This window comes from Populus trichocarpa, chromosome 2, assembly GCF_000002775.5.
Source record: "Populus trichocarpa isolate Nisqually-1 chromosome 2, P.trichocarpa_v4.1, whole genome shotgun sequence".
NCBI classification, from domain to species: domain Eukaryota; kingdom Viridiplantae; phylum Streptophyta; class Magnoliopsida; order Malpighiales; family Salicaceae; genus Populus; species Populus trichocarpa.
In genome coordinates, this window is record NC_037286.2 from 1806955 (window position 1) to 1927261 (window position 120307).

General features: G+C 34.3%; 12 protein-coding genes, 1 non-coding gene and 1 pseudogene across 24 annotated transcripts; 6 read left to right on the forward strand and 8 right to left on the reverse strand.

The window, feature by feature from the left end:
* Positions 1-1940: 1940 nt before the first annotated feature.
* Positions 1941-10971, forward strand: LOC7479699 (lysine-specific histone demethylase 1 homolog 3). Of its 2 annotated transcripts, none has more exons than XM_002300691.4 (9): positions 1941-2166; positions 2374-4420; positions 5201-5342; positions 5486-7804; positions 7962-8055; positions 8231-8676; positions 9111-9827; positions 9977-10051; positions 10254-10971. In XM_002300691.4, exons 2-9 carry the CDS (start codon positions 2481-2483, stop codon positions 10317-10319), a joined length of 5799 nt encoding a protein of 1932 aa, XP_002300727.2. In that variant the 5' UTR covers positions 1941-2166; positions 2374-2480; the 3' UTR covers positions 10320-10971. The 2 variants fall into 2 exon arrangements, with proteins under 2 accessions (XP_002300727.2, XP_052306678.1); XM_052450718.1 differs by having other exon boundaries at positions 1941-2149.
* Positions 10972-13173: 2202 nt separating this feature from the next.
* Positions 13174-16070, forward strand: LOC7479700 (V-type proton ATPase subunit c2). Of its 2 annotated transcripts, XM_006386128.3 has the most exons (4): positions 13179-13419; positions 13570-13855; positions 15278-15456; positions 15564-16070. In XM_006386128.3, the coding sequence occupies exons 1-3, from the start codon at positions 13341-13343 to the stop codon at positions 15408-15410; spliced, it is 498 nt and encodes a 165-aa protein (XP_006386190.1). In that variant the 5' UTR covers positions 13179-13340; the 3' UTR covers positions 15411-15456; positions 15564-16070. The 2 variants fall into 2 exon arrangements, with proteins under 2 accessions (XP_052306679.1, XP_006386190.1); XM_052450719.1 differs by having other exon boundaries at positions 13174-13419; positions 15278-15959.
* Positions 16071-18876: 2806 nt separating this feature from the next.
* On the forward strand, positions 18877-22307 carry LOC7479701 (probable 1-acylglycerol-3-phosphate O-acyltransferase). 3 transcript variants are annotated; one of them, XM_002300694.4, is made up of 9 exons: positions 18879-19309; positions 19394-19630; positions 19726-19772; positions 19878-19996; positions 20089-20249; positions 20704-20813; positions 20887-20986; positions 21774-21897; positions 21991-22307. In XM_002300694.4, the coding sequence occupies exons 1-9, from the start codon at positions 19101-19103 to the stop codon at positions 22114-22116; spliced, it is 1233 nt and encodes a 410-aa protein (XP_002300730.2). In that variant the 5' UTR covers positions 18879-19100; the 3' UTR covers positions 22117-22307. The 3 variants fall into 3 exon arrangements, with proteins under 3 accessions (XP_024451993.1, XP_024451992.1, XP_002300730.2); XM_024596225.2 differs by lacking the exons at positions 21774-21897; positions 21991-22307 and adding an exon at positions 21308-21767 and having other exon boundaries at positions 18877-19309; XM_024596224.2 differs by lacking the exons at positions 20704-20813; positions 20887-20986 and having other exon boundaries at positions 18877-19309.
* Positions 22308-27820: 5513 nt separating this feature from the next.
* Positions 27821-31568, reverse strand: LOC7479702 (probable LRR receptor-like serine/threonine-protein kinase At4g36180). The gene has a single exon (XM_002301962.4). The coding sequence runs from the start codon at positions 31356-31358 to the stop codon at positions 27984-27986; it is 3375 nt and encodes a 1124-aa protein (XP_002301998.3). The 5' UTR covers positions 31359-31568; the 3' UTR covers positions 27821-27983.
* A 2467-nt stretch (positions 31569-34035) lies between these two features.
* TRNAE-CUC (transfer RNA glutamic acid (anticodon CUC)) lies at positions 34036-34108 on the reverse strand. The gene has a single exon. It is a non-coding gene; the product is annotated as a tRNA-Glu (tRNA).
* Positions 34109-35884: 1776 nt separating this feature from the next.
* Positions 35885-38143, forward strand: LOC18096103 (protein ACCUMULATION AND REPLICATION OF CHLOROPLASTS 6, chloroplastic-like; annotated as a pseudogene).
* A 113-nt stretch (positions 38144-38256) lies between these two features.
* LOC7490672 (kinesin-like protein KIN-7G) lies at positions 38257-44052 on the reverse strand. Of its 2 annotated transcripts, none has more exons than XM_024594970.2 (12): positions 43695-44052; positions 43522-43611; positions 43325-43425; positions 43085-43198; positions 42910-42991; positions 42732-42799; positions 42553-42618; positions 42253-42377; positions 41748-42084; positions 40294-41259; positions 39149-39399; positions 38257-38927 (listed from the first exon to the last, which is right to left on the reverse strand). In XM_024594970.2, the coding sequence occupies exons 1-12, from the start codon at positions 43909-43911 to the stop codon at positions 38615-38617; spliced, it is 2730 nt and encodes a 909-aa protein (XP_024450738.2). In that variant the 5' UTR covers positions 43912-44052; the 3' UTR covers positions 38257-38614. The 2 variants fall into 2 exon arrangements, with proteins under 2 accessions (XP_024450738.2, XP_024450736.2); XM_024594968.2 differs by having other exon boundaries at positions 39149-39408.
* Positions 44053-45220: 1168 nt separating this feature from the next.
* LOC7479704 (pentatricopeptide repeat-containing protein At1g25360) lies at positions 45221-48797 on the reverse strand. 7 transcript variants are annotated; one of them, XM_052450244.1, is made up of 3 exons: positions 46065-48797; positions 45742-45825; positions 45221-45602 (listed from the first exon to the last, which is right to left on the reverse strand). In XM_052450244.1, the coding sequence occupies exon 1, from the start codon at positions 48617-48619 to the stop codon at positions 46226-46228; it is 2394 nt and encodes a 797-aa protein (XP_052306204.1). In that variant the 5' UTR covers positions 48620-48797; the 3' UTR covers positions 45221-45602; positions 45742-45825; positions 46065-46225. The 7 variants fall into 7 exon arrangements, with proteins under 7 accessions (XP_052306204.1, XP_052306203.1, XP_002302000.3 ...); XM_052450243.1 differs by having other exon boundaries at positions 45970-48797; XM_002301964.4 differs by having other exon boundaries at positions 45221-45825.
* A 4518-nt stretch (positions 48798-53315) lies between these two features.
* Positions 53316-56272, forward strand: LOC7490673 (uncharacterized TPR repeat-containing protein At1g05150). Its single transcript, XM_002300695.4, has one exon. The coding sequence runs from the start codon at positions 53615-53617 to the stop codon at positions 56006-56008; it is 2394 nt and encodes a 797-aa protein (XP_002300731.1). The 5' UTR covers positions 53316-53614; the 3' UTR covers positions 56009-56272.
* Positions 56273-59979: 3707 nt separating this feature from the next.
* On the reverse strand, positions 59980-61679 carry LOC7490674 (uncharacterized). Its single transcript, XM_024594941.2, has 3 exons — positions 61152-61679; positions 60650-61061; positions 59980-60401 (listed from the first exon to the last, which is right to left on the reverse strand). The coding sequence occupies exons 1-3, from the start codon at positions 61160-61162 to the stop codon at positions 60219-60221; spliced, it is 606 nt and encodes a 201-aa protein (XP_024450709.1). The 5' UTR covers positions 61163-61679; the 3' UTR covers positions 59980-60218.
* Positions 61680-64376: 2697 nt separating this feature from the next.
* On the reverse strand, positions 64377-65830 carry LOC7479705 (B-box zinc finger protein 21). Its single transcript, XM_002301966.4, has 3 exons — positions 65516-65830; positions 64966-65427; positions 64377-64834 (listed from the first exon to the last, which is right to left on the reverse strand). Exons 1-3 carry the CDS (start codon positions 65699-65701, stop codon positions 64550-64552), a joined length of 933 nt encoding a protein of 310 aa, XP_002302002.1. The 5' UTR covers positions 65702-65830; the 3' UTR covers positions 64377-64549.
* A 16036-nt stretch (positions 65831-81866) lies between these two features.
* LOC7490675 (uncharacterized) lies at positions 81867-89235 on the reverse strand. Its single transcript, XM_024595846.2, has 7 exons — positions 88661-89235; positions 85264-87285; positions 85108-85162; positions 84485-84633; positions 83963-84049; positions 83171-83299; positions 81867-82326 (listed from the first exon to the last, which is right to left on the reverse strand). Exons 1-7 carry the CDS (start codon positions 88727-88729, stop codon positions 82225-82227), a joined length of 2613 nt encoding a protein of 870 aa, XP_024451614.1. The 5' UTR covers positions 88730-89235; the 3' UTR covers positions 81867-82224.
* Positions 89236-91033: 1798 nt separating this feature from the next.
* Positions 91034-93098, reverse strand: LOC18096106 (agamous-like MADS-box protein AP3). Its single transcript, XM_006386132.3, has 7 exons — positions 92623-93098; positions 92470-92536; positions 92312-92373; positions 92106-92205; positions 91790-91831; positions 91642-91686; positions 91034-91548 (listed from the first exon to the last, which is right to left on the reverse strand). Exons 1-7 carry the CDS (start codon positions 92808-92810, stop codon positions 91477-91479), a joined length of 576 nt encoding a protein of 191 aa, XP_006386194.1. The 5' UTR covers positions 92811-93098; the 3' UTR covers positions 91034-91476.
* A 15517-nt stretch (positions 93099-108615) lies between these two features.
* Positions 108616-111047, forward strand: LOC7490677 (protein SHI RELATED SEQUENCE 5). Its single transcript, XM_024594914.2, has 2 exons — positions 108616-109955; positions 110421-111047. The coding sequence occupies exons 1-2, from the start codon at positions 109376-109378 to the stop codon at positions 110795-110797; spliced, it is 957 nt and encodes a 318-aa protein (XP_024450682.1). The 5' UTR covers positions 108616-109375; the 3' UTR covers positions 110798-111047.
* Positions 111048-120307: the final 9260 nt, after the last annotated feature.

Below are 120307 nucleotides of genomic sequence, written 5' to 3' on the forward strand. Positions count from 1 at the left end.
TATTATTAGTATCTTAATCATTATCATTATCACCATTACTATTAATATTATTGTTATCACAACCATTGCAATTATCATTATTAGTGTTATTATCATTACTACTATTATTATTATCGTTGAAATAATAAAAATTATAAACTTGTTTTGAATGATAAAAATTAAAAACCATAAAAACTCTTATAAAAGGCAAAGGAAACAAATAAAAAATCAAAATAAAAATGACAAAACTAAAATAAATATTATTACTATTGAAAAAAATCACAAAATTAATTTAAAGGATAGAATAAAAAACTATAACTATTATTATTGTTGTCATCGTCGTTATCAAAATAAAAAATATTATAAATATGATTTGAAAGATAAAATTAAAAATCATAAAAACTCCGATAAAAGAGAAAAGAAATAAATAAAAATTAAAAGAAAAATAACCAAACTAAAATCAAGTGTTTTAAAAATATTTTTCGCTTGAAAAAATATTAAATTAATATTTATAATTTTAATATGTTGATATAAAAAATAAAAAAAATAAAACAAATTTATTTTTATATATTCTTCAAATAAAAAATACTTTTAAAATTATAATATATTTCAATACCAAAACACATGCTTAGTCGGGTATCTGCTATTACCGAATTGGAGTGAGCTGGCATATCCTTTAGAACTGGGCATGTGGCCATGGATTTTCTCCAATAAGATTTTGACATCTTAATATTACACGGAACAATAAATACGATGACAGTCAGGCTATAATAATAATTTTTTACTGTAGGAAAATTGTACTTTATTTTACAATACAAACGTCTGAACTCGAAATAAACAATGGATAACAAAATTAAAACTGATAAATGATAGATAATTAATAATATCATAAAGCTTGGAGCATATTATAAACTTCTCATATCAAATAAATTGCTTTATAAATTACATAATTATTTAGATTATGATCTTTCTATACTTGAATGCTGAGCATTAGTGTGCGTAAAAGCATAGATTTACATTTATATCAGATTTTTACCGTGCTTAGAGTGAGCATTTTGAGGTTGTATTTAAATTGATGTAAATTCATGCTCAAGCAAAGGACTGATGCTAGAAGTGAGCAGTAGTTTTCATTTTATTTTTTAAAGATTTAAAGCAATTAAGAAGTACATAAAACTCAAACACACACTGATCTTAAAAAAATTGCTATTTACAAGCATATCTACATGGTAATTAAATGCTGTTTGAAATTGTATTATGACATGGTGTTTTAAAGGTATATTTAATATTATTAAACTGATATTTTTTTAGAGTATTTTTGATAATTTTAATATGTTAATTTAAAAAATTATAAAAAATATTTTTAAATAAAAAATACTTATAAAAAAATCATTCATCACTTCCCTGGTAACAACCACCCAAATTCATCCCCGCTGCTAAAAATTTCTTCCATGCTGCTAACAATTTCTTCTTCAAAACCTCAAGACAAGCGGCACAGTAATTATTTAAAAATAAATGCAAAATATATATAAAAAAAGCTGAAAAACCCAACACAAGTATAGTCATGAAACTTGGTTGAGCAGTCAATATCTTGACCAGTTGGCCTAGACCCGACTCGAAATGAAAAACCCAACACAATTTCTTTCTCATTAATTTTTTTTTTAAAACAATATTAATTTGGTAAAAAACAATATTATTTTTATAAAACAAAAAATTAACTCAACAAACCATGAGTTGACTTGATAAATTTATAATTCGAGTCTTGAATTGGATAAAACTCTAAATCGGCCTTATAATTATTAGTAAAAGGTTAAAATAAAAAAGAAAATATAAAAAAAAGTTGGAAAAAATAAAAGGAATAACATTAGGAATCATGGAAAGCAAAAAAGAACAATCCAAATGCCCATACTAATTTCCAAGTTCAAGTCCCTCAACACACCACTCGTATTGTCCCCAAAAAAACAAAAGAAAGAAAGAACGAAAACAAAAACTCATCGCCTCGGCATTCATTGTTGTTATTTTCCTTCGCGAACATTAATATCACGGCACAGTGTATGAAGCCCCGATTCCAGTAAACATAAGGAAAAAGAAAAAGAAAAACTAAACGCTAACGTACGCATCTCACTCTCCCTCGCCAAATCCATTACCGCTACTTCCCTCCTCCCTGTCAAAGGTCCATTACTCGCTCAGGTCTGATTTCCCTCCCCCTCTCTCCCCGCTTCTCTTTATTTTTTTCCAGTATCCACACGCAGCACTGTTTATCACTCGCTTCAAAATCCTTCATCCTTTTCTGTTAATCTCGTTAATTTTTCTGCTTAGACTAAGGGAAGGCTGTTGATAATTACTTGCATTCGAGAGATTATGTTTCTAATTTTGTTGCTTTTTTTGGATGTTTAGGTTTTGATATGTTGTGGTTGGATTGTTGCTTTGTCTTGGCAAGTTAATGATGGCATTGGTTTGTTAATTGAGGAAAATATGAGCTTTAATTTTTTGATAATAGAGAAATGGAAAGTGATGATTTGTCAAATTGTAATGATTTGGAAGTTAAGTTAGGGTTAGAGAAGGGTTTGTCACAGAATTTGTTGAAACCTAGGGTTAGTAAAGAGATGGAAAAAGAGGAGAAGAAATTCTTGGGGAAGAAAATTGAGGCTGGTATTGATTCTGATGATAATGAGCCTATTGGGTCTTTGTTCAGGTTGAAGAGACCTAGAAACCCTAAAAAAGCTAAGGTAGGTTTGGAGAAGGTTGAAGTTAGGGAAGCTAAGGATGAGGATCTGGGGGGGATGGATGATACACTTGCGAGTTTTAAGAAGAAGTTGAAAGGTCCTAAGAAGGATTTGGGATCTGTAAGTGCTAGTCATGATGATGGGTTATTGGACGTGAATGTGGAGAAGAAAGAACAAAAATGCAAGGAGAGGGCGAGGAAAGTGAGGATTGATGGGAAGAGAGTGAGAACTGGGGGTGATGTTGTGGGTGATGATGTTTTGGAGGGTTTGCAATCCCAGGGTGCTTTATTAGAGAATCAAGGAGAGGAAAGTTGGTTGCCTGGTGAGAGTTCAAATCGGCCTTTGGATGGAAAGTTGGAAGATTCGATATCAGCCTTTTTTCAGAAGAAGCAATCGGGTTTGGCAAGGAAGTCTCGTGCAAATTCAAGTTTTAAACAAATTAACAGGGTTCAGTGTTTGGATGACAGGTTGAGCCCTGGATCTGGAGTTGGTTCTGGGGGTTCAAAGGATGTGGCAGCGAGGACAATTGGATCAGGTTCTGTCTCAAGTGTGGTCTGCAAAGATCTGGAAGCTGAAAACAGTTTTCACACAGTTGCTGATTTGAGTTTGTTAGATTCTAGCTCTAGACAAATTTTGCATGAGAAAAACCAGAGGCTTGATAATGGGTTTTGTGAAACTTCCTATTTCACAAATGAGAACTCTGATAGAATTAAAGGGATCCCAGCAACGAAGGATGAAACTATGAAATCCGATGACAAGAGACATGGTAAATCTTCAGAAGTTACTGCAGAGGTTTCTGCACCAGTATTGCCAGCATTTTCATCTCAGGATGGGGTGATGGAAGATGAACAAATGCAGGACCCTTGCATCTCAAATACTCAAGAGGAACCTATGGTGGAACCTTGTAGTTCAGATAGGATTTGGAATGAAAGTCGTTCTGCTTCAGGACATAATGATGGCTTGGAAACACAAACTTTAAAGAATGGGTTAAGGCTTTGTTCTGTGAGTAAAGCAAGCTCCTTGAACGCATTAGAACAACAATCTAAGGATGTTTCAGCTGCATGCATATCAAATGCAGAACCTCAAATTTCGTTATCTTCAGACGGAAGAGAAATTTCAGCTTCCTCTAGCCCTAATAGTCAAAATGAACTGCAGGATCTTGATTCAGTTCCTAAAAAGGAAAATGTTGAAATATCTGATGGTAGGTTATCTCCTGTCACTGTAATATCCGGGGAGGTCCATAAATCTTCGCACACAAACCACAATGGGAACTCCTTAGATTATCTGTCCATCAATGAAGAGGCCAATGGGCTGTCTCCTCGATCTGTAACTCCTGAAGAAAATGAAAGTTATCTGGAAGATGCAGTGTTGGTGCCAGGTTCTGATATTAAAGATGGTCACTTAGCAGCTGTCCAGCGTGCCGTGCGGAAGGCCAAAAAACGTAGACTTGGAGACATGGCTTATGAAGGGGATGCTGATTGGGAGATTCTGATAAATGAGCAACAATTTCTGGAAAATGACCATGCTCTTGAAAGTGACCGATCTCTTAGAGCCAGAGAGAAGTCTGATTCCTCTTCAAATAGTGTGGAGGCCGAAAATGGCGGGATTGCAGCAGTTTCAGCTGGATTGAAAGCCCGTGCAGCAGGTCCAGTTGAAAAGATAAAATTTAAGGAGGTCTTAAAGCGCAAAGGTGGGCTTCAAGAATATCTGGAGTGCAGGTTAGTTATTTATTTTTGACATCAAGCTTTGCATTGCATACATTACATTTCCGGTACAGATTTCTTTTTGTGTTTTCTTTCCTTTTCTTGTTTCCAGTTACAGTTTGGAAGAGCTGCTTTTGTTATTTTCGGTGTTAGCAAGTTGACAGAACACCGATGGTTCCTTTTATGTTTCAGTGGCATTGATTATTTCTATGTATGCTTTACATCGTTGTTTTTGCATACACAACTAATAGCCACCCTCCACCTCTTATGAATCAACTGGTAAGTATCATTCCAACAAGAGCAAAAGATCATGAAATCTTGGTGTGTTATTCCTGTTTATGTGCTGGAATATGCTGGGATATACACGTAGTCAACAACGTGTCCATCTTTCACTTGTTGCTATTTCTTGCTCTATACAATAGTATGTTTGAACTGGACATGCTATTTTATGGACAGTTGTTATATCCAGTGGAAGGTGCCTTCTGTTAAGAAAGCATAATGCGATCATAGACTGGCTAATTGCTAGCCTCCTATTTCTTTGAAATAAAATATCATGATAATCTCAGTTTGCTTTGCAGTTTTTATAGCATAGCTTCTAAGAGCATCAATGTTGTGGTTATTATATTTAATATTTTGGCTCTTTACTGTCTTCCTGTTTCAAAAACTAGAATTAGTCACCCTCCTAGTTTCTTGTTCTCCCCAACATGTTCTTGGGATGGCTTATGGTTACCCATAGTGGACTATGGACTGTGCCCCTCTTCCCATTGCTTACTCGTCTGCCTTGGCGTGTTCCAGGAATCGAATATTGTGTCTTTGGAGCAAAGACATTAGCCGTATATTGCCTCTTGCAGACTGTGGAGTCACTGAGACACCTTCCCAGGATGAATCACCTCGAGCTTCTCTAATAAGGCAAATTTATGGATTTCTTGATCAAAGTGTAAGTGATGCTACTTTTGATTTTGTTCTTTCATGCACGTTCACAGCTGTGCCTCCCCGTAAATAAATAAATAAATAAATGTCCGGTCTTTTGGTTTCAGTTACATCATGTCTGGCATATAAATGCTCATGTTGTGTTGACAGGGCTATATAAATGCTGGAATTGCTTCTGAGAAAGAGAGAGCAGAACCTAGTACCAATCACAATTATAAACTTGTTGAAAAAAAAACTTTTGAGGGAAATTCTGGAGCTTCAGTAGCTGATTTAGAGGATGGGGTCTCCTTTATCCTTGGCCAGGTTAAAAGTTCTGAAAATTCCTTGGAGCCAAAAAATGGAGTTTCAGTGGATAATCAAGACCTGGCATCAAAAGCTTTGAAAAGTGGGGAGCTTGTTACTCCAATGACACCAGATTTACCCAATGTCATGGAATATGAAGAATTACCAGCTGCTGGTATTCAGCAAAATAGTGCTAGCAATTCAAAGTTACCTAATGGACTGGTCAGCTTGGATCCTTTGAGTACTGATCCATCTTGCACAATGCTGGATGGCAGAACGGTGGTCACTTCCATAACCCCAGAGTTAAGGGATGACTTGCAGAGTGTTAAATCTAACTCTTGTGCCAATATAGGAGAAAGTCATAAATTGCTGTGTGATTCTGAAGACAGAAAGAAAATAATTGTCATTGGAGCTGGTCCTGCTGGCTTATCTGCTGCACGTCACTTGCAACGTCAGGGTTTTTCTGCCATTATACTTGAGGCTCGAAGTAGAATAGGTGGTCGTGTTTATACAGATCGTTCATCTCTTTCGGTCCCTGTAGATCTTGGGGCTAGTATTATAACTGGAGTTGAGGCTGATGTGACTACTGAAAGAAGACCAGACCCTTCCTCATTGATTTGTGCTCAGTTGGGTCTTGAGCTGACTCTGCTAAATAGTGATTGTCCTCTTTATGATGTTGTGACTAGAGAAAAAGTTCCTACAGATCTGGATGAAGAATTGGAATCTGAATACAACAGTCTTCTTGATGACATGGTATTGGTTATTGCTCAGAAAGGGCAGCATGCTATGAAAATGTCTCTGGAGGATGGTTTAAACTACGCACTGAAGACTCGTCGCATGGCTTATCCTGGACCCACTATTGATGAAACTGAATCAGGAATTGCAGTGGATACATTATATGATTCCAAAACTTGTAGTGTTGATGGTGGAGCTCATGAGAGGAGTTCTAAAGAGGAGATTCTGAGTCCCCTTGAGAGGAGGGTTATGGATTGGCATTTTGCTCATTTAGAGTATGGCTGTGCTGCTTCTCTCAAGGAAGTTTCTCTTCCCTACTGGAATCAAGATGATGTTTATGGAGGATTTGGAGGAGCTCATTGTATGATAAAAGGAGGTTACAGTAATGTTGTCGAGTCTCTTGGGGAAGGACTTCACATTCACTTGAACCATGTAGTCACAGATATCTCATATGGCGTTAAAGATGCAGGAGCAAACGAAAGTCATCGGAGTAAAGTCAAAGTCTGCACCTTGAATGGCAGTGAGTTTTTGGGAGATGCTGTGCTGATTACTGTCCCTCTTGGGTGCCTGAAAGCAGAAACCATCAAGTTTTCCCCTCCATTACCCCAATGGAAACGTTCTTCCATTCAGCGACTTGGTTTTGGAGTTCTTAATAAAGTGGTCCTTGAATTTCCAGTTGTTTTCTGGGATGATTCTGTGGATTACTTTGGTGCGACTGCTGAGGAAACTGACCAGAGGGGTCACTGTTTTATGTTTTGGAATGTCAAGAAAACTGCTGGGGCTCCTGTTCTTATAGCCCTAGTAGTTGGCAAGGCAGCGATCGATGGCCAAAGAATGAGCTCATCTGATCATGTAAGTCATGCACTAATGGTTCTTCGTAAACTTTTTGGGGAGTCTTTGGTACCTGATCCAGTTGCATCAGTGGTGACTGATTGGGGCAGGGATCCTTTCAGCTACGGTGCTTATTCCTATGTTGCCATTGGATCATCTGGAGAAGACTATGATATATTAGGCAGGCCTGTTGAGAACAGTGTTTTTTTTGCGGGTGAAGCCACCTGCAAGGAGCATCCAGACACAGTTGGTGGTGCTATGATGAGTGGGCTCCGGGAGGCAGTGCGTATAATTGACATATTGAGTATGGGAACTGATTATACAGCAGAAGTAGAGGCAATGGAGGGGGCACAGAGACACTCAGAGGTTGAACGGGATGAAGTCAGAGACATAACAAAGAGACTTGAGGCAGTTGAGCTGTCCAATGTATTGTATAAGAATTCTCTGGATCGGGCCCGTCTTTTAACCAGGGAAGCTTTACTACGAGACATGTTCTTTAGTGCAAAAACCACTGCAGGGCGTTTGCATCTGGCCAAAATGCTGCTGAATCTTCCTGTCGGAACTTTGAAGTCCTTTGCTGGGACCAGGAAAGGGCTCACTATGCTCAACTCGTGGATTCTGGTAGATTTCATTTCACAGCATGCTACCCTATTAGGAGTCCAGAGTGTTAGGGTTTTACAAATTATTTCAAAATTCTCAAGCTGCTAGTGTCATTTAATAATGGTCATGTGCAGTTTAAAAAGGCTCTAATCATATGGATTCATTCACTTCATGGCAGGATTCAATGGGGAAGGATGGGACTCAACTCTTGCGTCATTGTGTTCGTCTTCTTGTGCTTGTTTCAACTGATTTACTTGCCGTGCGTTTGTCAGGTATTGTTTCTGATTTACATGCAATGCAACTTGAGCATATCTGCTCATTGAATATGAAGTGCTTTTCTTATAGCAGATGTTTGATGGGCTTATAGAAAAGATCAGATATCAGAAGTCTTGAATAGAAAGTATGTAATCATTGTTTAATTGTTGAAATTTTAATTTGTTCGAACAGGCATAGGGAAAACAGTGAAAGAAAAAGTTTGTGTTCACACAAGCCGTGATATACGTGCCATAGCTAGCCAGCTGGTTAGTGTGTGGCTTGAAGTCTTCCGCAGGGAAAAAGCTTCAAATGGTGGGGTTAAGTTTTCAAGGCATGCTACTTTATTGGATTCTTCAAAGAGAAAATCTTTCAGCAATTCAACCACAGGAAAACCACCATTGCGCACCCATCACGGTGCTTTGGAGGCCAGAGGCAATTCGCAGGTTTCTGCTCCAACCAGAGGCCCCTTGCCATCAAACCCAAACATGAAGAAAGCAAGCAGCAAGCCAGAAACTCTGAAAGACCCAAGCAGACAGGATACTGAGTTTGAAGAGGGTAACACTGCCATCTCTGAAGAAGAACAGGCTGCCTTAGCTGCAGCGGAGGCAGCTCGTGCTGCTGCTCGTGCAGCTGCCCAGGTTTGTTTCTTTTGTACCGTCGCATGAATTGCGATTCTCTCTAAAGTTTCCTCATTCCCATGAAATTTTGCAAATCAGTTTTGTTGTCGACCTGGAAAATTTTACACACATCCACTCCCTGGTTATGATTTTAACAAAACAACCTTAACTTTTGTGAATTTTAGCCTAAAGTTTAGAAAATATTTTGTGGAATAAAAACTGCATTTTTTTTCTTTTCTTTTCTTTTGTCCCTTCCTCTGATATATGGATAGTGGATTGGTGTGTTTTAATTGTGTAATCCATAGTAAAAAATGACATATATATGTTCAAGGATACTGCTTTGCACCTTGATTTTACATAGACTAGCTCGTTCCTTTACTTTGTGGCCACTTCTTTTCTTATCCTGTTGTGATTACCATTATGAAGAAATTAAGTGGTGGTAGCACATTGCACAGGCATATGCATCATCAGAAGCCAAGTGCAGCACATTGGTGCAGCTGCCTAAGATACCTTCATTTCACAAATTTGCTAGACGGGAACAATACGCACAAATGGATGAATATGATCTTAGAAGAAAGTGGTCTGGTGGCATTCTTGGAAAACAAGACTGTATATCAGAAATTGACTCTAGAAACTGCCGGGTTAGGGACTGGTCTGTTGATTTCTCTGCTGCCTGTGCCAACTTTGACAGTTCAAGAATGTCAGGTGACAACTTATCTCAGCGGAGCCATTCAAATGAGATTGCTTGCCATATGAATTTTAGAGAGCAGTCTGGAGAAAGTTCAGCAGTTGACAGTAGCCTTCTTACAAAAGCATGGGTGGATACTACTGGTAGTGCGGGGATAAAGGACTATCATGCTATTGAGAGATGGCAATGCCAAGCAGCAGCAGCTGATTCAGATTTTTTCCATCGTGCTATGCGTATAAAAGATGAAGAGGATTCAAACACGAGTTCCAGACCACCCACCAGGAAGCATGATCGAAGAGCAAATGAGAGCTCCATCTCACAGGATACTATAAACAAGGAACCATCAAAACATCGTTCTCGAGGTCCTGATCGTATTAAACAGGCTGTTGTTGACTTTGTTTCATCATTGCTCATGCCTGTCTATAAGGCAAGGAAAATTGACAAGGAGGGATACAAATCAATAATGAAGAAAAGTGCTACCAAGGTTTGTACATTTTCCTTGAGCTTCTCCTCTATTTTATATTTTGTTCCAAATTAATCATTCCTGGGCTATAAATGTGTACAATTTGGTTATCCAGGATCTTGTGACTTGTCTTTCTGTCACTGTCTTACATGTATGTTAATTATCATCAGGTCATGGAGAAGGCTACAGATGCAGAAAAAGCCATGGCTGTCTCTGAGTTTCTTGATTTCAAGCGCAAGAATAAGGTGCGTACTCCAATAGCATAATATTAGCATGAAGTGCAGCACTTATTTTGATTGTTCTTACATTGTATTACCTCTAAGAAACCTTGTCCGTGTTAGTATCATCTTGCCATGAGTGTGTTTTTCCTCTGATGATCTTGGTGTTATTTTCAATTTTTGTCATCTCTGTGAAACTCAATAATCTTTGGATGCTTTTAATATGCAGATCCGTGCCTTTGTGGACAAATTGATCGAGAACCACATGGCAATGAAACCAGCTGTTGAACCTTGATGGTCCCAAGATTGACTCGCCAGTTTTTGGGTGTGCTTCCGTGTGACATTTACAGAAAGTCCATTCATTTCTGTTCCTTTGCAGTCCACAGTATAAGATGGTAGCCATGGAGTTCATGGCTTGGCACCTTTGTAAATTCTTGATTCGAAGTGCCAATATGCTGTCAAAGATCTTGAAAGTGCCATGGAAGGGAGGGGACAGTTTGCCTGTTGAAATCACAAGGCCCCAGTGAAGATTGTTCGACATCTAGTATTGTTGCAAATGTCTTCAGATTGCACTGAAGTGCCTCTCAGGGGACCAAAGGAGCTTGACAATTGCTGTAGCTCTTATTATCTGGATCGTGAGCATCAACATATTTTGAATCAGATTGCTTCTTGAAATTGGATTATCACGTCAATAATGTATTCTGAGACATGGAGTTGATGCCCAGCTTTTTTAATTTAGGGATTGGCATAGAGGAGACACTACTTATTCCTGACATTTTCTTGTTTTCTGTGTACAGTCTAGGATTGTTTCAGTCATGACAATTGACAAACATACAGAATATTTCTCTCTTACTCCAAGAAGTGCTCAAGTGCTTCACTGATTTTTCAAGTCAAACTGTTACTAATTTTTCTGTTCTCCAAAATTTTATTCAAGGAACAGTTCTGCATTTACGGCAGCCTTTCTGGGCTCTGCTTTGTCTATTTGCCCTCTCTGTGGGTATGCTTTTGCATTTGTTGATGTACATCAACATAGTATCAATGTGCGTGGAGTTTAACTTCCATTACCTTAAATCCCAGCTTGATACATGAAACAGTGCAAGGCGATATTTGTATACATGGCATTTGAAAATCAAAACAGTGAGGTCTTTGTTTAAGTGATTGGTTGACTCAGCACATGTGGAGTTTTCAAATTTGTTTAATTGCAATGATTGCAGTGTATGTAGGCTGTCACATTTTCTGTACCTCAAAGTGACGAGTCTAATTAATCCTTGCTTGTCTTTTTGGCTATTATCTTACCGCTTAAATTTTCTGCTGTTGCCAGGTTGGGAAATATACAGTGAAAGCCTTGCTGATGCCAGGTATGCCCTTTTCTTGTACAAGTCATTCAATTTCTCTTAATAAACTTTAGTGACTCGATGCACTGCAACATGGCAGTCTGGTGTGCTAAATATCAGTGGCCTGGAACTACTGAAGCTGTGGTTCATGTCCAGAAAGCGAGTTGCTTTGAGTTTATGTAAGCAGTAATGAGAAAATCCTGCCCCTGGTTAGCCAAAAGAATATGATAATGCTTTAAGCTTTGATCGTCTCTATCATGATATGCTGTTCAGTTTGGCACTTCAACATAAGTCACTGATAGTTGTCTGGCATTTAATTTGCACTTTGTCCTCTTATAATCACTGATCGATTTCAGAATTAGGGAGGGAACAGAAGTTCCTTGATGACATTGAGTGTCATTCAGTGACACATTTGTTTTCTTTCATTCTGATCTCTTTATGGAAAGAAGAGGGTTTTTTGATTTACAATTTTCCAGGTTCCTCTGTAGTAATGTTTCACGACATTTTGACGGGTGACCGACTTGCGGTTCCTTTATGGACCTGAAACGACCTGGCAAGTTTCAGCTTAAATGAAGTACTTAGTGGTGGCTGGCCAATGCTTGTGCTGTCATTTTTTGCCCATTCATGAATTGCTGACTCAATTGCGATTCATCCTCGATTTGTTTCCATTGGCGAACGTTTTCATTCTGGATTTACTGTATCATGAAAGAATAATATACATTGGTAAGTCTTTTTGATATACTCAGAAACTCAGACATGCTCGTCTTCGTCAAATGTCACTTTGGTATGTTTTTTGTATCCTGCCCTCGATATGCTTAGGATTTGTTTGTCGGGAAAACCATAGTATGAGAATGACATTCACCATAGGAGTTTCAAAACTTTGCTTGTTTATATGATGTCCTGGGATAGTTGGATATGCGGGTTTACTACTAGTAAGCTACGGTCAGGAAGCATAACCGACCGTGCTATGCATCATATTTGCAATTCACTTGTGTAAATTTATCACTTTATGACAGGTGGATTATGGGTCCGGCTACGAGTAAGCATAGTTTTGAAATTTAGCATGATTCATACCCGGCCGAGGCTTGGATCATGAATTGGGTGGGTCAATGTAAAGCTATGTTGGTTCAATATTTTTTTTAAAAAAAGTTGAAATAGTTGAAATGACATTGTTTTGGAATTATTTTTTAAAAAGTTAAAACCAACTTTTATCTTGGTTTTGATCTGATTTACCTGATTGTGAGTTGATCTAGTTGATGGAATTTAACTAGGTTAACTCCCATCTTGATATGACATGAAATTTAGCCATGGCTAGTCTCAGGGTGTTGATATAAAATTAGTGACTTTGTCAAAGATGGTTTCTAAATTTGATCAAAGTTTAGAAGGTTTTTTTTCTATAACATGCTGATTCTAATTCATTTTTTTTATTTTTCAAAAACTAGTTTTAAGTAAAAAAAAAATTCCAAATATAAATTAATTTTTTTCTCAAATTATTTATGAAATAAAACGTACTATGACTCAAAAGTTAGAATAACATGACTTTTTATAATAATAGAATATTTTTATAATTTAACATATCAATTTACGCAAGACTTTTTATATGATAATTCTGCTTAGGGAAAAAAATTAAAATATTTTTTATTAGAAATAAATTTAAATTAAAATTAAAAATTAATATTTTGCTTTAATCCAAGTTAAAATTTCCCTTCATTTGTTTTTTGCGCAAGTAAAATTTCCCTTCATTGATTTTAATTTTTAATTTATACTAACCTAATTTCGGCCCCGCAGCCCAGTCTCTCTTTTCTATTTCTCTACCCAGACTGGCTTAAGAGCCCAGTGACTTCCTTGGCTCTAAAAATCTGTTAATCGCGAAGCATCGCCAAGAAGCTCTCTCCAGATTTTTTTTTTTTAAAAAAAAAAAAACACAAAAGAGCTCTCAAATTCAATCATCTTCTCCGATCTCGTCAAAATCCAATAACAAAATGGCTTCGACATTCAGTGGCGATGAAACCGCTCCGTTCTTCGGATTCCTCGGCGCCGCTGCCGCCCTTGTTTTCTCCTGTAATCCAATAATTTTAATCTCATTTTATTTTGAAAGCAAATTCTAATTCCCAATTTCCGTTTTGATCTAGATCTACTAGTATTAAGACTCTAATTGTTTTTTTATTGACGAGGGCGTGGGTCTGGTGTTTTGATTGGGTGGTTGTACAGGCATGGGAGCTGCGTACGGTACCGCGAAGAGTGGAGTTGGCGTTGCATCGATGGGTGTGATGCGACCAGAACTCGTGATGAAATCCATAGTTCCGGTTGTTATGGCTGGAGTTTTGGGTATATACGGTCTGATCATTGCTGTGATTATCAGTACCGGTATTAACCCTAAAGCAAAATCCTATTATCTTTTTGATGGATATGCTCATCTCTCTTCTGGCCTTGCTTGTGGCCTCGCTGGTCTCTCTGCTGGTATGGCTATTGGCATCGTTGGTGATGCTGGTGTTAGGTAAATCTCTTGACTGCCTTGATATCTGATTACAATAGCTAATTTTTTTTGCCTGCTTGGTAATTGACCTCATTTAGGGTATGTTTGGAGTGTGGTAGCGGTTGCTTTTCAAATAACTTTTCGTGCCGAAATTCATGCCAATGATTTTTTTTATTTTTTAAAAATTATTTTTAACATCAGCACATCAAAATGATTCAAAACGTACAAACCGTATTAAATTTTAACAAAAAAAAAAATTTTGAATTTTGTGGGAACGCGGTTTCAACCGCGTTCCCAAACGCTTCCTTAATTGAATAGTAGGAATTGAACGAGAGCGTGCTGCTTAGAAAAATTTAAATGTTACTGGTTTTTTAACGTCAATGTACGAGTTTTCTTGTCTATGTAAGCCTAAAAGAATGTTTTGGCTGCATTGGTATCTGAGGAGACTAGGCACTTAATTACGTGCAAGTTAACTTGCTGTCTTCAATTGTTTGTGTTCCACCTTAGGAGCAGTATTTGAAGCTGCGATATGATATGAAATACTGGGTGTAGCTTGCTTTATGTTTTTGTATTAAATATTTGTTTTGCTCGTGTATGTGATATGGCTGCAAGCTTGATTTAGCTTGATTGAATGGATTGGAATAGTTTCTCAAGCTTGATTCAGTTGTGAATTGAGCTCTGAAAGCTAGTTTATAAGCTTCTCCATTGAGTGTTTGAGATTCGCTCAGCGGTAACCATGCTCATAGTAGTTGATTGAGCAGGGGGGGGCTGTAACTTGGACTCAACCCTGACTTTGAATTTAGTTTCAATCAAATTAATCAAATGTTCTCAAAGGGAATTCAAAGCAAATTTTAATCAGCTTTAAGTTTCTGTAAACAGAAGCGTAAACATAACAATTAGAGACCGTGAAAATTAATGATTGGAGGAACCCCAAATATCGTCATATATGAAAAGCCATCCAAACAAAAATTAGATACAAGATGCAGTCACTAAAATAAACGCAAGCTAAAGTTTTCTAGACAGTGCTTAGAATTCTTGTTAGCCAAAATATTTAAGGTTGTGTTCTACAAGTGGTTTATTGTTGGTCTGCATTTGTGAAGATATTTGAAAATATAAGCTTAGATGTATGGAGTTTGCTGTTGGGTCCTGATGTTTAGAGCCTGGTGAGAAGCAGGTATTTGATTATAATAATTTTATCTTCACCCTTTTGGTGTAGATGACTCGTAGTGTCTGCGCAGCTTAGTTGGGTAAAATAATGAAGTTTGCAGTATACTTTATACCTTTTAATTGATGTGGGGCACGTTGATTAGCCTTCCATTTTCAAGGTTGATACATGCCATACAGATGGTCGGTTGTGTTTTCTTTGATGTTTTTGCCCAATGAGTTATTGGTTTTCAGTTTTTTGTTGAAAGTTCCACTTTAATGTTGGCTTGTATTTTGCAGAGCTAATGCCCAGCAGCCAAAGCTTTTTGTTGGGATGATCCTCATTCTCATCTTTGCTGAAGCACTTGCCCTCTACGGTCTCATTGTTGGTATCATTCTTTCCTCCCGAGCTGGTCAATCGAGAGCTGAGTAAAGAGTCCCTCTACTTGGTGTTTGGATGGCCGTTGTGATTTATCTATGTATGTTACTGGAGCTTAATTGTTTTGTGCTGAAAAATTCTTGTAAGAGTTGTGTTTTTTTACCAAATGATCTCATTAAGTGCCATTGCTTATATGATAAAATGCAGAATTAGTTATGAGCTAGCAAGGATAGCCAGATTATTTTTGCCAAGATTCCTTGATTCTGCACCTTCCCGCTCTGTGGGGAACGAACCAGATTGACCTTGCCATCCATCAATGGGTGTCTCAATGGCTGATGTGTACACTGAATGGAATGATGAACGATGCACTTGAAACATGGTTTCTGCTAAAATTGGGATTAGTAGTCTGTGGTCTACGGTTGCTGTGGCTATAAGAAGGGAGCTGTATGTCAACGATGACGTCGGGGGGAGTGGGCGGCGGCCGCGGGGGCCATGCTCGTTCTTAAAGCCACTCATTTTGTAATTTCTTAAACAAGTTATATGAATTGGTCCCTCCTAAAAGTTGAAATTAGATTTTAGCCCCTGCATGGCAACAAGTCTGAATCCGTCGCTGTTTGGATAGGAGTTGCTTACCAGTAACTAATGGCAGCTTGGAGCAATATAGCCTTTAATTTAATTTAATACAAACAGTAAATTGAATTCAATTTTGGCTAACCGGAGTTTTAGTTCCTTCGAATATTCAAATGGCGAGGGAAACAGAGAAATTGAATGGAAATTTTCCCTTTTTTTACACCAAATAATTGACTATCTTGAGCAAAAATCAGCAGCGAAGATTCTAAATGTGATAGCTATACGTCCTCGTGTTATTTTTTGCATTTTATAAAAAGTTTATATCCAAGAGTCTTAGGTTTAGTTATAACATTTTGCATTTTATAAAAAGTTTATATCCAAGAGTCTTAGGTTTAGTTACAACGCCTAATTCAATAAGAATATTTATAATATTAATAATAACATTAAACTTGCATGATCTAAATTTAAGTGGGTTTGACTGCAATACCAGACCCAATAGCATTGGACGTGGGTCTAGCTGCAAGGTCGTGTGATAAATGTGTGATAATTAAATAGATCAGTTAAAAAAAAAAACAAAGAAAAAAAACCAACAGGAAAATAAAAACTAATGAAGAAAAAAAAAATATGAATTAACTGGGTTAACCCTTCAAACCAGGTTAACTCGTCATACCTTGAATTCGCATCGTGAAAGTTTGATAATTAAAAAGGAAAAAAAACAAACTAATGGGTTAACCCAGAATTAACTGGGCTAACTCGTCAAACCAGGTTAACCTGTCAAACCCGGAATCTGTGTCATGAAAGTTTGATAACTAAATAGAAAAAAAATTAACATTAACAATTTAAATTAAACAAAAAAAATTAATTAAAAAGAAAAAAAACAAAAGGATGAGCTTTTTCACTGTGGACTGCACTGTGCAGTCCACAGTCAAATGCATAAAAACAACAAAAATACAAAAAGAAAAACTAAAGGCATCAGCCGAGAACTACTTAGAAAAAATTTTAATATTAATAAACTAAATTAATTAAATAAAATTAATTAAAAAGAAAAAAAACCTCTAAGAAGAAAAAAACTAAATATAAAGAAATTTAACATTAACAAACTAAACTAAACGAAAAAAAACATAATTAAAAAGAAAAAAAAAAGCAAAAAAAATAATTTCAGGTTAACTCGTCAAACCAGGTTAACCCGTTAAACCCGGGATCCGTGTCATGAATGTCTAGTAACTAAATAAAAAAAGGTGAACATTAACAAACTAAACTAAACGAAAAAAATTAATAAAAAAAAATCCGGGTTAACTCGTCAAACCATATTAACCCGTTAAACTTAGGATCTGTGTCATGAAAGTCTGATAACTAAATAAAACAAATTTAACATTAACAAACTAAATTAATCAAAAAAAAATTATGAAAATAAAAAAACAAAAAAAAATTGACGGGTCAACCCAGAATTAACTGGGTTCACCCGTGAAACCAGGTTAACCCGTGAAACTCGAGATATGCGTCATGAAAGTCTGATAAATAAATAGAAAGAAATTTAACATTAACAAACTAAACTAAATGAAAAAAATTAATTAAATAGAAAAAAAGCAAAAAAAATATATTTCTGGGTTAACTTGTCAAATCAGGTTAACCCGTTAAATCCGGAAAACGTGTCATGAAAGTCTGATAACTAAATAAAAAAAATTTAACATTAATAAACCAAATTAAACAAAAAACTTTTGTTAGAAGAAAAAAAATAAAGAAAGAAGCAAAAAAAAATCCCGAAAAGCATAAAAAACAGCTAAAAAAATAAGACAACTTAAAAAAAAAAACCAAAAACGGATCAGTGTTTTACTGTGGACTGCACTGTGCGGTTCACAGTAAAACACTGATCCGTTTTAGTATATGTTACAATTAATTAAAAAGAAAAGAAAAAAAAATTCGGGTTAACTCGTCAAATCAGGTTAACCCGTCAAACTCGGGATCCGTGTTATGAAAATTTGATAACTAAATAAAAAAATTAACATTAACAAACTAAATTAAACAAAAAAAATTCATTAAAAAATATACACAAAAAAAAGCAAAAAAAAAAACCCATAAAGGCAATAGAAAACTAAAACAAAATAAAAAAATAAAAAATAAAAAATAAAAAATAAAAACAGGAAAAAATGGGAAAAAAAAAGAAAAAAAAGAAAAAGAAGAAGACAAAAAAATATGGGAAAAAAAATAAAAACAGAAAAACAATGAGAAAAAAAAAAAAAAAAAAAAGGAGAGGACTGCTCAGCGTTTCACTGTGGACTTGCACAGTAAAACACTGAGCAGTTTTAATTTTTTCTTAATTAGTTGGTATTGTACTTTTTTTTTACTCCCTAATCCCATATTAAGTGTCCTATTTTTCATTTTTAACAATTTTAATTTAAGTCTATTCTAAAAGTTAAAGTATAATTATTATACAATTCCACTCATTTTTTTTAAAAAATTTACCTAAAATTAACATTTAACTAGGTAAATATAGTTCGGTATAAAAGTGAAATAACATGTTTAAAACCATCACTTTTAATCAATTCTTTTATTTCTAAAAATTTGTGCAAAAATCGTCGGTAAATTATTTATGGATTGAGGGAGTATCAAAACAAATATTATTACTGCCAAAACCAGTCAAAAACTTGAGCGCTTGCCTAGCAAGTTATTGAGAAATTTGCAATTAAAATAACGCGGGGAAGCGTTTCAATGCAGACCCACATATTCCATTACGTCACGGCTAACGCAACTAGTAAATTTCTCCGTACGAATAGCAAAGGATCATGATCAAATGCTACCAAGAGCACTTATTGTAAATGTTAATCGCCAATCATAATTCTCCAAATCATTGGAGTAGTGTTCGCGTGACTATGTGATTGGACATTTCTCCCACGCCCTTTGCTTCCCAGGCTATTTTGTAAGTACCTTATTAAACACAATTAGTCATCCTCTTCTTGGAATCAGCAACAAAACCTCTCTTCTTGAAATCTCTAATGACTTTTCAACCTTCCAGGCCGCGCAGTCTCGTAACGGAGTCAAACCCAATTAACATTGCGTAGCGCACAATCTACCAGGCAGTCACCGTTATCTATAAATAACTCCGTATTTGTAATCACGAATTTGAAGAACCATTTTTGGTCCTCTGATTTGCTTGATTATTTCCAGATTATTTTTATGAACCTGTTTCGCTCACGTGTGTCAACCTCAGTCGTATCTAGAATGGCCGGAGAGCTAGGATCCTCTGCTTCCGTTCCCACCACCACATCATCATCATCATCATCATGGGCAAAAACAAGATCTTTGTGGCCTTCTATTCTCCGTTGGATCCCCACTTCCGTCGATCACATTATCGCCGCCGAAAAACGCCTTCTCTCTCTAGTCAAGTAAGCAATCCCCCTATTCCTTCTCTCTTTCGTCGTAGTCGAGCTAAGCGAAACCCTAATTTGTGTGTAATATGGGAATTATAGGACTTCGTATGTGGTAGAGCAAGTGAATATTGGTTCGGGTCCACCGGGGTCGAAAGTACGATGGTTTCGATCTACGAGTGATGAGCCTAGGTTTATTAATACGGTGACGTTTCAAAGTAAAGAGGATTCTCCCACGCTTGTAATGGTCCATGGATATGGTGCTTCTCAAGGTTTCTTCTTCAGAAATTTTGACGCTCTTGCTAGTCGTTTTAAGGTCATTGCCATTGATCAGCTTGGGTAATTAAGCTTGTATTATCTCTTAATTAACATTAATCGTTTTCTTCTTTAACTCCCCGGCTCTCTGCTAACTCACCGGTTAATTTTGTGTACAGTTGGGGTGGATCAAGTAGACCTGACTTTACCTGCAAAAGCACTGAAGGTTAGTTAATTTTACATTTCTTCAGAGGATTTTACGTGTTAAGTACTTTGGAAAATGCTTTGTGTGCTTGGAAACGAATCATTTATGTTAAGTTTGGTAATGTAGAAACTGAGGCGTGGTTCATTGATTCCTTTGAGGAATGGCGAAAAGCGAAGAACCTTAGTGGCTTTATATTACTCGGGCATTCTTTTGGCGGGTACGTTGCGGCTAAATATGCACTCAAGGTGATTTGCTTTGGCTTGGTTGTTGGTATTTTGAGGATCATATGATTGCATTTTCTTCTTTTCTGATGATTGTTTGTGTATCTTTGTTATAGCATCCTGAGCATGTTCAGCACTTGATTTTAGTGGGACCTGCTGGAGTTTCGTCAGAATCGGAATCCAAGCCTGAGCGGCTCACCAAATTGAGGGCAACTTGGACAGGAGCTGTTTTTAATCATCTGTGGGAATCTAATTTTACTCCTCAGAAGGTTGTTAGGTATGTGTCCTTTCCCCTAGTCTGAGTGTTCTTGAACATTTCTTTAAAACAATCATTTTAGATTGCCATGTATAATCGTACACGTGCTTAGCCTTCATTAAGTTATTCTTCCCCATATAGTTGGTCTGTGGCAGCATCAGCTAACCCATGAGCCAAAAACTGGGAGTGAGATCAACATTTTGTTTTGTTGTCGGTTAAATTGTTTTGGTTTGAGTTCTTTAGGTACTTAGATCCAAAAAGATTCTCAATAAATGCCTTAAATAGGATTTTATTATGAAGTGTACTAGCTTCTGTAGAGAAAGAAGGTCTTTTTCCCCTCCTCTAGCTCCTTTTGTTACGATATTCCATCTCCATTCACCCATGGAGCACTTTATTCATAGTACCAGTATAATTGATGCATCAAGTTTCCTTTACCTTTCTGTTTCTGACAGTCCTGATCAATCCTTTTATCCAGAGGTTTAGGTCCTTGGGGTCCAGATCTCGTAAACCGCTACACAACTGCTAGATTTGGTGCCTATTCAACTGGAGAAGTTTTGAATGAGGAGGAGTCCAAATTGCTATCAGGTAGTGTGGGATACCATCTTTTGACATTGTGCACTCATTAGTAGGTACCTGATGCTTGCTCTTTTAACTGCAGATTATGTGTACCATACTTTAGCTGCCAAAGCTAGTGGAGAGCTGTGCTTGAAATATATTTTTTCATTTGGAGCATTTGCTCGGATGCCCCTTGTACAGAGGTCTGATAACCCCCCTTGTTTTTATATTAATTTGTTGCTCCAGTGTGTCAAAATACCTTCCTTCTGTGAATTGAAGTTGACAGCATTGTGTTGGCCAAATATTTTCTGCTCATATGTGAAACTAGAACCTATTGCTGCATCTGTGTTCATGGTTGAAAAAATGGTCTCTCGTCAGTGTCATGGGTGTTTTAGGTGCATGTAGGGTTTTATGCTGTTGCAAGCATCTACTCTGTTATTTAGGTTATTTTGATTGTTGGGGGCCTAGGAACTATAAAGGCCTAGAAAGCTTGGCACGGAATTTCATATCACTTGCTTGTGTAGGGTGGAGAAATGAGCTTCTTACAAAAGCCCGTTCTGCTGAGACCATTTCGTCTGTGAAATGGCATGCATCCGCTTTTGGTTGACCAAAAGAATGTTGGAAAACCCGGACATGGTGAAGAAAGAGCAAGCGAGTTAGAGGGTGCCAATGGGTTTTATTCAGAAACTTCGTGTCTTCCTCTTTGCAAATGAAATATGAGTATCTTCTAAAATGAATCTAGAACTTAGTTTTGAATATTAGCTAGCAGTCCTAGGGAAATCACTATTCCAGCATACGTCTATTTTCCAGCGCTAAACATCCTCTGATTTAGGACGATCATCATCTCATCTTAGATGAGCTTTGGATAGTTACCATAAATGATGCATGGATGCTTGCATTGCGAAATAGGATGCTTGTGCTTTCTCTTTTAACATTCAAAATAAAGTCCCACTGAAGAAGTTACTAGACACACCCATGTTTCATGTGCAGTGCATCAGAATGGAAAGTGCCAACCACTTTCATATATGGCTTCGAAGATTGGATGAACTATCAAGGTGCTCAAGAAGCTCGCCAGCATATGAAGGTCCCATGCGAAATCATTCGGGTCCCACAGGTCTCAATTCTTCTCAATTAGTATGATAAAAAAACTGTAGTAAAAATTTGATTCAGTGCTCATTGGATTTTTAATTTTTTTGCCAAACAACAGGGTGGGCACTTTGTATTTATAGACAACCCAACCGGGTTCCATTCAGCTGTGTTCTATGCTTGTCGGAGGTATATTTCACCTAAACCTGAAAATGAACGTCTCCCCGAAGGTCTCACGTTTGCTTAGAAAATTATCACTGTAATTTTTCAGTCATCTGTGTATAATTCATACGGGAAGGTTTCGTGGCTCCATCACAAATTCATATTAGCATCTCACAAAAAAAATATTCTATGCTGTACGTGTATGTCTGATGTACTCTTGTACGAGAATTGTATTGTACGTGGCTTTATATATTGAATAGTAGTACTTGTGGCGAATATGGGCTGAGGAAGTTGAAACTGAAAAAAGGGAAAGGGGAAAGCAATCACTCTAAAAAACAGTCATTTCATAACAGAAATAGAATGTACTAGTTATATTACCGTGTTTATGTACACTTTAGATATTTACCCGTGTTTCCTTTTGCTGTGTATTAGATAAAAGTTTTTAGTAAAAAATAAAATCGTAAGTTTTTTAAATTTATTTTTTTAAATAAATTATAAATTAAAAAGCTTATGAGAATTATTTGTGTTAATAAATAAAACAAATAAAGTGTTAATATGTCTAGCTGCAAGTTAAATAATTTTTTTTCAACGCAAAAGAATTAATGTGTAGATATAATTAATATTTTTTTATATCAATTAAAAAATATATTTGTAAATTAAAAAGTCAATGTTTATATATATAATAAAAATTATATGTATTAATAAAAATATATAAAATATCAAGTTTATTTTTAACGTAACTTAAAAATAAAATAATATTGTAATTGCTATAATGAAAAATCATTTTCTTAGTCTATGTATAATAAATTTTAAAAAATATAAAGTGTGAAGAAAAAAACATTAAAAAATAAATAACAAAATAATAATAAAAATGAACAAAAAAAGGTATAAATAGGCCAAGTGTAAAGAATAAAATAAATATATTTTTTTTTCAAAAAATGTAAAGATAAAATAAAAAAAACATTAATATCATGAATTTGGTATGCAAATTTCAATTGTTTTTTTTTAAATACCAGGTATGTAGTATACCCAAATATGTTTTTTTACATGAAAATTTGAAAGTGTCATTTGAAAAATCTATGCAATCATTTAAATAAATAAATTGATAATTATTTATGTAAATAAAAAAAAAAGATCATTGACAATAACCAAGAAAGAAAATGTATAGATGACATATTTACCCGATTATGTTTACCAAACTTTTTTATTTAAATAAATTAAAGATAAATCCACCCTAAAAACTATAGCTTAAATAATAAATACAAATAAAAATGAATGAATAAACCCACATTATAAAAAATATTACGAAAAGTCGAACACATCAGAAAAATATAAGGAATGGATACCTGCCAATATTATGGAAACATATATATATATAATCCTTAAGTGAACTCGGCACCCAATCCAGGTGAACAAATCAAACACATGATTTATGACATGAAATTGGAATGACCCTATAAATAGCAAAGCAAAAAAAAAAAAAATACTGACAAAAAAATATTTGAAAAAAATGCTTTTAAAAAAAGACCAAACTAAACTTGGGCTAATCTGTTAGATATATGACCTGGTTTATGAGACTAGGGTGACCCCATTAAAGATAAACCTAAAAAAACAACGAAGCAAGATTTTTGACCAAACAAATATTGAGAAATGAAATTGAGAGGAAAATGTCAATAAAAAAAACAATGCTAAACAAAACAAATAACAATTAAAAGAATTAGGTCTAAATTCAACATAAAACTAACTGAAATTAAACTTTAAAGGAAAATTTAAATGAAATTAAATGTTTAGGGATAAAATTGAAAAAACAAATCAATTAAAAAAATGATTGAAAAAATAACAATTAAAATAATTGGCACCAAATTTAACATAAAAATTCAGTAAAAAGGAATTTTCAAGGATGGAATTGAAGAAAAACAAATAAATCAATAAAATGATTGAAAACAAAAAAAAACAACAATTAAAAGAATAAGAACCAGATTTGATAAAAACAAAACTAACAAAATCAAACAATCATGAACGAAAACAAAAATAAAATCTATTTAGAAACAATCATGTAAATAAAAGAGTTGCAATTAAGAGAAGAAGTACTAAATCAAAAGACAACAGAAATTGAAGGCCTGGTATAATTTTTTACCTGACCAACACGCAATTCGATGAAGAAAGAGAAGGGAAAGAAAAAAAAGAAAGGAAAAGCTAAGTAGCGTGAAATCAAACCTCACTACTATATACGTGCCACACATAGAAAAAGAGGATGCAAAGACACATCAAATAATACGGAGTAAACTTGATTTCAACCACCACCGTCAACCGCACACACCGCTTGAAGGTTGCCGACGTATGCCAGGCATGCATCAGCAGCTTTTTTTTATGTGCACAAAACAAAAAATATAACAATAACAAAAAAAAAACCTTATGAAGAAATTACAATCATGCCCTTGAAGCCAAGACTAAAGAAATCGAATGGCAAGGATAATGGAGTAATTTAATTGTTCATAAAATTATAAAAAAATGAAAATGCTCCTAGAATGAAATAACAATAACAATAAAAAAGGAAATAACAATCAAGCATTTGAAGCTAAGGCTAATAAATTTGCATAGTAAAGGTAACTGCATAATTCAACTATTTATGAAAACATTGAAATTACCATATGGCACTTGGATCAAAGGTCTAATTGTTTATTCTTTAAAGGCAATACTGTAATTGCATTGTTATTATAAAAACAAAAAGATGATGCTGTTCCCAAACAAATTAAGAATGACAAATTAGTTGTATGTAAAGACCATTTTAATCTCTCTCTAGTACAGCTTTAAAATTAAAAAATAAAAAGTAAAACTGTAGCCTTAAACATATTTACTGTAGACTCAAACATATTGTAATGTAGAAAATTAAAAAATAAAAAGTAAAACTGTAGCCTTAAACATATTTACTGTAGACTCAAACATATTGTAATGTAGATAAGCTACAACGAAAAACACACGCAATTTAGTATCCTACTTAAGAGCCTGTTTGTTTGCGTGGTTGCTTCTGCGTTTGAAGCAACCACAGCAAAACAAATGTTTGGTTACAAAAAAAACGCGCAATTTATTTTTGATGGGGCCCACAATAATTCACGTTTGAAACACGATTTTGCCGAAGCAGCTCCAAGCTGCTTTTCTTCAAACAGTGTTTCAGTGAATAGTGCAATTCACTTGCACTGTTTGCGTGAACAGTTTTAGTTTTTTTTTTCAGTGTTAATTTTTTTTCTTGAAAAAAAAAACTAATTTAGAGTGAATTAAATTCATTCGCAGTGTGATGTGAACAATATTTTTTTTCCCGAAAAACTAGTGTAGAGTGAATTAAATTCATTCGCACTGTAATATCAATTTTATACCTGATAATATTTTATCTAATTTTATTACACGCTCAAAAAATTATGAAAACTGTAGTTCTTATCGGATGAATTTTGTATGTAATGGAATTATAGATGGTTTAATGGAATAATAAAAAATATTTTATATAAAGTATTATTTATTTTATGATGTAATAGTAGTAATTAATTCTATAATATTTAAATTTAAAACCATCAATATATATATATATATATATATATTACTTATTTTATAACCTCAATTTAAAAAGCATTATTAACTAAATACATTAAACTATTTTTTGTTCAACCTCAATTTTAACCAAATATATATAAATAACATACCAATCTCAACTAAAAATATTTTTTATAAAATAATGTTTTTCAAAACACAACTACAAAAGCTATCATAATAACAAACACCGGGACTTTGGGCGTATTGAAATCTGCTGCAGGCTTGATTGAGCGGCGAGCCGAATGAATGAGGTGGCTTATTAAACAGCGCCTTAAAGTCGCATGTTGTTGCAAAAACCGAAACGAAAGATCTAAGGAAGTGTGTGCAACTTTATAATGCAGTCACAATTAATAAATTCTTTATCAACGTTTATGTTTTCCAGACCCCCCCCAATAAAAAATAAAAAATAAAAAAATAAAAATAAAAATCCTAGCTAGCGCCTAAAGAGTGAATCCCTGTCGATCGTTTATGTCACCACTTAGAAACAAAAATGTCACCTTCGTAGAGAATCCAGGCCCCGCGGTCCTAATTTCACTTGAGAGAACCGCACTGTAATAAGAATGGAGTCGAATTTTCTCGAGAGGTCCATTATCAAGTGTCAGAACCTTTTTTACTGCTCTAACTTTGCTACGGAGTAAAGCAAGACCAAAAATCTCACCTCTCTGTTAAACCATAGCCCAGTATAGTAAACCGGAGCAAGCATTTTTGTATAGAACGCAGTAAAATTTGGAGATGAAAAGAAGGGATGAAAAATTTCTTTGAAGTACAATTTGACAATGACAAGTCCTCAAGTTAAACACCGATGCTTTTGTCCTCCAATGTCTTGACCCTGTTGATGGGTAGTGGGGATTGGGTTCTGTATGAAACTCTGAAACCCGTCAGAAGATTCCTTGTCATACTTACAGTATTTGTTTTTAAAGAATTTTTTTTTATATAAATATATTAAAATAATATTTTTTTATTTTTTTAAATTTATTTTTGATATTAACATATTAAAAAAATAAAAAATATTAATAAATCAATTTAAAAAAAATCAAATTTTACAAAAACACCACCGCCAGGTCCGGCACATACACATAGCTCAGTCTGTATTTCTACACATCCATAATTAAAACCTGAAGATGAAGTGGTTGGGACCCTATAGCCAAAACCATACAACTTTCGTGCCACTACAATCGACATGACAGGACCAGGGGCCAGCGATTCTGCGAGGATTCTTAACCCTTACACGTTTAATCCAATCGAGATCCTCTACTTCAAATTTGATCAAATCAGCTCCTCCAATTCCAATTAAAAGAAATTTAAAGTTTTATTTACAGTCTCATCATAGTGATTGGAATTAATATGGTTGTTTAAATGTAAATTAATTCAGATAAAGGGGCCTATATCGCCCTTAAATGGTAGCGAAAAGGCCAATATGACTATATATTTGTAGTAGGAGAGCTCGTATGAAAATACATAAGAAGTTGAAGGACCATATTTGAATTTAAGCACCTGGAGTCAGTCAGGGGACCACGTGCTGGTCAAAACTTTAAAATCCAACGTGGCAACGGCTTCAATATCTGACTGGCTAATTATCAGGCCTTTTTAAAAATCCTGGCAGAGAGACACTTTCACGGATCCTGACGCCTTCCATTTCCTGTTTCCGATAAAGACACCTGGGTGTTACCGGTCTCATCAACGGCTACTTTTCCCTTAGCCCTATGTTCGCCACGTGTCATATCGGGTTCTGGCGGGAATCAGGGTTTTGGGTCCTCCTACATGGAGGAATCACGGGAATAGATCTTCTGAGTTTTTGACCATTAAATAGAATAATAGAATTAGAGACTTTTAGATGCTTTTCTGATTTGTATTGCAAAATAAAATATCAAAGATTAAATTATTTTATTTTAACTATATTAATGATTTGATTATTGCTTTTTTTACTTATATTCTTTATAATATCTATATGTTTTTATAAAAATAATTCATTTCTTAGTTTTTTTTTAAATGTTTAATTCTTTTAAAAAAATGTTCAATTTAAGCTATATTTTTAAATGTAATTTTATTATCTTATTAACAGTATACCGAAGCAATTCATTATTAAATAATCTAATATATATAATGTTAAGATACCACACAACACAACACAACAAACTGTTGATACTTCTTGATAGGTCACACGTACTCTTAGAGTTAGTCAAAGTCATGCAAATTGGAGGAAATCGAGGAACAATAAATACTGTGAAAGAATAAATAAAGACACCCTCTTGGACTGATGGTGATAAATTGAATTACATCACACTAATTAAATAAAATGAAAATAAAATAAAATCAAGAATGACTTCTTTCTGGAAGTAAAACACAAAGGGAAAATAAAAGGTTTCTTCAAATTGGAGAAGGTAGTGAAGATGGAATATCTGGTCCAACCCTACAACCTTCAAGCATGAAAACAATATCAGCCATTGATGGTCTATCAAGTGGATCAGGTGCTGTGCAAAGAAGGCCAACTTTGATTCCTAGCAAGAACTCTTCCCATTCTGATGATTCTGGGTCTAACTCAAGCAATCCGGGTTCAAGTAGTTCTGATATTTGGCCTCTTTGCAATTGCTTTTTCACCCACTTGACAATGTCTTCGTCTTGCGTGAACATAACTGGTTTCCTTCCTGTTAGAATCTCTAACAATACAATGCCAAAACTGTACACGTCAGCTTCTTTTGTCGGTTGTCCTGTTAATGCTACTTCTGGTGATGTATAGCCTAGTGAACCCATTGGGGTGGAAGACGAGGAGGCTTCTGCTGGTGTTGCTATGGTTAATTTATCGAGCCCGAATTCAGATAAATGTGCTTCGAAATCAGCATCAAAAAGGACATTTTGTGGCTTGACATCACCGTGAATCATTGAGAGTGAATGCAGGAAAGCTAGCCCACGAGCAATGCCGAGAGCAATTAAGTGGCGCATTGGCCAGTTTAGAACATGCCCGTCTTGGTGTGAGGCTTCTTGAAGGAGAGTCGCAAGGTTTCCATTTGGCATGTAATCATAGACGAGTAGCCTTACATCAGGTGGTCCTGCATAGTAGCCACGTAAAACTGTTAGGTTTCTATGCTTCACCTTGCCTAGTGATTCCGCTTCTTTACGAAAGTTGCCTGCACTGATTGATCCGTCTGGGAGGCGCCGGACTGAGAGCACCATTCCATCTTGATATGAAGCCTTGAATACAAGTCCATATCTTCCCCTGCTTAACACATTGTCCTCGTCAAACTGTCTAGTTGCCTCCAATGTCTCTGCATATGTTATCTTGTTATTGAACATGACAAGTTTTGGCCCTCCGTTTTCTCCGCTGCCACGACTTCTGTCTGCCCCTGAACTTGCACGAGCTGGGCTTCGCTTCTTCTCACCGGTTACCCCATCTCTAAGCCTACTGCGCCAGCGTAAAAGACTGTAAATGTATGCACAGCAACACAACGCTAAAAGGATAGTTGCAGCTATGGGCACGCCGATGAATAGAAACAACTTCTTCCTCTTCCTCTTCTTAACATCTGCACATTCTCTATCCACTGGCTTACCACATAATTTCCCATTCACAGCAAACACAGAAGGATCATTGAACCGAGAACCTAGCAACTCTGGAATCTCTCCTTCAAGATTGTTCCTTGATAAATTTAAGTATATCAAGCTTGGAATGTAAGAAAGATTTGCTGGAATAGTCCCATTCAAGCTGTTGGAGGAAAGATTCAGAACTGTGAGGTTTGGTAACTTCGACAATGACTCTGGTATATGGCCCGAAAGATGATTACCATCCAACGAAAGAGAAATCAAAGGGGAGCATCTATAAATATTCTCCGGGATTTCACCAGTTAAAGCATTCTCACCCAAATCAAGCTTCTTCAAACGTGACAAGCGAGAGATATCACCTGGAATGCCGCCCCTCAGATGATTAGAACGCATTTCAAGCACTTCAAGACTTGAACAGTTACCGAGCTCAGCTGGGATCATACCCGAAATATAATTCCGAGACAATGAAAGAACAGCCAATGACGTAAGAAATCCATAATTCTCCGGAACCTCGCCAGTGAAGGAATTAGATGTGAGATTCAGATACTGTAGACTAACTAAGCTGCTGAAACCTTCAGGAACAGCCCCAGATAACTTATTCTCTTCCAAAGAAACAACTTGCAAACTTGGCAAACCAAATATTTCAATCGGCAACTCACCAGACAAATTTTGCTTACTCAAATCCAGAGTTGTCAGCTTCAACAAACTCCCAATACTAGCCGGAATCCTCCCTGAAAACCCACAAGCACTCAAGTTCAAAACCATCAAACCCTTCAAGTCCCCTATATTGTAAGGAACCTCACCATAAAACTTATTAAAGCTCAAATCCAAAGTGCTCAAATTTGTCAACCTCATTATCTCCTCGGGCACATTTCCACTCAAATTATTAGCCTCCAATTTCAACGTTTCAAGCTCAAAAAGACCTCCAAAACTCGGTGGAATCGAACCGGAAAACAAATTCCCTCCTAAAGACAACAACCTTAACCTCCTTATTTCGCTCAAAAACATAGGAATCCGACCACCAAACCGATTCCCTTCAAGATCAAGAACCTGTAAGAAACCACATTTTACAATATGATTAGGAATATCACCAGTTAATGAATTATTAGCCACTCTAAACTCCTCTAACCTCGAAAGATTACCAATACCATCCGGCAAACTCCCCGAAAATAAATTTCCTGAAAAATCAACCACTCTAACCGTAGTCAAACCAGTCAACCAAGACGGAAACACGCCGTTAATGTGATTCTCGTGAATATCTAAAACCTCCAGAGTACTAAAACAACCTTCATTTGACGGCGGTTCAATTCCCGTGAATGCATTAACTCCAAACTTCAGAATCCTCAGCTTCTTCGAAACTCCACAGACAACATTCGCCGGAATCGAGCCGGAGATTTCATTCCGAGATAAAGAAAGCACTTCGAGTTTAGGTATTAAGCCAATACTTGCCGGTACCAAACCTTTAAGCGAATTATCTTCGATGCTTAAATGAATAAGCGATGAACAATTGGCTATTGCTGATGGTAAAGTGCCGTACAACTGATTAGAATCAAGCCATAAGTACTCAAGCTCTTGAAGTTGACCAATGCTCGCCGGAACTTCACCGGAGAATTTATTGTACGATAAATTGATGAGTTGGAGCTGAGATTTCGATGAGAAGTTCCCCGGTATCTCACCGGATAATGAATTTGATGAGATATCGAGGTAACGGAGAGAATTTGAAATGTAACCAGAGATTTTTCCGCTAAGGAAATTGTGAGCGACGTTGAGGAATTGAAGGTTGGTAAGGTTGACGATAGCTGACGGAAAGTTACCGTAGAGTGAGTTGGACTGCAAGTAAACGGCGCGTAAGAGAGAGCACTGAGAGAGCGAGGGAGGGATGGAGCCGTTGAAGTTGTTTGAGTGGAGACTTAACTTACGCAACTGGTGTAACTTAGAGAGTTGGTCAGTGAGTTGACCACTGAGTTGGAGACGAGGTAGCCGTACTTCATGAACTCGTTTATTGTAACATACAATGCCATGCCAGTCACAAGGAGCTGACTGCGTGGATTCATCCCAACCGTCTAATGCTCCTAGTGGATCGTTGAGATTGAGCTTGAACGACGTCAAAGCTTGGATCTCCTCAGACAAAGAAACGACATCGCTTTGAGTGTACGTTATTATGGTTGCAGAAATGAAGAAGAGAAAAATAGCCGTTGCCGTGGACATTAGAGAAATGAAATGGGTTTTGGCAGTGGAAGCTGAGAGTGGAAATGGGAATGAAAAATGGCGGCCAGGTTATTTAGTGGAGGAGACAGAGTAGGAGGAGGTGGAGGAGGAGCGTGTGTGCAAGGAGAGATGGACTGGAAAGAGTGGAAGACAGAAACGAGGCCATATGTTGGGTTGGGGTCTTTTTGCTCCGTTGTTTGTAGTCACACTATGCTGTGTGTTGTGTTGTTCGTTTAATGACATTATTTTACCCCTAAATTGTTGTGGTTGTGTCAGGATAAGCTATGAACTGTTGATTCGGTACGTTGTATCCTTAGAATTACTGTTTTTTTTTTTTTAAATAAAATAATTAAGTGCTTATGTTATTTTGAATTATTAATATTAATGGTCAAACTTTGACTTTAAATTAAATGTTTTATATGACATGGTTCAATTTTTACAATTTTTTCCTTTTTTTCGGAAATAGTTCTGTGTCATGGAATACTAAGATAATAAAGTTTTGCAAAATGGCATGATATTGTATATAATATCAGTTGACTGTAATTTTTCGGTGCTATAATGTATAGTAATTTAACTTGAAAATATTTTTAAATAATTTTTATATTTAATATTAATATATTAAAATCATTGAAAAAATCATTAATTTGAAATTTTTTTAAGTGAAATAAACTTTTAAAACTTGTTTGGTATTGTATTTTTACATGTATTTAAATATGTTTCAAAAGTATTTTTAATATAAAAAAATATTTTTTTTTTAATATTTTCATTATAATTTTAATACGATAAAAAAAACATTCTAAGTCATTTACATGCACTGAATTGATAGTTGGACATTATTATGCCACAAGTACTGTTTGCCTTTTACATTCTCGCAGCCAAAAAAGGTGCGTGGCCTTTTAAAAGAATGAAGGCTATTAACCGGGGGAACTTTTTTGCACTCTACTTTCTGGCCACTGCTCATGGTTTTGATCATTAACTTGCTCGTGGATTCTCATCACGAGGGGCTTGATAATGCCACCCTGACAAGAGGCGTGGTGGGTTAGCTGAGGGAGTTTGATTAATTGTTGGAGTCTACGCCGGCCGTCGTGTCATCTGGGAAGCAGAGAACTTTAAACTTGGCGTGGTAAGGTGGGGAAAATGGTCCAAATGGACGAGCCACGCAGCTCAGTCAGCTGGCCGGTTGGAGTATCGAGAATTAGATTATATAAGCCGATGATTACTAAGCTTAGCATTTTAATACTCTGAACATGGATTTATTACATCCCATTGACAAAAAGAATAACAAAATGGATTTGATCGCGAGTGGAAAATAATGAATATGATAAGATCTAGGGGTTTGTGGAGAAGGTTTTGGATGTTGATTAAAGGTAATGATTATGTCATTGACAGTAATGCTCTGAACTTGAATTTATTACATCCCATCTCAAAAAGAAGGAAAAAAGAAATCCTGATTAGCAAAAGCATGGGCTAAACTCAATTAAGGTCGAGTGATGGGCTCAAACTGGATTGATAAGACTAGGTCGTTAGAGCCATCTGATTGGCTTGATCTTCAATTCATCATGCAACTGCTGTATACTTGATTTGTCTAGTGAATGTTGACTGTCTCTATCGCAGCGGCCAGCAGGTAACAAGGTCGAGGGCTACTATGCATGATCAAGACCCGGCTTGTCTCCTATCCTGTAAGACGCATTCCTCCTCCACTGTTTTAGGATTCTTTTGTTTGTGTCATATTAGGAAGAGCAATGAAGATTCACCTCTTTTGACTTTTTAGGTGACAACAAATCCGTAGATCAACCTAGCAAAATCCCATCCACACGGACGTTTGTTTTTCTTTATCCGCAAACTATGTTTTTCAAGAAAACCAATTCCTATGAATTGAATTTTCAAGATTTTCCACGTTCATTACCTTGCCTTGTAGGAGAAAAAGAGATGGGGGAAATAATAATCTGTTTTCATGAGTGTTATTTTTTTCACAAAGATTGCAGCATGAAGAAAGGATTCGAAGATCGATTACAGCAAAAACTGAGCCAAAAAAATAATTTCAAACAGACATAGGATCAAACCAAGCAAAAAAAGACCTCTCCTATAACCTTCGTTGGGACAAATATCCAATAGTTGAAGCACAGAAACACACTCGACTGTTAATGTTATGATTATAATTATATTAAAAGTTTTACTAAGATCCAAGGAGGCTACACAGACCACAGCACCAGTACTGTTTAAAGTGCCATATATTCAGCACTCAAAGAATAAAATGGTGATAGATTCTTAAGCAAAGATGACTGACTATTTGGAACGTTTGTGTCCTCTTGATCTTGAAGTCAAAAACTCATGAATGTTTTGAACTGTGTAATAAACCCTAGATGGGAAGATCAAAGTATCTGGAAAAGGGAGTAAGACGGGAGGCTAGGAAAGGGAAACAACGAGCTAGGGTGTTTAGACAAATTAAGGCACTGGTATTTTGAAACTTTAAGATGTAAGAAACTACAACTCCTTTTATATTGTGGTAGCAAATCTAATAATACAAAAAATATATCAATTTAAAATAAAATAAAAAAATTCCATATAGACATCGATGCGCCTTCTTCAGTCAATGAAGGAATCAGCTGAGATGATTCTTAATGAACCTCAACTGGGCTGGACACCTGCATGCAAAAACTTCAATGTAAGAATAACTTTCCGTTGCCGGGACTTGAACCCGGGTCTTTCGGGTGAGAGCCGAATATCCTGACCAACTAGACTACAACGGATGTTGGCGCGATCCATTGCTATAAAATGTTATCAAACAATATTTCTGATTAACTGTTATTGGTGAGTTTTATAGTCATGTGGCATGAGAGAGGCCTGGTGGACATGTGGCCCTTCGGTCCAAACAAAATTTTCACCTTTTTTAATTATTATTATTAATATCAGGTCAGCTTGCATGCATATAAATTTTTTATACTTAATATTATATTTTATAACTTCTCTTTCAATCAAATCTTCTTTTTATCCTCATATATCTAATATAATTATGATAGTATTTATGTAGTGATTTTAATAGATTTAAGAGAATATTTGTTTAAAATGGTAATAAAATGAATTTTAATAAGTAAAATAAATAAATAAAATATTATTTTAGTCTTTATAAAATTAAAAATTAAAATTATATTATATATGAAATTAGTTAAAAAAAACATAAGTTATTGGGTTTTTTTAATCCTAATTAAATAAAAACATATACCAGTTTGTTTTTTTTCTTTTGCATTTTAAAAAAATTAAAATTTTTAATTTTTTTCATTACTCTAAATTAATATTATTTTCATATTTTCATATCATTTTAATATTTTAATATTAAAAATAATATTTTTAATAAATATTTTTTAATATATTTTAAAAAACAATCAATATCACATTTAAAAAACCAAAAAACCAGTGCTAAATGAAAACTGTCACTATCCAATGGTCTTTAAATGTGCGCTCGCGTCATAGATACGTGGCACCTTTGAGCTGATTCAGAAGTCGTTTTCAATAGAGGACAGAGTTGCCGCTCTTTCAATAAACTTTTATTAAGACTTTAATGGTCTTTAAAACTTTTATCTTCAAGTAGTTCCAAACTACTTGGGGTAAGTTTCTCTTGTCTTCATGCTGACCCACGTGACCTCAGTACTATAAATAGCATACTTTCATCACAGGCTTTTCACAAACTCATCGATTATGGCATTGTTTTGTGTATAATATAAAGTTTTTCACAGAACATTAAGTGTAGAACTAAAATCTTTATTGATTAAATATTCACATTAATGTTTTTTATTTTAGGTTTGAGTTCTTGTGTTGTGTTGGAAAATTAAAATAAAATCATTATTAAAGTTCAATCAAGCTACTTGTATATTTATAATAAAATAATTTTTTAATATGGTATTAAAATTTTAACAATAAATAATTATTAATAAGTCAAATCTCATCCTTTTTATTTTATTTAATTAAACTACTGAAATTAAATGAAAAGTATTGGCAAGTTAAAAAAACTCCCTTAAAAAATAACCTATCACAATATTGCATGAATTAATTTTATCTCTCACTCGCAAGGAGGCTTATTGGATCTTTTGGAGATGCTTCTTAATTGGTTTCCAAACAAAACTACATCGCTAACGCCTAGTTTTTAACATATTTCTCCATTGTGTTGTTTTGATGGTGTTTGTTAATATATTTTATGCAATAAAACAATATCTTTGTGAAGAGAAGTTCACATAAAAATTGACGAACATAGGGAAAATTTTCCAGTTAAAAACTTTATGAAACATGCTAGATGTAACAATACAATTTTAGTTTGGGGACTCAATTGATAAATGATCAATATATTAGGGGTTAATTTGAGGTTTTACTCTCATTTGTCATGGCTCATCCAACTCCCCTGCCTATCAATGAGGCTTGAACGCAAATAGTTTCTCAATCTTGCACCTTCTCTGACCATCACCAATTTAGTCATCATTGTTATTATTTTATTTTCTGTTTTAGTATCAAAAAAGGATATGTCAAGGGATGCAATGGCGTTGAATCCACCGGATTTTATTAGAGGGCGCGAGGTTCTGGAGAGGGATTTGAAGCTGCTGTAGGTACCACATTGCGCTTGCTTAGTGTTTAGTTAATCAATTATGATTCAAGAGTGTGTTTTGTTATCTTTTATTGGTTGCATTTGGAAGTATTTAGAATGGAAAAATGTGAAGACTGAGAATTCATGAAAATGCTAAGTTGCTAGAGCACGACCTGTGAAATTATTTAGAGGTAGAGTAATTTGCAGTAATTTGTGAATGCGTCTCAATATAATGAATTTACTAGAAGAAAAAGGATGGGTTTATTTTGAATGAAGAAATAATGATGTAGTGAAGTTCTTTCTTTCTTTCTTTCTCATCAGTTATACCTTACGTTGATGCCCATTCAAGTTATTGGCCTCTTGATAAATTTCTGTTGTGGATGTAGGAGGAAGGAGCCAGTAGCCTTGCACCAGATTTGCAAGCACGGATTGATGAGACTTTGGGAGAGATTACCACTCGATCTGTCCTGGAACTTCTTGCCTTGCCCCTCAGCGACAAATACAGAACAAGAAGGGAGGAGGGTCTCCAAGGAGTCCGGAACACATTATGGGCTGTTGGAGGAGGGGGAGCAGCACCTGTTGCTGGAGGATTTACCGGGGAAGATTTCATGAATGAGGCCTTCTTATGCATGACTGCAACTGAGCAGGTAGTACAGAAGATGATCGTAATGAAATGTACCTTTGCCTAATCATTTTTGCCCAATTCTCATTGAAAATTTCTCCTTGTGAAAGGTTGACCTGTTCGTCACCACACCAAGTAATATCCCAGCACAAAATTTTGAAGTTTATGGAGTGGCACATGCCCCTGTTGCCAAAGCTTTCGTGGGTAAAAAGCCCCATCTCATCCCAGATGCTGATAACCTATTTGGACAACTTCAGCAGATTAAGGTAACAAATCAAGGGAGTCTTGTTTCTGTCTTTAATTCCACGGAAAACCATGAGATTGACTTCGCTTTGGAGAGTGGTCTTTGTTCACTGCTTGTTGGCGAGCTTGATGAGTGTCGTAAATGGTTGGGTTTAGACAGTGATAACTGTCCTTGCAGAAATCCACCTATTTTTTATTTTATCATGGAAAATTCGAAGGATGATGATGATAATGATCTTCCTGGGCTTTGTAAATTGTTGGAGACATGGTTGATGGGGGTGTTATTTCCTAGATTTAGGGACACCAAAGATATAGAATTCAAGCTCGGAGATTATTATGATGATCCCATTGTCTTGAGATATTTAGAAAGGCAGGAGGGAGGTGGTCGTTCTCCCCTGGCTGCCGCAGCAGCCATAGTGAGAATTGGAGCTGAGGCTACTGCTGTTATTGATCATGTGAAGGCTAGTGCAATTCAGGCATTGCAGAAGGTGTTTCCACTTGGCCACAAGGACATTGGTGCAGAAATCCATGAAAATGATTGGATCAATTATGTTCATCCTGCTGTAGAAACAGAAGAGCCTTTTGAAAGTCTTGGTCTAGAAAATCCTGAAGAAATGTTTTCTGATGAATGTATGTATGTCCATGTTACACATGACCAAGTTACTTAAAGCATCTCCATCTCCATTCCTTGTCTGTACTTATAGCAAGAAAGCATCTCCATTCCTTGTCTGTCCTTCTACCCAGAAAGTTATGTTTGAGCATATATAGATTTATGAAATTAACTTGCGTTTTGCTTCAAGCGAACATGTTTTTTGTTAGGACAAAAAAAGAAAACTGATTTATCAAAGTATAACTAATCTGAATTCAAATACCTCTTATTTTTAATTACAAGTTAACTTTAAGTTAAGTTTCTCAAACTTGATTTTCAGTTTTTTTAAAAAAAATATATCTTCCCGTGATTAAAAAATCCACACCATCTGCCACACTCCAAAGCATCCTTTGAAGACAACGTCCAGGTTTTGGATAATCAGATATTGAAAATTATGGACAGACCGTGCAGCCGAAATTGCACAACTTGGTGGGTATATGATTATACCCTGTTGGACCCAACTGTTGAGATTTGACTGTGTGTGTAGATGGATTACATGCTGTAGTAGAAGCCGCTGTTAAAGAGTCAACCCGCCTAACCGACAGGGTTCATCCAGAGAAAAATGCCTCAAATGTAAGAAATTACGCAACAAGATATGAGTTGTCATGCGCCGTTCGGGATGGAAAATTACCGGAGAGGCAATTACGATGCAGAACATGCTATGGCTTGGTGGTAATCTTTTGCGTCTTTGTTTATAGTCTTCTATATTTTCCTCGAAGGCATTTTGCGCAGCTTTTATTATGGGCTAGTTCAAATATTTTTTTGCTTGTACACAAATAAAGAATGGAATATCACAGCTACGCGAGGCATATAGATCCGTAAGGAAAGCACAATGATGAGACGTAAAGATATCCCCAACACAAATCCTACCGGCACATCTCTAATGCCTTCCCCTTGTCTAACATTTCCTGGCGCAGGTCTGTGTAACAGTCACAAACTTGTTGCCTATGCCATGTCAAACGGGTATAGTTTGATACATGTATGAACAAAAGCTGTGAGAAGCAGACGATTAATGAACACAAACTTTTGACTGCTGCAATGAACTCGCAAGCCGTTTCAATTTCTGCGCAACAGAAGCTTGCTTGAACGGCGCAAGTTGAACCATGCATGCAGAGCCATCAAGTCCCCACCGAACAGTTGTGAGCAAATAAACTTCACCTCCAACAAGCTTACAATAGTGAAGACATGTTGTCTCTCCAACTGGGGGGTTTTTGATTCGTTGAGAAGCTCAGTCCAAACATCTCTTTCGGGGCGTGGCGAGGCTCTACAATCCCGGCCAGCTTTGCTACAAGAGTAGCACTGTCCTTTATATGTCTCATGTCCCTTACGTCTGTCCATAAACGACGCGCCAACTGAAGGCTCCTTTGCTTTGTGTCTAACGGGATGCCCCACTTCTGGTAAAGGCGCTCTCTCTCTGTTTTTGTGTATTTCTTCTGCAGTTGCTTTGCTAACATGTCCCTTTCACGACTGAGAGCCTTCAAGCTATCCTCAATAGAAAAGGAATGTCAATTTTCTCATGGGCAGTGAAATAAAAAAAACAATGGAGTTCAAAATTTTCACAAGTAATACTTCCATTTAGTTAGCATTCACCAATCAGAAGGCAAACAGAGATCTTTTTTCATCAAGCAATTGTTTGTGGGCAAGCTGCTGGTGTGTATGATTGCATTACTGTAGATAAAATTCAAAGTGGAATAGAAGACTACCTTGAGGCTGGTGAGGCGATTTTACCATCAATTATAGTATTAGCTCCGCTAGAAAATGTGTCCTTCAGAAAATACAATCTTCTGAGCTCGACCTCCATGTACACATTGTCTGAAGGATCTCCTTTGAATAGCAGGAAGAAATAACTTCTGTGGACCAATGGCACATTACATCTGAACCAAAGTTCAATTATCTTTCTCCGGTACCTCTCATATTTTACTTGCCAGTTACTATGATGATGCCTAGTTGATGCCTGCAAAACCTAAGAGTAATCATATGTCCCGGTAAATGAAATATATCCATTATAAATACATGTCGTAAAAAAAAGCAAACTAACCTATACCTAGGGTTGCCAAACTAAGTTAGCCATCATGCTTCTATTCTTATTTTTATTTTAGTTACAATCAATGGACGCAAGGAAAAAGAAAAGCTAGAGGCCCCAGTACAGATTGCTGCAACAGATGGTTGAGTTGCACCAAACTTGTCTCTCTCAGTTTCTTAGGTTGTAAACTGGACCAAACACTTGAGGTGACTTCTTAACAGGGGACGGTCAGCTCTGGTGTTACTAGGACAGGCCTGCCCGCCCTTCAAATTTCTATTTTTCCACAGCACAACAGAATCTAATGTAGGAGCCAACTCATATAAGACGTTGATTGACAGGGCATTGATCCTATTATTTTCAGGACAAAAATGTGCATCCTTGAGCTGCCACGCAGCTTCATGTCTAACAAAAACTATGATGGAGAACATTTTGAAATCTTATAGTGAGAAACCGCAAAGCCTTGAATGAAACACAAGAGTTGGTGGAAAACAGCTTAACGGAATTCATGATTCTTAAAGCACATATTTGAAAGCAATCTTGTGTATTCTTGATGGTGTAGCCAGACAAGAATATTGTGCATTATGCTATTGTTGGTGATGCAAAATGGTTATCAAAGTCCATAATTTCTTCATCATGTAAATTTTTTATGAATGAAATTTTCGTAGATTCAAGCTACGAGTAAGGAGAAGAGCATAAGATATAATTAACCGGAAAGAAAATTAAACAATTGCATGAAGAGTAACATAAGGATATATATATATATATATATATATAGAGAGAGAGAGAGAGAGAGAGAGAGAGAGAGATTGAGGTTTATCTTCTTACCTGCATATCCCGACTCAGGTTCTCTGAATGAAGTTTGGCCGCCATTTTATTAACTCCTGCAACAAAATCAAGGACGCTGGTGGTGTCCTCTACATCTACATCTATATCTTTTATGACATCTTCTTCTGCCGATGCACCATAAAGAGGATTTTGAGAATCTTCTTGAGACTTGTTTCCAAGTTTAACATCATGCTCTAGTTCAAGAAGCTTTTGCTTCAAGTCTTCTGACCTTTCAGGAAAGTCTTTTTCAGATGCAGTAGGCGATACCCTTCCATTATCTTCTTCTTTCTCAGACCAAAGAGCATATGGAATAGTCATGAGAACTGATCTCCTACTTTTGCTTCTAGTCCATTTCAAGTTTTTATAGCTAGATTCAACTGCATCAGAGAATGAAGGAGATCGTTCTAAATGATCAATGGTCTCGTGCAATTCCTGAATTTTTTGTTTCACTGTTTCATGTGTGTTATTTGAATTGATATGAATCAACTCTTTATCTTCCTCCTGTGAGGATGGCACTTCACCTTCATGCATGGGTATTTTTTCTTCTAAAACAGGAAACAATACATCAGCTACTTTTTTCACTTTTCTTCTAGATTCCACCATTATGGTACCTGGAACTTCCTCACAAATATCTTTAGCATCCTCACTGTTTCTTTTGCCAATATCCTCACAACCTGGCCCAGAAAATTTTGGAGTACTGCCATCCAGCAGGAAATTGTCTTCAGGAATCTGTATTATTTGCTTGTTAGGAGAAACAGCGCCAGGATAATCAAAATCTTTAAATGTTTTGGTTCCTGGGAGATCTGCATCCAGACGAAAAGCATTGATCATTTCTGAGGATCCTGGTGCTGAGTGGCCATCCATTCTAAAAACTTGATCTTTGATTCCAAATGATTCAAGCAAACTTTGGAGATGAGATTCAGCTTGATCCCGTTGCCAAGTTAACTCTTGAATTTCCTGGTGCATCTGCGATATTTTCATTAAACAGAAAGAAAAGTGAGCAGAACTTGACAGTGCAGGTCCTTTTTAAAGGAAAATATAATCCAGCCCATTCATTACAGAAGCAAATGGTTTTGACCACAACAAAAACAACAGCTTTGGGAAAGAGAGAAGTTCTCGATTTGTGGCGAGCAGAACCAGAAAAAAGTCAACCAGATTGAAAGTATAAACTTTATTGATTATAAATCTATGGCCAGTGAACACGACTGCGATGGGTCATGTACCTTCCCTTAAAGTTTAAGGTTAATATTTATGTAAGAACTAATTCGCTTGGTTAAAGTTTGCGACTCCATTATTAATCCGAGTCAGTAATTATGGAAGTAAAACTCTGGGAAAAACACCAACAAAGGTGCTTGGCAAAGATGAGATCACCTTTTGATGTCAAATGCTCAACGCATGTTTTGGAAAAAAAAGATTCCAGTTTTCTATGTGTGCAAACTAACATGAGAACTCACCTTTTCAATTTGAAGCTCTTTCTCTCTTAGTAAGGCAGTGGAATCGCCAACAAAGGAATTTGATCCTGCACTCTTCAACTCATTCTCCAGCCTGGCCACTTCTTTCTGCAGTTTCTTTACCAATGTCTTATCTGACATTACTAGATTAACTTGTGCATTAGTGGTCACCTCTTTAGCACAACTTGCAAACAAAAGGGTGTTTCTTGATTGCTCAACATGACTGCGGGCAGGGCTCAATGTACAAATGATGGCCGTCCTGGCATTGCCTCCTAAGGAGTTTTGCAGTATGCGTGTTAACTTAGAGTCTCTGTAAGGAATGTGTCCATTTCTTCCCTTGCTGCACCAAGGCAATAAGTTATGTCATGATACAGGAGATAAAACAATCGAATCATATAAGAAATACAATGAGAGAGTAATGAAGAAGAGATGAAGTCTATGTAGCCAGAACCAAGGACCCGACCAAAAGAAAATAGAGCAAACAAAAACTTATAAAAAACTTCCCCACCTCAGTTTGCGAATTACAGTTCCCAGAGTCAGTAAACTGCGATTTATATGGGAACCTTCTTTTAATCTTGTAACAACCGCTAATGTCTGAGAAGCACGCTCACTTCCAGCAAGATCAACAAAATTCTGCAGAGCAAAACCAATTTAAGCTAGGATATCATTTATAGTCAAATTATCTAGTAATTCATAATTCTAGATATGCTGCATTATTTTTGTTTTATTCTGTTTAGGGCTGCATTTACCAGTTTTTCTTAGTTTTTATGAAAATTGTGCATGCAAACACTTAGAAAAAGTTTCATACCACTGTAGCTGTAAGAGTGGTTGAGTTTCCAGCACCCAAATATCCACGAGCAGAACTTTCAACTGTCTGGCAGATCCCATCATTTGACAACCACGAAGAAAAAATAAGTAACAGTTACATCTCAAATTTGCAGTAGAGTGGGGATAATAACCATGTGATTGAGTAAACGAGGCGCATACCAGTCTTAGAATTTGATGAGATCTGGAGCTGGTTTCGTTCAACGTGGTCTCCCCTATTTGTCTTTGATCTGCAATAATCCAACATAAAAAAATTATGACAAGTCTCGTATGCTAAATACACATCCAACACATATATAGCAGCATGATACTGTACTATAACATCGATGTTCACCCTTACCTTCACAAATGGAAATGAGCTCCAGCAGGTGGTTCCAATCAACCAAAGTGTCCTCTATAAGTCCCTCGACAACAGTCCCTCTCTGTTGAATCGAAAATAATGTCGTCACTAACGATATATCATTGTAAGTCCTGAAAATGGAAATTATCAAATAGGGCACAATATTAATATTCACCTCAGGATCATCAAGGAGTCTAAGCGGGGAACTGGATGTGCTAAGCAGGTCTCTAACAGCTTCATTGTAAATCTCCATGGCAGAGAATTTCAACACAAACTCCCTCTCTTTGTGCTAACACATAAAAAATGATAACAAAAAAGAAAAAACAAATTACCACACAACGAACACGGTATGAGCTTCAAAAACAAGCTATCTTAGAAAACGAATTAGATATATAATTTTTTCCCCTTAAATTACCTGCTTCATGTATTCATATATATCTGCAAGCGCATATTCTGTAATTCCACGCATCGTATACGTCTTTCCACTGCTCGTTTGCCCGTACGCAAAAATCGTTGCTGCAGATACAGAAAAAAAAAATCAATTCCACCAATTTTTTAGAATATATGGAAATTTCATAAAATTAGTACCAAAAATAATATAATATTACTCACAATTAACGCCACTGACAGCCAAAAGAGCAATTTCTTTAACTCCTTCCTCATACACCTGCTTCGTTAGGCAATCACTCCCAAATACTCTGTCTACACACATAATCTAACCGTTAAAAACAAATAGATTTCCCTTTTCTGAAAAGAAACAAAGCGATCGGCTCCTAACTACTTACCAAATGTATAGGCGGTGGGGAACATGGAGCGTTCAGGCATGTTGCTTTTGAATATAATGGTGGAATTATTAATGCATTCCCAATCAGAAACATCGTTCCTTACAATTTCTCTCTCGTTTAAAGGCCTCAATCTGACCGAAACCAGAATCCTCTCTTCTTGACCACTCGTTTCGTCGGACGTGAGGTCATCGCCTCCGGTTGACGACGCCGCGCTCATCTTGTCCTATTTTGTATCAACAAAAGCTACAATGCACGAACAAATGATCGACGAGGGGAAGAAGAAGATGAGGGAAAGAGAAGATAACAGCTTGAACCAACAAAGCCGTTGCTCTCTCTCTCTCTCTTTCGCTCTGCCTGGTTCGCTTGAATTTGTTATTTATGAGAGACCGCCACCTCTCACTAAAAATAACACTTTTGTTAATTACCATTTTAGCCTCGACGATTTTGCCGCGCTTAAACGTCGTTACCGTGTCTAATCACATAGAATTCTTTTATTTATTTATTTATTTTGTAGCAGTAAAAGCTTATTTTTGTGATGGGTAAAAATAGGGTGCCTTGTTTTGACTTGTGACACCGTGGTCTTACGTCGTCTCTCATCGGAAGTTTCTTTTCTTTTCATATTTTTTTATAGATAAAGGGAAAAAAAATTGAGCTCGTCATTGTATAGATTTATTATAGGCCATAAATAATATTCATAGATTTAATTTAATATTTAAGAAAATCTTTCAAAAATTCGTTTGTGCATATTATTTTTTTCAACTAACAAGGTCTTGGCAAAATTGCCAAATATAATTATTTTTTTTCTGTTAAGATATATCTTTTTTCGCTTATAACACAAGAGGCTTCCATTACAAACTTGTGTATCCATGCAAACAATATGGTGTCGAATCAATTAATGGATTTTTCTTTTTATAAAAAATAATAATTAATGTATGTAGTTGGACACAAGGATTATAGGTTAATCTATTAGTTGGGCCGACGGTGGCAGGCTTAAACCCGAGGTCAGGCTCGCTGGCTGGCCCACGCCAACTTCATAGTTCATTGCATCACTCCATTAGTGACTCCCCACCAAACTAGCCCGTTTTGCCTCGAGCCCAAGCACCCCATCCCTACTTCTCTTCCTTCTCCCGTCAGTGTTGATCACTTCGCTTGGACGTTTTAGCCATCGCAAGTTTTGAACATTCAGTTTTGTGTTGATGGCAAGAAGATTGTCTTGTTTTGGTCGTAAGAAGCTCTAGCAAAACAGATAAATAACTCCTTCCTCTTAGATTTTTTTTATTGAGGCTCAAACTGCTAATACCATCTTCGGAGAAGAAGAAATTGCAAGGCCCCAAAATGGAAAGACAAGAAAACACACCAGAGAGAAGAGTAGGAGATTTTATAGTACAGCATGTGAAGTTTTTGATGGAGTTAATGTGACATAGAGATGCTGCGTGCACAGGATGTATAATATGAGCACAGTTACTTTGCTCACTAGAGTTGTCTGATAAACGGGTAAATGCCTAAAATGGAACGCACAGATGGAATGTTAGCGTCAACGAAAGGTTATTCCTGAACAAAATTGTCAAATATAGTATTACATTTCATATTCCAAGCAGGGCAGCTGAAGCTATAAAATGCACTTGCCCCTATTCAATGATGCTACTTGTTCACTGTATCTGCAATTTTGTTCGGATTTCAATTAAAGAATTGGTCTCTTCACCATTACATGAAGCTTATTGGCCATCACTTGATACATCAGCAACCACGTCGAGGATAAAATAAGGATGATAAGCGGTAGAACTTTAGTTGATACCTGATATTCCCCAGCTGTCAAATCCCCGTCATCCAGTAAGTAACTTGCCTTAACAGATATACAATGCTGCTGTCAACCTGGTTAAAAAGCATCACAGTCCAGTGGCAGAAACTCTGAATATAGATAAAAACTTGCTCGAATTACCTCATTGGATTTTGATGCTTGACGTTCATTAAAATCCAACAAAAAGCATGTGAAAAGAGAGCGCATGCAGTTAGATAGCTGAAGCAAAAGAACACGATAAAGGGGCACCTCAAATCCTTGAAAGCCAATTTGAATTTGATAATTCAAGCATGAAAATCCAACAACTTGCTCTTTGACAGAATTTAACTCTTTCTGCATAAACACAGCTTTGTCAGAATAAGAATAAAAAAGACTAATAAATGCAACGCTGCAGAGAGAAATTCTGAGATGCATATCCTTCAGAAGAGGTTTTTTTCTATTTTGAAGAAATTATTATAACTAAGGTCATCTGGCAACCTTTCGATGAAAATCGATCCTGTCATTGGAGATTGCAAGAGAGAATACTTTTTCTTGAGTTTCTTTTATATCAATATAAAAAAACGGCTAGAAACCTCTGGTTAGTTTTGCACTGTTGCATGATCCTTCGGAGAGAAATCACGTGTATCAGAAGTTGCAGTTGTGGTAACAGAGGCTCCAAATGGAATTTATTAATCAGTCACGCCACATTTCTGCTTTCAACTTTACCCTTCCCAGATTTTAACAGAAATTGTGCCTACCAGTAATCGCCACAAGAGCATTTACCATCCCTAAAGTGATGAAACCTCTTTCCATCTCTCACTATAATTTCTCTTCCCACAACTTTTGACATAAACTTGAAGGCATTGTGGCAATCACCACAGATCCTAAGATTCTTAAAAACCCTGACCGTAGCTCCATGGGGAAGTTTCATAAATCCATAAGCAACTGCGAGCTTCTCACTATGAGTAGACAACTCATGTTCCTTTAGATCAGATTCCACATCATGCAACACATACTTTGTGTCAGGCACATACCCTATCTTTCTCATTTCCAAGACCAGTTGCTCAAGGTAATTGTAAATTTGTCGCACCTCAGGATGATTAGCATCGCCAACCAAAAATGAATGGACCTTGTTTTCTACCTCAATCCAACTACACCCAGGCTCCTTTTTCACCCCACGGTCCCTCATTAGTTTCCGCACTTTGGCCATGTCATTCCACTGGCCAGCTACAGCATACATATTTGACAACAGTACATAGGTTCCGTCATGTTGAGGTTTGAGCTCAAAGAGTCGCTCTGCAGCTTCAATCCCCAAATCTATATTCCCATGAATCCGGCAACCAGCTAAAAGTGCTTCCCAGATTGGTGCACCAGGCTCAAAAGGCATTGATTCCATCACCTCCTTTGCTTCTGAGAATTTCCCAGCTCGACATAACAAATCAATAATGCGTGCATAATGTTCTTCATCTGGGTTTACACCATAAACGTTATGCATTGAATCAAAATATTTACGGCCTTCTTTAACTAAACCTGCATGGCTACAAGCAGAAATAACTGTAAGAAAGGATATCCGATCAGGCAATATGCCTTCCTTCAGCATCTCTTCAAAAAGTTCAATTGCTTGAGTACCTTGTCCATGTTGCCCCAGAGCTGCGATCATGGCATTCCAAGATATTGCGTCCACACAAGGCATATTAATGAATAAACAATGTGCTGCGTCAACAACACCACATCTTGCATACATTGTGATCAGTGCATTTCCAGCTGAAAGGCTTGATTCATACCCATACCTAACAACTTGAGCATGGAGCTGGCGTCCATGCTTTAATGATCCAAGCACAGAACAAGATATAATAGCTCCTGCAAATGCATAATCACATGGTTCAAAACCCTGCAATTTCATCCGGTTGAAAAACTTCAAGGCCTCTTCCGCAAACCCAATCTGTGCTAATCCAGATATCATTATAATCCATGACAAAATATTTTTCTCAGGCATCTCGTTGAAAAAGGATTTAGCTTCATCCATGCACCTAACATTCACATACCCTGATAAGATTATATTCCATGAAACAAGATCCCTTTCGGGCATCTTATTAAATATCTCCTGGGCGATATCAACTTTACCACATTTCCAGTAGAACGTAATCAATGCATTGTTCACAGGCATTGCAACGTCCGGTGCTGGGTTTGCCACGGTTTTTAGGAAGTAAGCATGCATTTCCTTTCCAAGCCGAAAGCATCCAGCATTTGCACAAACGCTAATAACGCTTGTAAAAGTAAACTCATCCAACTGAATTTTTGACATAATCATCTTCCTGAACATCTCAAACGCTTCTAGATATAGCCCACGATGCGCATAACCTGAAATCATGGCATTCCATGCGACCCCTAATTTCTTGCTCGTCCCATTTAGAAACTCTTTGGCTGCGTCAAGATCATTATTCTTCACATACCCAGTAATTATAGTAGTCCATGACAACTCATCTCTGTTAGGCATTTCATCAAACAACTTCCTAGCCTCAGCCATCAAGGACGATGATTGTGCTGACGGTGAAGCTGCACACTTCACATAAGAAGAAATTAGCGCGTTTAATACTGAAGTGACGAACCCAGTTCCCGACTTAACCACTGCACAATGCAACTGCTGGCAGTGCTTCTCTTTTTCAGCAACGAGTGCCAATGCACCAAGAACACTCGTAAACGTATAATTATCAGGCCTAAAATTATCCCTCTGCATATCACAGAATAGTTCAATAGCAGCATGACCATCATGATTATGCGAATAAGCAGTGATCATCGCGTTATAAAAAACAGAGTCTCGCATTCCTAACGGGGTATCTGAAAATATCTTACGCGAAAGTTTTAGATCCCCTGCAGCAGAATACGCAGCAATCAGTGTTGTTCTTGCAACAATATCTGGTTGAGGGATTTCGTCGAACAGGTAGCGAGCGTAGTTCAATTTTGAGGATTTGCTGTAGATGTCGATCAGACGGTTGAGTATGTGGCCACGTGGCTGGAACCCAGAAGCTATCATGTGGGCATGGACAGGACGGGCAAGGGAGTAAGAGATGGGACTTTGAAGGCAGCATATTTGTAGCAAGGATCCATAACGATTTGCTGCTGTACGGATGGAGTCTGGTGTTGTCATGTTTATAGCGGTGTACTTTCATTGCTCATCAGAGGGGTCGAAGGTTGGAAAGGTTTCGATTTTTGGAGGGAAAACAAGAGATACAAGAATACTGTTTTGATTGAGGATTTATACGACCCGCGATCATCCGCGCTTCTATTGCAAGGGGAAAAAACACTAAAGGCTTTTTTTTTTTTCCTTGAATTAACATGGATTTGTACATAATTAACTAATCTAACGAATTTATTAAAGATATTTTTGTAAATATAAGAGATTATTTTTTAAAGTATAAAGTATTTTTTTTGTTTATAATTGTTTTAAAATAATATTCTTTTTATTTTTTAAAATTAATTTTTAATATTAATACTTAAAAAAATCTAAAAATATCAAGATATAATTAATTTAAAATTAAAAAAAATAAAAATATCTCAAAAATATAATTGAATAATTGGATTACGATGCTAAACAAAACTCAAGCTTATGAAGCACAACAATCTACCTGGCTTGGCCCGATTTTAAATTGAATAGGAAAAAGATATTGACTCGGTGAAATATAATTGACTAAACTAATTTACCTTGATCTAATTAATTTGATTTAAACTTTACCATGTCATTATTACTGTTTTTTAAAATAAAAAAAATTAATTTAGATTTACCCAATAATTTGAAAATTAATTAATCAATAATCCATGCTCTTTTGCGAGTTAAACCTTAAACCAGATTTAAAAATTATGCTGCAGTATCAATAAATTTTCTATTTGTTAATTATGTTACGTTTGTTTGAAAATAAGTTTAGTTCACACGATAATTCTAAATAATAATAATAATAAATAAATTTATAGTTATTTATAAATTTAATTTATTTTGTTCTTAATGTCTATAGTTTAATCAATTTTTCTCTTCGTAGATAATAAAAAAGAAAACTCACAGTAACATCTCCTCAACTTCTGTATAAAACATATCGAGAGAAAATATATAAAAAACAAAATAATTTAAACTAGGTACCTAAAACCATGTTCACGTTCATTGATTAACAAAACAAAATTCAAGAGTCGTGGGTTGTTACTGTGTATAAATGCATTCCAGTCACTCTCGTATTTCGATGTGAATTTATACAATGAAATATGTTCTTTTTTATAACATAACTTTTTTTTTTTTAACGATTTGATTTATATGCCCAAAATTCATGGTGAGTAACTTTCAAGGTAAAAAAAAAAAAACTAGCGGAAATTGATTTTTTAAAAATTACTTTCTAAATTTTTTTGTGTTTATATATTATTAAAAAAATTAATCAACAGAAAACACTTTTCAATCAAATAAAAATTTGATTTGGTTTTCAAGAAAGTATTTTCCTTTTATTTTGGACAGAAAACACTTTTCAGAAGTTGTGAAAAAATTAGAAATATCATATTATTTGTTAATTATAACAGATTTGGTCTTCAAACTTTTGATTGATATATATTTTATTTTGAATCTTTTTTTTTCAATTTCACCTATTAGAATTTAATATAATTTGATTTTTATATTAATTTTGGTCCTTATTTTTTATGATTGTTTTTTGTTTTTCTCTTGTTATTTTTTTAATTGAAATATTTTATCTATCAAATTTAGTCCTTATTATTTTGATTGTTACTTATTTTATTTGAAATAATTTATGAAATTATTATTATTATTATTATTATTTCATCATCTTTTAATTTTTTTATCTGTTAAATTTGATCTCTATTATTTTGATTGTTATTTATTTTATTTGAGATAATTTATGAAATTATATTTTTTTTTCAATTTCATTTTCTTTCAACTTTTTAATTTATAAGTTTTGTTCCTTATTATTTTAATAAACTTGAAAAAAATATTAATAAGTTATTTTCCAACTTATTTTTCATGACATAACCAAACATTAAAAAATATTTTTCAATTTATTTTTCATAGCATTACCAAACATCGGAAAATAATTCACCTTCCAGGAATACACTTAAAAAAAAATACTTTCCATCAAACAAACGGGGCCTAGACGTATTTTTTGAAATCAGCGTTAAAAGTTAACTCTGATAATTTTATCCTTTCTTTATGGATTTTTGGTCCATGTTGTTTTCTAAAATTTAGTATATACAAAAAAGAAAAGAGAGAGAGTCACTGTATTCTAATAATAAAAAATATATATATTAGTTAACATTGATTTTTTACCATCAAAATAATTAATATTAGTATCAACAAGTTTCATTATATGATATGCGTTTTATTAAGGAGTTTCTTCATATTGAAGCTGCTTAAAAAAATAGAATTGACATGGAAAAAAATATGGATTTCTAGTTGAATTTTTTGTGTTTTGAATGATTTATGAGTTGTTTGATTGCATAAATAAGTTAACCTATTATTTGAATTATTTTGTAAGTGTTTTTTAGTAGAAAAAAATATTGGAATTTAGTAAAATATTCTTGGCCTGATATTCCAGCAACACTTTATCAAAATTTGAGTTGCAAACGACGAATTGTCTGCAGTTTTTTTTAATATACACACACTGTCCACTCTAATAGGAAAAAAAAAATATTAAGCTCAAGAGTGCTAGTCTGGGCTGGATGGCCCATGCTCCTAATTTTTTTGTTGAGGTCCGGGTGCATTAGGCCTTGGCTGGTAGGCTCAAGCATAGAGTTTGCTGTTTATTTATTTATTTAATGCATTTTCCCTTAATTTATTTTTTTAAAATCATATCTTTTTTTATATTTAAATGTCTCTTTCTTCTTATTTAACTTTAAAACATGATTTATTGTTTTTTTATTTAACTTAAAAATATTAGACATACTTTAGTTATATGAGTTCCACGCATATAGCATGTTTATTTTTTTATGTTATTTTCAATTATCTGAACTATTTTAAAAAATCATCATTTATTATTTAAATATTTTTTTAATATTTTTTTTTTCAAAATCAAGTCAGCTTCTTTTATATTAAGTTTTATGTGTCTATTTTTTTTATTGTCAAATACAATATGAAGTATGACTTGAAATACAAGACTAACAAGTTAACTCAAACTCGTTTAATTTTTTTTTTGTTATATATTTAGATGTTAATTTTTTAATTTTATCATTATTCAATTGAAATATAAATTTTATAATTTTATGATATAGATTATTCAAAATTCAGATATTTCAGTTGATTATAATACAATCTTAGTATTTTTAAAAAGTATTCTTTCAATTTTAGTAATACCTGAATCCGTGCCAATGGTCGAGCACGTTTCTAGAGCAAAAAATCCGCTAACTTTATTCTACACGCGTAACTTCGTCAGTTCGTCCTATCTAAAATATTAATGTAAATGCACCGTTGGTACACCTGATTATCGTGTTCCTTTGTAAATGGATATTACTCGTTATGGAAAGTGAGAAACTATGAGACTATTTAATAATCGTACTGGTTTAAATACTAGTATAATTGCACCAAAAACATGCCTTATTAATGTGTCCCTTCATAAATAGATGTTCCTTGTTGAGTGAAGTGGGAAACTATAAGATTATCCAGTAATGAAAAATTATTTTAATTTATTAAATAAAATGAGAAGCTATGAGACTAATTAGTAATATTATTAATTAGTTCAAATATTAATGTATTTGCACCGTTAACATAATTGATTAATGTTTTATTTTATATATAGAATTACTTGTCGAGGCAAGTGTGAAACTATGAGACCATGCAGTAATAGAAAAACTACTTTTTATACATGTTTTCAATTCCTTTCCCAATTCCATTCTTTCCTTTTCAATTAAAAATTGGAAAAACAATAAAAAAAACACATAAAAACATGTTAATATTATAAATGATTTTAATCGTGACATATAATCATCATTATTTTGTATTATTAATAATTTAATAATAAAGTATTAATTTTATTTCATTTAAATAAAAGATTATCATAAGAAAGTAAACGTTACTCATTAACTCAAAAAAAATATTCTGTAATGGATTTATAATAAAAATAAATTTATGACATTAACCAAACATAAAAAAACATAAAAGATTTTTTTAAAATGTTTTACGTTGATAAAGATGGTTGCATGTAAAAGAATAATATAGTAATAATCACTATTTATTTATTTTTATTTTTAAAACAGTAGAAAATATGCAAACACAATTATGAAAATCATCAAAAACATGTTTTTTAAATTCAATACAAATTTTAAAGATCATGTCTAAAAAAAATAAATTATTTTCTTGTTTTTTTACTTTCAAAAAATTAAAGTGTTATTATATTCTTAAATAGTTTTTATAGATCTTTTTTTTTGTCATGTGTTGAGTATTATGATGTAAATATATTAAAATATTTTTTTTAATTTATTTTTAATATCAACACATAAAAATATAAATTTAATATTTTTTAAGTCAGATACATTTTTAAAATGCACTCAAATAAAACTCATACACAAATTTTTTTCTTTCTATTTTTACTAGAGAGAATTAAATTAAAAAAATATAAAATATATAAAAAAATTAACCGCTGCCCTCATCAATATCAGTCGTTCAGGGCAACCTCATCCAAAAAACAAAAAAAAAAGTTATGCACGATAGTGACAAAAATAAAACAAAATAACAATCATTCTCCCACGTGTCAGCTGGCACTCCTTTATGTTGTTACTAAAGTAGCCAATTAGCAACTGCCACCGCAAGAAACAAAAGTCGCCACAAAATTAATTAAATTTAAGACACGGGAGAATGCAAAAAGACTTCTCCAGGCGGGGGCACCATAGCCCCACCAGGCCACCACCACCCATCATCGAAGCCAGAAAATAAAATAATAAATAAATAAAACTCAGATAGCTGCTGCTGCAAAAATCACTCCCTTCTCCTGACCTTTCCTCTTCGAAAGAAAATGCAACAAATCAAACCCTAACCCTAAAAATACCCCAAATAACAATATCAATAATAAATAATAATCACCCTCTGCCACCAGAACCCTAACATTTATCGATTTATTGCATTATTATCATTTCTGTCTGGGTGCTCTTTCACTGAAACCCTAAAATGACGACGAGAGGGACTAGATCAGAGAAAGTGAAGAGAATTTTCCAACAATTTGACGGGAACCGGGATGGAGGTCTCAACAGAGATGAAATGGCAGCTTTGGTGGTGGCTGTAAATCCTAGAGTTAAATTCAGTGAGGAGCAAATCAATGCGATTCTTGACGAAGTTTTCCGCACTTACGGAGAGTTTATTGATGGGGAGAAAGGGTTAACGTATGATGGTTTGTTGCGTACTTATGATGATGGAGCTGGTGACGTGGACCGTGATTTTGATGCGCTTGAGTTGGAGCTGAATGGTGATAATAAAGGGAGCTCGATCGAGGTGGAGGCGTCGTCGTCGTCAATTGTGGATGAGAGGGTTATTGAGTCGCAGAAGAAGCAGAGGACGGCTGATTGGGCGGTGTCGCCAAATCACGGGATTGTTTTTGATGACACGTGGAAAATTGTGGATGATTTGGAGATTTTGATTAAGAGATTGAAAGCGAAGCAGGCGAAAGATGGGAAATATAAAGCTGATAATTTTGATGCGTTTTCAGATGCTGGGTGGTCGAGGGAATTGGGGCCATCTTCGGAGATCTCGGATAAGAGGGTGTTTTGGGAAGAGTCCGGGAGTGATTATGCACTTTTTGTGAAAGAATTGGGGGTTTTGAGGAGCAGAGCTGATGGAGCGAGATCAAGAGAAGAGGCATTTGATGGGCATATGGCAATTGGAAGGGTTTTGTATGATCATCAGTTGTTCAAGGAGGCGTTGGTTAGTTTTAAGAGAGCTTGTGAGTTGCAGCCGGTGGATGTTAGGCCACATTTTAGAGCTGGGAATTGTTTATATGTGCTTGGAAAGTATAAAGAGGCTAAAGAGGAGTTTTTGTTGGCCTTGGAGGCAGCGGAGGCAGGTGGGAATCAATGGGGTTATTTGCTTCCTCAGATTTATGTAAATCTCGGGATTGCGCTGGAAGGTGAAGGCATGGTTTTAAGTGCTTGTGAGTATTATAGAGAAGCTGCTATTCTTTGTCCAACTCATTTTAGAGCTCTGAAACTTTTGGGTAGTGCTCTTTTTGGGGTAGGGGAATATAAGGCTGCTGTTAAGGCCTTGGAAGAGGCTATTTTTATGAAACCAGACTTTGCTGATGCTCATTGTGATTTAGCCTCTGCTTTACATGCCATGGGTGACGATGAGAAGGCAATAGAGGTGTTTCAAAAGGCAATTGATTTGAAACCTGGCCATGTGGATGCTTTGTATAATTTAGGCGGGCTGTACATGGATCTGGGTAGGTTTCAGAGAGCTTCTGAGATGTATACCAGGGTTTTAGCTGTCTGGCCAAACCACTGGCGGGCTCAGCTTAATAGGGCTGTCTCGTTGTTGGGGGCTGGGGAGACAGAGGAAGCTAAGAAAGCTTTGAAGGAAGCATTGAAATTGACAAATAGGGTTGAATTGCATGATGCAATATCACATTTGAAGCAGATACAGAAGAAGAAAGTAAAGGGCAATGGGGGTGCCAATGGGGAGGGAGTGTTTGTCATTGTAGAACCTTCAAAATTTAAGAGACTGAATGACAAAACTACATTGAGGCAGGATTTAGCTAATGCTCTTCAAATCAGGGCGTTTCAGAGGATTACCAGGTTGAGTCGATGTGACGTGGAGCTTTTGAAGAAGGAAATGAGTGAAAATGATGTACCAGTATCTTATTCTGGTGGCGGTGTTCCTGAGAAATCAATACGCAAACCTAACTTAGAGGAAGTTTTGAGGCGGTTGCTTAATTTTCTGAAGCCTGAAACCTTCCAGGGGGCTGTCAAGGCCATAAATGAGAGGATCCTCTCTGTTTTTGATGAGACAGGCCAAGGCAGGGTGGATTTAGGCATGTTCTATGCCATTCTTGCCCCCATTTGCAGTGGCAATCCTGAAAAGCGAAAACGGGTTGCTTTTGATGCACTCTTATGGCGTCCTGTGAGTGAAAGTGGTTCTCAGATTAAGGCGGCTGATGCTGTCACTTTCATCAAGTTTCTGAGGGCTATTTATGTTCCCTCTCACGGAGTTAGTGAAATGCTAGAGGTTCATGGAGAAGCAGATTCTTCAATGGTGTCTTTCAAGGAGTTTCTTGTGATGTTCGATGATCCTGATTGGGGCTTTGGTATTATGTCAACTCTGATGAAGCTCGAATCTGGGGATAGGAACCGCCATGGACACTATGTTTGCTCTGTTTGCCGCTACCCGATTATTGGTTCCCGCTTCAAGGAGATAAAATCTCATTTTAGTCTATGTAACCAGTGCTACAGTGAGGGGAAGGTGCCTCCCGCATTTAAGCAGGATGAGTACATATTCAAAGAGTATGGAAGTGAGGCTGAAGCAATGAAAGATAAGTGCACCTGTCTCCCTTTGCAATCTCACAATGATCGGTAACTCTTTCAAGTTCTTTTGTGGATATCCCGTCCTGTTATTCTAATTGTTCAGTGTGAAATATTTATCTCATCAATGTGTTCTGTGGGCATCATATTGAAAAATAAATGGTCTAAAGTGGCATCTGTATCTTTGATCCCTGTTTCCAGTAGTGTTCTAGATTCTCTTTCTCTCCTCTCTCCTCCGTTCCACTATTCAAATGTTTGAAATGATGTATATTATGATTATCCCTTCCAATTTCTGAAACATTTATTAGTTCTTTTCGAAGCAGCCTTCCTGCATGTGTGTGTGAATGCTGTGGGTGTCTTTATGCATGTAATGTGGTTTTCTCTTGGAGATGATCGTGTCGGAGTTTGAATTTGAACACTGCTTCCTCGGGTATGGATATGAACAATTTCATCAAATGTAGAAATGAATTTGATGTTTATACATGTTCATGGCTGATGCGTATTAGGTAAAATGAATTTGCTTCGTGTCTTTCCACAGCAACTTTTTATTCAGTAATAACCCTTTGTTAGCTATCGTCATTAGAAATTAAGGATTGACCATTAAAATCGTGACAAAAAGAATTATTGAAAAAAATTATCAAGTTTATTTCGAACATTTTGTGCATAGATATGATGCAACATCATGTTGGCAGAGAGGTCCAATAAAACATTTTGTTTTAGCTGAGGGACGAACTATGCCAAAAACCCCCCACAACTCAATAGGTAAAATGCAACAAGAGGCATGAGCTTCGAAGCAATAAACTGCCTTCAAAAGCTTGTTTTTGACCGACTTGGTCTGCAATTCCTTGCCCATTTGAAGGAAATGTCTTGCAATAACGAAAAATGGCTCAACAGTTCAGCTAAAGTAACCGTGTTTTCCTGGCCATGGCGCCAAGACTCACAGCTAGTTCCAGATTAAGCAACTTTGGTGGGGAAGGGCCAAAAATGGTAAGACAATTTCTTTTTTCTTTTGGTGGGGAAGGGCCAGAATGATTATAATTATGAAGTTGTTCCTGCAAATGATGATGATAAACCAACAACTTCCTTAAAGTTTTAGGCATGTTTAGCTCAAGCAGTTTAACCATTGTTTTGCAATATTTTTTAGATTAATTTTTTTATATTATTTTTAATTGTTTGGATGTACTGATATTAAAAAAATAAATTATTTTAATATATTTTTTAAAAAAAACACACTAAATATTTTTTAGAGCCCGTTTGCTACTGTGATAGTGGTTGTTTTTTAAAATATTTTTCGCATTGAAATATATTGAATTTTTTTTTATTTTTAATATTAGCACATCAAACTAATCTAAAAAAATTTAAAAATAAATTTAAAAAATAAATAAATTATTTTATTTTATTTTTAAAATATAAAAACAAGCAATTTTTTATAATCCCTGTCGAGACCCCGTTTAGGCTGAAAGGAGGAAAGCCTTTGACCATTCCACACAATAGATAAAGAAGACTGGGAAACACAATTCATAATGAGCTCTACGCATTTATTCGGAAAGCAATCTACTCTGTCATACGCCTTAGCAAGATCCATTTTTGTAGTCATATGTGATAATTATTTTAATGTATTTTAAAATAAAAATATTTTAAAGAATAAAATTTTAAAATTTATTTATTATTATGATACCGTTACTTTTCAAAATAATTTTTATATAAAAATATATAAAAATAATTTATTTTATTTTTTAAAATTTATTTTTAATACCAACACATTAAATATCTAAAAATATTAAAAATTAATTTGAAAAATAAATAAATAAAATTTAAAATATTTTTAAAACATAATAACAAAGCATTCTTTAAAATAATTATTGATAGTTGTCCACGCATCAAGTTAATTTTCCATACAGCCAACAACGTGGTCATCATCATTAACGCACCTCCTACCATCATTATCAAGACGTACCAATATCTTAAAATTTGTTAGTCAAATTAAAGAATGATTGCTATCCTCGAACTATCTTGTATACACAGAGATAAGGGATTTTTTTTTTTTTACATTTAAAAACAAGTGATTCACTTTGGAGTAATATATTTTAGTAGATCATTCTCGTGTTAAGTTGTTAGATTAATTTTTGTTTTTTAATTTTTTTAAAAATATATATTCAATGTTGACATGTTTTTTGAGTAGAAAAAATAATTTTGAACCATAGTAAGGTTGATTCAACATTACCGAGTTAATTTGTCTAAAACCAACTCGAATCAATGGTAAAAATATAATTTTAAGTCAAAAAAATCTCAAAATATATTTTTTTAAAATCTTGAGATGACAACATTTTAAATCAATTCGAGTTAATCTATTAAAACTGCGATCTGGATCATAAAACCGTGATAAATTTATAGAATAAAAATTAAAACAAATTATAAATTTTAATTCTTAATTAAGTTAATGTTAAAGGAAGAAATTAAAAAAAAACTCGAGTTAACTGGAGTTTACTTATCAAACTCGTGACTCAAGTTATAAGACCGGTCTATCCTTAAATCGAAACCAATACCAAAAAAATAAAATTAAAAAATAAAACTAATTTTTTTTAACAAAGCACTGTTCACAAGGATTAACAATAAATTCACATTTATTTTTAATTTTTTTAATTTTTAATAAGAAAATGCTTTCTGACATCCTTAGCATTCGAATTATTTTAGTTTACACGAGACAAGGAGCACACGAGTACTTGAGATTATATGGAGATGCTACTTCTGTACTGCTGGTTTGGCATTCCAAGACAACTATTTTCCGATAGTGTCACGACACAGAGTACTGTTGCTTTCATCGAAAAACATGCGAGGATCATGCTGTATCATTCATTGGGTGTGAAAGAAGGAAGAATTTAATTTGGGTACCCCTAGCCATCGCAATACTACCTTAGCCTCCCAAATTTGCTCAAATCAGGTCCGATATATACGTAGTAGTAGAAGTTGCCACTAGACGTGCCGGGAAAATCAAATAAGACGATCGACAAAGCTGAAATACAGGCACAGGATATACATGACGACCTTAAATGGAAGGTCAGTTGTGCACATTTCATGCATGATAGTGATGGTTTTGATGACACTGATGCCCAAGATAACAACAGAATCATCAGCAGCATGGCCTCCAGCACAAATATCATCTTCGGCATCCCTTTCCTCCCGCCGATTCAAGGAATATCAGAAGGAAGGACTTGAACAGCACACTGAGATTCATCCGGTCGATATGGTAGAAGACTACAGCAACTGGGATCCTGTGCCTAGATCCGGTGGAGGCTATTATGCTCCCATTCCCCACTAAGAGCAGCAAAGCTGTGCTTCTCGTATTCTGGATTCTTTTGATGATCATGCTATAAAATGCTTATAAATATACTTTGAATTATTTAAATAAGTGGAGGCATTCCACCTAGTTTGTTTGTAAGAATGCATGGATGGTGATAATTGTTGTATTAATGAGTATAGCAAATAGATTTTAAATCGTGAGATTAATTGCTCTCATTATATTTATTTTTTGCAGGGTTAAAACAATATACATTCAGGATATAGCAAAATCTTAAATTTATAGACAAGTTTATTAAAAATCTTTGTTTTATTTCTAATAAAGTAAATAAAAAGTTTTTTGGAAAAAGATAAAGAGGAAAAGAAGATTGTTTTTCTAATAGATTTTGTCGAAAACAAACTGATATTTATAATAAAAATAATATTTTTTTATTTATAAAAAAAATAACAACATTTCAAAACAACATATATGCAAGACTTTAAAAGCAAACCTTGTTCATAGAATTTAAAGGCATTTCTTCATACCAATGTCTATAAGATTCAAAAGTCAATATTTATTCAAATTATCAGAACTTAACATAGATGTCATGCAATTAATTAATTAATATGAAAATTAAAAAAAATTATATTCCATAATGCCAAGTGTCTTTATATATATATCAATTTTAACTTTTCCTCCCAACATTCAAATGATTTGGTGTCCCTTATATTATAAAGTAAAACAAAATCTTGCCATAAAATAAATTTCTCTTTATCTATCTAATATACAAGCTATATTTTATAACAATAATAGTATCAGATTAGCTAAAAAGGGTCATCTCATCTGGTTTTCTGGCTGTCCACTAGCTCCTGCCTCTCTACCTCTCCTCCTTTTAACTCTCACTACAGGTCCGGCACAAGTCATCCACGGATTCCCATTGCTGCTCAGCTTAGATTACAGATTACAACCCAAATATATAGTCCATGATCTATAACATTGATTGACACCATGTTTTCCAACAAAATGGTAGCCAACTAGCCATGGCTTTGTAGCTCATCATAGCCAACTTGTTACTCGGATACATACGAAAAGAAACTGCAATAGCTTCAAGCTCCATAGGAAACAAGGATGAACAGAGTATGCGGCACCTTTTCTTGTTAAAAATGTTTCCCTTTGATGATTTTCAAACAAATAAGGTCATGCCAAACTCAGAACAATGACATCCTAAGTGATCTTTAAAAAATAACAGGTCAAACAATTACGATCGATGGTTCTCTCTGGCCGCTCACATATGGCATATAACAGAATAAAATTTTAAGACTAGCTGCCATGACATGAAAATTAATTTAAAAAAAAAACGAGTTCATATGAAAATGCAGATCAAATTAGAAAAAAACTACCCAGGGAGTAGAGTCTCACCGAATCAAACTGCTCATCCAAAGGACGACGAACCCGCTGTTTCTTATCTCCAAGATAACCTCTTGCCTCCACAAGAACATTCATTGCTTTCTCTACCCCTCCGCATCCCAACACATTTTCTCGATCGCCACCATACCTAACATATCCACAGGTAACTTCATTAACAACCTCCGATCCCTCAACATCAGCACCCAAATCCTCCCCTCCCTCAGGTATATTCGCACGAACAACAAAATCCTCCTCCAAGTCCTCAGCATCAGAACCAAACCGCGACAAATCACTATCATCCAGCAATGCCGCTACTTCAGGATCAACCACTTTCTGAACTCTAACACCAACACTCTTCGACGCCACATTATAAATTGACTTATCATTCCTATCCTCACTTTTCAATTCTCGATGCATCATAAGCCTGACAAAAATCACCAGCATTATCATTTTCACTGCAGTCACTTGAAAACAGTAAAACTAACCAGCTAATCAAAACAAAAACTTCACTAACCTTGATATCATGAGGAAGCTGATGAAGCTTGGCTTTATGATTTTGATAAAAACCTGAGCCGTTAACGTTACTTTTAATATCTCTTAAGTGAAGTAAATAATTATAACCATCATCAGGAAACCCTAATTCCAAAATCTCTCTCTTGACATCCTCTGGCAAAGGCCCCGACGAAAATTGAATTAGGATCGTCATCGAAGCGGCTGTTGCTGGAGCATTTGTTTTCGGCCAAGAAGTTGTCTATTGAGTAGGGATTGTTGTCGACTCGCACGAAAACTTGGTCAGTGCCGTCGACATTGGGATCGGAGGAGTCGCGTGCAAATAACTGGAAAGTTGCGGCTTTTTTCTTGTCGATGAATTTCTTCTTCCCCATTCTCTGTTATCAGGAGCGGAAATAGAGTGTGGATTGAAGTTAGTAGAGCTTGATTGAAGTACTAAGGCTAACTAATTTGTACAAAGCCCTAAAGTATCTGTGTAAAAAAGCATTAAACCCTACTGGGTGCTTGGGGTGATATTGGACTCAAGAAACGACGCAGTTTCTCCGAAAATTAAATGTCATTGGCTGGTTTTTCATAGGGTCAAAAGTTCCACTGTTTTTGTAATTTTTTTTTAATGTGGTCCGCTACTCGTTAATTTTCTTAATATATTTATTATTGAAAAAAATTCCTCAAAAGCAAAAATTTATGCGCCTTAATTTTTCCTTATAAAATAAGAATTTTTATCCTTCTAAATATTCAAATGGGTGAATTTAAAGGTGTTTAAAATTGCAGTTGGACTGTATTTTTAAATTTATTTATTTATTGTTTTAATTTGTTGGTATTAAAAATAAAAATATTATTTTAATATATTTTTAATTTTTTAAAAAAAACAATCTTTATTATCCTGTAAATAATTTCTTAAAATGTTCCTTACCAACAACAATGTTGACTTTAGGTCCAGAAAAATTGAAAGGTCCATTTTTCTAATTGAAACAATTAATGGCTTCTTACTCTCTACCGTTACCATATGAGGCGGGTCACGGGTGATCCCGAAGCTTCACCGGGAAAGCTGGCTCTGAACTACGCAACCTGTACCCCCACCATCCTTCCTGAAATCCAGCTTTCTTGCCTTTTCACGTTGGTGTACTTTCAAAAACCAGAAACGGATCCATCGTACAAGTTCAAAATCATTCCATTTCAGTCCCTATAGTTTGTGTTTTAATAGTATCGATCCTGATATTTCTACGAAGTTCCGATTTGCCCCCCATCCGTTATATGTCTAAGGGAACTTAACGGTGGGCCCATTCACTCTAATATTGTATTTCATTTTTTTTCATGCTTTTCTTTTTTCTTCAACCAGATCCCCATGCATGTGATTGTCTAACAACTTCTGATATATATATATATATATATATATATATATATATATATATATATATATTCTCGCCAAGATGGGTTTATTCTCGCTCAGATTCCGTTTGTAAAGGCTGGCTTAATCTGTGCTCTTGTATTATGATTTTTGTGATGATATAAGTTAGTTTTGTTTATTAAAGTATTTTTTATTTAAAAATATATAAAAATAACTTTTTTATTTTTTTAATAATATTTTGACAATAACATATTAAAATAATTAAAACAAATTAAAAAAATTATGAGACACACTTGAACTACAAAAACAAACAGAAAACAAACAGCACGAGGACTTAATGAATAATTGAGTTGGTTAGCTATACTTTTTTCTTCATCTCTTTCCAAGAAATGGGCTGGACATGTTCACTCTGGTTGGAATCAGATGAAGGTCGATAATTTCCTGCCCCTGACCAAATCTGCCATGGATCCAAATTTCAAAACATGATGCAATCCATAACCTGAGATTACCTGATAAGAAGGGAATGCTTCCTTGTTAAAGAGGATGAGGAAACGAATGCTTATGTCAACCACTAGACCTAATATATGATCTGACCGAGCTTGGATTAACTCCAAAACAATATTATTTTTTTATATTTTTTTGTTAAATAAAACTGATGATATTATAAATTTTAAAATATATAAATAAAAAGTTATTTAGTGTTTGAGATAGTGATTCATTAATATATTAAATTACTTGAATTTATTTTTAATCCAAAGAACTCCAAATTAATTATGAAGGTCTTGAATGCCTACAAACTATAGTCTCAATCAAGGAAATTTAAAAACTCTCCGATAATAAAATTAATATCTTTATGAAATATATATTAAATGATTTAAAGTAATGAATAACTTAAAAAAACCTTAAATTCCAAGAACAAAGATATTTATTCTTGAGTTTTAAGTTCGTAAATGTTCAAAAGTCTGTATATTTGTTTTAGAAAAAGAAGAGTTTGTGTTTTATCTGGATGGTTGAGATGATATTATATACTCTGAAACTTATTGTTTCCATAAAAAAAAAAAAAGTTGAAAAGTCATCTATCTTCGATGCAAAAAAAAAATCTTTAATATCATTAATGAGACATCAAATATGAAGGGTTCAAGTACCTTGGATCTGAAAGGTTTGCCATATTCATTTAATTTAAGAATATATTTAAAATAAAAATCTTAATAAAAAGTTTATTCATGAAAAACAATGTTGGTTGAAAAAAAATCAAAACTTTAGTAAAAAAAATCCTTGAAAATAACCTGACTAGACCTTATCTATATTTTATACTAGTTTGTCTAGGTCAAATTCTGAACTTGTTCCATATAAAACTCGGGTTGGATTTGGATCTAGATCAACAAGTTAACGGGTCGTCCCGATCAACATGGATGAGTTTTATGCCATGGTCTCAACACCACTATCCAGGCGAAGTTTTTTTCCCACAATTGCAATGGATTGGGGAATGTTATGGGAATGAAGCAAAATAACAGAGTTTCACAGAGCGCACCAAGGAGATTGTGCATCACTTTTGCCTCCACTCAACACCCTCTTCCTTATCCCGTCACTATCATCTTCGCTGTTATTATCGTTCATGCCATGTTTATCTTCTCCTTCATGTTTATCTAATCTCAAATCTTGACACTTGATAACACAAACCTAAAAGGGACGACTTCTCTTTCTTTAACTGTCACTTCCCTTACTTCTTAGAGACAAAGGACAAATTTGTCGGTTCATTCTTCTTTGATCTTTTCAGGGCTCGGTACTACGTTGGCAAGATTCACTCATCTTCCATTCTAAAGAAAAAGGTTCTGAAAATCTCATTCATGTTCACATAATGCTGTGCGTTTTGCAAGTATAAAAGACAGAAACAAAACCCATGATTATACCACAGAGAGAGAAGGCAATATACAAGAAGACCAACTCAAACCCAGCAACTAAAAAAAAATAACCTTGATTGAAAGACATATGATCAAAATTACAAAGCACGAGGCCTTGTTCTTGATGACTGAAAAGATTATGAAAATTTGGCCCTACCATAAGGGCCTAGATCTCTTAGAGCTTATATTGGCCGGGAGGCTGATCTGTGGAACAGTGAAGACATCATCTGCCAACCTTCTGTTAGCTTTCATGTTTGTGGTCTCTTTTATCTCCTTGAACCCACTTTGCCCTACCAACTGTGGATAATAATACTGTTGAGATGTGTATGGAGTAGATGGTGCTTGAGGGACCCAAAGCCCCAAACTTTCTGATGAGAAAGAACTCATGTTGCTCTCAAGATCATGAGCATCCATAAACGGCAATAGACCATCATCAATCTACAAAACACAGAAATTTCTCTAAAAATTGAGGCAAGATATCAAAGTAAGCAACTTTCCCCATTCGGTACTAAAAAGGAAAATTATAATTAGTAGATGATTGACCAAGAAGGAAAGAATCAAATGCAAACCTTACAGAAACCAAAGGGAGTAGTAGAGGAATCAAGAAAGTCTTCAACATGCCAGCCAGGAAGAGTCTCCATCAAGTACTCTGATATAGTACTACTTGTTGTTGAACCAAACCCTTCATTTGTTACCAAATTATCCCCACCCTTGTTTACTTCTGTGTTTGTAGATAAGGTACTGGGAACTGTAGGTGGATTGGAATTCACTGGAGCATCAAACACAGGTTTCTTGATTGATTGCTGCTGCTGCTGCTGCTGTTGAGACTTTGAATCAGGAACGAGATCACCACCACTGTTGGTGACAGAGGAAGAAGATATATAAACAGCAGATGTAGCAGAGAGCTTGACTCCTGTGAGAAGAAACCTGTTGTGCTTCTGGGTATGCTCGTTTGCTGTGTGTATTGGACCATCACACTCTCTACATAAAATCGCCCTGTCTTGTTGACAGAACAAGAAAGCCCGTTTCTCCTACAAAATAAACAAGAAACTAGTCATCAACCCCCATGATTTATCAAGAAATGAATAATCAAAGAGCCAAATTAACAGGGAAAAACACCTGGCAGATATCACAGATGGGGAAGTTTTTTGAGGAAGGATGGAGAAGGGAAAAACGTTGGTGCTTTGAAGCAAGCTTGTTGGCATGGTGAACACGGTGGTCACAGGTGTCGCAAAGAGCTGCCTCGTCAGCGGTGCAAAACACCGATGCCTCTTCTTTGTTACACACATCGCACTGGATCTTCATCGGGTATTGCCTCTGTGTTCAGATTAAGCCAAGTAATCTCTGCATCTACTGGGAGAGAAGAGTGATGGTAAGGAGATTTATGCTTTCTTTGGCTAAAAATCATGCCTCGGTACTGTACTTTGTATATTTATAGACAACATTATTTTTTAAATTCAATTAGTGTTTGGTTCTAATCTTATAATATATTAAAAAAACAACAATAGAGATAAAAACATGGTAAAAACAAAAACATAAATATTATGCGTCTTTTTACTCCTTTTCTATAACACACACACACACACACACACTACATATATTTTCATTAATTAAAAGTCCCCTTCACCCAACTTTGTTGCAGGATAAAAGGCCATACGAACAAATGATTTCGGTTATTTATTTATTTATTTATTTATTTATTCAATGGGAATCTATTGGCCTAAGAATTATATACAATAGAAAAGGCTTTTTTTTTTTCTGATTTTAGTTTAACCTCAAACCTCCAAATAAATAAAATAACTTGTCCAAGTCTTATTATTAGCATTTAGTATGTCCAATTGGAGACATACAAATATCATGTGTTATTCCGAGGATAAAAATTAAAAACCTTTGAACTTATTTTAACTAAAATAAAAGGTTTTATTTTAGGATAAAATAGAGGAATTGACTTTTTCAATTTTAAAATTGAAAAATGTAAACAGTGGCGGCACCTTCGTATAAAATGATCTCTTCTGGTTAAGAGGTTGTATTTTAATCCAAAAACTTATGATAATTATGTGTGTGTGTATTATATAAATAAAAGATAATTACAAGAACTCTTTTGATTTGGATTTTATTTTTTTCTCTATACTTTTATAAATTATAATTTTCATTTATATAATAGTTTACATCAACGATATTGCATTTTATTTGAGTTTTTTTTTTTACTCGAAATGTAAAATATAATTTATAAAAATATGAAGGAAAAATGAAACTCGAATCAATAAAATACTTTTTGCAATTATCCTTGCATATAATTTTTATATCTCAATGTATATTATAGCTACTTATACCTCAAATTTCTAACTACACATGTAAAATATATTATATTTTTTGTTAGTACGAAGAGGTGCATGTTCATATGAGTTGCTAGGGATTAATTAAAAAAAAATCTTATTATACATAACCACTGACATTTTATTAACCACTTCATTTAATACACTTTGAAGAAAGAGATAAGTTAAAAATATAAAATAAAATAAAATTTATGAATTTGTAAAAATATCTTTATTTATGATTTATCTATCCTTGTTATTTATGTTTTTTTTTTTCAAGTTGATCAACAAAATAACTAATAAAATGTTATTAATTAACGACAAAAAATTATAGTGTTCATAAAATAAAAGTGTTATCGTATTAGTTATTTTATGAACTCACTATAAAGGAAAAAAATAGATATAAATATAAAAAAGAAATTATAAATAAAAATATTCTTATTATTTTTATTGATTCATAAGTTTTATTTTATTTTTTTATGTCTATCATTTTTTTTTCCAAGTGAGTAAAAAAAAACAAGTAAGTATGCCACTGGTTAGAGCACCATAAAAAACTTCATAGAATTTCTCATTAATTTTTATTCTCAATTAAGATTTTTTGGCCCGGATAAATTCTAGAGCCCAAGGATTGTTCTGCAGGTTTGGCTGTCACTTCTATCTAAACTATACAGCGTACGTACAAGGCCCACGAACAGTACCAAGGAGGTCATGAGAATCCCATGGGACCACGCTGCGCCTCTGCCGAGCTGTTCTTTGGGTTTTGGTTAGCTGTGGAATCAAACCCTGAACTCGTCTATTCCCCCGTGGGACAGTGACTGCCCGTGTAACATGTGTCAGAACTTTTGTAGAAGTTAAGGAAAAAAGTGCTAAATTGAGGACTTTTGATAGCAGAGAGATGCCAAGTTACCAACAAACATTACCTTCAACTTACCCTCGACATTCATTAGATGTCAGCTTTGGTTAGCATGATATTAAGTTTCTATTTATTTTTATATTTTAAAAAAAAATTAAATTTTTTTTATATTTTTCTTTACTTCAAATTAATATTTTTTTGATATTTTTAGATCATTTTAATGTACTGATATTAAAAATAATTTTTAAAAAATTAAAAATATTATTTTGATATTTTTCTGAATGAAAAATACTTTAAAAAGCAATTACGCTCTCAAACATACCTTAATTATTTACGTTTCACGAAGTTCTTTAACTTTGCCTTTTTTCTTTTTAATATAATCATTACTCTTATGATTTTAATAATTTTAAAAGCTAGGCAAGTAATTTTAAGATTCTCAATGAGAATCATAATTTTTTTTAAAGGTGAATAAGCTAAAAATATTGATTTAGACTTCAATTTTTTATTTTGAATTTTAAAATTAACTTTGTAAAAAAAAATTGTTCCGATGCATAAATTCGATGTGAATTTATCCTTTAATGAGGGGATTTAATTTTAATGAATTAATGTGACTTTTGTTGTATTAATACCTCTTCCTTTATGTGATCAATTTTATGAACGGGTAATTTTTTTTCTTTTTATTATATTAAAAAATGATCATGAGCGTTTTTCAATTTAGAATTTTAGGAACAAAGCAGAAAAGATATCACATGTCAATGTCAGTTATATGCTTATTAACATGATTGCTAACATGATTGCTGAGTTTAATGCTCTGACGATGACTGGTCGTCTGGTGTGCTGCATATGAATGAACTGTACATGATAATTAATTTTATTATTTTTTGTGTTTTTTCGGACAATTAAAAAATTAATCTTTGTCATGTTCAAGGATGTTCTGGTTGATAAAATTCAAAAATTAATTTTTGTGTTTAAAGTTATTCGAAAGGAGGAAATTTTGTCTCACCGGAAGGGGAAGGATATATTTGTCTAATTCCTTGTATAAAAATTAATTTGAGTCAATATAAAAATAAAATTAGTTATTATTATAAATTTAAAAACTAATTTAAGAATTGATTAAGGATAAAATCTAGATCACGAGATGAGTTGACCATTCACCAACGTCAATGCAAGTATAATATTGGTTATTATCAAAGTTTTTAAACACAACCTTGAGGTCGACCTTGAGTAAGGTCCAACTTATGAGCCAATTGACTATTGACCCGGGTAAATGTATATATAAAATTATTATTATCATTGTTTTAAAACTCGACTAGATGGTTGATCTAGGGTAAAGTCTAGGTCATGGGCTGGGTTGATCATTAATTTGGGTCAACATAAAAATAAAAATAATTATCATCATAGTTTTAAAATACAACTTGGAGGTTGTCTCGAGGCAGAGCCGGAGTCACAGGTCAGAAAGGTCAACCCGAGTTGACTAAAAATAATAAAAAAAAAATAATTAAAGCAATCTCATATTGACAAAAAAATTCAAAAGAAATGAATGAGTTTTTTACCCGTATTTTATCTCGGGTTACAAGTTTTCGATCAGGTTAGATCGAATAAATTCTTTCTCTATATTTTATTAAATTTGAACTAGTTTAAGCACCAAATCAACCATATCTCATATAGCCTCTATCAAATATAAAATAAAACAAATTATCTAATACAAACTCCAATCCAATCCAAAAAAAGAAAAAAACTCTTAATTCTGCTGTAACTTGAAACTATATTGGTTTTATTTGATTCAAGGGCAACCCTCGTGCCCGAACATCAATTCTCGTATTGGTCTCCAAATTATCAACTGTTTTCTCATTCAGATCCCTATAAGTAGTGGACGTTGCCCAATCAGGTCCCCTCATCCTGTCCCTTTATGCTTTTCGTATGAAGTGTGCATGCATGTATGCAATAAATAGATATAATTTTCAGGAAATCTAACATTTTCAAATAAAAATATATAATTTTTTAAAACAAACAAACAAACAATTGAGAAATATATAATATATTGGTGATTAACTGAGAAAATTGATACCTTGGGAACTAAACTGAGAATCAGGTCATAATCGATGGACTAATTCCGAAGGTCTGCCCTTGATTTATCAACCTTGACTCCCTTTATTAAGTATTTTTATAAAAAATAAAAGGCCACTTTTTTAACAGAAAAAAAAAATTGTATAATCCAACCAAGCTACATTCTGCTGGTTTAATCTTCTCATACTATTATGCAACAAGAACACCAGGTCGGGGTTAAAAATATGAAGAGTTAGGTCCAGGAGCCATCTTTCTTGCTTTAAGAAATACACGAAGAAGGAAAGAAAAGTTAAGATACTCGAACTATAACTATTAATATTTATTCAATAAAAAAGAGATAAACATAAAAAAAATTGAGAAAATCACATATTATCCTACCAAAACTAATAAAAATATTAATTATTTTCTTTTATGTTTTTTTTTACCTATCCCGTTAAATAAATATGTATAGATAGAACAGCACCCGTATCCTTAAATTAACCACCTTCGAGAGGAAAAAATTACTACCAGCAAATTACTGGTCACACGGTTAATCAAACCTGCAGCTAGGCTAGATGTTGTCTGGCTCTACTAAAGGTTCAATTATCGTCGAATATTTCTCGGATGGAAAGGCTCCGATAAAGACAACTTTACCCCTCTTGGAAAGATCAAATCCCAGTCACCCCATCCCCGATTGGGGGCTATGGGACCTCTCCCTGTGCTGTTATCGGGGAGCATGGGATGCCTTTAAAGCTGTGCATTTATGAATTCAAGCAATTCTCGGCACTAAAATAAGCAGAGGAATCGTGAGAGGAAGAGTCTCGACTGTTTTCTTAGAGCTCGGATACTTGCCTCGTAATGGAGAGCAGGTGTCAGCTAATGGGCATCCAGTCCTGTTGGAGGAGTGCTAGTCGGGCATCGTTTTTTAACTGGATACTTGTAATTATTTTAGCCTATAGTACATCGACACACTTCCATATTATTGAGATGGCACATATACACGAGAGGGGAGGATCAATCAACGACCTCCTACGTGCCTGCTTTGACGGGAAGCATTTGGAACAGTATGCGAACACGTGGAGGTAATCATGCATTCAATAGTTATATAGGAAACCGACCCAGCTTTCAACACTTTCAAGACGGTGCTCGCTTTTTTTTGGATCAATTTGTATACAAGAAAAAAATAATCTGAATGCGAGGATGACCCAGATGTTTTTATAAACATGTATTTGGTATTTTACAGTAATTTTATGGTAAAATTATTCAAAGATATATATAAAAAATTATTTGTTTTCATCGAATACATTTTGAAAATTACTTTTAAAAGTTAGTCCAAATGCTTCATCAAACAAGGTATAAATCTCACTATTATTGAGATATAAATTCGAACCCTTAATAATAATAACGAAGTGAGTGTTAAACCCATTTATCATTTCAATAATCCTCCTAGACCAAGTAGCATAAGCTCTTACATGATCAAGATTACTTTAAATGCATCACGCCTCCTATTTGTTAGAACTCTTAAGGATAACAACTAGCTATTTGCCCCGTGCCACTATGTAAATTAGATATTATTTTCTCCTAAATTTTTTTATATATGCAGATTCTTTTGATGTATTTTTATAGTTAAAAAAATTACAAGTGTAAATAAAAAAATTTACGCATTAATATAATCAAATAAATTAACACAAATAAGAAAGTCATCAATGATAACTAAAAATAAAACTGGAAAATTCAAGAGACAGGTGTAGATCAAGTTATTTAATCTCGCAATACGAGATATTTACCCCACTGTATTTGCAATATTTTGTTTATTCAAGTATGTTTTTAATTTAATCAGGCTATAATAGAAATAGACACGCCACACACACATTAAATTGATTGAATAAAAAAAAATTATGCAAGACTGTACATATAAAAAATATTATCTAAAAAAAATATTTTTATCTTAAAACATAGGTTTATCTATACAAAATATAAAAAAAATTATAGACAAATAAGAAAAATCTCATAAAAAATTAAATATACACAAAGTAATTTTAAAAATATCTTTTTAAAAAGGTAAATAATAAAATAAAAATCACAAATGAGCTATATCAATCAAAACATAAATTTAAAAATTATTTTGCAAAAAGACATGTAAGAAAAGGTATCAATAAAAATAAAAATAAAAAAAGAAATAATAACTCGAGTGTTGTGGGCCTTGTGGCTTAACTTATCAAACATGTTATTCGGGTTATGAACTCAACTGAGTAAAATAATTTTTTTTTATCTTAAATTTACACATAACATATATATTTTAAAAAAGAGGGCCAACAAAAAGCCCAGACATGTTGGGCCATAGGCCCGCCCATGTGGGGGGGGGGCCTTCAAGCCCTAGCCCGCATGCCAGAGCTTGTTTTTATTTTTTTCTTGATATTTTAAAGGGGCGGCTGCCCCTATTTATTCTAAAAAAATTACATAGGCAACACGCGAACGACGTATCATTTATAAACTCAGATTCTGATCACAATTGGTGACAAGAAAATCAAAGTAATTTTTTTTTTTTATCCAAAATACCCAATTTTCAAGCCATTTAAATCCAAAACCACCCCACTATCAAGCCTCTCTCATCCCATCCCATGTAACCCGTGGGCATAAAAAAAATTCATTTTAGTGGTTGGAAACGGCTTGAACGACGACTTTCTCTTTCATCGATGGAATCCAACAACTCTTCTCTCTCTAACCAAGGACCGAAAAACAATACAAATAAATTTTTGTACCAAAATTGATACTATTTAAGTTTTAAAGGACCTAAATTGTATAATTTACGTTGTTTTTAAAATTTGAGAACCTAAATGTATTATTCACATAATCTCTTACACGCTATCCATGTTTGATGTCCTTTTAATCCTGGCCTCTACTCTATTAATTCCATCATTGCCTAAAAAATTCAAATCAATTATTCTTGAATTAGAATCAAATCATAAAAAAATAAAACTTTAATTTCACAGTCATCCACAATGTTTTATTTATGTGAACAATGCCGGCTCTAAAATAAACAGTCCACGCGTTTTATTATCACTTCAATAATCCTCCTAGACTAGGTAGGATTAGCCCTCACATGATCAAGATTACTTAAAATGCATCACGCCGACCATTTGACAAATGGCGCTTACTATTCGAACGGTACCTCGTAATTGCTTAACAAAATTAACTCGTTGCTTTAGCCCGAAGAAAAACTTTTGCTTACCAAACCCAAGCTTCCTTGACTAACACCAGGATTGATGGAGGAGAAAGGTCGATTCAGGCGCTGCAACCACTTATAAAGTCAATTACTTGAGCCTATATATCACTTGATAATAATTCGAGTGTAGCACAGAATAGGATTACCAAACCGATTTAATAAAACGTTTTTTTGCAGATGCCAGTGGAAACCCATTCTCTTGAAAACGTTGACTAATCACCGAAAACAAACATGAAAATCAGATGCAAGTGCAGGTCACCAGTCACCAGCCACCACGCATCGAGTTCATCGGAAATGGATGCAATGAGTGATTATTTTATGAGACGGCAGAGTTTCGTTCGGTATGCCGATCACTTATCAATACTGAGGGGTGGCGTACGAAGCATATATATATTTTTTATTAATACGGGTGTCCGATCTAGTTTGCGTGCATTTCGACTAATTTTACGGGTTCTGAAGTTAACGATCATATAAACCTTCAGTGGTCCAAAGATTTGTGGGATTCAAACTGGTGATCTCTAGGGAATAAACTCATGGCCTGACCGATTGAACTATACCCTTCAAAATTACAAAACCGATACTATCTGATTTTAATTCACCTAATTCTATTTTCTGTGTGTGTGTGTGTAAATATAAAATTAAAATAATGGTAGAACTCTAACTATTTTTCGTATAAAAATGCCTTCAAGATTTAAAATTCACATCTAGAGCTTATAGAAATATTGTGAGAGTCCCTTGGGATTTGAATAAAAAAATCCAATTAAACAATTTTTAAATTTTTTTTGAACTGAATCAAGTGAGAAAATCAAACCGATTAACTTGGTCCAGTTTCATTTTATATTTGCTAAAATCAAATGAGTTTAATTTGAATTAATAGACTTTTAATTAGACTAAGTTCTAGGTGAATTAATAAACTTTTGACATGTTTTGATTTAATGAGTTTTTACCTTACAATGATTTTTTTATTTGATTATGTTTGAATTTTTATGTTCGGTTCTATTCAGGTCAAGTGTCAAGTTTTTTTTTATAAAATCTAAAACCAAACTGATTTTTTTTAAAAAAAATACTTCCTAATCAAAATTACTCAACAAATTCAAAAAACCATTCAATTCGATAAATCTAATTTCAAGTCTGTTTTTACAAGTAATTTACTCACCTCTGGTACATGGCATGTATTTTCAAAGAGATTGTACTAGATTAGATTCGCAACCTAATTGAAATAAAAGATATGATCAGTCTGGATTAGGCGTTGGCTCACCTCATCACAAGAAAGACAAACAACACTTTTTCTGTCCAGAGGATTTGATGATCAAGCAAATGATGCTATGCTCTCTCTCTCTCTAATAATCTTGATATATAATGTAAAATAGGCAAAACGAGTTGTCGGCATCACTGTGAGGTGATAAGACGCTACTATTTTACTCGTGCTTGGATCCTAATTTATTCATCTGGACGGAATCTAGGGCTGGATTCTGTACTCTAGGCCCTGAGACAGCGACAGACAAATGCATGTTCATACCCAGATGCTTCAAAGTCTAGCACGATTGTATGAGATATGTTTTTATTATCCAGCATTTCTGAAAGAATTTACTACCAGTAATAAGAGTTCTCAGAGGGTTTTAAAAAAATTCAAAAAATAGTGTCTAACACAATCAAGTATTTGACTTTATAGCACAATGTTGATTGCATTCCGAGACGAGGGAGATTGAGAGTCGAGTCATAACAAAGCAACAGTAGCAGTTATGCCTAAAAGTATGATTAAGTAGTCATATCATACCGTGCTAATGATAATTTATTATTATTTTATTTCCGAAATGATTGACAAAGATATATATATAATAATAATAATAGCAATATTATAGCATACTAGACACCTTGAAGCCACTAACATTTATTTATTTAATGTTAGTTGGCATAATGGCATAATATCGAGTGAAAAGTACTTAACATCCAGCAGTCACCAACAAACAATGGCTACTGTTTATCTTGTTTACTTCTACGTTGGCCTTCTTCTACTGGCATCGAGGAATGCCCCCACCACTTTTTTGGAGGTGCACGGGTAAGATAACAGTGTTTTTTATTTAAAAACATATTAAAATAATATATTTTTTTAAATTTAAATTTTAATGTAATATATTAAAATAATTTAAAAACATACCATTTTTTTCAAAAACTTGCAGAACTATAATTCAATCCTAGCACTAAACACCCTTTTAATCCTTTAGCGTGTTTAAGCTATCAAGTTTGTTCATCGATGAAGGGAAAGAGCATTGTGATGGTTAACCTATTCTTAATCTTTTATATATATATATATAAAATACGTGATGGGTTTTCTAATACTTCTGGCTTGCAACTCATCTTTTGAGGGATGTAAAGTGATATTTTCATAATTTTTGTTGGGTTTTTAAACCTCTTTTGGGCTTCGTTAATATATTGAATTAGATAGTTGAGTTTGGGTTCCGTACAAAATAGTAAACTTTACGATGAGTTACCTATTCATAATCTTTTGTATTTATGTAATAATTCAATATGATATGTGTTTTAACAAGGAGGGAGAAAGGGTAACATGCTCAGGAATATTCTAGGTATAACAGAGTATGGAAGGAAGAACTGTACTAGATAAGAAATCTAGGATGGGAGGTAAAGTATGGGCCTTGGGGGAGTGGGGATACACTATATACTCATTAATCACCAGTAAAAATATTCTATCTCTAGAACTGATAAGGCATGGGGAACACGCTCTAATTTGCTGCCACAAAGGTTCCTCGTTATCTTCAATAGTATAATGAACATTGGATGCATCCGATAAGGTTTACTATTGGACAGAAACTGAGTTTTCCAAGGATTATGGTATAAGATTCTGTAATTTGCAGGCTATCCCTTGCAATTGCTGTCTCTTTGCCTCCTTCAATGGTTGTCTAGCTATCAGTTAACATCACATGTTCCTTAAATCACCCTTTTCATCCTTGCCAATTGTAAGAATGGAGCCCATCGTACCGTTCAATTTGATCGGTATATGTCATGAAATCTCCATGCTTAACCTTACTACATGTGTACTGTATTGCTTGCGCTAGCTAGGACAGTACCTTTGGCTGAATTCGCTCAATTTTGTCTCTAATCTGGTGCATCATCTTAGTCCCTCATCAGACAATGGGATCCCAGACTGAGATCTAAAAATGGGACTCGCAATGTATTTTCGCTATCTGAGCTAACTTGACATACAAGTCATTCGGTCTTATTTCTGAAGAAGGTGCTCATGGAAGAGGCGAGGGGCCTTGCCTTGTACGATGTCCTCCATAGGTAGCAACATTAAGGCAGCAGAATCGTGAGCTAGGCGGCTAGGCTAATTACCTGTCGTGTAAAAGTGAGTATAATTAACCAGATGCTTTTGAAAGGTTAAAAACAGGATAAACAAATGACGCATTCAAAATCAAAATCCCCAAACTGGAAAAAAAAAACTAGCATCTATCGAACCTAATTTAAAGACCTCTCTCAACTATAGTGAGCTAATGCACTCTAGAACCATACCGATAGTGAGATAAATGTAAGGGTCAAATAAAAAATCATGCTTGTTTTTGGTAGACAACCATACCACTAATAAAACCAACATTTTTATCTTTAAATACAATTGTGTTTGGACAATAAATCCACATTGTAAGTCTGGTATGCTTTTTATTACACTACCAAGCTGGATTGGAGCGGAAAAGTCTGTCCTGATCATAGATCCACCCAGCCATCAATACAGAGGACCACGAATTCCATATGAAAAGCTGCAGTAAGATCTGTAATCACCTCTTTGTCGGAGCTCCAGGCATATTAGTCAAAACAGCTCACTATGAGAAGGGCCATGCCAGGCATGTGCAAATAATTGACTCTCCTGACACGGCAAATGTTCTACCAAATTCATGTAAAGCAAGAATAAAGGTATTTTCAGCACAGTGCTTCGTAGAGTAGCCACTAGCCAAGGTGCCAATGATCATTGACTGGGACAAAAGATTTATGTGAAGGTACTGTTGCCTGGGTAATTTCCTGGGGTGACCACAAAATTCCTGCATTTGTAGTCGCAACTATGCTAAGAGGATTGGCATGTACTTACATGAGCATCAGGAGAGTTAACTGTATCAGCTCCTTGACAGAGTAACCTAGTAATGCTCGGATAAAATCTTTACCTTCGTCGGCTAAAACTGTGGAAGACCCGAGGGTTAGGAATTGGTTTCAAAAGCTAGGAGAGCTTGAATCAACTCAGTCCTCTGTACAAGGCCCGAGCTACCACAGAGTGAAATGATCCGGTGAGCCGCCCTCTTAGAAAAATCAAACAATGGTAATCTCTAAAGTCTGGTTGGTACTACGGTCCAGTATACTCTTGAAATTCATATTATATTTTTGATGTTTCTGAATGTTTTCATGTGATGATATAAAAATAAATTTTTAAAAATAAAAAATATTATTTCAATATATTTCTAAACAAAAAATAATCTTTACTATATTCTTAAAAAAAACCTTAAAACACATTCATGGAGACATCTTCTCGGACCGGCTATTTCCTTATATCAAATTAATGTGAATTAATATAAGCTAACTTAACTGATATAAATTTTTTATTTTTAATAATACAGATTCATTTTTCATTGTTGAAATTATCTTTTTAATTTTTTATTAGCTATTTCTTCTTTCATAACACTTGAATATTATATGCTGATAATCATAATACAATATCATGTTAATAAACAGAAGTAAAAGAAAATTATAACATGTAATCTCAACAAATTAAGTCTCATAGAAAAGAAAAGTGAACATAAAAAGTCAAGTACATAGGTTTTTACGGATTGATCATATAATTAACTACATATGTTTGTTGGGTTTTGTAAATTCTTGAGACTGGATTGATTCTCATTAATATATATATGACAAAATAGCCGCATCACAGAATAGTTTACAGAAGTGTATTTAAGAGTGGGTCTTAATTCAATGCCCTAACACAATGGTCACATGTAGAGCCTCGAGGTGTCAAGATTGCCTGCTATGTGTCTCATGCTAGCCCAGGCACAGGTGGTTTGCATAGACTGACGGCTGGTTAGCATTTAAAATAGTGCCTAAAAAACAACTGCAAGCAAAAGGATCACTTCCTTTTCCAGTTTTCCGCGGAAGGAAATTGATATCGGATGGTATTGGAAGTTTACAGTGACGTTGGTTGAAAGAGATTTTTATTTGAAAATATATTAAAATAATTTTTTTTTAATATGAATAATATAAAAAAATATAAAAATGAAATTTTTAAAACACGAATTCCACTCGTAAAAATAAAAACAACACATCTTAGTTATTGTGTTTCGCTAGCCAAAACACAAAAAAATGATGCTTTTGCTGTGGTGTAATTTGCTGTTCATCTTGTTGTCAAACAGTGCTTAAAACCGACGTAACTCCAAGCAAAAAAAAATAAAAAAAATCAACAAACCCAAGAAACTTCCACAACAGTCGTGAAAATTATCTGCCCATCATCATGTGCTACACACATGGCAAAAAATAAAATAAAATATTGTAATAATTCAATCAAAATTGAAAAATCATATATTAGCACAACCAGTAAAGTGACGGGGGCACAATGAAATTATACTTACTGAAATTCTAATCATGCACCGAGTGTCGCTGTCATCACTCCCATAGTTTTGGCCCAGCAAATGTACAGTCCACTACTGCTTGAGTCATCACCAACCCTAGAAGCTACAACCGGCTTTTTAACAACGTAAACCTTCACCAATGGAGTTCTAAAATCAGGCACAATCTTTCTCCTCTTCAAATATCTCTTTTCGTCGTCGTCCTCGTGACATACTCTTCGAATGAAGCTTTCTCTCTTAAATTTCTCATAACAACGTTCAGCACCAAACTCCACGGTGTATCAAGTTTTGAGGGTCTGTGTATATTTGTGATAAATTCAGCATAGCAATTACGACACTTCCTCGCAAAAATTGAAAGGGGACTTCAGTAATCCAAGACGCCAAATTCGAAAGCGTACCTATAGATTAAAAATATAAGCTTTTGCAAAGATTTTGCCGAAGGAGAGAGAGTAGTAGAGCTGTGAGGGACAGGTGAGGCGCGCCCTTCTATGTCGTCGATCCAGCCGAGGGCCTCTATACGAGCGTGCGAGCTCTGGTTCAGCCATTTCCGGTGACATTTCCAGGACTCCTACTAGCCAGCCAGTGCTATTCCTTCTCCTTGTGAGCCAAGAGGGCTAGTGAGGGCTTTAGATATTTCCACGGTAGTAGGTCTAAGGGCTAAGGTGTACGCAAGTGAGGAAAGCGCAATTCCGTATTTGAAAATGGAAGTACCTCTGTTTTTAGGAAAGCTAGCCTAGGTTCGTTCCTTACTTTAGCTCTGCAATTTGATGGGCGGAGGCGCTTAAATTTAAGGCGTTTTACATTATGGGCTTCGGGAGGCGGTAGTTTGTAAATGGGCTAATAAAAATGGAAAATTTAAAAGTATATTTGGGTCCGTTCCATGTCATGTTTGGTTATGAAACTGGCCCAAAACCTAATCCAGCCCCGGGGGCATTAAAATAAGGTTTAATGAGTCGTCCAGATCACTAATAATATAATTAAATCAACCAAATTTAATAGGGCTAATATCTTGCTCAATTCAATTAAAAACCCAATCCGGATCAAGCCCTGGGCCTCGGATTTTCCGAGCATTGACAACAGATACAGTTGGGTTTAATATGTTGAAACTAACAATTGCAACACGGGCACTGACTTACTGACCATATTATTGTATTGGCTTTGCACCAAGGCTGGATTAGATAGAGAACATCTAACTTGCCCTTTTTCACGCAAAATCTTTGCTTTCAAACCTTTGTTTTAGTTTTTTAAAAAACAAAAAATAGAGGCAAACTTCGAAGGAAAAGGGTAAATATCATACAAATCTGGTTAGTTTGGTGTTCTAGTCTTAGGAATAGCAGGCGAGAATCTCTTCTTGCAGTCCATTCAGGACTTCTGATTCCCACCTTGACAAATGAAGAACGTACCAGGACACCTATATAAACAATTATCCACACAACCCACATTAGCAGAACCCGGTTTTAAATCCATGATAGGACCCGGAATCGGACCACACAAGTAGTTCACATCTAAATAATAGCCTCTCCAACGAAAAAGTATTACCGAGTTGGTATCATTACTGTAAGCCTTTTATTCTGTGGAGACAAAACTGACAACCTCGGCATGGAACCCAAAAATCAAGGCAACAAACCTCTTAGATCGTTAAAGTTAATCAAGAGCTATTAGCTTGCCTGGAACCAAAACCTGTAAAACTCCAAATCTCCCACATTATCTGGCAGGTTTCCATGGAAGTTGTTTCGCATAGAAAGTTCAAGAAGTGACCTTGGCAATGTTGAAGGAACTTGGGTAGTTATCTGGTCTTTGAGAACACCCGAATCCGGAAACTCACCAGAGGTTTTTTTTCTTGGATTGCAAGTCCTTTTAATCTTACAAGAGAGTTGAAGCTTGTTTCCATGGAGATGCCGTCAAGATATAGCTCTTCAAGGTGAGATACGGAACTGTCCAGAAAGCAAGTTCTTTAAGAGACGGAGACGACGGAGCAGAGTGAGGTTGGAAAGCGAGTATGGGATTGAGCCATTGGAGTTATCTGAAACGTCAAGAGCTTGTAGGTAAGGCAGGTTCTAGGTGATTGAAGAGATAAACCAGAGTAACCCATATGGGATTGAGCCATTGAAGGAGTTATCTGAAACGTCAAGAGCTTGAAGGTAAGGCAGGTTCTAGGTGATTGAAGAGATAAACCAGAGTAACCCACCAGGTCAACAGTAATCTCTGCGACTCAGAATAAACCAGAAGCAACCCAGTCACACCTGAACCCACAGGTGAATTTGTCGCTGAAGATATGGTCACAGGGATCCACTGAGAAGTCCCACGAGTTATAGCAAGATCCAGGACCTACGGACTTGGGGAGCCTGTTTTAGATCCTTGAGCACTCGTATGTCTCCAGGGTGGCTTCTGGAATCTACTTTAAGCAACAGTAAAGACAATGTGATCCTAAAAAGGAGTTACTGTAGAGAGAAAGTGAGGCTGCGTTTGCTTCTTGACATTTTCCAGAGAAACTAGATAAAGGTAGACAGGAAAATGGGAGAGTGGATATTGGACTTGGATTTAGAAGGTTGTGCACCAAAGCAATGGCTATGGACAAGAGAGCAAGATAGTTCGATTGTTCCGTACGATTTGGGTTTCTGGACTAATTTGTAGATGCTAGAGAGTTCTGACTTATGACAGCGGACACCAGTCTCATTCAAACCGTTGGATTTGACAATAAGGAATGTGGCAGAATCCCATGTGAGATCTTCTGACTTGGGGTTCAAGCAAAATAAAAAGAAAATCCAATAGATACAGAAATTGATTAGCCGGTTATGGTGATTTTGCATGCGTCTGCTCAGATTCTGTAAGTACTGCCAAATGAAGACAGTTTTACTGAACATTGGATGCTTCAATCAGATGTGAAATGCATACTAGGGCACCAAATCATCAAGGAGAGCAACCTCACTAATGAACTTTCGGCTCTGGATTAGGGAACTATTGCCTTACAAAACAAAATCGATCAGATAAGAAGACAGAGCAGAGTTTAGATTTCGATGAGAGATGAAAGTCCCATTGAGATTTAATAAATGACTTTGATAAGAGATTCAAGTTATTTCGAGTCTCATCCTTCACAAAATAATTAACAAGCTTCACTGGCAGGTTCAAAGCTAACAGGAATCATCCCCCATTCCAGCAACAGATGGAATAATGTGGAGGAGGTCAAGGTCCAATCAACCACCAGAAGTGGAAAGTCATAGTTCGGATGTTTGCTTGAGCCCAAGCAATCATAAGCACACTCCAGGTCTATCTCGACAGCCTTGTTATCCTAATGCGACTCTGATCATACTGCCAGGAAGAGTCTGCGCAGAGTAATTTGATGGAAGGGGAAAGAAAAGGGAAAGCTAGAACTAAAACTCGTGGAGTTCCTTTGCTCAGTAACCTAGATTAGCGATTTTATTCCCAACAGAGAACATTATTTATTCCCAAACATCCCCGATATCTCAAGAGAACATTATTTATTCCCAACAGAGAAGTAATTGCTCAGTAACCTAGATTCGTGATTTTTCTTGTTGCATGCAAGTGAAATCATGCTCCCCATATAAATTTTTTTAGGTAATAATCCCTATATAAATTTCTAATGATTAAGACATCATGCGGAAAAATCCTTTCTAACATGAGAACATTACTCCTCTTTCAAAGGCAGCTGATCTACATACAACAGATTGAACATAGCTTATCGAAAGAACCCAGAAAGCACATGGTAAAAAAAAATAGCACCTTCTGATGACGCTCTGAATTTCTGGTGTGATTCAAACCAGGTGCTCCCAGGTTTGGTTCTCCTGGGTTTTTCTAGCTAGATAATGCTTCACACAAGTTTGGTTTATCTCAAATATGAAAGGCATTCCCCTAATCTGCAAAATCAGAGACACCCACGAATTACTTGAGATTAGGTGTACTGTGCAAACATAAAACTTCGAGGAATAAAACATGAGGAATATAAAGTCATTCGTGGATTAAGACACATTTGTATTGTAGCAGCTGAAACATGTGGATGCTAGTTATAATATGCAATTGCAACAAAATAAATTGCCTTTGTTAATGTTAGCAGAAAACAGTATAAGGTTTCCCTAGGAATTTACAGATTCTGTATAATTGTGGTAATTATGTGTGCCACGAACAAAGTGATCTTAGAGCAGTTGGCACATCAAAAAATTAGAGTCCAAATTTGCAGTCATTGAGAAACCATTTGGGCTTTACACAGCATGGAAAATCAAATAGCAAATATCTATGGGCAGCTGGGAAAAAGAAAGAGATAAAGGTTACAAGTGCGTATGCATAAACAGTGGGACTCTCGACATTACCTCTTACCTAACAGCCGTCAACATATGAATGAATTGTGTACAAGAAACAAACTTCATTAAGATTTATGGCATATAATTCAAGACGATAAATACTCTCCCTAAAGATGGCAGTACCACAGAATGAAGAGTATTATCTTGTTCATTGTAAAGACCCTTAGTGAAAATGGCATTTGTTTCGTTCTATCCACACAAATTTCAAGTCATGATAAAGGCTTGTTTTTGTTATTGCTAAAAATTACTTGCATAAACACTGACAGGTAAAAGCAGGCACGGGAAAAGCCAACATAAGATTCAATATGTGATAAAATTGCAGAGAACACTTGAAAGAAAATTCTACACATAAAGAGCATCTTGTTAACCATGAATGCTGAAATAAAGACCTATTGCAACAAACCTCAATCAAACAACCAGAAGTAAGGCTTAGACTCTGTCCAGGGGCTATTTCCTTGTCATTCACCGAGAGGGAGCACTTGCCAAGGTTTTTCAGATAAAAAGATCCACTTTTGTCCAAATTTATAGTAGCCTAAACAAATAAGGAAAAGTTACATGCACCTCAATTTAAAGAAAAAAGTCGGCCTTAGTGGACTACAAGAGAAAGATAAAAATAAGAGATGTGAAATTTAACAGGAAGAGGAGGCATAGTATGCCTGATGGAGCCAAAAGAGGCTAGATTCAAAAGGATTATTTTATTCTTACCAGCCATTACAACTTAAGTAAACTTCACTTGAAATCTTTTGAGCTTTTGAAGCAAGAAATGGATTACAGCAATTCAAGATCCAGAACTCCCACATGTATTCTCAAATGGCATGCAAGGCAATTACAAGTTTGATTTCATCATTTTTCATTGCTATGGTTACAAATTTTATAAAGAGATGCATAAATACCATCTTCAATCTCAACCTAATTTAACCCATATATAATAAACAATTCTCACTTTTCATGACTTTTAACAAGCAAATCTTCTTAATTTATCAGTTAATTAATTTAGTACATGATGACAGTGTTTGAAAGAAAAGAAAAGAATCCTTGTAGTGACAAAAAAACAGTAAAAAAATATGAAAATAAAGGAGTGAAAGGAAAAGGGATTGAGTGCTGAATTCTACAAATTTTAGGCCAAAAAAAGAAAATGAGAATAAGCCACTAACAGTACAGTTAAAATATATTAATAAACTTGGGCAAATCTCACCTGCCGTCGAGATATTATATTACGACGGCCTTCCCTTCCCAAGTCAATGTCGACAATAGCATCTTCTGTTGCTCTACCAAGTAATACCTGCATGGTCACAAAGAAAAATCACATGCACTGTAATCCTACAAACCAACCCAAGGCATAGATTTTATCATGGATTTAAGATTTATGGGCTAGCTTCAGAAATTAAGCTCCATAGCAAAACAGCATCTTATTGAGGTTGAATAGTCTTTAGATTTAAAATGAATGAAAAGGAAACAAAATTTCCTACTCCTAACTAATATACCATGAATATTTATCACATGAAATTACCAAACTATCTAGATAATTTACTATTAGTGATTCAGATACACAATTTGGATGAGCATTGTATCTGTATATAAATTTATAGCTCCAATTGTGGTTTCGTAGATGAGGCAACTATTTGAAAAACAAACATGGACACAAGGGATTAAAAGAATAGGATTCTTTAAAGCCAGTACCCCAACAAATTAAGGAATTAAGGAATCTTTAATATACCTCAGATTTCTTAATATAATGTTTTGAATGGCGGCCATGTATAACTGCAAATGCTCCATGACGTGCAATAGCTCTTTGCATATAAGAATGAGCACCCTGTTCCAGCCTCATGATTGCCCTCTTCGTGTCCTCATGTCGATATCTTGAGACTGCAGAGAAAAATTGGATCTTAGATGCCATGCTTAGCTACAATGCATGTATACAGCACATCATTTTCTAAAGGTATGTCAACAAACTCGGTTAATAATATGAATATAAGCACAAAAACATGTACCCTTAAACATGCGTGCTCAAACCCACACACAAACACAGATAATTGTGTATACAATATCTTTCAGTGATTTCAATTACAAACCTTGAGATAGAATCAAATAACTACCAATACAAGCAGCACATGCTTGTATTTTCAATGTTATTACAACAACATTGGGATTGTCTTAGTTTCACTATTGTTTCATACTGATGTGATTCCCTAATAAACACTGTCTAAGTTACTGTATGCATTTTATTTTCAAGGAAACACGGACCGGGGGGGGGGGGGGGGGGGGCGAGAATCAATCATCGGCAAAGCTTGTTAAATGTGAGAAAAGCAATTGCTAGTTACGAAGCAGAATGTATTTTACCTTCCTCGCTGCAATATAAATCCTGGTCTTCTGGATCCAAGTCCATATCAAGTATCTGATAACAAGTGGAATTACAAAGTATATGTTCAGAAAAAAGGAGAAATTGTCAAAAGAAACAGGATAATCACCATCTGTTTGAATGCAGTATACAGTTACCATTGCTTCAATGTCTGAAAAATATGGTACATCATCATCACTCTGGATAGATGGCTCAGCTGGATCTGATACTGAATGGTTTACTACTAGTTCTGAAGAAGCAAAATCTGAAGAGCCCACTTTCACATGTGATACTTGATGATTTTGAACTCTGTCTGGTGCATCTTCTACCTGTTTAATAGCAGACACATTTGTCTGGGGATATGTAAAGAAATCAGAAACCAAAGACGGCTTCTCTAATAAAGAATCAGCTGATTCATTACTCATATGCTTGGCCATTGGGGTTTCTGTAGTTTCTTCCTTCAGTTTAGTAGGAACAAGAGTTTCCATCTTAGTGTCTGCTGAGTTAAATTGAGTTGAGCCACCAAAAGCAAAACCTGCACTCCTACGAGTGGAGTCACTGCTGGGCAACTCAAGTTTCAAACTATGATCACCTACAGGATGGACTGGACCAGGTTCTGGCATCGCCTGTAATCTTACCATCTGAGAAGATGCAAGCAATTGTCCAGGATTTTCTAGATCCCTGTGAGCGACTACTGAAACTACACTACCTATTTTATTACTCGGTAATTCCTTAGCAGATAAAGAATTTGGTTTGCCAGCATGTTGGAAATTCCTTTGCACCAAGGAGGTAACTGATCTTGGGCGCCAGTCAGTGGGGAGGTCTATATCATCATTGAATGGGATCTCTGTGTCCTCAGTGTTTAGCACACAGCAAATAATCCCATCTTTCACCTCAGGATGCGGATCTAGAAGTGATGTTGATGAAACAAACTGGAACTCAGAATTACAACCTGCATCCACACTACAGTGAGACCCCCTATTCTCCCATAAGTTTCCAGGACAAGCACCTGAGTGATTTTTAGAACAGTCTGCTGATATTGATGCTTCTGGTTCAGTTACATTGGGCCTGTGATTTTCGTTAGAATTATTTGGTGAATCCAACAAAATTGTATTGAGACAAGCAATGTAAGAATTGGTGCTGAAATCTTTTCCATCCATATCCACACTTGCCCCTTCCTCGTCATTAGACAAATAATTGGTAAGTTCAGCCAGAAAATCTTCTGTGCTATGAGATGAATTTTGTGGCACATCACTCAGTATTTCCATTTTTAACTCTGAGTCTTTTTGGAGATCATCGAAACTTGTCGAACATGCATTCTTAATATCACCATCATCAAGGAGTGAAAAAGCATCACCATGGTGCATATCTTTGTCATGTAATCCAAGATTGTTTGGAATATCTGGCACTGAAATCCCTTCATCCATTCTCCAAATAGGCATCTCAGGAAGTGGAGAAGAGAACTCCAAATTGTGAAATGACAAACTACACTCTGGAACTGGTGAACTAAGAACATCATTTCCATCAAAGTTAGAGCACCCATGTAACAAGTCATCATCAACTGGCAGTTGTTGACTGAGTTCCTCGACCACGGTTCTGTTTTCAGTGTTAGATGGATCCTCTCCAAGTATATGGGGAATGTGTATATTGTCTTGCTCCATTGAATAATCTTCTTGAATTGTATTATGGAATTCAGTATCAAAGGCATGGGCAGTACCACTACTCACAATTGGAGGAAACACATGATGCATCATGTCCAAATTTGATTCCTGAAGTGCGAAGTGAGTTGTAACTGGATCTCCAAGCATGCATTGTGTGGATAATTGCTCATATTCATTGCCAACATAATTGTTATTATTGGGGGAATCAAGAAAACTCAACTCCATGGAATTAAATGGTTTGCTGCAAATTCTTTTACGCGGAGCATAGTAACAATGGCGGACACTTTCAGTTTTCCTCTTCCCTGAAAAACATTTATTTTCTTTTGAATTTCCAGCTCTACTGAATTTTGATGGAAAAGTCGATGCAGAACACTCAAACTCAGTCATGTGAAAAGCAGCCTCTGAAGAAACAACCGGATCATAAAGGAGAGAATACCACCGATCTCGTATTTCTCGAACAGTGAATTTTTGAGAAAATTGTACTGCTCCTTTTGCCAGTGATTCCAAGGAAGCACCAGCCTGCAAAACATAAAAAAGAAACAAAAATAAATAGGGATTCCCAAAACAATCACACTGAACAAAAGTCAGCATGCTTTAACAATTGATATTTAATTAGACAATGGTAGCAAACCAATGATCCAACCCCACAACAACAACAAAAAAAGATAAGATAAGAAGCTGCACCAAGCACCAATTGACAAGGTTTTTTTATATGCTTCAGTCTTAAGAAGCATAAAAAAGAGGTACAACTACTAAAACCCATGTGCTGCTACTTTTAAACAGTCTATAAACACACATATATTCAAAAAGCTTAATAAAGAGAGCAATAAGAACAATGGTTCTAACAGATGAAGAAATAAAATTTTCACTGTCAATAACTATATCGTCAAAACTGCAAGCAAAAAGAGTTAACGGTAAAATTCCTATGGATGCAATGGGAGCAAAACTTCACTCACAAATGCACTGGTTGACACAGACATCCTAGCCAACAACCACAACTTAAATTTTTATGGTTTCAACTTAGTATTCAATGTTTTCCTCATGTATTACACCTTGCCATGTCCATGGCTGTCATCTCTCTTCTTCTTACTGCCATGCACTAGTAAAAGCATATAGACAACATTCAGAATAAAAGAATGCAAGACCTCTCTTTCACAGACACCCGGAATTTCTCTTCTTGAAATACTTATGCAAGGTCATACCAACGAATTAGAAAAATAATTGGTGTTGCTGATACATCTCACCACCAATGTTTTCTACTGTCCGCAGTGCAACCACCAGCACCACTAAATCCCCCCTTTTGCACTGGCTCATGAAGAAATTTCCTATTTTAAATTCCTTGCGAAAATGAAGCATTACAAATATCCCTCCTGGCTTATACCTTACATATTCAATATCTCAATGCCTCTGATAACAGCTATCATATCATTACCGAAGCCACGTAGAATCTCACAATCACCAAAACCAGTATATCCGAAAAACAGAACCGGACCCTCATCATTTACCATTAACAAAATCGAAACTCACAAAACAACACTATCATAGCATAAAAAAATTAACCATTCTTTTTCACATGTTAAGAACACTATTTATTTCTAAGTTCGAATTCAGATTTTCTTCGATATTGGCCATTTAACATGTTGAAAATCCTGCCCTAATTAAAACATCAAATACAGCAATAATTATGTCCTCAAAATCCATGCTACAAGAAAAGATAGATACAGAATAATCTTTGTTTCAAGAAATTCATGCTTGAAAACAAGAAAAATCCACCATTACAGAATAACAATAAAAAATAAAAATAATTAGTATAAAAAGATGGGTTTTATTCACTTTTTTTTTAATTAACAAAGAATTGGTGGAATAATACTGATGATGAAAAAAAGATTTTTACCTCAATAGAGTTTTTTAACAAAACGTCATCTTCTGGAATCCAAGGAGAGACAGGGCCGAGAGCTCCCATGCCTAAAAAATAAACATGCAAGAGAAGCAGCTGGAGGCTTTTCTTTTATAGAAACGTGGGCAGTGAAGGGAGTCTGGTTCTCGCTGGTGCGTCGGCTCGCTCAGGTGACCGGAGATTTCATGAAAAAAGCTATGGAAGTAACGTCGGGGAAGGGCACGTGTGCCAACTACTGCTTTCTCAGGTGACGAGGAACTGGGAAACTTTGCTAATTGTCTGTCGCGGGCAGAAAGAGTGTTCCTGGGGGTTTGACCTTTTGACTAAAAAGAGGAACTCTTGAGAATTACGTGAATTTGACGAAACTACCCTTGAAGAGAATTGAGAAGAGCCACCGCTTTGGTTCTCTCCACCGCTTACTATATCGGTGATGGTGACCTGTCGCCGCGAACGGCTGTTGTCCGTCTCGAGATGGAAAATTAGATAAAGTTAATTGGTTGGGGAGGCGGCGAGTCGGGTTTTTAAGCTTCCTTTTCAGAGCCGAAATTGAATTGCCTTTTTGTTGTTTCGCACTATATGGGGGTAGTTGTGTCTAAGCGAATTACGGGGTGTGGGGCAGAAAGATTTTGCTGCTAGGCTGTGAAAATAACGGCTTTTGATTTATTTTTTCTTGTTTTTTTATTTCGTGGTTAGAAGGAAATTGAATTTCTCTTGTATTCCGAGATAATTAAGGAATATTTAATGGAAAATATAATATTATTCTCGAAAAAAAGAGAGGAAGTGTGACTGTCTAACTTTTTTCCAAAAAATCTCTCTCAGTCCAAAAATATTATCCTGTTGAAAATAGAATAGAATCTATCTCGATTTTATCTTTCTGACTGAAAATCAATTGAACTTCTACATTAAAAGCGTGTTTGGCAATATGGTTATGGATGCTTTTCAAATAATTTTTCGTGCTAAAATAAATATCAAAGATGTTTTTTTATTTTTTAAAAATTATTTTTGATATCAGCACATCAAAACGATCCAAAACGTATAAATTATATTAAAATTTTTTTTTTAAAAAATCAATTTTTTTGGAAACGCGGGTTGAACCGCGTTCCCAAATGCTTCCTAAAAATCACTTGAAAATCCTTGCAAAAAAAACATCGTTATTGTTTGATTTCAGTGAATTTAAAACAATATTTGATAAAATCAATTAGTTCCGACAATCATCAGAGATAAAATTTAAAATCTTGAATCTACTTAGCCCTCAGTAAAATCTAAAATGGACGGTGCATTAATGCTAAGATCAAGTTTTTTTCTTTTCCTCTTGGGGCTAATTGTCTACTTGGATTGAAACAAGCCTCTTCAAGGCTTGGATGGCATCGAAGGAATAAACTTTTTTTTCCTCGGCATTAGACAGAGAATCTGGTCGAGATGTTGCCTAGGATGGCATTGAGGGATTTATTCTTATTGTTCTGGAATGATGGGTAAGGCTGGCCTTAATTGGAAAGGAAGTGCAAGTGTCGCAAGTAAAAGAACAAGGGACGTCGAGGAAATTGTCAACATGTGTTACTACTTGTGCTAAAATCTTCCGATCTATTTCTTTATTAATTATTTGACGATGATTAGGTAATGGTCGGATAACTGGTTGGTTCTTACAGAAACTTGTAAATGCTGACAATTATTATAGTGAGGGTGTCAATTCCAATTTCCAAGGATGGTCTAAATAATTTCCTGGATGTCATGTGCTGATGAAGAAAACAGAAACATTGCGTGCCTGTTCAATCGAAAAAATTTAAATTTTGTTTTGTTTTAAATTAATATATTTTTAATGTTTTTTAAATTATTTTGATATGCTGATTTTAAAAAATAAAAAAATATTATTGATATATTTTTCTGAATAAAAAACACTTTGAAAAGCAATTATAAACACACTTTTAAACACCCAAAGATGATGGGCATCCTTTTTTTTAATTATTGATGCCCAAGAATTCATCAATGCAAGAGCAAACTGAGCAGCTGAATTGCGTACAACAATAAGAGATTTAACAAAATCCTCATTGGTAGTAAAATAGGAAGATAAAAGCACCTTTAGTTCGCAAAACTGAGTAAAATCAGCTTGTTATGTTTCGTACATCATTTGGTTGCAAGAATTTTAGAAATGTAATGGACGACTTGATAAGACCTTATTCTAGTTCCTGTAGTTTTTTTAAAATAATTTAGTCCATATATTTGTTTTTATTTACGTGTTTACTCTTAATTTTGTAATGGTTCATTACATGCAGTGCACGGATATTTCAGCTGATGAACATCATATATCATCAAGCAATTTTCGTTTAGGTTAAATCAACAAAGGAAATGAAGAATGCAGAATACATGATGCAATTTCAGCAGCTGAGTGGGATGCCCCTAACTTACTAAATTGATCAGGCCAGATACATGTAGTGCACGAATATTCCAGCTGATGAACAACATATATCATCAAGCAACGCGTAGGAACTTGAAAATTTTCTGTTAAAAACTGAAAATCAGGAATCATTAGACTAATAATTAGTGAGAAGGCGTCCGCAGCGTATCAGTTGTCAAGATGGAAGCAGTCCGGGATAATACAAGTTCATTCTACAGATACTTAAAAGCAAAGCCATTCAAGTATTTCTGATTGGTAACAGTCAATACATGGATAATTTTGAGCAACTTGGATGTAGAGTAACCTCAATTCAGCTGACACTACTCAAGCAAGGGGTAAGTTGTGAGAGATGGCCTGCTTCCCTGGGAAGATTAGGCTGGTTGGGTTGCAATCGCATAGCAAATATGCAAGGACCTTCATTTCAAAATCCCATAACAGAATTGTAGTCCCCTCCATTGTCAACCAAGCCGTATGGATCTTGATCCATTGCTTCCTTCATAACAAAAAGTGAAACATTTGCTTCAAGATTTTCCGTTAATAATATAATCTCTACTACCTGACTAGCTCGTTGGAGCTCCATACTTACTAGTTCCACTTGAAGTTTTCTGTTGATTTGCTCCACATTCCTCGCCTTTAACGGAACAATAAGAAGAAATAGATTCCAATGACTCAAATATCCAAGACAAAAGGACATCAAAGAAGATGGACAGAACTAAATGATCAAACAGGAATACCTTTTTCTTGGAAGTTTCAATCTGATTAGTAAGCACACGATCCTGTCACCAGAAGACAGTATTATAGTGGTTGAGTTGAAGTTTTCAGTTGATTTGCTCCAAATTATAAAGTAACAAAAGAACTGTCCAGACAAATTCTTGCTGAAACATTTATAGCTGAAGTATTCATAGTTCAAGAGCAAAACGTAGAAGTTGAAATACATGTCAATAGACCAGAATTGTTGTTTATATCCATTCTTGTGACAGTTTGAGCTGTCCAGCAAATTTTCCTAGTTTAGAACCCTAAGAATGCTGTGAGCTGGGCCGAATATCTTACCGCACGGTCATGAATAACCCTCCAAGCACTTTCCATATCGCTCTCAAGACTCTGCAGATCCTGAAAGCTCAAACCATTCAAACACTGACCCATCCTCTGCCTGTAAAGTATAATCACGACAACATAAAAAAAAATAGCAAAAAACAGAACAGATACCACCTATGAATAACGAGCATATGGACATCAAATTTCAGGCATTTTATCACCTCATCTCCCTCCTGATTTTCATGTTCACCTCTTTCAGTTTTTCCAAGTTCTCTTTCATTATCTGAGCACACAAGCTTTATACCATTACAGAGAAACACGGAGGGTCTTGACTTAGCACGCACAAAAAAGATAATAGAAATTAGATATAATTAAACACCTCATAGTGGGAGCTCCAAAGATCTATTCCCTTAGTCTGCTGATACTGATCAAATATCCGCTTCGTTCTGGCCATGAAAAATAAAATCAAAATATATAAAAGGGAAGAAGGGTTTGACAGGAAAAGAAAACGAGGGAGAGATAGGGGACATACGTAGTGGAGGGGCTAGTGTAGTCGTGGACCTTGTCAGTGCAAGAAACCATGACAAGAGAGACCTCGGCATCACAAAGAACAGTGAGCTCATGAGCTTTCTTGAAGAGACCATTTCGTCGTTTGGAGTAAGTAACTTGCCTGTTAGTCGAGTTCTCAATCTTCTTGATCTGGATCTTCCCTCTTGCCATATTACTATTGCTTTCTCTACTTGATGAGCCCCTTCTCTCTTTAAGTTCCGCTATTCCTTCAAGCTGATAGCTAGCTAGCTCCTTTGAATTTAATTCTGAATCTTTCTTTTCTTAATGATATAAAGAGAAGAATATTAGAGATGGAAGAGAGGTGAAGGGAGAGGAGAAGGTTTGTTATAAATCCATCCATGTAGGTTAAAATGAAGAGAATTGCCAAAATGGTGAAAGGTTTTTGCAGGGATTGATAAAGCATGCTGATGTTATTTCCAAATGTATGATAGGGGACCATTGCTTTCCTCGCTCAGACAGACTAAATTGGCTGTAGACAAAATACTGCCTCCACTCCTGTTTAAAGTTGATTGATTTGATTTGATGCTGAAATAAATCTCCAGTAATCAGGGGAGAATAATTTTATACATTTAGAAATCAGAACGGAGGAGCATGTGCTGGGGTCTAATTTCCTACTTCTTCCGATTTCCATGTGATAAATTTAGTGAATGAAACGGTCGTAATTGTTGTTTTTTAAATGTGTTTTTTTATTTAAAAATATATTAGAATAATATTTTTTATTTTTTTAATTTTATTTATCATCTCAACACATTAAAATAATTTAAAAAAATTTAAAAAAAATCAGTTTTTTTTTTTTTTAAAAAAAACCGTGAGATCACAAAAAGAAACACCACCAAAATGTACAAACATACCGATGCTGGCTCTGAACCAGATACAAGTTGAAAGCATTAGCCATTTGGAGATAGATAAATAAATCTATATGCTACTGAGCAAATTTCAGTTTTATCGTGTGTTTTTTTAGTTTGAACTCGCTTTTAAAAGTTTTTAAATTATTTTTTATTTGAAAAAAATATCATATTATTTATTTTTAGATTTTAATGTTCTAATATCAAAGATAAAAAAAAATAATGCATTATCAATACAAAAATACTTTTTAAAACCTTCAATACAATTTGAATGGGAAAAAATGATGTATTCATCTTGTAAAATCTTGCAAAAAAAAATTTAAGATCAATTCCTGACCGTAGACTTTGTTTACTATATTTTTCAATCATACAGAGCTGCCCAAATGACGCATTGATCAAATGATTGACTCGATTAAGAGCCCGTTTAGCTCTGCGGCTGCGGCTGCGTTTTATTTAAAACGCAGTTCGCAGTTGTTTGGTTAAGGAAAAAATTGATTTACTGTTCACTGGGCCCCCACTGAATTTCTGCGTTAGCAACGCAGGAAAGGAAAAGCAGTCATTTCTTACCTTTTTTTTCACTGTTCACATTAATTGCACTGTTCAATGAACAGTGCAATTAACATGAACAGTGCAAAATGATGCACTGTTCATGTGAACAGTGCAATCTTTTGCACTGCGTGGACTTTTTTTTTTTTTTAGTGTGTTAAGTTTTGTTTTTGTTAATTTTTTTAATATTTTTTTTTAAAAAACTAGTTTGGAGTGAATTTTATACATGATAATATTGTATCTAATTTTATTACACGCTAAAAAATTATGAAAACTGTAGTTCTTGTCGGATGAATTTTGTACGTAATGGAATTGTAGATAGTTTAATAGAACAATAAATTTTTTTTTATATAAAGTATGATTTATTTCATGATGTTACCGCAATAGTTAAATCCACAATATTTAAATTAAAAACCATCAATATTAATATACATATTTTTTAAATTATTTTATAACCTCAATTTTAAAAATATTCTTAACCAAACACATTAAACTACTTTTTCTTCAACCTCAATTTCAATCACAGTTTTAACCAAACACCTATTTTTTCAAACGAACCATAACTAAAAGTACTTTTTATAAAATAATTTTTTCCAAACCACAACCACAACAGTTACCGCAATACCAAACACACTCTAACTCGGAATAATTCACCTAACCCGTGATCTGAGCTGTGAATAAGATATGGACTGGGTCAAGTCTTACAACTTTTCTTCATTTTGGTATCAATATACACATAGGTATCTCAAATGGCCCAGTCTAATAGATTTTTACAAGCCTAAAACATCATTTAACAAGGCCTAAATAGCTTAAATCCTAGGCCCAATGAGATTTCATAGCTATAAGGTCAAGTTATAACTTAAAAAGGTGGGCTAATGTAAAACCGAGGCCCACAACTTTTATTTTTTGCCTATCAGGTTAAGGCTTTAGTTTCCCTGCATCAAAACGTAACAAGGAGTACCCGCATCCTCCTTCGCCTTTCTGGTAGGTATTTTTGGAAGTGTAATAGTAAATATTTTTTAAAATATTTTTTATTTTAAAATATATTAAATTAATTTTTTTTTATTTTTTAAAAAATTATTTTTAACATCAACACATTAAAATAATATAAAAATATTAAAAAAATATTAATTTACAGCAAAAAAAAATAAATTTAAATTTTTTCAAAAACACTTTCAAAACGCGATGCGAAACACTCATATGTCAGAAGAATATGAAATTTAGACCCTATTTATTTTTGCATTTCAAATGTACCTTTGAAAAAATTTAAAAAACGCTTTTATAAAATTTGAAAATTTTTAATTTTTTTATTATTTTAAATTAATATTTTTTTGATATTTTCATATTATTTTAATGTATTAATATTAAATATTATTTTTAAAAAATATATTATTTTAATATATTTTTAAATAAAAAATACTATAATAAATAGCAGGATATGAGACCCGTGTTTCGTATCGACTCGGGTACTTAAGGGTGAGATGCAGAGTCCCAGTGACAGAGGTTAATAAATAGCTTGCCATGACCATGGAGATGACCTCTGGTTTTGATTGATGAGATTTGAGAACGATAGGCCGAGCTCCTACAAACAGGTCTTCTTAGGGTTGTCAAAAGTGGGGCAGTAGGAACGTGACAGGTAGTCCCGTAACCTTTGTTGAGACATTTGGTCTATCTAACGGCCATTACACCAATAATATGCTTAAAGGGTAACCTACGCTCTACAAATTTCAGCCTATTGACAACTATTACTTCATCATGTCTTTCACATGCAAGGCCAGACGGACCCCTCTCTATGTCCCAATTGGACCCACACTACAATGGGGACCGTGTATACCGAAGCCCTCCTGTGTATCAAATCTTCGGGGCCCAACAGTGGCTACGTATTTTGTGACGTGGGAGCTTACTTTTCTCTACTAATGGCAGGGGGGCAGGGGTAAAAAATAGGTTGTCTAATTTAACATACAATTGAAACTATCATCTAAGATCTGATAAAATGACACGCCGAGCAGTTGATGGATTAATTTCGCCAGACAAAAGGAAGAGAAAGTCGAAGCAATGTGGTTGTTTTCTTTACGGAGATTCACCTAATATATGCTCAAATAGTCTCCCTCCCTGTTGTATGGGGCAAGTTAGGACGGGTGGGGTAGGATTAGGGTTCTTGATTCGTGTCCGAAGTGACAATATCTGCTGGCTAGCTTTGGTAAATAAGAGCAAGGGAGGAACCTTGGTGACATAAAGGCACCAATATTTGTACTGCCATGTCTACTAGGACAAAAGAACCTCTCGTAAGTGCAGCTCAAAAGCTTATTTAAGTCCATAGACGTTGAAAGCACCAAAGAGTATTTCAAAGGCTTTGCTGGTGGGACCTTGAGATTCCTCGAACACCTTGTTAGCAAGATTTGTAGTAAGTAGTAACGTTTTAATACTCGGATCTAAAGGCAGACGTACAAGTGGCATATTGATTCAAATTACGTGTTTCTCCGAACATGTCTCCAAAGGGACGCGTTTTTTGCTTTTGCAAAGGTTACCTATAAATTTCACTACGGATCGCGCGCGTGTGTATGTGTTTTTCAAGTACTCGGCCTTCGAAGTTTGAATCGAGTGCTCCTTGGCCTTCACTTTTCCTCGAGGAACAATAAGCCTTCGAGGCCCTGATAAGTTCCTTTTGTTTAGTGCTAGACACACACAGTAGCGTGTGCTAAGCACGGCTAACTTTTATTTGTATATGTTTTTTAAAAATGAACTTGATTAGAAAAAAAAATTAATTGGTTTTTTAATGTTTTTTAATAATTTTAATATATTAATAAATACTTTAACATATTTTCAAATAAAAAATTTTTTTATAGAGTATTTTACATCATGATATTAACCGCACACAAAACAATGTAACATGTTTTTTCAACCAATCATAATATTTGATTTATATATTTTGACTAATATTTTTTATTTTTTATTAAGTTTATTAAAATCACTGCATGATAATTAAATTATGAATTAAATCAAGTGTCTTTTTTCAAGAGCGTGAAACAAATTGCATTACGAAATATACAAGAATATATTTTTATTTCAACAACAATTACAAAATATCTGAAGGATGATCAATTATTTGCCAACAAATTTTTTTTTAATATTGTTAATAATATAAGAATATATTTTTATTTCAGAAGTAATTAAGAAATGTCTAATTAAGGATGATAGATTTTTCGTCAACTAAAACTTCTTTTTTAATATTATCGATGATACATCAAATGTAACTCCCTAAAGAGAAATTAGCATACAGAGCAAATAAGTTCTATCCATTTGAAGGACTGTTGTTAATTAAATTATTAAAGGGTATTGCTGATCGCTAATTAGTTGGTGATAAGTTTCATGATGCATTGTTTGTGTTTTGTAAGCAGTGTATGAGTTTTTTAATAAAAAATATATTAAAATATTTTTTTTAAATTTTTAATATTAGTATATAAAATTATTTAAAAAATATCTAAAAAATATTAATTATAAAAACAATTTAAAAAACATGTTATAATGTAAAAATATTTATTTTATCTGTTATTAATTGGTTTGAGGTAAAAACACAAGTCGGTATGTTTGAAATTTGCCAGCCAATGCAATCTTTTATGCCGTGGCTAAAACAAATTAGGGTGTTTTGAAGAGTTATTTTTAAAATTATTTTTTTATTTAAAAATATATCAAACTAATTTTTTTATTTTTTAATTTTTTTTAATATAAACACATTAAAACAATAAAAAATCAAAATAAAATGTTTTTTTTTAAATCAAAATATTTAAAAATTCTAGTTTAAACATGCACGAAACACCACTATATATGTTGAGTTATTTTTAAAATTATTTTTTTATTTAAAAATATATCAAACTAATTTTTTTATTTTTTAAATTTTTTTTAATATAAACACATTAAAACAATAAAAAATCAAAATAAAATGTTTTTTTTAAATCAAAATATTTAAAAATTCTAGTTTAAACATGCACGAAACACCACTATATATGTTGAGTTATTTTTAAAATTATTTTTTTATTTAAAAATATATCAAACTAATTTTTTTATTTTTTAAATTTTTTTTTAATATAAACACATTAAAACAATAAAAAATCAAAATAAAATGTTTTTTTTAAATCAAAATATTTAAAAATTCTAGTTCAAACATGCACGAAACACCACTATGTTGTCTGTATTGTATGTAAAATAGCGAAGAAATGAACCTGATGTGACGACGCCTGTGATCTAAATCTTTGCAGAAGCTCTAGCCTTACGATATGACTGGTTTCCACTTTCCATACTAAGATGATATTGTTTTTTTTTAAAAAAAAATAAAAATCTTTGAATTAAAAACACATTATAATTAATTTCTTTTTTATTTAAGCTTATTAAAAATATCATAAAACATTTTAAAAAATATAAATTTAATATTTTTTAAAATAAAAAACAATTTAAAAAGAAAGCACGTTTTAATTAAGCCATTCACCTTTGATCATTTTCCTTTAGAACGCGAAAAAGCTTTCACGATTGACAAGAAAACAGCAAGCATTATTTTGACATATGACCTTTCATGATTACCAAGTGTATGTGTTCTTCGAAAATATCATTATAGGTTCTAATTGTTCTAAATCAGCACGCTCCAGACCAAAAACTAAAAATACTTTCTACCGAAATTTAAATTTTTTTTACGTGCGACAACGTTGTATGCTTTGTGGCATGCAAAACAACAATTATCTCAATTAATGTCAATTCAATTATTTCATTCCTTAACGCAATTATTGAACAACCTTAATCCGCTTTTAATGATTTACGATCCGCTTTAACCTTTAGATTTGATTATTAATTTTTTTTCATGAATTCATTAATCTTACATGACATTCATGACATAAAACTGACACGTGTCACTCACTTTATAATAATAATAATAAAACAATGGCAAAGCTTATATTTCTTGCGCTCAATCTTGTCTTGGGTGCATCTTTTAACCTGGGCAAACAATAAAAAACTTTAAGTTTCTTACCTCGTATTTTTTTAGTTAAACTCTTTTTAAAATAAATAAATAAATAAATAAAGACTTGTATGGACTCTACTATAGACCATAGTCTACAACATTGTGATGAATCCATTTAGTTATACTCCAGTTCAAGATATTACACCAATTTTTTAGAAAAACAATGTGGGTAACAATTCTAGTATACTAATTAAATAAAATTAGATTGTATTATAGGAAATACAATTATATAGCAAATTACTTTACCTTGTATGATTTTGATTATCCGTAGAGAGTTGCATTGTTAATACTATATACAACCCTAATTGTATAAATAGAGAGGATGACTACTACAATTGTTTAAGCCTTCTAAAAACTTATTCTATCTCAATTTGGCATTAAAGCTTTATACAAACCTATTCTTCATGGATCCTAATCAAAACACCAACGTTGCACTTAATTTTGCTGCTGATAAATCTGCAATGTCATTCTACTCCCTTGTTCTGCAACGAGTCCTTCATTCTTATTCTTCAATCATGCCAAAGACTTGACTTCACCAAAAGTTAAGTCACTTACTTATACTGAGTTGCATAACCATATACTCACCAATGAATATCTTTATAAAAGTTCTCTTGTGACTAACATTTCAGCCCCTCTGGTGCCTAACCTGTCTAGCAACTCTTTGGTCTTCTTTGCTCAGCGTCAATCCCATCAGTTTCATGACCAATCAGCGGGTGGTTTTGGAAACTCTTCTGACTGTTGTTCTAGAGGAAGGTTTTGAGGTGGATGGAGGCATAACAACCGTAACAGTTACAACAATAATTCTTTTAGCAACAATAACAATTACAACAATAATTACATCAATAATTCTCATCAGAATGGGCAGCATGGTAGTCGTTTTTCCTATAATAATCAGTGGTTTAAAAATCGCCAAACCAAATGCCAGTTAAGTTATGGTTTGGGACATTCTGTTTCACAGTGTCCACAATTTGTGAATTACTAGTGCTGCAAATGCTAACTTAGAATTCCATAATCATCATAGTACTACTCTAGCTACTTGGTTTCTTGACACAGGTGCTAATCAACATGTCACGCATGATTTTATAAATATGACAAATTCAGAACCTTATCCGGGCATTGGTTAGCTATATGTTGACGATGGTAAGGGACTTAGTATATCAAATGTTGCTCACTCTATCATCCGCACTCCAAAACATATATTTACCTTGTCAAATATTCTACATGTTCTCCATATTAAAAAGCCTTTATTATCTGTTCATAAATTTTATCTTGAAAATAATAGTTTTTTTTAATTTCAGTAGTTTGTGTTTTATGTCAAGGATCTGCTAACCAAAAAAGTGCTTCTTTCTTGTCAGATTATAGATGACTTTATGTTATCTTCGAGTTTTTTACAATGTCTTTACCTCAAGCATTATTGTATACCAGTCTGTCTACCTTTGATGATGTTTGGTATCGTCGTCCTGGACATCCTAATCCACATATCTTAAGTCTGTCAATGTCAAATAAAAAGGTTTCTTGTACTTCAAAAAATTCTCATTTTAATTATCAAGCATGTTCTTTGGGAAAATCTTATTATTTTTTTTAGAGCCTACAACTCACAAAACCTCTGCTCTATTTAAATTGCTATTGAGTGATGTTTGGGGACCCTCCTACGTTGTTTTTTGATGGTTTTTTCTACTTTGTTATTTTTATGGATGTTCATACAAAATACATTTGGTTCTTTCATCTGGTTGCAAAATCTAATCTCTTTAATGTGTTTCAACAATTTCAAGCTCATGTTGAATGTCAGTTCTTTTAAAAAATTAAATTGGTTCAAATTGATTAGGGCAAAGAGTATGACAAATTAAATACTTATTTTAAACAAATTAGCATTCACCATCACTAAATTTATCCCTATATTCATGAAGAGAATGGCACCATTGAGCATCTTCATAGGCACATTATTGAAATTGATCTCACATTTCTTGGTCAGCGTCACACTCCATTAAAATAAAAGGGTTATGCTTTTGAAACTCTTGTTCATTTAATTAATCGTATATCAACTTCTATTTTGAATGGCAAATCTCTTTTTGAATGATTGCTTCAGTCTGTTTCTGATTATAATTTTCTTTGTATTTTTTGTTGTTTGTATTTTCCTTTTCTTCACCCATACAATACTCACAAATTAGATTTTCGCTCTACTCCTGATGTCTTTCTTGGTTATAGCTCTCAGCACTTAAGTTATTGTTGCCTTAATATGTCATCCAACCGGGTTTATATTGCTAGACATGTTAAATTCTATGAACACATTTTCCCCTTTGTGATTGCTGAACAAATATAACAACCGATTCCATAATTACCCATCACATACCCTCTTTGCATTCCCCATAATATATCATTGCATCCCCTACTGTTTCAACAAAGTTGCCTTTATTAGTCGTTCATGACTCTCATTCGGTATGTTATAGTCTTATTGCTATATCTCCACCTGTTATTTCTTTTGATGCTGAGTGTGCATGTATCGTTTCTTCTAGTGTACGTGACTCTCTTGTTTTGCTGTACACCTCGCGGTTTATGTCCCAATTTGTGTTAGGATCAAACACCTCCCCGCAATCCCTTGTTGTTTTGAGTTCCCCACAGTTTCTACCCACTTAAATGTCCTCCTCTTCGTTATCCATTATTGGTATGCACCGTTTTAACTGAACTTGATGGGTGATCTTTCAAACTTTTATCTTCCATCAGCCTCGGACTCTGTTATCCCACGTCAGCATCTCATGATTCTTCGCCTACGACAATATAAAACAGCTCACCTTATTGTCTCCTTTTATTCTTGTTTAGCTTCTCATCCTAATCATAAGCCTTTCACATTTAAGAAAGCAAACAGGTATGTTGTTTGACATTTTACCATGCAAAAGAAACTTGATGTTCTTCATTTAATGGTATGTGGTCTCTAGTACCCCTCACCCTTTTATAAATATTGTTAGTAGTTGTTGGGTTTACAAAATTAAAAGGGTTGTTGATAGTAGTGTTGAGCGCTATAAAACATGTCTGGTTGTTAGAAGGTTCACTCAATAGAAATATGTTGATTATTCAGAAACATTTAGTCAAGTGGTTAAACCAGCTTCAGTTTACTTAGTATTTATTGTTGTCGTTTCTCGTGGTTGGAAGATAAATCAACTTGATGTTAGTAATACATTTTTGAACGGGATACTTCAAGAAGAGGTTTATATGGACAAACCTCCTGAATTTACTCATCTTACTCTAGTCTCTCATGTTTGTCGTCTGTATAGATCTCTATATGGTTTGAAACATGCTCCTTAGGCATAGTAGAATCATTTGAGTGATTATCGTTATCCTTTGGCTTTTATACTTCTAAAGTTGGTATGTCATTATTTATCATATATGTGGCTGGTGACGGTGTCTGTTTGCTTGTATATGGTGACAATATTTTGCTTATATAAAGTAACTCGCTATAATATCCAAATTGCTTTTGAAACTTAGCTCAGAATTCAAGCTTCGGGATCTCGGCTCCATCCATTATTTCCTGGGCATTGCGACTAAATCCACATCTATGGGACTTATGCTCACTCAACACTAATATGCTCTTGATATTCTTCATAAAACAGACATGTCGTCCCTTAAGCTTGTGATACTCCCATATCCTTTTCTTCTTCTAAGCTAGCAACGTTATCTGGTGATTTGTACTCTGATTCTACATGTTACCGATAAATCATTGGTGCTCTTCGATATCTTACCTTCACTAGGCATGATTTATGATATGGTGTGAAAAAAGTGTGTCAGTTTATGCATGCTTCCACTGCAGCTCATTGGACTGATATCAAGTGCATTATGCGCGCTGTATACAGGCCACAGTTTCCTACAGGTCTTCACATTCATTGTGGTGACACTCTATCTCTTCATGATTTTATTGATGCTGATTGGGCTAGTAGTGTTGATGATCAGAAGTTTACGGGTGGGTATCTTGTGTTCCTTGGTTCTACCACTATCTCATGGAAATCAATGAAACAATGGACGATTACTCGTTCATCTAACAAAGCTTGGCACAAGGCTTTAGCTGATGGTACTACTGAAATCTTATGGATTCATTCTCTGCTTTCTGAGCTTCGTCTCTCGTTTGTTTCCACGATTACACTATGGTGTTATAACTTGGATGCTACATATTTATCGGTTAATCTCGTCTCTCATGCTCACACTAAGCATGTCGAGGTTAGCTATCACTTTGTAAATGATAGAGTTGCTAAGTGAGAGATTAAAGTTCACTTCATCTTTTTTAATGATTAGTTTGTTGATATTCTCATGAAACTTCTTGTTATTTGAAAATAATCTAATCTTAGAAGAAAAAAAATATTGGCACCTAAAATGGACGTTGCTGGTTATCGTTTTTAAACTAGGAGGGGAATGTTATGTTTTTTACATTAATATAAAATTGAAGTGCATGTATCATCAAAAACCATATAAAAGACTCGAATTTGGTAGCTCAAAATGCTGCATAATCTTTATCTTCTCGGCCATGTGAACCAAAACATCAGGGTCGTCGTAAGATACTACGACTAGTGAAAAGCACAAATTATAATAAATGTATGCGAGTCATTTCAAGTACTGCTGCCGTATATATCCTACCATAAAAGGAGGTTGCTTTTTTTATTTTTTAATCCGAAGATATCATGATAACAAGTCCAAAACCAATAGATTCCAATCGAGGATTCATGATGCGCACTTGAGGGTCTCCTCCACCTTAACCTAGCTCCGTATATAAGAAAGATCGAGTATCAATGCATAGCCAAGAGAGGAAGCGAAAGAAGAAGAGTCAACTGGAGAAAGAACGCACAAGGCTCGAGAGTGAAAGATGCAGACACAATTATTGAGACTCGCACACATCAATCACTTACATGCCAGAACCAATAAACATATTCTTACTTTCTACAGCCGCGAAGTGAGAAATGTAAAAAAGGAAAAAACAAGGGTTTTGCTTTAGCCGCGGGTTCCTGCTTTCACTAAATTTGAGAAGATGCATGGCTAGTGTTACACTCCAGCTATAAGCTAAGTAGCTGTGCTTAAACGGTTTACTTCTTTTTGCTAATCATAATTAAACAGTGAAGCTCTTCAATTCGGCTGTCATGCTTTATGCTTCATTATAATTTATTCTTTCCAATGATTATTTTGTTCTCTTAATTGATATGCAAGGATGAGTTGCTCGAGAAGCTGAGCAATCCCCATGCTCGTTGTCACGGAAGGAAATGCTAGATTCAACATGACGAAAGTTATGTGTGATCACAGCATGACTGATGCAAAGATCTAGCTAGTATTAGTTTGGCAGTGAGCACTTGTACCTAATTAGCAAGAGAAAATGACACTAGCTGAAGATTGTCACATCCTAGCTTCACGGGGTCATGTTCGATGATTCTGCATGGTCAAATGTAGGGCTGTTCAGTTCAGTTCTTGTTGGAATTTAAATCTCCTTTCAATTCACATCCGTCAAGATTTAGCCCATTCAAGAGGATTGTCACCACCAATGTCTTTGAAACACACAGAACTTGTTTCCAACATTCCACATTTTTTTACACTCACAGGACGCACGTCTATAAGGCATTTTTGTTCGGCATTAATTCTTCGGGCCTGTCCATGACTATAATATACGTTGTTTTTTTAAGTTTTTTTATTTAAAAATATATTAAAGTAATTTTTTAAAAATTATTTTAATATTAACATATCAAAACAATTAAAAATAAAAAAAATAATTTGATGTTCAATTTTTTTCCAAGATTTTGCAAAAACATCGCACAACCACGAAGACAAACGTTACCGTCCTGTCCTTGTATGACCTACCTCGAACTGCCACACTTCCACAATATTACAGCATTGTGATAGGGCTTGCAAAACCCGATAGATTGCACTCCATATAAAATCCAACCCTAAAATTTTAGAAACTTGTTGCTCTAGGTATACTTTCTAAAATTAAGCCTATCTTTTCAAATCACACCAATAAAAACTATTATGATATCAGACACATTGAATCTATAAAAGTTGATCACAAACACCTGTACGTGACCTAGCTATTTTATTAGAAAATATTCAACGACCAGCAAAGGAAACCGATTAATTATATTACTGCTAGGATATTGAATTATTTTCAACAGGGTTTACTTAGTTTCGAATTTTTTTCTCAAAAAGGAAGGCTATAATACAGTAAGCTGGCTATTTAAATAAACATGACATGGTGATTTCATTGCTAAAACACAGTCTACGAAATATGACAGGCTACTAATTAACGTTTAGCTGATGATCCCTAATCCCTAAAACGAAGATTTCCACCCATTTCTGATATGTCTTTTCTGAACCAATACCAGGAGCAGAGAATTCATCGTACCTTGGAGTGAATTATCATTTGGTAAATAGAAAGGGTTGATTCTAGGCTGCTGCCACAAGTCATATATGGACAAGGAGTCTTGAAATTAAGGGCTTCGTGTCGGCGATCGCTAAACAAATCATTAGATAACGTGCAATGGACAAAGGATTTTGAGCAAGTCAATTGTAAAGAAAATGGGCACTTGTTTCCTCGGGCCCCTAATTAGCAATACTAATTAACTTCAACTTTTCAACGATGTTCGGCACTTCATATGGTTTTTCAAATTCTCGTCCTCGCAAATATATTAACTAACTAACTAATTAATTAATTAACTAGACTTGCTTATTTAAATTCAAGAGAATATATATTAGGATGGTTTTTTTCTAAAATCTTGGTGTATGTCCGGGAGAGAAAAACTTGTTCTTGATATCTATAAACTACAGTGAAAATCTCCAGCGCTAGAAAAATATTGATGTATAAATTAGTATTCGTAGTTCAAAAAACTAATTAATTATTTTCTATGTTATAAAAATAATAATTAATAACTCGTATGATATTAATCATACTCAATTTAATATTTCTTATTTTAAAAAACCTTTTTTCATATCCAAAATACTCCATTTCACCTAATCTTCTCTTTTTTTACAAATTGTTTTCAAGAAAACAAATAAATAATAAGTAACATAAAAAATGAAAAAAGGACTGATATATAAACAAATTTAAATCCAGGGACTGGATATGTAGTTTCTAAAACTACAATGATTAGCCAATTACTTTCATTGAATCACAAGTACTAAATTATAATTAGCAGTAATAATCGGCACGTACTGTCAAAATTAGTGAGCGCCGTGAGGACTAATACGCGGGGGCGTTTTGTTTTTGCTGTAAACAGTGTTTTGTGATTTTTTAATTTTTTTGTTTGACATTAATTTATTTAGTTTTTTATTATTTTAATCTGTTATTTTTAAAAATAAAAAATATTATTTTTATTTATTTTTAAACAAAAAAAAACTTTAAAAAACAATTATTTTCATAATCTAAACACTACAGTAAGCAGCCGGAGTCCGGCCGTACCTGTGGTATTATTCTCACTGATATCCAATTATTAGAGACCTCTGACCTTCGGTTCACGTGATGGTTTGATAAAGAAATTATTATTCTTCTATTAGCAAGCTAGCTAGACTTGAAAGCCTAGAGTCATTTTCTTTCGAGAGGGATAATTTTGTGGTGACGAGTCCATGGAAGCGATCGGTGCATTGCATCCTCGACGATAATGGATAGAGATTTCGATTTTAATTAGATGGGAAGCTAAGGATGGTTCTCTAGGCACTAGAGTTCAATTATTATGAGACTTTATCATCAGCAACTTACACTCATTATGGTTTTTAAATTATGAAGTTTTCAAATCTTTTTTTTAGATCCTGGTGGATGATCATCGATCATTCATCCCCTTTGCTTTCCAAGTTTAATCCCGAGATTTTCACAGAGATTAATTAATGGTAAAAATAATCCCTTTCTCAAATCATGTAAATTGACTAATTTTGGCTCAACGTTCATCGTTCTCTCGGGAATCAATGCTAATTAGAAGTAATTAACATTTAGTTTTATTACAAAAACGATTTCAAGAAGGCTTCACCCTACATGTGTGTGTTAAGTTAAAGTTTGTGTTTAATTCAAAATGTTTTTTATTTTATTTTTAATACATGCATATAAAAATTATTTAAAAAATATTAATTTAATATTTTTTAAGTTAAATATATTCTTGAAACCCCTCAGTCACACTTTCAAACACAAAAATAAAATTGCCTAATTGATTTCTTTTTATATTCTAAAACGAGTATAGTGAAAAATGCATTAATTATACGAACAATAGGATATGGAAAAGAAGTTTCAACTACACGGAGGTAGTTTGTGTAGACTTTCGATAAATTAACTAGTAAGGAACATGAAGAAAATGTGACTTGCGAGTTTTTCATGCGTGGGTTTTTCATTCATCCAAGCAACCTAGTTTAGTGGAATTAAGAATCAATTAAAAAAAAAAAAAAAAAGAGGTTCTACTGAATTAAACATCAGACACTACTAAGCATTCTCTAACTCTAGGTGAACTTGTAGTAAAATTCTTTTAAATCGTGTTTATTTATTGCTCGTACCATATCACAGGGAATAAATACAAAAGATATATATATGAATATAGCATAATATAAAAAATAAATAAACATATTTAGTTGAAAAAATAAGTATGAGAACATGAAATGAATATGTTTATGTGATAATTTTAGAATATATTTTTGTATTTTTAAATATATGTTTGGTTGTGTGGTGAGAAATATTTTTCAATTAAATTATTTTTACAACAATTTTTTTTATATTAACACATCAAAATCATTGAAAACATCAAAAAATATTAATATAATATATATTTTTTCAAATAAAAAAATAAAAGTTACCTCTAGCCTTAAAACATTAATGTTTTAAGTATAAGAAAAAATATTCTCCATCCGTTTTTTTATTTGAAGAAATTAATTAAATATTGCTGAAAAATATATAAAAGAAACAACTGGACTCCACCATATTAGAAGGAGGTGGTGTTAATTATTATTTTCATATCTGTAAGAAATTGGGTGATTTTCAGGCACCCTTGCCTTGTCATATCTAAATCAAATGTGTTGACCTTTAATTAAATTGACATTAAAAACACAAGTATCCAGTTTACAAAACTGTTTTTGTTTCTCGAGTCAATGATAAAAATGATTACATGAAGAATTTCGAGTGTTTGAATACGAGGAATTGACAGGCAAGAAAATCGGGAAAAAAAAACATGGAGAAAAGTGAATGATTTTTTTTTAAAAAAAAACGCTATTGAATTTACGGTAAAATTCCTAGCTTAGCTAAATTAACAACAATTGTTACATTTATTGTAGGACTGACGTCTCTGACCGTTGATCTAAAATACGTGTCAGCACAGAATTGTCTCAAAGAGGTAATACGTACAAGATGTACAAAGGCGAAACAGTGGCATTCTATTTTTATTGGATTGCTTGGAGACCGAAAATTTGGAGTAAAATCAATCTTAATTACAGGATCGAAAGGGTCAGAAAAAGTACTGAGCGGGTTTTCCGGTGCAAAGGACGAATAAGCAAAAGCGGATGCTCTGCCACGTGGGTCCACTATTTCCCGCTAGATAAAAATTGAATGGCTGGGATTGAAACATCTTTGATTTTAGGTACATTGTAACTGGAAGACAACTGTAGAGAAGTGCCCGGAGAGAGATTTCCTTTTGTTCTTTTCTTTTGTCTTTCTTTTTATTTATCTACAAACACTCCAAGAAAAACACTAGGAGCTACTGCAAGGAAAGAACCAGAGAGTAATTGAGGAGAAGAGAGAGGGAAAAGTAGGTTTGTCTTGAATGAGGTGAGTGTAGCAGAGTGGGGAGAGCAGCCGCAGCAGGAGCAGTGCAGTTACCATGGCGGCGTTGCAGGGCTCTAATTCCGTGCCATTATTGCTTCATTAACATTGAAGGAGAATTAAAGAAAGCTGGCCTGGCGTGGCTGGCTGGATAGTTGTCTGGCTGGTGGTTGGTTCTAGGATTCGAGCCACAAGTCAAGAATAGTATAGAGTACCCATCCCCTCTTTTCCTCTCTATGTATTATATATACAGTTAACAAATTCTTGAAAGTTTTACCTCTTCTTTAATCTCCAACAAAAAAAAAGCTGCAAAAAACTTAGTCTCAGAGAGTCGTCAGAATCATCAAGAAGTAATATCAGATATATAACCAACCAACAGACAAACTCTCAGTTAATTGAAGTTTCTCTTAAAAACCCCACCAAAATTCAAGTCTGAAAAAACCCAAAAAGCAAAGCCAGAGCGATCTTGCAGAGTTTTCAGAGTCACCACTTTCCTGATATTGAGTTATTCTGATATGGATTTTTTGTCTAAATTGAGGTTTGTATCAGCTTTTGGGTGCAAGAAATGGCAGGGTGGTTCTATCTAGGTGAGAGAGAAGGGCCATCAAGCAAACAAGATCAAGAGAAAGAAGTCAATAATAGTAGTTTGTTTTTGTACAGATCATCAAACGAGGAGATCTACAACAACAACAAGGGGTTTGAGTTATGGCCGCAGTATTATCCCCAGCAGCAAAACATGAACAGCTTCTCGTTTGGAGTGGGTCCTAGTCGAAGAAATTTCTCTGATGATCACTCTCCAAGATCAGGTTTTACAGTGATGAGACAAGGAGGAGGCTTAGGGGGAGGAATGAACTGTCAAGACTGCGGGAACCAAGCTAAAAAAGACTGTCCCCATTCGAGATGTAGAACTTGTTGTAAGAGTCGAGGGTTTCAGTGCCAAACACACGTTAAGAGCACTTGGGTCCCTGCTGCTAAAAGGAGAGAAAGGCAGCAACAACTAGCTGCTTTGCAACAACAAAATCAAGAACAGCAACAGCAACAGCAACAGCAACAACAGTTTCGAGGAGAGAATCCAAAAAGGCAGAGAGAGAATCAAGGTGGTGCTTCCTCTCTTGCTTGCACTCGTTTAGCCACTACCACGTCAGGTAAAGTTGTGCTACTACTACTTGTAGGAGCTCTCAATACAAAGAAAGACCAACGAAAATCACTACTCCTACAAATCTATATATGATGGTGGGCTTCTTTTTGTCCTCAAATCTTTTAATGGGTTGTGAAAAGAATTTTCAAGAAATTGATCACAGTTTAAGAAAGTTAGATAGAGATCTAGAGATCTTGAAGGAACAATTCTTCTAAGACTACTTTCAGATCCTGCTACTCAACAAGTCAAGTATCCTTCGCGTGTGTAAGCAAGTCCACCTCCATAGTCAGCCGCCCACCACATGCTTTTCCTTCTCTTTTCTCTTTTCTTTTCCATACCTTCACTGTTTGTTAGTAAAACTGACGATAAAAAAAAGTTCACATAAAATTCTTTGCTTTATGTTTCTTAGTTTTACTCAAAATATCCTTTGCTTTCAATCACACTAATTCTCTTCAACTCTGAGATCAATTAGGGCTTGAAATGACAGCATTTCCACCAGAAGTGAATTCACAAGCCGTATTTCGTTGCGTTAAAGTAAGCGCCCTGGACGATGCAGAAGATCAGTTAGCATATCAAACGGCAGTTAACATTGGAGGCCATGTTTTCAGAGGAATTCTCTACGATCAAGGTCCTGACGGGCGTTACACCAGTACAGGTGGTGAGAGCTCATCCAGTGGAGCACAACAACTTGGTCTTATAACAGCAGCAACAACTAGCACCACAGCAACTACAACAAACACTGGTAATCCAGCTGCTGGCAATACTTTGTTTGATCCGTCTTCTCTATATCCAGCTCCTCTCAATGCTTTTATTGCTGGTACGCAATTCTTCCCACCCCCAAGGTCCTAGCTGCATTCTACACTAAACCTATCCATTTGTCAAAGAACTCCATAAATTGGTGGTCTTGTAGTTTTTTTTTTTTTTTTTGAAAAATGCATGATGCCCTCGAAACTGAAGTAGAGAGAGCATAGGAATTTTAGAGATTAGAAATGGGACATTGCCAGAAAGGAGAATTTGGATGTTTTTTTTTTGGATTTTGCTTCGAATTTCAATTCAGATTTCATGATATGCATGGATTTATTTAATTTAATCTTATCCATGATGAATGCCTTGTTATTTCTTGTTTTTTTTTTTTTACGTTTTCTATGTGGATTCGTGCAATGTACGTTTTTTCGCCTTTACTGGCGCTATAAAGCTTTTTGCTTCTCAAAAAAAAAATGTACTTTTTCTATATATAATTTTGCTGATCTCTCTCGTTGTTCATTGATTTCTTCATGGCTGAAATATATATTGAATTGATCGCTTTCTGGTTGGTGCTGAACTCGATGCTGCTTTTTTCCCGTTTATTGGCTTGCTTGCCGGATTTCAATGGGAAGAAATAGGTTTCGTGTTCTGCTAAGCAAAGAATTTTTTTGTTTCCTGGTAATAGTTTAGCAAGGAATTTAAAAACCCTTTTTATATATATTTAATAAAATCCTCAAAGATAAAACAAAATACACATGGGGGGCTTTGGAAGCCTTTACATGCTTACTTACACATGTAAAGGGAGGGTTAATTTTTACAGGCGTTTAGATCAACTACTTGTCTGCACAACAGCAATATTTAGCCAGTTGAATAGACGTGCATGGACGTGACCTAGATGGTAGAGTAGAAAACGTTGATTGTGATGATCAGAAATTTTTAATGCTCTTGCATGTGATATGTGTTCTGCCTAGGCTATAAACAATGACATGGGTTAAGGTACGTGTATATTAAAATAGGGATTGAAGATGCTTCCATAGATTGCTAGATTTGGTATATGGGAAAGAAATAGAAAAGTTTAGAAATTTCCCTCGTTTTGTAAGATCTGACCAATGGCATGTGCTCTCTCATTTTCTATCTATATCAAGATTTACTGCTCTAGATAGCACTTTGTTCTATAATTATCTGTTCGTCTTTGATTTCAGAAGTATATGATTATTTGTTGTCCCTGCTTTCTGGTTATTTAATTTCTTAAATGCTTATGTGTATACATGAAATATAGGATGATGAATCATCCGATCTCCCTATATCATATCTGAGAATTTTGATAAATATTTCGGTGGTTCTAGTTTGTCGAAGGAGGACAAAATGCTTGCAATATTATTATTTTTGTGGTAATTAAATATAGGTATTGATGATTGCCTGATAATATATAATGCACGACATTTGAAATTAGTATTTACCATTCGAATTTCGTGCCTTGATGAATCCAGGTAAGTTTCTCTTGTTGCTACCTGGAGGGCTTACCTCAAATACTGGGAAGGGTGGGGGCCGGTTTGGATAGGAATTTAGAATGAAGACATTTGAATGCCTATATTGTTCAAGACATCTTGTCTTTTTAGAGAGATAAAATCTTGATCTGAAAGATAGAAAATTATTTAAAAATTTCTATACATGCATGTTTCTTTTATATATATATATATAAAATAATCTATACATGAAGTTTTTTCTGATTTAATTGCCTAGAGCAGATAGCTGTGGAACCCATGCTCGTGCACAAAAAGAATAGACGTATAATTAATTAGATATTACGATAAGCTTAAGCAGACACAATTGCATGGTGTTGGAAAACAATTACACAAGCTTAGTTTTTCTAGTGTTTAAGAATAGTACATTACAATTCACCCATTAAAATCAGCATTTGAGCATGAACACGTTAGCCGTTCGATCCAAGTCACCTGGCTGAATGAAGTCTCGCAATGAGTGCCTAGCTAGCTATAGCGACTGAGTAAGTTACTATCATATATTTTGATCACAATGTTTGTCGGTTGTAGATTTTAATAGGGAATTGGATAGCAATGTTGAGGAATTAATCAAAGCATGAAGAAAATGGACATGAAATCCAGCTAATAACACTTGAAATCAAACGTGAGACTACGGCAATTGCATGTGTTATGGCTTGCATTATTTGACTTCTCTCTTCATCTCGAGAGTATTAATTGTTTCATATGGCCCCCCATTAGTGTCCAGTTTACAACCAATATTTGTCATTTCTCTATGGAAATTAAAACATAGTTCGATGCTTGCCAGATGGATGTGGAATGGCAAATGTGATTCGATTACTTTGATGCATCCATGTGTTTCATGAAATAAATTCAGGATCAAAGTTACAGCGCTCGCGTATGCACATGCATGCATGCATGCATGTATGTATGTATGTTTATAGTGTGCATGCTTGGAATGGTTTGAAAGGTGTAATTAACAAGAGTGAGAGTTGGGATTTCTACATAAGATATAGACATGAGGTCTTATTTCCTTAGAATTTGCGTATATATTTCTACTAAAATCCTAATGATAAGGAAGTTAGTTCCTCGATCCATGCCATCGATCCAAGAGTTAATGTAGTAAATAAAAATGTGAAGATCTCACAATATATATACACGTAGATAATTAAGTAACATATATGCGTGAATGTGTACATATGTTCATTCACATGCTTTTAGAAAATTTAGTCCCAAACTCAACCTTGATCATATTAAAAAGAATATTCAATATGGTTTTTTGACCAATTAAATAACCTTCGAAAAATTTTGTATTTTAGCATTGACCCTTTTTCAACTTTTATGATCTTACTAAAGAAAGTTTTGTGATTCCTTGTTTCCATTGTCGGTTAGTTTTGGTCACTTGCCGAACATTGGTTGGTTTAGATATCAAGTCAATTTGAAATTTTTACACCGGGAAGTAACATGGACGGTAGAAAGTAAAAGGAGAAACTAAAGGTTATCTCCTTCCTGTATTTCACTAACTTCTTTCTTCAAGGTAAGGTGTGTTTAAACTTTATTTCTGAAAAATTTTAAGTTTTTTTTGTTATAAAATAGTTTTTTTTCTGCCTTTTTGAATCATTTTGATGCAATGATTTAAAAATAAATTCTAAAAAATAAAAAAAATTATTATTTTAATACATCTCTGAAAAACACTTTGAAAATCAATTTCTATGGCTCTCTTAAACAGGTACTAATATTAATTTCTTACTCAATTTATTATTTAATCTGTTTGATAATAATAGATTGTACCAAATTGATTTTAATGGTATTTTATTGATTTTCTGAATAAATTTTACTATAATTGAATAAACACCAAAAATTATAATAGAAGAATTGCATAAAAAATCAATAACCAGTTATTTCTAAAATGAATAAATACAACCATCAAAGCATTTGCAAAATTATGCACATAGTAATTATAATTAAGGTTAGAAAATATGATAGATTAAAAGACCTTTTGAAATATATTTTGGGTAAATTATAACAATAAGTATTAAACTAGTAAATTACGTAAAAAATATTTTAATGTCATTAATTTTTGGGTTTTAGTGAATCAATTAAGTGTAAAATAAAGCGTAAATTACAAAAAGTCTCCCATATATATAAATGAAATGTATGGATATATATTTATATTTTAACATGTAAGGATTGAAATGAAAGACTAAATAAATATTGTATGAACTTATAAGGATGGATTTTAAATATACATACCAAATGTCCTTCAAACTATAGAAAATATTTAAAACCAAATCGAAAACTATCTTTAAAAGTTCACAAATGTGTACCAAACTCACATCCTATTTTACCATATGTCAAAAAAATAAAATAACCATAAATAATAATACAAACCATTCCTACGTGGCATGATGGGACATTTCGTCCATATCCCATGCAGTATTTAAACATATTCGATATATTATTATAGATAAAAGTAGTTGAAACAAACATATTTTAGTAATGTTCTTACTTCTGCTAGATAATCGATATTTTAAAAGATAAAATCAGTATTTTTGAAAGAAAAAAAATGTGAAAAAAGGCAATATATAGTTTTCTTTCTTTCTTTTATATATATATATATGGAACTGTAGAAAATAAGAGGCGATAATTATTGGAGGCCTGTCTTGTCCTCGTCAATATGAAATTGACTCGCTGGCAACCGAAAGGTAGACGCATCTACAGGATATAGATACCTAATTCATGAATGAGGAGACCTTTCTGTGTATATTGCTCCCACGAGATAATCAAAGGCAGAGGATCTTGTTCCTAGGTCTCCCCCACCTTTTCTTTTCAAGTATTTTGAGCGGTTTATTTTTGTATTTTTAAATTATTTTTTATTTTAAATTAATTTTTTTTCAATGTTTTTATATTATTTTGATCTGTTAAAAATAATTTTTTAAAAATAAAAAAATATTATTTTAATATATTTCTAGTAAAAAAATACTTTAAAAAATAACTCCTACCATAATTACAAACACTTTCATGTAACTTCTTATTTCTTCCTCTTTTGCAAAGTAATTGACGGTAAAACAACAGTAATTTCTTTCCTTTCCTTTGCATAGATTTGCCTTGAATTTAAAGATAAAAATCGCTTAAATGCATCTGTGCTTTCTTTGGTAGACAATGCGGTATAATTATTAATACCTTTAATAATTAATGATCAAAATCAAGGAAGCTATATATGGCAGCATCAATAATTTAATCTTTTATTAGACGCTATCATCATTAAAATTTGTACAAGGAAAAAGAATAGGCTCCTGTATTGTCTTGTCTTGGAAGGGTACTAATGCGAAAAAGTTGTTAAGATTTCTGTATAACAGAATTTGTACAAGGAAAAAGAATCAGCTAGCCAGTATGTCGATTAATGGTGCTGCCAGATCTAAATATCATTCAATCTCGTTTGCATTTGAAATCACCACCATTTCTGCCAAAAAATGGTGGCGGCGATGTCAAATAAAACCTGGCCCGAACCCTGCTCCGGGTTGATATAGGTCACTGATTGATGCATTGGCTTGGGTTTGGTTTTGGTTTTGTTTTCTGCAACGTAACTGTGATAATTTCTCAAACTACAGGCTATCTCATGCACACCGATAATATACGACCGAGCACCCTTATGTACTCGAGCTTAATTCTGACTCCTCACCAAAATAAACCTAAAATATGTGTGTTACGTAACCGTATATATACCAGACACCAATACGCACTTCTTCAGCTTTTACTTATTCTTTAGCTTTGGAAAAAACATTTATAATACACAAGTCAGTAGAATTATTTTGTAATGCGTATGAACATTATTAATTTTGTATAATACAGCAACAAATGGCTGTATATGTATTTGTAGTGGGGATCTTAAACCCCAATATATAAGATGTTGCCCTTCGGATTTGCATGAGAAGATATACTCAACATGATGCGTAAAGCTTAGCTAGATGCTACCATCAATCCCATATGTAGACCCTCCAGGGATGGCCCTGCAAATCAAATTTTTACCTGCAGGCCCTCTTGAAAAGGCTGGTTCTTCACCGCGAAGCTATAGGATTTTATTCTCTTTAGGTAGTGTAGGATATGGGTCAGGCGCATGCATATCTGCTCTGTTTATTTCTTCTTGGCTTTGTTTAGTTGAGCTAAAAAATTGTGGTCCCTTTATCAGTTCTTTGCTATTATAGCCAGCAGACACATCCATGGTCGTATTCGTGTGCGAAAATCTCTGTTAAAAAATATGATCTTGTCAGTTTTACTCGATCAGCAAACTGACTTCTGCAGAAAGTATAGCATGCTCATAGTAGTATACTTGGTTCTGGAAACATCACCATGCAGCTAGCTAGTGTCGTGTCTAAGAAGTGCTGTACTCAAAATAAATTAAGAGATCAAGTTAAGAGAAACCTTAAAATTGATTGATTGCTAGCTAATTGCCTTTATTCTATCAATTAAATCATGCTAGATGGTGCAACAGTTAGTATAATTCGTCAATAATATTCTACATAGCCTAGCTAGGAAGTAAATTAACCAGACCATCTTGCGAATTTGACATGGTTTTGAAACGTGGAAACCTCAGTTGCTTGTTATGAATAACTGTGAGTGGAGGAAATGATATATAAAACAGGAATAGGTAGGCTTCATGCACAAGAAATGCCTATTAATTGCCACTATTTGGAGCTCTTTTTTGCCCTTTTCTTTATTTTGGACGAGCAGCGCTTAGAATTAGAATGTTGAAATGTCCCCATTGGGATCTTGCTGGCTATTCTCTGGTCAAATTTAGTTTTGTTTTTGGACTTTCATGAGTTTCCAGAGATGACAATGAAGACTCGTAGAGGCGAAAGATATACCTTCTGTCTGATCCACCTTTATTTTGAGATCTCTTAATTTTCATATATATTTCTATTTAGATGTAGAGAAATCTCAATCCTTCCTATTTATTTTTATATAAAAAAAGAAATTTATTGAATGTCTACATGATTTATTTCCATTAAACAAAATATATAAACTATAAAAAAATTAAAATATTATATATGTAGTATACAGAGTTAATTAAGGGTTCTGTTTGTTTTTGCATTTTAAAAGTGTTTTTGAAAAAAATTAAATTTTATTTTATTTTTTTATTTACTTCAAATTAATATTTTTTTATGTTTTTAGATCATTTTGATGTGCTGATATCAAAAATAATTTTTAAAAAATAAAAAAATATATTATTTTGATATATTTCCGAGTGAAGAGCACTTCAAAGACAATCACAACCACACTTCTAAACACGTTCATAGACACACTCCTGAACAAACTAGTGATGCATCTTGGTTGTGTCACGAGTTGATTCTACGACCAACCTTGATGTGTCACACGTTTTAAAACGATACATCTTGAGGCAATGTTTGTGTTTTTTAAAAGTTTTAAAAAAAAAATTGTTTAAATTTTTTTATATAAAACTCGTGATGCATCTTGGTTGTGTCACGAGTTGATTCTACGACCAACCTTGATGTGTCACATGTTTTAAAACGATACATCTTGAGGCAGTGTTTGTGTTTTTTTAAAAAAAAATTGTTTAAATTTTTTTATATTTTTTAAAATTATTTTAATGTTTTGATATTAAAAATAATTTTTAAAAAATAAAAATAAAAATTATTTTGATATATTTTCGAGAAAAAACATTTTGAATACAATCGTGATCTCACACTCAAATACTTTTTTATACAAATTGTTTTAAATATATATTTAAAATTATAGATATAATAAATTATATACAGGTATAAATGTCCCTCAAATTAAAGGATATTGTCTTTATATCTGGATAAATAAAATAATTTTACCTGTTTCTACTTCCGTCTCTACCTTTGTCTATGGAGGGACAAAAATCCCTGTAGGCTTCTCCTGTCCAGTTGAGTCAAAATCTTGTGAGGCGGTTGCTTCTCATTAGTGTTATTATAATTTTGAAAGTGTTTGAAAATCTGTTAAAATTTATTTTTATATTAAACTAATATTTTTTATTTTTAAAATTTAAATTTTAATTAAAAAATAAGTTAAAATTCAATATTAAACACACTCTTAGAATCATGCTCTCGTGCATAACATATACAATCATATAGTTGAGATTTGGGATTTTTAATGGAAATGAGATATATATGATTTGGAGATGGTTGATTTATATATATATATATATATATATATATATATATATATATATTGAAAGTTACTGTCGTGGGAAAATTACAATTAATTAATGATGAATATACAATACAAATCATGCGAAATATTGTTCCATTGTCAAGAAAATACAAAACGAGCTAGATAGAAAGTGAAACTTTGGTAGAATATCATATACGTATGGAATCATGGATATCGTAAGGATTTGTAATGATGAGATCTAGTGCCCTAAAATGTCAAATTCATGACTTTACTCTCAAGCTATACGTTTTAAAAGTAACTCTTGAAGGGAAAGAATTCCACTCCCATCAAGTACAATAATAATGGGGCACATCCATGATCCATGTGCAAAAGCTTTAACCGGCCTTTTCTTTTCTTTAAGTATGGTTTTCGAGTTTGAATTTTATTATTTTTATTTTTTAATTAAATTAAATATAAAATTATAATAAATTTTAAGTTTAATTATTTTTTATTTAATAAAATGTATTAAACGATAATAATATCAAATCATTCATTGAATTTCACATGTTGGTTTAAAGTTTTGAGAGGAGATAATTACTTATTGTGCAGTGTTTTTAAACTCGGTCCGGTAGTTAACCCGGTTCAAAACCCGGATCAACCTTAATTTTTTTATAAATCAAAACGATGTTATTTTGATAAAAAAAAATTATCAATGAGTTACAACTGAATTTTTGACCGGGTCTTGCCGGGTCAATCGGGTTACCAGGTTAGCCAGGTTTTTAACTACCCTTATTTTTTCATAAATCCGGCCTGGTTCCAGTCCCGGGTCAACCCGTCGGGCCAGGTTTTAAAACTATGCTAGCATGCACTAAGTATATATATATTGAATCCATTTTGTCTTTTTTATTTTTTATTAAAATTCATCAAGGTATAAAAAATTATTTTCAAAAAATTAATTTTACAAAACTTAAACTAAAAACATATAAAATGTAAAAAAAAAAAAAATTGAAATAGCCTTATAAAATCTAGAACAATGTTTTTAAACCCGGGCCGGTGGTTAACCTGGCTCAAGGGTCGGGTCATGGGTTTTGCCCGGGTCACCAGGTCAACCTCATTTTTTTATAAATCAAAACGACATTAATTATTTTGGTAAAAAAAATAGTTAACAGATTGCAACCGGGTTTTTGACCGGGTCTTGTCGAGTCAGGCGGATTTTCAACTACCCTTATTTTTTCATAAACTCATCTCAGTTCCAGTCCCGGGTAAGTCGGGTTCCAAATCAACCCGTCAGACCAGACCGAGTTTTAAACTATTATATATATATATATATATATATATATATATATATATATATATATATATATATATATATATATAAAGCCTGGTAATAAAAATATGTCCACGGCAGTTGAATATATTTTGAAGAACACGAATCTTTTTAAGTTTTTCGTTAATTTTTTTTTGTGTGTACACACCTATAGCACGTATATGGGTTATTTCCATTTTCTATGTGTTCTTATAATATTTTACATGTTCTTCCTACTTTAATGGGTCAAATTACTATTTTTATTTTTTTTTTAAATCAAAACTTCATTTTTCGAAGTAAAAGAATACATTATCCCTTTTTCTTTTATTCTTTATCATATAAAATATGTTGAATTATTACGAACACAAAAATAAAGTGATTTTATAAATTACTTGAGGGGCAACTAGATCATTCATGTAACTCCATTTGTCACTTGTCACATCATGAAAAGGAAATTAGATATATATATCATCCATTACTTGTCGCATTAGTCATTGATATTAACGTGGATCACATATACACGGTAAGTCGATCATCTACATGACATCATTCATCAAATCTTTTTATTCTACAATATATTTATTATATTTATAAGGATTTCACAAGACTAATTGTTTGTATGAATATAATGACTTAATAGCGTTTATCCAAGAATAATAAAATTATATCATTTTC

What these genes read in the sequence shown, in the direction of transcription:
- LOC7479699 (XM_002300691.4), top strand. Translation starts at nt 2,481, where the DNA reads ATGGAAAGTGATGATTTGTCAAATTGTAATGATTTGGAAGTTAAGTTA. An exon ending in TGCTCAACTCGTGGATTCTG is followed by an intron (nt 7,805 to 7,961) that starts GTAGATTTCATT and finishes ACTTCATGGCAG; the next exon opens with GATTCAATGGGGAAGGATGG. An exon ending in CTGCTCGTGCAGCTGCCCAG is followed by an intron (nt 8,677 to 9,110) that starts GTTTGTTTCTTT and finishes CACATTGCACAG; the next exon opens with GCATATGCATCATCAGAAGC.
- LOC7479700 (XM_052450719.1), top strand. Translation starts at nt 13,341, where the DNA reads ATGGCTTCGACATTCAGTGGCGATGAAACCGCTCCGTTCTTCGGATTC. An exon ending in TGCCGCCCTTGTTTTCTCCT is followed by an intron (nt 13,420 to 13,569) that starts GTAATCCAATAA and finishes GTGGTTGTACAG; the next exon opens with GCATGGGAGCTGCGTACGGT. An exon ending in GTTGGTGATGCTGGTGTTAG is followed by an intron (nt 13,856 to 15,277) that starts GTAAATCTCTTG and finishes TGTATTTTGCAG; the next exon opens with AGCTAATGCCCAGCAGCCAA.
- LOC7479701 (XM_002300694.4), top strand. Translation starts at nt 19,101, where the DNA reads ATGAACCTGTTTCGCTCACGTGTGTCAACCTCAGTCGTATCTAGAATG. An exon ending in CGCCTTCTCTCTCTAGTCAA is followed by an intron (nt 19,310 to 19,393) that starts GTAAGCAATCCC and finishes TGGGAATTATAG; the next exon opens with GACTTCGTATGTGGTAGAGC. An exon ending in GGAGTCCAAATTGCTATCAG is followed by an intron (nt 20,814 to 20,886) that starts GTAGTGTGGGAT and finishes TTTTAACTGCAG; the next exon opens with ATTATGTGTACCATACTTTA.
- LOC7479702 (XM_002301962.4), bottom strand. Translation starts at nt 31,358, where the DNA reads ATGTCCACGGCAACGGCTATTTTTCTCTTCTTCATTTCTGCAACCATA.
- LOC7490672 (XM_024594968.2), bottom strand. Translation starts at nt 43,911, where the DNA reads ATGAGCGCGGCGTCGTCAACCGGAGGCGATGACCTCACGTCCGACGAA. An exon ending in ACCTGAGTCGGGATATGCAG is followed by an intron (nt 39,409 to 40,293) that starts GTAAGAAGATAA and finishes GATTACTCTTAG; the next exon opens with GTTTTGCAGGCATCAACTAG. An exon ending in ATCGCCTCACCAGCCTCAAG is followed by an intron (nt 38,928 to 39,148) that starts GTAGTCTTCTAT and finishes TATTGAGGATAG; the next exon opens with CTTGAAGGCTCTCAGTCGTG.
- LOC7479704 (XM_052450244.1), bottom strand. Translation starts at nt 48,619, where the DNA reads ATGACAACACCAGACTCCATCCGTACAGCAGCAAATCGTTATGGATCC.
- LOC7490673 (XM_002300695.4), top strand. Translation starts at nt 53,615, where the DNA reads ATGACGACGAGAGGGACTAGATCAGAGAAAGTGAAGAGAATTTTCCAA.
- LOC7490674 (XM_024594941.2), bottom strand. An exon ending in TGGATGAGCAGTTTGATTCG is followed by an intron (nt 60,402 to 60,649) that starts GTGAGACTCTAC and finishes AAATCATCAAAG; the next exon opens with GGAAACATTTTTAACAAGAA.
- LOC7479705 (XM_002301966.4), bottom strand. Translation starts at nt 65,701, where the DNA reads ATGAAGATCCAGTGCGATGTGTGTAACAAAGAAGAGGCATCGGTGTTT. An exon ending in CCATCTGTGATATCTGCCAG is followed by an intron (nt 65,428 to 65,515) that starts GTGTTTTTCCCT and finishes TTTATTTTGTAG; the next exon opens with GAGAAACGGGCTTTCTTGTT. An exon ending in CTCCCTTTGGTTTCTGTAAG is followed by an intron (nt 64,835 to 64,965) that starts GTTTGCATTTGA and finishes TGTGTTTTGTAG; the next exon opens with ATTGATGATGGTCTATTGCC.
- LOC7490675 (XM_024595846.2), bottom strand. Translation starts at nt 88,729, where the DNA reads ATGGGAGCTCTCGGCCCTGTCTCTCCTTGGATTCCAGAAGATGACGTT. An exon ending in TGTTAAAAAACTCTATTGAG is followed by an intron (nt 87,286 to 88,660) that starts GTAAAAATCTTT and finishes TATGTTTTGCAG; the next exon opens with GCTGGTGCTTCCTTGGAATC. An exon ending in CTTCTGGTTGTTTGATTGAG is followed by an intron (nt 82,327 to 83,170) that starts GTTTGTTGCAAT and finishes CTGATTTTGCAG; the next exon opens with ATTAGGGGAATGCCTTTCAT.
- LOC18096106 (XM_006386132.3), bottom strand. Translation starts at nt 92,810, where the DNA reads ATGGCAAGAGGGAAGATCCAGATCAAGAAGATTGAGAACTCGACTAAC. An exon ending in AAAATCAGGAGGGAGATGAG is followed by an intron (nt 92,206 to 92,311) that starts GTGATAAAATGC and finishes TATACTTTACAG; the next exon opens with GCAGAGGATGGGTCAGTGTT. An exon ending in GAAAACTTCAAGTGGAACTA is followed by an intron (nt 91,549 to 91,641) that starts GTAAGTATGGAG and finishes TTTGTTATGAAG; the next exon opens with GAAGCAATGGATCAAGATCC.
- LOC7490677 (XM_024594914.2), top strand. Translation starts at nt 109,376, where the DNA reads ATGGCAGGGTGGTTCTATCTAGGTGAGAGAGAAGGGCCATCAAGCAAA. An exon ending in TTTAGCCACTACCACGTCAG is followed by an intron (nt 109,956 to 110,420) that starts GTAAAGTTGTGC and finishes GAGATCAATTAG; the next exon opens with GGCTTGAAATGACAGCATTT.